This window comes from Manis pentadactyla, chromosome 7 (genome assembly GCF_030020395.1).
Source record: "Manis pentadactyla isolate mManPen7 chromosome 7, mManPen7.hap1, whole genome shotgun sequence".
NCBI classification, from domain to species: Eukaryota; Metazoa; Chordata; class Mammalia; order Pholidota; family Manidae; genus Manis; species Manis pentadactyla.
Genome location: NC_080025.1, coordinates 73820344 through 73964522, shown reverse-complemented (window position 1 = coordinate 73964522; position 144179 = coordinate 73820344). Strand labels below are relative to the sequence as shown.

General features: G+C 36.5%; 4 protein-coding genes and 1 non-coding gene across 10 annotated transcripts in view; 1 reads left to right on the top strand and 4 right to left on the bottom strand.

The window, feature by feature from the left end:
- The first annotated feature begins 12879 nt into the window (after nucleotides 1-12879).
- FAM237B (family with sequence similarity 237 member B) lies at nucleotides 12880-13299 on the top strand. Its single transcript, XM_036911858.1, has one exon. The coding sequence runs from the start codon at nucleotides 12880-12882 to the stop codon at nucleotides 13297-13299; it is 420 nt and encodes a 139-aa protein (XP_036767753.1).
- Nucleotides 13300-25567: 12268 nt separating this feature from the next.
- Nucleotides 25568-80832, bottom strand: CFAP69 (cilia and flagella associated protein 69). 3 transcript variants are annotated; one of them, XM_036911787.2, is made up of 23 exons: nucleotides 80476-80832; nucleotides 72966-73025; nucleotides 71404-71469; nucleotides 70289-70398; nucleotides 68819-68895; nucleotides 65884-65982; nucleotides 57771-57920; nucleotides 57499-57676; nucleotides 55739-55862; nucleotides 53056-53104; nucleotides 52838-52959; nucleotides 50400-50616; nucleotides 47867-48031; nucleotides 44886-45004; nucleotides 43864-43982; nucleotides 36545-36626; nucleotides 33741-33933; nucleotides 32521-32658; nucleotides 31889-31965; nucleotides 30551-30748; nucleotides 28755-28841; nucleotides 27396-27500; nucleotides 25568-26839 (listed from the first exon to the last, which is right to left on the bottom strand). In XM_036911787.2, exons 1-23 carry the CDS (start codon nucleotides 80593-80595, stop codon nucleotides 26669-26671), a joined length of 2826 nt encoding a protein of 941 aa, XP_036767682.2. In that variant the 5' UTR covers nucleotides 80596-80832; the 3' UTR covers nucleotides 25568-26668. The 3 variants fall into 3 exon arrangements, with proteins under 3 accessions (XP_036767682.2, XP_036767683.2, XP_057360472.1); XM_036911788.2 differs by lacking the exons at nucleotides 70289-70398; nucleotides 71404-71469; nucleotides 80476-80832 and having other exon boundaries at nucleotides 25569-26839; XM_057504489.1 differs by lacking the exons at nucleotides 70289-70398; nucleotides 71404-71469; nucleotides 72966-73025; nucleotides 80476-80832 and adding an exon at nucleotides 70813-71380 and having other exon boundaries at nucleotides 25569-26839.
- A 5857-nt stretch (nucleotides 80833-86689) lies between these two features.
- Nucleotides 86690-110856, bottom strand: STEAP2 (STEAP2 metalloreductase). 3 transcript variants are annotated; one of them, XM_057504488.1, is made up of 7 exons: nucleotides 110682-110856; nucleotides 103135-103176; nucleotides 99861-99988; nucleotides 99128-99659; nucleotides 96186-96713; nucleotides 93712-93876; nucleotides 86690-91718 (listed from the first exon to the last, which is right to left on the bottom strand). In XM_057504488.1, the coding sequence occupies exons 4-7, from the start codon at nucleotides 99617-99619 to the stop codon at nucleotides 91431-91433; spliced, it is 1473 nt and encodes a 490-aa protein (XP_057360471.1). In that variant the 5' UTR covers nucleotides 99620-99659; nucleotides 99861-99988; nucleotides 103135-103176; nucleotides 110682-110856; the 3' UTR covers nucleotides 86690-91430. The 3 variants fall into 3 exon arrangements, with proteins under 3 accessions (XP_057360471.1, XP_057360470.1, XP_036767685.1); XM_057504487.1 differs by lacking the exon at nucleotides 103135-103176; XM_036911790.2 differs by lacking the exon at nucleotides 110682-110856 and having other exon boundaries at nucleotides 99861-103162.
- A 19833-nt stretch (nucleotides 110857-130689) lies between these two features.
- On the bottom strand, nucleotides 130690-130795 carry LOC118925730 (U6 spliceosomal RNA). The gene has a single exon (XR_005030164.2). It is a non-coding gene; the product is annotated as a U6 spliceosomal RNA (small nuclear RNA).
- Nucleotides 130796-139943: 9148 nt separating this feature from the next.
- Nucleotides 139944-144179, bottom strand: part of STEAP1 (STEAP family member 1) — a 9887-nt gene continuing 5651 nt past the window's right edge. The window contains exons 2-4 of one of the 2 annotated variants that reach the window (XM_036911791.2): nucleotides 143218-143730; nucleotides 142455-142619; nucleotides 139944-140396 (exon numbers count right to left, since the gene is read on the bottom strand). In XM_036911791.2, coding sequence (XP_036767686.2) covers nucleotides 140142-140396; nucleotides 142455-142619; nucleotides 143218-143730 — 933 coding nt within the window. In that variant the 3' untranslated portion in view covers nucleotides 139944-140141. The remainder of the gene's footprint in view (nucleotides 140397-142454; nucleotides 142620-143217; nucleotides 143731-144179) is intronic. The other variant, XM_036911792.2, reaches the window with a different exon arrangement.

The following is a 144179-nucleotide window of genomic DNA, read 5'->3' as shown; positions in this document are numbered from 1 at the left end:
ACAAAGAAGGAGATGTGTGTTTAGCCTAGCAGGAGAGGCCATGAAAACTACAGGGGAATCTACACTGAGGAATACCAAAGGATCTTGAATGTAGCAAGGAAATTAAAAAGGAATCCAGAAGTCTTTTCAAGTCTACCCTGTATGTATTTATTTTCTCAATGAAGAAAAATTAAAAAGAGAGCTAACTCTCAGAATGTGTTCTTTTTTTATATGTATTTTTCATTTCTTTAATAACAATTTTCTCTACTTTCTTCTTTGCTTTCACATAATAATAAACACAAAAGAAAGGAAAAAGTAAAAGAAAAGCCGGAAGGCAAGATGTTAGGAAGTGCCTAACTGTACTTTCCAGAGTTAACTTCTCAAATTCTCTTAAGAATGTGATGAAACTTGTGAATGCTCTTCACCCAAAGTCAATGTGAATATACACACAAAATTTCCAACCCCAAAGGCACCCAAAGATCCTGCAAAGCTCATCCATGTAAGCAGAGGAAGCTTATGGACAGCCTTCCCACCACTTCTGTAACATCATCTCTCTCCATTCACCCTCACCTTAGTTATTAGCATAATCATTCATGTAATTAACTAATAAAGCCAAAACCTCTGAGTCAACCTTGATTCCACTCTTCCTGGCTTCTCCAGTCCCTTGGTGAATCCCACTGACCTAACCTCCTAAGTATTTCCCAGTTCCAACATCATCTCTCCACCTTCACTCTTGCGCTTATTTATTTTCTGCCTGGACTATAGTAAAAGCCTCCTACTTGATATCTCTGTTTCCAGCCTTGATGTCTTTGGTCCATGCTCCACAGAATAGTAGCTTATGGGATCCTATGAAAACACAAATCAGATCATTTTCTTTTCCAGCTTTAAATTCTTCAGTCTCTGCCTACTGCAATTAAAATAAAACCCAAAGAGTTAAGGTCCCACATGACTTGGCCCCTGACAATTTGTTTATGATGCTTTCTTGAGCACATTAAACATATATTCAAACTAAAGCCCTTTTGCTGGCTGTTCCCCCTGATTGGCACAGTTCTAACACAGCTAACTCTTCATGGCCAATTCTTTCTTATCATTTTAGTTCCAGTTGAAATGTCATCTCTTCAGTGATCTCTTGCAGAACCACCACATCTAAGATACCTGCACCTCCCAGTCATCTTTTATTAACTTTGTAACACTTGTCACTGTCTGCAACAATCCCTTCTTTTATTTGTTTACTTGTTTATTAATTGTCTCCCTCATCTAGGGCCTTGTCTTAATTATTTACCACTATAACTTCAAAACCTAGCTCAGCACCTGACAAGAAGTACTCATCAAATACCTGTTGAATGTGTGTGTGATGATTCTCCTTTACAAAAAAATTATGAAATTAGCTGAAGTTGCTGCAGTTATATTCCTAGTTTTTATTATATACTATATGCTTATAGAAACATTTATGATGGAGATTATATTGCCTGTCTGGATTATAATGTGAATCTGGCTTGCGTAGGATCACAGTGATTAGAAATAATAATAATCCATAATTCCCTTTTCCAACTGCTCTCTCAATGCCTGCTGTCCCAACGTACCTTTTTTTTTTTTTGTAACTGCCCCCTTCAGGGAGCTGGCCCATCATTATAGTAAACAGCTAAATCTCTGAACCGTGAAGCTTTCCTTTGGCTTCTCTACCCTTAAATTCACCATGGTGTTGCCTGACCCACATTAATCTCCAATTATTCATGCTTTATTTTTACTGGCTGTATTTCGGATGATGTCCAACCCACTTTGGGTCTCCTAAATGGTATAGATAACAACCCCTCCGCTCCCACAAGAAAAAATTGCTGTAGGGGGCCAAATGTGTATTTTACTTTGTGATTCTAGGTAAAAATAAGACACACGTTTACAAAGGTTGTATTCATCTTATGTTAGTCTTTTGACTTTGCAGATCAGTTTTTCTTTATGCTTGGAATATTTCTTTTTTGATGGACCTAGTTTTTCAGCATTTTGCATTTTTCCTCCTTCTTTCTGTGGATTCTGGTATAGGGCCCGCTCTTGCTCCTGCATCATGGACTTACATGAGGGGAGCCACATTCCTCAGAGTATAGAGGCTTCGCTTCCCAGAGTTCTGGTTGGTACATTCTATTTTCAACCCTTACAGTTCTAAGGAGATTTAGCAGCAAAGTGTGGCTCTAGAATATTATTTTATTCTTGTACAATATTTGTACTCTCTTAGACATTTCCTCAGTTAACTCCACTTACTTCTCATTAGTGCTCTTTTTAATGAACATAAAGTTTCAACTGTATTTCATAAATTAGTCTGCCCTGAACTGTATACTCTATTATGTTGGTAGATAATCCAGATCTCCAATTTTTCTTCAATAAAGTTATAAAGATTTATTTCTTTCATACTGAACCTTACATTGAGCTGAATTTTCCAACAGAAAGGAAATTTCATGACTGTGGAAAAGGTGGAGATGGAGCACCAAGCTATCCGTCGGGGAAGGACTTGTTGGCTCACCTGCTGACTGTGCTGTCAACAAACAGCCTTTAGCTGTAGGCCTCTTCAAGGATAGTGTCAACTGCAAGAAGCCATTTTGCCCAAGGTTGCCTCCATCCGGGGGTGGCCTTCCAATGACTAACAGAGGAGACAACATAAGGGCTGACCAATTTGACCCAATGTGGACAACTCTGATGGACCATTTCAGCTTCAGCATTCCCAGTGGTGTTCACTGAGGACCTCATAAGGAATGTATCACAGCTCATTGCCTCCCTTGGTGCAGTCCTGCTTCCTTCCCCTCCACTCTGCAGGTATCGATCCCAAAAGCACTCCCTAACAAACATCCTGCCCCCAAAGGGCTGTCATAGAACCTGCTTCTTGGGGAAGCCACCTGTCAAAATCATCCTTAAGTCATTGTTGGAAAGAAATATAAAGCCTAAATTTTTCTTCAAATTCTAGAAATTATTGTTATTTTGTACAAGTAAAACGTTAAAAGTTTAGCAATGTAGATCTTTGTTTTCAAAACATCAGCTTACTTTTATATTATTTTGAATATTTTTCTTATATATAACATTTTTCCTTTAAAAATTAAGCATTCCTCTTATTGTTTGAAGATCTTATGGTATAAGAACATAAATTTACCAAGACATTAATTGCAAATAGTTCAGATGTTTGCTTTTATCTTAATAGTATTTTCTTCAATAGAGCATTAATGCATAGTCTACGAGAAAATATGGAAAAAATTTTTAAATGTTTTAATATGAATTAAAGGTTTTGAGAATTTATTTTTAAATCACTTCTTTCTCAGTGCAAAGAAATACTGGCTCAAAATATTACAGGCAAAAGAAAAGAAAAATATCCTAAGTTCTTTCATCCAGAGAAGTAATTATTGTTTGTTTTGTGTATATTATGTTATCTTTTGAAATAAACATTTGTGTCAGAATACCTGTTTACATATGGTGTAAGTGCTACTTTCAAACACTTTTTAAATATTTAGTAAATCATGTCTTTTAGGAACCTCAATTTTTAGTACTTTGCTAGCAAAGTCCTTAAAAAGTAAAAACGAGTCATAACATTTAAAGAAATATTTTATAATACAGAATTTTTACAAACTCTGATTGGTTGTCACTCTGATGAATTAAAACTAGTGATATTTATTACATTTAAGGAAATTGCCTGATGACCTCTATTTTAGTACCACAACACAACTCTCATGGTAGCAAACTTCAATTCCAATAAATTCCTCATAAACAAGAAAACATCTCCTTAGGTCCCTGGATTTTTTAACTTACAAAATGAGGACCACAGAAGGGTTCTGACATGAGTTGCTCTTGTCAGACTGACCTTCCTCCATATAATGATAAACTCTGAGGGAAAGGTAATGAACAGAGACCTGAAGGCATTGGGGAAACACCAGAAGTAAGCATATTCTGGAAGGCAGTTGGAATTTGTAAGAAGGGAGGCTGACTCTTATTTTTACAGTTTCTAGCCTAAGGGCAGGCCTCAGTCTGCTCCCTGCAGGTTGACTAAAATTCTGATACAAAATGTGGTGTTGAAGAGTAAGAGAACAGAGTTTGGGATAAATACAGTTGCTGTAAAGTAGGGGGAAAAGCCAAGGAGGGACCCAGAGAATGAAATTCTCAAACTCTTTTTATAAATCTCTTGCTGACCCCTAAACAATGCCTGAAAAGGACAAACTTTAGGCAGCCAAGCCTAGTATTTGAGCTGCTGCATGAAAGACAGCCCAGTCAAGTCAACTGTATGCTAAACCAAACTGAACCATGCCAACAAACAAAAACCCTAATATTCTTTGGGAGAGTATTATAGACTCCAAGGTCTTTGGAAAATAGTCTTTTACACTATCAAGGATACAACCTAAAATTACTTAGTAAACCAAAAACATGAAAATGTGACTAATTTCTTACAGAAAAGACAATCAACAGAGATCAATCCAGAGATGCTGCAGATGTTACAATTAGCAGTCAAAGATTTAAGCAGTTACTATAAACATATTAAAGGACATAAAAGAAAATATGTACACCATTAATGAACTACAGGAAATCTAGCAGAGAAATAGGAACTATAAAAGAAAAAACAAATGGAAGTTCCAGGGCTAAAAAAATATCTAATAACTGAAATAAAAATTCACCAAATGGACCTAACAGCCGAATGCAGATGACAAAAGATAGAGTCAGCAAACTTGAAGATAAATCAATAGGAATTACCTAACCTGAGGAACACAGAAAAATAATATTTAAATAAAAATAACAAGCTTCAGGAACCATATCAATAAGTCTAAGACTGTAATTAGAATCCCAAAAAGAGATGAGACAGAGAAAAGTGGGCAGAAACAAAGTCTAAGGAAAACATGACTGAATATTTCCAGTATTTTGTGAAAGATATAAATATACACTTCAAGAAGCTCAACAAATTCCAAATGGTATAAATACAAGAAAGCCACACCATTGTGTAATAAAAAATTTGCTGGCCTTTTTCCTGGTTCCTGAGAGATAACTTTTAAATCATCAGAATTTCTTGGAGCAATAGGAATGTCTTTGTTATTCATGGTGGGCCTGTAGATGTCTCGGGATGGGGACTGGTACACCAGAAAGACCAACCATGTCACTAGAGGGTTGGAGCTTTGAGGTGGATGATATGAGGCTAACTTCTGGAGAGGGCAGGCTGGGCTGGAGATTGAGTTCAATCACATAGCCAATGATTCAGTCAGCCATGCCTACATAATGAAAACTCCAGTAAAAACTCTGGGCACTGAGGTGAACTTCATTTATTGGTAATTGTTTATCAGTGTACCTGGAAGGTGAGGTGTTTTGAGGACACAAAAACTTTGCATTTGGTACCCAGACCTCACTCTATGGAGCTCTTTACTTGGGTAATCCTGACTTATTGCCTTTATAATAAAGCTATAATTATAAATATAGTGCTCTTGAGTGCTGTAAGTCATTCTTGTGAATTGTAGAGCCTTAGGGGATAGTGGAAATGCCTGAATTTGTAACCATTTGATCAGAAGCATATGTGACTTGGGAACCCTGGACCTTGCACCTGTTTTCTGAAGTGAGAGCAGAAGTGTGTCCTTAACTTGTGAAATTTGAGTTAATTCTGAGTATTTTGTATCAGAGTTGCGTTGCACACACCTAGGCACATTGTCATCAAATTTCAGACAATTAAAAATATTTTGAAAACTCTCAAAGAGCAGTGACACATTGCATACAAGGGAAGAATGATTTGAAAGACTGAGTACTCATCAGAAAAATAATGGAGACCAGAAGACAGTGGAACAACATCTTTAAAGTGCTGGAGAAAAGGAGGGAACAAAACCATATCAACATGGAAATCTACATCCAGTGAAAGTGACATTCTAAGAAAAATGGTGAAATAAAATACATTTTCAGATAAAGAAAACTAAGAGTATGTTGACAGTGGGCATGCACTATTAGAAATACTAGGGAAGTTATTCATGTTAAAGAGAAATAAAAACATGGAAATTCATATCTGGAGGTGAATGAGCATTGGAAAATACAACATTGTATCATGGTTATTATAAGGTACGTAGTTATAATGCATTTGACAACTTTAGCAAAAAGGATACAAGGGTGAGTGAATGGACTCATATACCTTGCAAGATATCTACATTTTACATCAATTGATTCAATATTAACCCTAAGTAGTCTGTGAAAAGTTAAGGAGTATATTGTGATCCTTAAAGCAACGATTAAAAAATAATGCAGAGAGGTAAAATAAGGATCATGGAATATGTGATGTCTATACACTTTCTATGTTTCAGTTAAGCTAAAGACAAAGATAAACTAATCCAAAGGTAAGCTTTTATTTCTTATTCTTAAACAGTGACAGCAAAATATTTTCTACTAATGGTCCTTTTTTGGCAGGGTAAGGATTAATGTCTTGTTTCAATGTATCTTCTGAACATTTTCTTATTCTGCTGTCTAAGAGACAGTATTTTGTTTATCTTTGTCTCCTGTGTTCCTGAGGAAATAATGCCTTCTTTCCCTTCAATTAGTCAGCAGCCTATGAGGCCTTCTTTTCTCTACAGGGTACTTATTTGTTTCAACTTCATTTCCTGCCCTCTTTCTCCCTGTGGTCATTGAATCACACTTTGATAAATGCATTGTTATTAAGGTTTACTAGAGGCAGTTGAAATTGTAGATGTTTTAAATTAATGTCTTTCATTATAATGAGTCAGAAAGTCAATGAATTGAAAAATTATTTTTTGTAGGTATTTCTTATTAGTCAACATGTCCCTGCTGTGTGTAGTGCTCTTCTGAATTCTGTGGGGTATGATGATGGCAGTATTTCCTAGAGAAGTATGCTGTGTAAAGGAGAAACAGGACACACAAGAGTGACAGAGATGCAACTCAGTGATTGGAAGGTAGGAAGCATTGAGGGTGGTGGGGAATGAATGGGCTGTTGGCCTAACCAAACCAGAAAATCTTCACTGGCAACACTGGAGTTCTGAAAGATGTGCCTTGTGGGAAGTGGACAAAACTTCCTACATGGAGGGAATATTATGGATAATAAGTAGAAATCAGCTAAAAAGATTTATTTAGTACACATTGTATTACATGTCAGTCACTAGGAAAACATGGAATACAGAGGATATTGTTATAAACTACTAGAGATGATTACATGTTCTCTAGGAAAAAGGCAACATATATAGATGTCAAATACAAATATAAATAGATGCCAACTAATGTAGTGAAAATGAACTCCTAATTGCAGAAGTAAGGCTGGAAGTAGAAGGGACTTTGAAGTGGATCAGGACCAACATGACAGAGAGAAAGGGAGAGAAGATTTACAATATATAACTCTGCTGGGAACAGAATGATTATGATAGGGTGGTCATGAATATATTGCTGCTAGTGAAGATGATTTTAATAGAAGTAATGCATGGCTCAGAAAATATATTTGCTTACAGGGTTTGTTTGAGATATAATAATAAATTGGATAGATTAATTAACTTTATAAATACTATTAAATTTAAATTTATACATGAATTTATCATAGCTATTTTTAAATATATAGTGCTTTTGAGTCTTACCACTACACATTTTTGTGTGAAATGAAAAATCATAATTCAAGACCAATTCTCTTAGCCCTTTCTAAAGTATTTGACCTATATAGCATTCTTCTGTTTCTTAAATCCTCTGTCTTAGTCTGGTTGGGCTCTTATAACAAAATATCAGCTACTGTGCAGCTTATAAACAGCAGAAATTCCTCATAGTTCTGAAGGTTAGAAATCCAAGGTCAGGATGCCTGCATAGTTTGGTTTTAGTGAAGACCCTCTTCTGGTTGCACAAATGGTTTTATAAACTTTCATGAGGGTCCCACCCTCAAGAATTAAGCACCTCCTAAAGGCCCTACCTACTAATCACCTTTGGGGGTCAGGATTTTTGGTGGGGGACACAAACTTTCAAACCATAGCATCCTCCCATTGATTCTGCGACATTATACTACCCTGGAGCTTGTATAAACCGATTGTTCTTTCTCACCTTTTTTCATTGATTGCATTTGCAGTTCATGGACCCCTGAACTTGGGCATAGTCCACCATCTTCATCTCAACTGTCTTATCAATATATACTGTCAAAGCAGCAATTAATTTTCTATCAAAACAAAGACCTCTCAACTTAGTTATATATCTAGCTAAATCTTAGCTACTCTAGAAAATCTAGAATCAATTCTAATGTGACACATCCTGAATCAAATTTATCCTCCCCACTAATCAGTTTCCTTTCCATCTTTCATTTTTGTTAACGTCACCCCCATAAGGAGGCATGCTAAAAACATTAGTCCTTTGTCTTCTTTTTGCCACAGTATTTAGAGGTGTTAATTTCCTTCTGGGGATGATTTTAATGACCTCTCACAAGTTTCAATATGCAGTATTTTTATTATCATACATTTCTAAATATTTTTAGTTGCCATTATAATTTATTTTTAAATTTGTTTAATAAAGTTATTGCCTAATAACTTTATTGCATAAATAAATAGACTTATTGTCTAAATTTCCAAACTTAAGGACATTTTTGATGTTCTTGATTTTAAACTTTCTATATCATGATCATGCAACAAAATATGAATGATAACAACTTTTGAAATTTGTTGAGACTTGCTTTATGTCCATGATATTTGTTTTATTTTCTAATGAGAGGAATTTGTTCTCCATTTGTATGTTTGAAAGTTCCATATAAACCTAAATGTGTTGTCCAGATAATCTATACTTTCAGTAATTATTTGTTTTCTTGGCCTAAATGTTTGTTGAAATCTCCCTAATTTATGATAGTGAGTTTGTCCAATTTTCCCTCTACTTCTGTTAATTTTGCCTTATATATTTTCTGGCTGTGTTGTTAGCTGAATGTAAATTTAAAATATTTATATCTTCTTTCTGAATTGCATCTTTAGTCATTATTTAGTGTTCTGATTTCTCCTGTGTTTCTTTTATTTTGTATTAGTAAAGCTACGTCAGTTTCAAAAACAATTAACATTTTCATGGTATATCTGTTTCTGTTCAAGTCTCCCTGTCCTTATTTTTTTGTGTATCTTTTTTAAACAGCATATAACAGAATTAAAATCGAACCACATCTTTCCTTTTTTAGTTGACAAGTTCCGACCATTTATATTTATTGTAATTATTAACTTAATTCTTCCATCTTAAAAGTGCTTCCTACTTGTCATTTTTCTCTGTGCTTCTTTTTTTTCTGTTCTTGCTTTCTCAATTGAGTTCTTATTTGTCAAGCTGTTTTTCTTAATCAGTTTTTATTCTCTACCAGTTCAAAAGTTCTGTTCTCTATTTCTTTGTTTTTGGATTTTTTTGAAGTATAGGTGATATACAGTATTATATTGGTTTCAAGTGTACAACAGTGATTCGACAGTTATATGCATTATTAAATCCTCACTCCAAGTAGTGTAGTTACTGTCAACATAGAAGGATGTTACTGAACTATTGACCATATTCTCTATGCTGTATTTTCATCCCCATGACTAGTTTATATTATTATTGAGATTTTTATCCCCTTCACCTATTTTACCTGCCTACCCCAAACCCTCCCCAATGGTAACCACCAGTTACTATTTCTGTCGTTTAGAAATTACCCAATAAATTTTACATACATATTTAATAAGTTTACAAAGTATAGATTCAATATCTATATCTCACTTTTTACCACACATATTTAGCAATTAACCATCTAAACTTACTACCTATATTTCACTTTTTAATTTTCCTTCTGTTTTTTTCTCCTCTTTTTTCTTACTCTTTGATTCTTCTTATTTGTCCTCCATTCCTTTCTTGAGATTTCATTTTCTTGATTACCAAAGAATTTAAAAATCACATTTATCATCATTTACTCAGGTTCTATTTGTAATGAACCAATAGAACCTTGAAAGAAATCAGTCACATAGTGGATATTTTCTGTCACTGATTTGAGAGTAGACACCAAGAGTAGAATTTCTGGATCATTTTCAGAATAAAGAAATTATGACAGTTTTCTTCCATGGTGATTATACCACTCTTCTAAAAAAACATATGAAAGAGTTCATTTTCTTTAAAACTTGAGGACACTGTATACATTTCAATTTCGGTTAAGCTTTAATGAGACAAAACAGTGTATCATTTCCTTGAACCTGAGCATCTGTTCACATGTTGACTGAATATTAGGTATTACCCTTCCATGCATTGCTAGTTTATGTCCTTTGCTTATTGTATGAGAGTGGTACACCCAAGGCCAAGTTAAACTGGGCAACAGCTTTAGGAGGTGGGAAATTCCTTGGAAAGGTGGGGGTTCAAGCTTCAGATGGAATGTTGGATGTTGGAGTAGGTAATTTTTAATGTCGCTGCTAACTTGAAAAGAGTCCATGATCAATGGTAGACTGAAACAACAGGAACCCTAGAGCAGAAGAAAATCTGGTGTGAGATGGATTTGTGTGCATCTTACCTAATAAGAGTATATGAGTCTTCTCAGTTCTGTTTTGTACAACAGCTGGTCCTAAAGATGGAAGAGGCATGGAAAGGTTTTGGCATTCACCTCACTCCATGGCTGCATCATCCCAGCCCAAGCCCAAGAAGGAGAGAAGGGTGACCTGCCTAAGGATAGTGGAGTAAAGCAACTAGCTTTGATTTGTCATCCAGCCTCATCTGATGATTGTTATTGGGACTTGGGTATAGGAGAAAAGCTTAAACACAAAGATACTCCAAACTGTGTCAAGGCTGAGATTGATGGACAATATACAGATATTTAGGGACTTGCCTGGAGTCTTCATTCTACTAAAGGCTAAAGAAAACTCTTCCCAGAGTTAAACAGTGTGTATTTAGGTAGAAGATAACATTGTATGTATGTGTTAGTATTAATAATTCAAATGGTGCTTAGCTAGAGGTGAGAACTCATCAGAGAGATTCAGGATTTTAATAGGGTCCATAGCCTTATGAAAGTTTTTTTCCCTGAATAAAGGGAGTGGAGGCTGGGTAGGTGGAGGGAGGAGATAGTTTGGGTATGTAGACTACTCGGCGTGATGGATTTTCTAATGGAAAGACAGGAAGATGGAAGTAAGAAGGGAGAGAACTAGAAAGACCCTGAGCCTCTGACATGAAATTCGGAGGAGGGCAAAAGAGGGAGCAGCGGCCGAGGAAAGGGTGCAGGGCCCGGCGGGCCCGGTCGGTCTGCGGGCTGGGAAGGTGGGCGAGGTGAGGGCGGAGCCTTGGGAGCGCAGCCACCCACCCGCTTTGCCCCCTCACTCTGCCCCTAGAAAAGGAACACTTGGGGCCGCGGGGCTGACTCGGGAGCCCTCCGAGGCAGCAGCAGACCCCGCAGCGCCGCCCTCCGCGAGCCCGAGCCTCCCAGCCCGGAGCCCGGCACGGCCGAGAGAGTTCGCAGGGCGCGCTCGGGCGCCTGGTGAGCGCTCGCGGCGGGTTACCGCGCCCGGATCCCACCTGTCGTCTGCCTTCGGCGGCGGGTTCGGCTGGGCAGGGGGTGGGAGCCGGAGGCTCCGGGGTCGTCCCGAGCCCGTGCTGAGACCTTTTGTCCCCGTGCAGGAGCCCCCCGCGTACCCTGAGCGAGCGCAGGGCACCGAGGATACCGCGCCGGGACGCGCGCCTTGGCCGCGGCCGAGAGGTACTTCACTCCTGCTCGGGCTCCCTCTTCGGCGGCCGGGAGATCCGACCTGGGAGGAGGGCGCTGGTTCGGGAGCGTGACCTGAAATTCTTGGGGAAGATTTTCCCGACCTATCCTGTCCCTGCCTTTTAGAACTTGTACCGTAAATTAGCCACTGTCAGTTCAATTTAGGTAATCTACACAATTTTCGACGATGTGAAAGGACCCGAATAACCTAAGTTTAAATTTGTTTTGTTTTTCTCTTTATCCTAACTTTTTTTGGGGGAGGTGACAGACGCTGGTATATGGGAAAGGAGGTGGTGAGTCCTGTCTTTTGGATCTGCCCTTCTCACTCCACTTCTGGATGTCAACGTTGTGCTGGGGACATTGCCACTGCCAGCATGTTACAGCAATTCGTGGCAATTCAAAGGCACTTTCGTCCTTGACTTGCACCTTTATGCACTGGCAATTTACTCAGAGATAATTGGCAGGGAACCTTGTGCAAAAAACCATAAAAAAATAACATTTTGCTGAATGCCATTGGCCTTGCAGCATGTCATATTAGCTTGTAACACCATTTGTGTCTTCATGCTTTTTCACGTTAATTTTCTCCTACCAGCTCCTGAACAACCTGAGAGGAGTCAGGAATCCACCAGACATCAGTACCTAACAAATATTTTTCAATGAATAAAAATGGAAGCATTAGTAACTTTGAAACTTAGAACAGTGCTTGAGTGTCCAACACCATTTGGGTTAATAGATTGGTAACATTGTAATCAAAAAACAAAACCAACCTTTTTCTTCACAGTTACACATAGAATGGGCTGCATTTTGATCCACTTAGTTGCAATGTGTTGTGTTAGCAGTGTTGGGTAGGTAGGCCACAGAGACTGAGAACTTGCTGAGCCATATCACTGAGAATTTTTTTCTAATCTGTAAAGGGAAAAGGTTGGAGTACATCCTTTTAAAAGTTTCTTCCAGCTGTAAAGTCTGTGATGAAATGAATCTATCACATCTTCATAAACATGTGTTTATTGGATTTCTGTGGCTGGAAGAGTGTTTATCAGAATGCTGGTAAATAAGTAGTAATTGTAATATCCTTTCAAAGGAAAGTCTGAGAATAGGCAACAGATGCTTAATAGGCAAACCAACAAATGCATAATAGGCAAATTTGCCTTGATAAAAAAATGCATGTATGTTTAATTTTTTAGGTTAAACAGATCATTGAATAATTGGATAATTTTCTTTTGAAATTAAAAATATACCCCCCTCGTTTTTTTCCCACATAGAATATGGGTTTTGCCACAAGAAGATGGTTCTATCTACCATTGGGCTGCATGATGCTGATCAATCTGATTAATGCTGACTTTGAATTTCAAAAGGGGGTGCTTGCCAGTGTCAGCCCAGGGATCATGGAAGACGTTGATCTCCAGTGCTGGAACACTTGTTCTTTGACACTGATAGACCTCAAGGAGCTCAAGATAGAGCACAGTGTGGATGCTTTCTGGAATTTCATGTTGTTCTTACAAAAATCCCAGTGGCCTAGACATTATAATGTTTTCTTAAGCATAGCTCAGGATTTCTGGGACATGTATGTAGACTGCTTGCTTTCAAGATCCCATGGAATGGGCAGAAGACAGGTGATGCCTACCAAGTATAATTCTCCACAGAAGATAACAGGAGGTAATTTAAATGTGTACTTAAGAGAATAGTTTAATTTTGTTAAAAATTCAACGTTTAATCCTTCTGATTTTCCAAGTGTATTCAACAAGCTAGCAAATTTGCTATATGTTTTCCTAATATGATCAGCTTTGATTTTCATTTTTACTGATTTTATAGTATTTGACAACCATTGGAGCTTTGATATACAAACACTTGATTCTAAATGATCTTGGGATATAATACATTTTAGCAGATTGCTAAAATTGTCTTATTTTTTCCCCATGAATAGTTCATAAGAAAACCATTTTGCACTATAATTCAATAAATTTCTTTAAATTTTTTTTTAAGCATTGTACATGTATTTACGTTTTTGAAATTAAGTTTTTCAATAGGGCTGTTTAAAAGGAGGGAATCTTAATAGTCATTTAAGAACAAATATTAAATTTCTCTTGTCTAACCTTACAGGACTGGATTTTATAAAACGTGAGTTTTACATTTAAGAGAGAGACCATAGAAAATACTTCAAGCAAGATGACACCAACCTGAAAGTTTAACTCTGTCAATATTTATAAGGTCAAATATCCCCTGTAATATATATCAAAATTGTTATTTCTAAGTACTCAATATTGATGAAAGTTGTATTTTTGTTGATGTGTAATGGCATTATGGCTCCTGAAATACCATTTCCCTCATTTTAGGTAGTTTGTCAATAATTTTTTATTTAGAAGGCATCTGTGCAAATATCTTTATTTTAAGGAAAATGCCACTTAAAATGCAAATATTGACTTTAAAACTGTGCCAAAACTAATGCCAGTATTGTCCTAAAAAGTAGTACTTAATTTTGTTGTAGTATACTGTGTGGCTTCTGAAATGTGTATTTCATCATCAAGCTATCTTATGTATTAAAATGTTTTGTTTTTCTATGTTTTAAGTACTTCTTTTTATTAGGCTTCATTTTTAAAATGAAGCTTTTTATTGTCTTCATTTTTAAAAAGGAATAATGAACAGAAAGGCAGTAGGAAACTTAATTTTAGTTAAGTGCAGTTTGACAGAATTTTTGTCGGTCAGTATTAGCTCAGTTTTTTTATATTTCCATTTGTCTCACATGTTATTCCAAAAAGGATATGAAGCATTAAAGAAATATACCAAACAACAGGATCACATGAAGTAAATGAGGAAATTGGGATGCTGGGAAATGAAGAGAGGAAACTAATCATATGCAGTTATAGTTTAGAGTAATACTTTTAAATGCATGTCATAAAAGCCTATACATTTGATAAAGAGTAGCTGTAAATTTGGTCTGAGTTTCCTGTTTCTCAAGGTCAAGAGGGACTCATGAGCAGTTTCAAGATTCACAATGCTAATAAGGAAAACTGAACTTTTTTGGAGAAGCTCAGCCTTTCCTAGGACTAAAAACCAATAGAAATCTGTCCTATTGGTTTTCATAATTGCTTCCATGGTGTACAGCATTGAGTTTTCAAGTATTCCCAGATGACAGATTCCCTTCAAGGCAAGCAGATGCCAGCACCCCCAGACTCAGTTAAATATAAACAATTTTAAGAGCAGCAAAATAATACTAAACAAGTGTGTACTGTCTGATGGTTTGACTTGATCCATGAATAAACTTTAAACTGAAGGAGGGGCCTGACATACTTTGAGTTATAGATCACTTTGAGATTCTGATGAAGCTCTAGACCTTTTACTAGTGGTTTTATAAACACATTCATCACTTTATGTATAATTTCAGAAGGGTCCATGATGTCCAGGTTAAGAATCTCCAATACTAAAGAATGAATGGACTGCATAGCCTTCAGGTATTCTTTCATAAATATTATTTCACATAACCAAGTTTTATATAATAATCAGTTGCAGCTAATATGAGGTTACAAGTCCAATAAATCCCTAGATTGAAAATATTTCATCTTGCTGATTAAAGGTGGATCCCTAACCCTAGAAAATCAACTGGTTGGAGGGTAAAGCTTAAATTCTCCTATAAGTGATCAGATAACCAAACATATTTCTAATTTAGTTCCTGCAGGTAGAGGCATAGGGTCAATGTTTTCCTTAAAAAGCAGCTCTTTTTTATACAATGTGTGGGCAAGTGATTGAAGCTCAAAAGTTCAATAAAGCAAGACCATGTAATTTTATCCTAAAAACTTTTTCAACCAGTTGTCATTAAGCATAGTTGTCATAAAAATTTTATTGCAGCAATGATGAACTTATTAGGGCTAATCAATAAAATTGTTGACCTTCCAAAATAGGTTATTCACAAATGTTCTCCTAATTGGATTTACATGCTTGTTGAATTATTAAAAATATTAAAAATAAGGACATTTGCAGATGGGCATTCTGGTTTTTGAAAAATTCATCTTAAGCGTGTTTGATGGTACTTAGATGTCATGTTCTGTTAAAATACCCCCAGTTTTGGACATAAATCATGTCATTTGTATATTGAAAATTTTACCCTCTTTTTATCATTTACTCAATAAAAATTCATTGAGCTTGGAGGTACACTGCTGAACAATCCAGACATAGTCCTTCACTCCTACAGCTGTTATTTCAGTGGGACAAAGGTGTAGTAGGAAGATCTGTAACTAATTCAAAAGCAGTTTATGATATTAGCATACAAGTTAACAAAGAGAGAAATGGTGGCCAAAATTGGGTTGAATGGAGAACAATATGTATTTCTCTTTTGCCCTACTCAGAATCATTTGACTGACTCAAGAGATCATTATCTTTAATAAACTTTTAATTTTATAATAGTTTTAGGTTTGCAGAAAAGTTCAAGAATAGTGCAGAGCATTCTTGTATACACCTCACCAATTTATTCCTATTAACATCAGTAGAGAAAATGGAAGTTCTATGGCAATGATTCTCACCTGATCCTGGTCAGCTTGCTCACTGCACATGTGTGGGCAATACGATATTATTGACTCTCTCTCTATATATAAAGAGCTCCGCCCAGTGCTCTGGGTGGCAGGGATGCAGGGTTGTGCAGCTGCAGGAAAGAAGGGACTGGAGTGGTGGCAGTGCCAAGGACAGAGACTGAGACGGCTGTGGGGGCGGAGAGGCCCAGGGCAGAGACTGGCTTGCTGCATGCAGACTCACTCTGAGGAGGATGGGATTCTAGTGCTTGACCTGCCACCATGGGAATAAAGTTGGGTATAAACCCTTTCACCCCAAGAACGTTCCATTGTCATTTTTCTGTCTCACTGAATCAAGAGTGAATTTGTGGGGGCTAAAACCCATTGGCAAGACCTCTTACATGAATATGGCACATTTATTGTAACTAATGAGCCAATACTGATAACATTATTAACTGTATTTCATATTTTATTTGCAGGTATATGCAGTATGTCACCCAATTTGGGTTGGCTTGATGTTTTTCTCATAATTATACTGGGTTTATAGGACTTTTGGGTGAAGACCACAGAGGTAAAATACTGTTCTCAACACTTTATACCAAAGGTAGATGCTATTAACATGAGTGATCACTGATGATGTTTAACCTTGGCTAAGGTAGAGTTCACCAGGTTTCTCCACTGTAAAGTTATTTTCCCTAATCTTTCTGTACTGTATTCTTTGGAAGCAAGTCATAAGCATAACTGACACTTAAGAGAATGGGGAGTTATGTTCCACCTTGTTAAGGTGGGACTATCACATAAATTTTCTTGAATTCTTTGGGAGATCTGTCTCTTCTCTTCTAGCCCCTGTCCTTTCTTCTCCCTTCTTTCCTTTAGTTTCTTTCATCATTTATTTATATTCGTATGGACTTATGGACATTTATTTATATTTTTGTTTAAAATCCAATACTACATGGTTTTGTTGCATCCTTGGCCATGGGAGTTCTATAGGATGCTCATCTTGTATTTCTGCCCCATCCCGAGAACCAGCCATTTCTCCAGGGAGCCTCAGTTTCTTTCACTGGAGAATATTAGAAATCAAGATGTGTGCACTGGGTTTATCTACAGAATTTTGACCTGATAGTATAAAGCCAGTTCCTGGATATGAGGGGCAGGTTTTCTCTTTCTCAGAAAGCAACCATAACATTTTTCTTGACTGTAAACAAAATACAAGCAATTAAAAAACATGGTTGCTAATGAAACTAATTTAAGCTTTGGCTGTGTTGGCAGGAAGTATGTAAAAATGAAAGGGACTAGTGTTGTTATATGCCCTCCATGGGTCCAGCTATACCTGGATATCTATTCAGTTCAGCTGGTCACTGTATTGAGGAATATATTAAGAAATCATAGCACTTCAGAAGGGGCTGGCCAGATTCATAAAGTCTGGAGTGATTACATTAAGAATGATTAAAGAAACTGGATGTTTGACCTGAAAAGACTCAGGGTGAGCATCCTGGTTTTTTACTATGATATGAAATGTACCTGTGCTACAGAAGGCAGATTGAGGACTAATGAACAAAATTATTCACCGGTTTTCATCCTATATGAGCAGGCCCTAGCTAACAGTTGAACCATGGAAATGAGCTCCCTCATGTGGTAAAAATCTCACTGCTTAAGGGTATGAAGCTACTTTTACCTGTGCTCACTGAACTCCATCATTTTTATTCTTTTGACTTTATTTTTCATTTAGTCAACTAGCAAAAGTTTCAGTTTGAGAGGTTGAAATTTTGTTTCCATTGACTAACTGAAAGGAAATGTACTGTCCATCTTTCAGTCAGGCTGCATAGGGCCAGGCAGTACGTTCTCCCTCTCAGAAGTGGTGTTTGGAGCACTGAATGTGAGAGACAGTTATTAGGGATAGGGACATTGTTAGACAGCTACACTGATTTGTTCTCCTGGCTTGTTTTCCTGGTGGTAGGTCAAGCACTAGCATCTCTGCTCCCACCCAGAGCACTGTGCCAAGCTCTCTATATAGTGCAATAAGTTTATTGCCTAAAGGTGTGGAAGCAATAGCCCAGCAACAGGCCATTTACATCATCAGGTGGTTTAAGTTCAGTGAGGAGCCTGGCTATAGGAACCCCAACTTCCCCACACTCCATGCCTCCAGGATTCTCGCCTTATAATCTACATGTTTTCAATCTTCGGCAATGGTCCCTCTGCGAGAAAACTGGAGCACTGTAACCAGATTCCATGACAGCAACAGAGGATAACAACATAGAGATAATAAGAAAAATTAAGATACAACAAGATTTTGATACAGGTAACAAAAATTATAATAATCCTCAAGCCAGAGGAAGATCCCAATCCACAAAGACCTTAGGGGCGATGAGACACATGTTTTAATGACACCAACATAGGCAAATCTTGTCCCTCAGGTAGGATACATGCAAGAGTGGTCCTGTGATAGAACTGTAGCAGGAAGGGGGTCCCTTCCAGGTCTAATATACCATACTTTTACTCCTTTCCCCATGGGGGTTACTGAAGGGTCTATATAGTGCTACTGGAGGTGCATGCAATGGCCATAATGATAAAACAAAACTCCCCAGTAAGATGCTCCTACCATCTGGCCATTGAGGATATACTGCTGTGACTTTTGGGGGCCACTCTGCTGTTATTCCAGGAATACAGAGGAAGCTAGCTTCCAGGCCTTGTCCCCAAGGTGCCAGGAGAGCCAGCCATCATTGGTCCATGTGTTGAAAGGTCCAAGGCCATGTCCACTCGATGGAGTCTCTGGGGTTCAGGGCAGTTGGTGCTGGTAGCAAGATAGTAGTCTGGTGGCCAAACCTCAGCTTCAGTGATTCTTCCTTGGTTTTTACTTGGCATTTGTATAGGGGAGGCAGCCATATGTGTTAACATGTCTGCGGGGCTCAAGGTTCCCTTTCAGGGTCTCTCATTCAAACGTCGTAGCACAGTCCATAAGCAGACTGATCATCCCTGCAGACTATTGGTATCTGACTTTAGTCCCGATTTTCACAAGCCATTGTGCCTCTCTATCATGCCTGCTGCAGTAAGACTGTATGGCACATGAAATTTCCACTTGATTCCCAGCTGTCGCACCCATTCTTGCAGTGTATGTTCAGTAAAATGGGTGCCCTGATTACTCTCAATTACCTGTGGTTGGTTATAGGCTGCAAAGAGATGATTCAAGCCTCTTTTGTTCATCTGCTGGTCTGCACAATGGGTAGGAAAAGCAAACAGAAGTCTAACAGCTGTGTCCACACAAGTAATGGCATACTGATATCCTTCTGACATTGGGTAGAGGCCCAATATTGTCAATCTGCCACCTGAAGAGGGGTATAGGTCCCTTAGCTATTGTCCCATGTTGCTGTGGAACTCAGCATAAGTCCCTTTTGGAGCACACAACACTCTCCTGCCGGGCTCTACTAACTTCTTCGAAGTTCAAAGGCAAGCCCAACCGACGGGCTACAGCCCACATTGTCATTTGCCCCGCATGCAACAAATGCTGATGTAGCCATTGGGCTACATCAGAGGCAGGCTTTCCTTCTAGCCAATGTATCTGGGCCAATTTATCTGCCTCATCATTTCCTGGGGATGCCAGTGGCAAATGACCTGTCACATGGTATACTGTAGTTATTTTAGTCTGACCACAGGCCCATAAGTCTTGTCATAATTCTTGCCCCCAAAGGGGTCGGTGACCAACCATTCAGTTGGCATGGTACCGGGTTCATAGCCACAGGGTCAAGCCCTGATAGACAGCCCAGCTGTCAGTGCAGACAACTATAGGGGAGGGCTCCTGACTGATCACAAGCCACACAGCCCACAACTCTGCCCATTGGCTGCTCTTCCCCTCTCTGTCTTCCATCCATATTGTCTCAGTCTTTGGATGGAAAACTATGGCCCTCCATTTTGGGGGCTGCCCACAGTTGGAGCCATCTGTGTACCATGCATCTTCAGGTATAGGGGCTTTTCCCTCCCAAAAGGGACTCTCTGCTACTAATGGTTCAAAAGCAAGTTCTTCCTGCTTTTCACTAGTATATGTCACCAACCCCAACAAATATTGGAGTTCTTCACTCAAGGGGCTCCTAGAGAGGGCACTATGCTGCTGTGGGTAAGCACCCTACTTGGCCAGTGTGGGTGTTGGTGCCACAGCACTCCTTGGCTTTTGGGTCAGTCTCATACCCACCCCAAGATGGGATAGGTGGTTATTATCTTTATTGGGGCCATTCCAGTAATGGGTTCTGTAGCGAGCAGGGCGTGATACACAGCAGCCAGTTGTTTTTCTATCAAAGTGTATTGTACCTCTGCCCCTTTCCAGAGTTGTGACCAGAATCCAATACGTTGGTGAGTTAGTTCAAGCAGCTCCCAGAGACCCCAACCATATGTCTTCAGTCACATGAACGTCCAGCTCACAGGGCCTTGATGAGTCTATCACATTCAAGGCCTGCACACCCTTGACTGCCTGTTTTGCTGTAGTAAAGGCAGATGCACATGTCTCATCCCAGTCCCACCTGACACTCTTTCATATCAACTAGTATAAGGGCTTCAGAATTTGTGTCAAGTGCGGGATAAACACTCTCCAGTAGCCTAGAAGACCCAAAAACTCCTATAGCAATGCTACAGTTGTAGGGGTAAGAAAGGCCTGGACTTTATCTATAACTGCTTCTGGCATAACTTTGGTCTTACCAGACCAGACGACCCCCAAGAATTTGACAGACAAACCAGGTCCCTGAACCTTGGTACTGTTCACAGTCCATCCTTTCTCCTGTAAATGTTGCAACAGTCTAGGTGCTGCACCTTCTAGATCTGAAAGAGAATTGGATGTGAGCATGACATCATCAATATAATGGTACAGCTGCACCATTGGCAGTTTCTCCCATGTAGCCAAGTCCATGACAGATGGTGGGGCTGTGGAGGTATCCCTGTGGGAGGACAGTGAAAGTCCATTGCCGTCCTACCCACGTGTAGACAAACTGTTCCTGACTTTCCTGCTCAATGTCAATGGAAAAGAAGGCATTAGCAAGATCTACCACATAATGGTACGTTCCTAGTTCATGGCTGAGGGCCTAGTTCATCAGGCCTGCAATAGAGGGGACAGCAGCATGCATAGGGGGTATGACTTTATTCAGTTCTCTGTAATCCATAGTCATACGCCAAGAGGCATCTGGCATTTTTACTGGCCACACTGGGGAATTGAAAGTACTATGGTGGGCTTTATAATACCCACCTTTTCCAGCTCCTGGAGAGTTTCTCCAATCTCTTTATGCCCTCCAGGCAGTTTGTATTGTTTGGTGTTAGTCACCTACCGAGGCACAGGCAAAGTTATGGGCGGGTGCCTAGCATGCCCTCTCAGAACTGCCTTCACCACATGTACTCTCAGTCTGAACTCACCTGCAGTGGTCTGCAACCATAGACACTGCAGGATATCAATCCCCAAAATATACTCAGGAATAGGAGATATATACACAACATACTCTTTTGGGGGTAGATGCCCTATTCCCAAAGAGATTTGGTCTTGTTTCACTCTGATAGCCTTACCCCTGTTTCTATCTATATAGTGGGGGTCCCGGGAAACTGCCCAGGGTGACCATGAATCAGTGAACATTCAGCCCCTGTGTCCATTAAAGCCAGGACACATTATATGTTCACTGGGACAAACAGATAGCTATTTCAACATGTGGCCTCTGGTGTCCCCCTGGTCTCTCAGCAGATACCTTGACCTTTCCCCTCAGTCAAACTGTGTTTCCCAATCATTTTCCTATGTGGGCTCAAGTGAGGTTAGCTCACTCTCCAGCAGGAAGTCTTGAAAACACACAGGCTGGACTTGTGGCTCTGTCTCTGACTTCTGCCTCTTTGGTCTTAATAGCTGGAACTGCTGCTCTGGTTTCAGCTGTTGCCATAGCTCTAGTAAGATTCTATTTGACTTCCCATCTAATTTCCTTCCATCTTCTCTTGCCCGTATTAGATCAACCCACATCTGGGTCCTTGTAACCTTCACGGGGCCCTTTAAATTCTTCTAGTGAGTAGCAGACCTTATTTCTTTCCAGGTTCTCATTGCTTCAGCCTCTGCTAAGTAGGCTCCTGTACATGTCACCTCGTTTATGTGATGCCTAAATGAGGGGAAAGAATAGCCACTAGAGACCCAAAGAGGGATGTGGGAGCCATTTGAAGCACAATATTTCTCATCCCAGTGGTGAAAATCCCTTCATCTGGGCCATAATTCTCTGGACTATAGATGGCATTTCTTATGCCTAGCTCCCATAACACCTGTTGGGGCTCAGCATATGTCTGCCATCTAACGGGGGAGGATGGCAGATCACCTGGATTGGGCCACACAGCATGAAGTCCAGCCATAGCCAATTGAGGAGGGAGTGACTCCCTGGGGTCTGATGTGTATTTTGTAATCACTGCCTCAAGGCAGGCTGCACTGTCAGGGAAGCCAGCTCTCTCATCTCTGATCCCGACATAACAATTCCAACCACCCCTAAGTCCCACAGATGCAGCAGCCAAGCTGATATTAACTCTGAGGGCTTTTGCCTAAACTGGGAGCCCAAATCCACCAGCTCAGCCTGAGTATAGGGGTGGAGCATAGAGTGCTCCATGACCTGGGGAGGGGGCTGCTCCTCTCCTTTGGAAACTTTCAGCTGCTGGGTCTGTATTTTCTTTACAACCATTGGGCGTGCTTTCAGTACAGGAGGGGCCAGTGCCTCCGGCACCACCCCTTCTTTCTTCCCCAGCTCCTACCTTTCCAGGGCTGATGGCACCTTTCTCTCCCCTCCCCCAAGTGCCTCCTCTGCTACAATCTTTACCTTTTCTACCATGCCTCGCAGCAATGCTAGCTCAGTCTTCAGCAGCTCTCTTACCTTTTCACCTCAGTGCTCGCAACTGGCGTTCTCGTGCCACCTCTGCCTGTGTTTCCCTCAGGAGTTCATCTTTTTCCTTGATGGCCTCTTCCTCCTTCAGAACACCTGGCGGGGCTGCAGTCTCATTCTGTAAGGAATCTTTTACCTCTTCAACAGCACCTTGCTGCCAGCATTCTCGTGCTGCCTCCTCATGCATCAATGCCATTTCCTTCTTCAGGGAATCCACAGAAATTTGCAGCTCGCATTCTCATGCCGCCATTTCTTGGGTCTTTTTCAGGAGCATATCTTTCTCTTCTGTAGACTTTTTTAATACTGTGAGAAGCAGCCAACCCACAGGCCCCGCTGCCTCATGGGCACTCTGTCTCTCAAAAGACCTACTTACTGTACCAAGGACCACCCCTACTGCCTCAGGTATCACCTCCACTTGCCTCCAGTCCTGGGATAGGGCCCAGTCCTCTAGGAGGCAAGCCGCCTCAGACCACATACCCACTGGGGGACAATCCACTGTCTCCCCATTCACAGGGGCAGCCCACTGAAGCACCCCTCCCATCCCATAAGGGCAGCCTGTCTTTTCCTTGGTCAACAATGAACCCTGCCGACTTTTGCCAATTGTCTTGCCAATGGGTTTCATCCCCGGGCAAGTTCACTATGGATTCAGTGTGACCAAAGAAATTGACAGCAAAACGTTCTTTGGGGTGAAAGGATTTATTATCTGTCTTGTTTTCCTGGTGGTAGGTCCAGCACTAGCGTCTCTGCCTCTGCCCAGAGCATTGGGCTGAGCTCTCTATATATTGCAATAATAGCTTATTGCCTACAGGTGTGGAAGCAGTAGCCTAGCAACAGGCCAGTTACATCATCAGGTGGTTTAAGTTCAGTGAGGAGCCTGGCCATAGGAACCCCAACTTCCCCATACCTGCTGTGGGGCAGCTGGAATTGTAATATGCAAACTTGGGTGCAGTCTCTACTGAGTACAAGTTTCTGGATTAAGCAACATTACTACCCTCCCTTCACCTGCATTTCTGTGACTGTCAAATGGCTGTTGATAGTAATTGCCCTACTTTACCTTTCCTCTTCCTGAGGTAAGATCTGCATGGTAGGAAAAAGGTCCACTGACATCACAGATGTTTTTTATTGTAGTCAGTCCTAATCAATCTGGAGATACCAAGTTGTACTACATTCAAAAAATGATATTCAACCAAGCAGAATTAGTTCTTTTTCTACAGAGTGGCTATATTAATGTAATAGTATTTATGCCTCATCATTTTAGAGAAGGTCTATCACTGTTATGAAGTCAGTACATTTGACCCATTTAACAAGTCCATGTTTAGCATTTACCTGTATAGCATTTTGTTGACTGGATCTTCCTTTTGAGCTCGGGACTTTGCTACATTTGCAGAGCTCAAGGGAAAGGCTACCAGTAGCTAAGGCTTCTACACACTTATTCAATAATTTATTTACTGATGTGTTGACTGCAATAATGAGTGAAATATGGTTTCTACCTTGTTGTTATGTAGCTTAGAGTCTGAGGAAGAACCTCATAGTCTGAAAAATGGGGCAAAGATTAATTTTTCTTAGTCATGGACACTTCATCTTGATTCTGCATGTATTTGAGATGTACCTGAGGTGTACCTGGAGCTTTTTGTATGGATATTTCAGCATAGCATGTTCCTACCCACATCTGTTCCTGTGCCTCAGTAACTCTTACATGGAAGGTTTGTGCTTAGGCTGCCTGTGAAGAAGAAAAACAAATTATGCCTTCTAATATCTTGTTAGTGATGATATTACAGAAAAGGGTTCAGGAGAGGACAAAGCTCTCTGATAAGTTGTAGTGCATATTATCTATTCCTGTGGGCCACAAGAATGGGCAGCTGGGCCAGGTGAGAGACTGTTGGCTACAGGGGGACTGGCAATTCATTCTAATTAGAACACTAATAGCAGCTGCAAGTTCTCCCCTCATTGCAGACCCTGCTGTCCTTACAGATGGAGATAATGGACAATTCCTGGAGCAATGTGTCTTGGGGGAGGAAGAGGAGGAGGAGGTTGAGGAGTGAGGAAGAAGTAGGAGAATGGTGGGCCCAGTGAGGTGATGGAGCCCTCTTTTACCTGATGATGAAAGTGGATTCTATGCATGTCATCCCAACTCTGCATTCAGTAGCATCAGGCTAATAGCTTGAAATTGAAATTGGTCCCAATGGGAGTATTTACATCATGCAAATTGGCAAACCCTACAAATGAGGGCTTTTCCTCTTGAAGAACCTGGTGGTTATACATTTACCATTACACTGCTGAGTGTGCCCTATTGACCTAGAATCTAGACTCACAATCCAGGTTCTTGTCTCTTCTAACTCTGGACATGAACGCACTTTTGAAGCTTCCTGGATGGTCGAGGGGGTTGATGGAGATGGTGATGGCTATAGAAACCTCTTAATGTTATATAGGACACAGACAGTTTGCTCTACATCCAGCATTGAGGCATCTACCACCTAACCTTTTTATTTAACCAGGAGAAAAAAACCCCAAAGTTTAGTTACATACATAAGGGGAATCCATAGACATAAGGTTCCCAACAATCAGGGAAAATGAGGTATATGTCATCCTGAATAAGGAGAAGGGGGTAGGGATTTGAGAGTTCAAAGGAAAAGGGAAGCAATTCACAAGAATATGAAAGTAAATGTTTGGTAAACAAATGTTTGCTGGGCCACAGAAATAATGGGACACAGAGAGGAATTTTAACAGTCTTAGCCACAGCCCTCCCTGTCTTTGGCAAAGGAAAGGAAACAGTTCCCCCACTCCCTTCCCCTTCCCCATTAAAAAAAGTTAGCAGCTTTAGAGCTTGCATTGCATATTTACATATTAGAGTAAAACCAGTTGTATTTGTATTTTTTATTTTTATTGTTCCGTTCATGACTAACATTTGCTTTTTACAATAGAGAGAACTTTACTTTGACTAACATATTTGTTGCAAATAGTTTTGCTGCCCAGTATTTCTATATGCTTATGATAGCTATATTCTGGTTCCCCTCTCCATTCATGTGCTTTGGATGGCAGCCTACTTCTGACTCTGGGAGTAGGCAGTGCTCAGATTTGGCCAAAGTCAAGGTGAATGGCTCAGGAGTGGGCATATGGCCAACCAGGGGCTCCAAGATGCCAAGGCATTTGCAGGGACTGTTGAGAGATAGGTGTGCATTCTCTTCTACTGGATATCAGCCTAGGAGAATCCCTGTTGATTAGCACCCTGGTAAATGTATATATCTAATATATATATATATCTGATCCAGGAGCTGCTATGGAAGGAGAAGATCCTACTCTCAGAGTTTCAGTCCCTAGATACAATAATGCCTGTACTCTTTTAATCATTCCTAGATTGGATAGCTACAGAGTCTGCAAAAAGTTTTTTGTTTCATGCAGCTTCTTTTGGTTTAACCCAGTTGGAGTAGTTCACATGCAACCAAGAGTCTTAACTGATACAATATATCTTATCATTTCAGTTAAGAGAATAATGTTTGCCAAGAAACTGATGACAACTAATCTGATGTTATATGTTGATATTTTGAATAAAAATAAATTACATGTGCTGACTTTTATTTTTTATAGTATTCTACTAAAATATTCTAAAATATTTGCTTTACATTTGTATATAAATATATATTTAACTAAAAAATTATAAGCAGGGTTTATTTTTAAAAGTCTCTATTTTATGTAGGAACACTCTTCTTTGGTTCTTCCACAGTTTTTACTGCTTTCACCCTTTGTAAGGCTCCTCCTCGAATAGGCAGTTTTTTAAGAGCAATATCTGTATCAGCCAGAGGTCCTCCCAGCAATCGGACAGGAGTGCTTTCCACTGTTATTACCCGGCCAGAAGGCACCTGAGAAAGCAGAAGGGATTTATGTAAACAAGAGTCCATTTACAAAATTTTTCAGTAACAAAAACCCACTCATCCTTCAGCTTAATTTGGAAAAGATACAAAATGTACATATAAGTAAGTAGGAGGCATCATGGCATAATTGAAAGATAAGGGCTCTGGAGCCAGGAAAATTGGGTTTGAATTCTACTTCTGCTGCTTATCACCTTTGCAATTAGCAACAAATTATGTCCAGAAGGGGACACCAGGAAGATTGGGTATGACATGGATCTATTTGCTAGGCAAAGGAGGCACTGTGAATTTGCTGCTGCAGAGATGTAGAGAGAGATTCGGACTAGTGTTTGTAGTAGTTCCTCGGGAATCCTGGAGGGGTGGGCCTAGTCTAAACCAGTACTGTGTGAGGGTGAAGGTAAATATGCCTTAACTAAATGGGCCTTCACTATGTGAAATTTAAACAGTGAAAAGAAAAAAAATATGAGACAAAACACCACGGAAATAACATTCTTTGGGGATTGAATTCAATACCTACTAAGAAAGGTTATGAAGCAGAAAACCTTACCGTTGTGTTAAGACCTTTAATATCTGTCTGGTGAAGTATTGCATTTGGTGGTCGCTCACGGAATCTGGAGGATTCTATAGCTTTTTCCTGAAGTCGTTTTGCTTTCTGAAGATTTTTAAATTAGAAAGAAATTAATATTAATTGCTATTAAAGCATTAACTGTGGTACTTACAATGAAGTATACAAAGCACATTTGATTGTTGTGTCTGGCTTATACTTGGACTGTTTATTAGGTAGCACTGCAATTTGCATTTAGTTATTTAGGCTAGGAAGATATTTATTAGCAAGTTATATCTTTCATACATTGCAGAAGACACCAGTCACCTGAAAACTTTTCTGCGAGCTCCAGACGTACTGGTTATATATGACCAAGAATAAAGCAGGTACTAAGGAAATCAGATTCAATTTTAGCTACTAAATTTACATCAGGTGATGTATGTTTTCAAACTGTTTTACATAAATTAAATACTCATTCAGTACACTTACATTTTTGAAACAGAATATAAATTATATAATTACTTGTAGTTATATTCAAACTCAGTATTTGAGGCTCTAGAACACATGGAATTCAAGATAAATCATCTTTGTGGAAGGGGCTGATTCCTTAAATGTACAGGAAATTTTAAGGATATTTTTAAAATAAAGTTGGGAAGAACTTTTAGTGAGATGGGAGAGACACAGTACATTGAGTGAGCTTTTGTTTTTAACTTGGTTTCACTGTCTGAATATAGTTCCACTATTTTCATGGACTAACTTAACATTTAACAATTTCATATCTAGAAGAATTATAACATTACATACAAGTGTACCCAAATACTAATGGAAAGAGTGGAAAAAAGTAATTAGGTTTTGGAAATACATGGCACTTCTTACATATTTCAAATGAACAATGAACATTTAAACTTTAGTTTCTAGCTTATTCCAGAAGCAATTTATTGTATTTTCCAAAGGGACGTTTATCCCCAATTCCCATTTAAGCTTTAATACAATGTTTCTTTTGGTGGCTGTGGAAGGGTACCCTTGGGGGAGAGGGTAATCATTCCTTTACTCTGTTTCTTACAGAAAAGATCAATGAATAAAAAGGCTTAGAATGGAAAGTAGGTGCGTACTTCTCCAGCTCATTCCTGGCTAACAATCGTCTTAATACAAGCCAGGTTACCACCCTCTCATCCCACTGCTAAACCAAATAAAACTCAGGGTGGCATCTTCTGTAACTGTGAAACTGCATATGAGGATCTAAAATGTTGTTATCCTATAGAAAGGTCAACAGAAAAAAGTGAATGAAGATTTAGTCTAAAAAAGTCTGTCTGTCTGCTAGAGTTGGTTATTGTAGATATCATAATATTCTAAAAATCCTACCTTTAAAGTTTTAGCATTTGATGTTCTGGCCAGAAAATTTTCCCATGATTTATTAGCCAATTCTCTTTGCTTGTGTGTGGCTTGTATCTGAAATAAAAAAAGATAGCTAAGCATTCCAGTTGCTATGGAAGTATACCAAAGAGCTTAAAGCTCTTATCTTGAGGGAAGTCCTAGGTTTTGCCAATGTAAATTTTAAGGCTGACTAGCAAAAGTATTAGAAGTATTCAGAATTCAGTGACAAAACACAAAAGTTTTATAATGGAAAAAAATCCTTCCCTCACGTAGTTAAGGTATGAACGGCTTTTCATGAAATGCATTGCAAAATTGTTATAAAAATATAAAATATAAAAATAACAATAATCATTCTTAGCAATACTGATTGTTTCACATGATTATCACTTGCTAAATCAGGTTCTAATCCAGAACAAGCTATGTAAATGACCCAACAGCAAAATCACAGGAGAAAATAAGGAGATTCCTGCTGCCAATGATAAATAGTTTAGGCAAGATTATATTGGTAAAACTACTTCTAGTTTATGACTGCAGCAAGAAAAGCAATTTTGTGAGTGCTGACTTTGTTGCGGTGATGCAGTCTAGGGAGGTAACTACTAACAAAATGCAAGGACTAGTTCTTAACAGGTTATCCACTGAATATATAACCAGAGGATACATGCCCTTTGTTGGTATATAACAATATACTATTAAGTTTATGAATTATGAACCTAAGAATATTTAAACAACTGCTAAAAAATAAGTGTGGTCAGAGTCATGATGAGAAATCAACAATTACCAACAAATCAACAACAGCTAGTCCACAAACCAAACATTCTGCTATTCAGCAGAACTAATGAGACAGCAGAACGTCTTGTTAAGAGAGGTATCCCACTTAAGAGTGAATATATGTGTTAAATGGCAGTATTCATTCAATAAAAATGCTTAAGAAACAAAACTTCCCAAGCAGGTGTCTAAGTTGGTGCAAAATTCATAAGTGGATGCAGAGTTCTTACGAGGCTGTAAACAGAAACATTGAATAGACTATGTGGAAAGATTGGGCAATAGAAAACACATTGGAAATCATCTTAAAGAGTTTTAAACATTAAACTGTAGCCATTAGGATCAACAAGCAGAAGTGGGGAATCTACATCTTTGTATTTGTGGACAAGTTAATTAAATAGTCACTTACCCTATTGTTCAAAAAGCTTCTGATGTGTTCAGTTTGCCACCTACGTAAAGCTTTAGGAAAATGGCTTGCTTTTTCCTGACAGGCCTTTTCTGGCTAGAGACTAGGCTATCTCTGGATTTATAGAACATTCACTGTGCTTTGGCACTGAGGTGAAGAGGAAGCTTATCAACACGTCTATGGTTGGCATACCAGTAGGGACCTATTACAAAGTGAGGGATGAGAGCCAACTTTCCCAGTGAGGTTATACATATAGTCACACAGATAATTCTGGTTGTCTGATAGAATTTGCTAAATACAATGCATTTAAATAGACCACAATTTTTGGCACTCTGATATTTTTAAAAGTGGCTTCAGGTGTCTACCTACCTTCAAAATGTAAGCCTATAGAAAACAAATTATGATGTCATAAAACAGCACTGAATGTAGTGATTGAATCTTAAGTTCTGAACTGTACAGTTCTTTAAAAAATGCACAAAGACACTGAAAATAGCTATAAGTAAAAATACAAAAGAAGTGCTGAAGTAGTCATAAGCAAGACAAATTATCCTATAGATAACTTTAGCTAGTTTATACATTGAAATTATCTTGTGCCTCAATGGTGTATGTATCTTACTTTTGCATATGCTTTTTGCTCATTTTGCACATCTTGGCGTGCTTGGCTTTCAATCATCTCACTTTGAAGAGAAGCAACCATCTTCCCAATATTTTCTGATGCTGTTGCAATAGCTTCCAAATTTTTTTTATCTGTAGTGACTGGTCTTAACTTTTCTAATTTTATTTCTTCATATATTTCATTCCATATTTCTCCAATCTGTTATAACAAAGTTTAAGTTTAAAAAGCTAAATTAACCAAAAATGAATGATAGGATTTTAGGTAGTTCTTTACTTGGGTAGCCATTCCAAAGGTAACAATTACTGAACCAGGTTTTCTTAACTTCTTGGGAAAAAGTTAAGTGCATTCCATTAAGTGAATGGGGCACCGGTTACATTTGAGTATTTGGAAGTAATTTTTATCAAATATTTTACAATGACAGGTCTGGAAGAGGTCCCACTAGCTCATCTAGTTCATTGTCATCATCCTTCTGGTTTTTGGTCACCTTGTTTTCACAGCTGCAGAAACTGCTGCTTTAGTTTCATCTTCCAGAACCACGATGCTTTCCTCCCTGAGGTCCTGTATTAAAGGCCAGGCCAAGCTGAACATGTAGGACACAGAGATTCCTTGGTCCCTCTAGCCCCAGGCCCCTGCCTCTCACCTTCTAGCTAAGGCAATAATGTAATCTCAAGCTCTTACTTCATGGCTTCACCATGCTGATAGCTCCATGTTATATTCTGGGTTGTCTGGAAGTTAATGTACTTGGGTATACTTAAACTTAGAGAAAAATTCATATATCCATAGGGATAAAATTCAGCTTTGTTTTCTTTGAAAATATAGATTTATTCATTTACAATTTTTACATACATAGTAGTAAGATTAGTAGAAGAGAATGTTTTCTTAAGAAGATTTTCCTGAAACTTCAAAAGCATTTACTTGCTAACAAAAATATAACCAGCGAGGTAAACAACCTAATATCCTTTAATTGATATTTGTTTATCACATAAAGTAATAATACTTTAGTAAGTATTAAAATTCATTTTAATACACAATAATTCATTTAATTCTAGCTTCTAATACTCTCTAGAGAGAAGAAATTATATTTTAAAATTCTGTTAAACTTCTGAGTAGTTCTATGCTGTTAACATCCATCTTCTTTTATAAACTAGTAGTTGGATAAGATCTTATTCCATGGAAAATACCCAATCAATTAACTGTACAGTCTCAAATGCCAAATGGAGAATAAAAACTACCCAGTATGTGGATGATTGCTTATAACTACTAATAGATCTTTTATTTCCCAATTGATTTTTTGCCATCCTAGAGTTTTAATAACAAGGTTATTAAGAAGGTACTCACTTTAAAATCAAGGTATCTATGTATGATACAGAGGGTAACAAAATCTTCAGCAGATAGGCCAGGTAAATTTTCAAAATCTAAACAGAGTTTATAAAGCAAAAATTATTTTAACAAAACAAGTGATTTCTGAAGGCATATATCTATCATAAAACAGATGCAAACAGTTATTTTTGATTTTGTCTTGATTTACAGGAAAGTTACTTCTGTGAGCTTCTGACTTCCTCCTATAACAAACCCCTGCCAGGTTGTCCTTATCTTAATATAAGAGGAATATTTTTTGTGCTGTGTTCAGACAATGATGTACTTTCAGAAGCTAAAGAATATTTAAAGACATTTTCCTTAATAGGAAGCTTAACTGAGGTATAACAGAATTCTAGTGTTAAAGCCTAATCATCTAAACTAATGAAACTGGAATTGCTTGGGAAGCTTTAAAACATACTGTTGCCTGGGCCACACACCCACAGATTATGATTTTAATTGATCATGGGTATAACCTGGGCATTGGAGTAGCAGTGGAACATGCATTAACTGTATAAAGAGAATTTTGCCCAGCATGTTTGGAAAATGTATGTGAAAGCAAAATCAACTCATACACTTTGGCATTCTTTTGAATTTGACAGGTAGTTTCTTACCTAGTTTGCCCAAGACAGCATAAATTTTTGCTCTGATATTCTCAGCAACATCCATAACTGCAATAGTTGGGCAGTTAGCAGGCAGTGGTGTGATTTTTTGCTCTTCCTGAAAACTTGTAAATAGAGGTTTCTTTGTGTCTAATTATTGGATATCATGAAAACATATAAAGGATAGATTAAACCACAGTAAATTAATACTCAATTTTAAGATTTTATTCTACCCATAAAATATACAAAAATATTATAACAGTAAAATAATGCCTTGTACATGGTTATTCCTTTGATAACATAAGTAATCATTAATCTCTTCCCCATTCTGTAGCAAAACTTAACATTTTCATTTTTATTATTTATATAAAATATGAAAATTTCACAAAATTTATTTTCATTTAAAAATAAACAACAGTTTAGATGAAAACCATAATAAGAATCTTAAGAGGGTTAGAATATGTCATGTAGCATTATATAATTAAAATTTATGAATATTTAATTTATTTTTATTTAGAAAAGTTTCTCTCATATAAAAAGCAAATTGTATGAATATGAATTAACAGAAATGTACAAAATACTATAAAATTGTTTTCAAACACTCTATTTACATCACAAAGTTTATTGGCAAGTAAAATACTATTGAATATATTTGCAAAAGCAGGGAACCTAAAGGAACTTCTTAAGGATGTATTGTTAGTTTTTTGGGCCAAAGAATATCATCAAATACCATTTCCTAAAAATATTCTTTAAAAATGTGAGCCTCTTACTAATTTACTTAGTTTTCTTCCAATCATTCAGAATTTATGATAGCAAGTTCTGCAAACCCTTGTGAAAGGAACTTTAAACAAAGGGATGAAAGTCTTCATACTTTCCTAATGTCTTTTAAAGATCTTTAAAAAATATGGGTGAAGGTGGTCAAAAGGTGCAAACTTCTAGTCATAAGATGAATACATTCTGGGGGTGTAATATGCACTATGGTGACTAGTTAATAAAACTTTACTGTTTACCTGAAAGTTGCTAAGAAAGTAGATCTTAAAAGTTCTTATCACAAGAAAAAAAATGTAATTGTGTAGTGATGGGTTAACATAAACTTATTGTGGTAATCATTTCATAATACATACATCAAATTATTATGTTGTACACCTAAAACTAATGCAATGTTGTATGTCAATTATATCTCGATTAAAAGTGTGCATCTAATTGCTTCTAGCAATTATGAATACACTTACCAATGATCATCCCATGTTTATCACGTTTTACTCCTAGTTCTTTTTCTTCCTTTCTCCATAATTTAATTAAAAGACTAGCAGCTGTTTGATCTTTCTTCCCTCGCCAAGCATTGACATGAGCTGCAGTTTTGGGATTATCACAAAATTCAACCATTATTCCAAGTATTAGATTACAGAACTTTTTTTGGCTCAACTGTTGCAAGGAAACAGAAAAGGAAAGAGTTGCAATAAATATAAACAATTACTACATTCAAGAGAAAAAATAACAATAATATTAACCAGTATGTTTCTTCCAAATGATTGCCTTATAAAATTCAGACTCCATTTAAGTATGATTTGGGACAACTATTAAAATAGATACCTACTACAGTGAATAGATTTTCAAACATTAAGAATGAAAAAGGATAAAAAGAATATAATTCTAATGTGATCATATGTCATGACCAAATATGTAATTGATTTGGTTGAGTTAGAAAAAAGGAGATTGTTAAAGTAAGTGAATATGTTCAAGTGGAGCAAGATCAATAGTTCTATACATAGTTCACTGTAGTTATAGGTGCTTTATTAATTTTCAAAATTTGCATGCTTTATTAAGTTTCATAAAGACAGTAGCTATAGCCTCATTGTTATTAAGAGAGTAACTAATGCTGTGACATATGAAAATCAAAATGAGACATAATTTTGTATTTTGAAAATCAGCATCTATAAAAGAGTAAACATTTAAGAAAAATTATCAAGCATATTTCATTTGTTTTGCTACTAGTTTTCAGGAAACCAAAATTTAAGTGTAGAAAAGCCCATCCAGAATTGGCCTCCACACTGTAAAATGTCTTCAATATTTTTTTGTTGATTAATTCACTCATAGTATATCGATAATAGAATGTAGCAAGGGAAACATGTAACCTGTTGTTTGAATTGCAAACATTATCAGTTTCAACCTTTTTTTATAAAATGAAAGATAACAATATTACCTGCTTTAGAGAGTTATTTTGATGAATTATAATAGACTGCCTGGCACACAGAAAGCTCTCAGTAATATTTTAACATTATTAGCAATTATCATTAATACTAAATATTTTAGCAAATTGTATTAAACAGAACCCTCAGTCAAGTGAGTTTTTATTCCTATAATTCACTTTTAGGAGAAAGAAGCAAATGTCAAGGGTTGAGGCTGATATAAAAACTTCATTAAAGAATATTTGTAATTTTAACTAACTTAATTGGTTCAGCCTACATTAATCACAATCTAATAATTATATTCAATAAAATTGAAAACACATGGAAAAAATATATGTATGTCAGGAACTATTCTAACTAATGTACATAAGTGTGTATATATATGTATGTGCACATGTGTGCATACACATACATAATCTCTCACATCTCCCAATATGTGCATGAGGTGGACACTGTTACCTCTGTTTTACAGATGAAGAAATCAGTAACTGAGATGTTAAATAACTTGTCCAAGTTATACAGCTAACAAGTTTTGGAGGCCTCAGTCAGACTGACTCCAGCCTATGCTCATAGCCACTGTGTTACTGTGTTATATGACTTCTACCAGTCTTCATGCTTTTCTAAGAAACCCAAATTGTGAAGGGAAGTTAGCCCAAGTGAGAAATGTCTTTGAAATCTTTTATATAATTTAAATATAATATAAAATTTATTATTTAATATCTACATGTTTTATATAATCCCTCACTTCCAAATATTTTAAGTAAAAGCAAGATTCCAGGAAGATGTGCCCAATTAATTTTGTGACTTTGAGAATCCCCCAACATATCACCATGTGCCTCTGGGAATCCTTGTACTCTGTCAGAGAAACAGGGTGAGCTCTGCATCACTTCAGACTGTGTTAGTAGAGCTGCACATACATCCTTCTGTATTTTGTTCAATTTTTGAAATTTCCCAAGGGTATTTGGTTATGACCCATTTCTGTTTATCAAGGTGAGTTATTATTTTTATTTACTTACCTTTTTGTTTGTTGTATTTTATATCTAATGAGTCTGCCTTATCTCTAATGTCAACATATTTTCAGAGAGATGAGAGGATACAAATAACTAGTACTTTTGTTAAATCAAAGTAGGTTTGTTATTCTATTAATAAAATCAAGAATGGTGGAAATCACACGCAGTGACATAGCTAGATCTCTGCATGAGAATATCTCCCAAAGTTTTAATGAAACAAAATTATACATTTTCTCCCATATCATCTTGACAATGGACCCATTTAGAATTGAAGCCAGCAGGAGATTACTTTGAGGAGAAATGAGTCTTTGCCATTCTTCACAGCTGCTAGATGCCAACTGCCTTTCCTGGAAGTCTTAGGATGCTTGCTCTTGCTCATTCTGCATAATGGTCTGTGACACACTAGATTCTTCACATTGCCTACAAACTTTGCATAGTTCTTAAAAAATGCTGATCTTTACTCCTATGTCTAATGTGGACCTTTTAATACTAAGAGAAGAAGTTATTTAATAAATAACTATGGGTTTTGATATAGTCTAGCACTTCAACAACTCCTTAAAGGTGGGTGGGAAAAAACCTATTAAACAAATTGTCTATCATGTACTTGGGAACACTGGGACCTAAGTAATCTAGTTTCTTCACTGGAGGGATTTTCAGAACTCTTACTATGCCAGTGCATATTGTGACTCTCCAGGAGTAATTTTATTTTAAAATACATGTTTGAACATGATTTGGGGGCACATTTAATCACAGAAAGTGTTCTGTGGTACTCGGTTTGGAAAGGGTTAATAAAGACAGTCTTATTTTTTGTTTTACAGTTGTTATAATCATACTTACTGCCAATAAGTCCAAAAGGAGAAAAATACCTTCCTTTTCAAGGAAGTAATCCTCTGAGGGATAACATCCCAAAATGCAGCACCTTAAATAAAAGGGAAGTTATTCATTTAAGAGAGATTTGCTGTTAAACTCAATTTGTGAATTTATTTCTATCAAAATGTTCCTTGAATTTTCCTTCACTCCTTTAAATCAAGTAACTGTTTAATTAAAAAATTAAACTTTGAAGAGACTTTACCAGTGTAAACTATGTTAAAACCAATGTGAATTGATTCTTTTTCATAACTTCCTATTTCTTTTCTGTAGATGCAATGTTCCCCTTTGCTTTCATGATATTAGCTATTCTTAAAGTCTCCCCTGAGTGCTCTAGTAATGGTTTCTTCAAGATTTATCCCCTTTCTGTCTGCCTTTCAGAGTGTTGGCCTGCCCAAATATTTAATGATTTTTAATTACATCTTATCTTTGCACTTGAGATTATTGGCTCAAGTGCCTGTTGCTTTGGCCTGTGCTGCTCCCATGGAGCTGCCAGGGCGGCTCACTGGTTCCTGGGAGTGGCGTGGATGTTGGCCTCACAAGCTGTTGCCCCTGCTGGTAAACAGGAACAGAGGCTAATCTCTATTCCTCCTGCACACTGCAAGCCTGTTGGGTCAACTTCCTACAGCCCTTTCCTATTTAACATGGATATTATTTAATTATTTAAGGTTTAATAATAATATGGTAATTATTTAACATGGCTCCCTCTTGAAAAAAAAAAAAGAGACCCTTGTTTCTGCTGCCTGTTTTGTGTGATGGTGGGACATGGGGTTGGTGCATAAAGGCCATTAGTTTGGCCCTTTCCACTCAGGTGGTTCCAGGGTTTACCACCTCTGGCTCTGAATTACACTTATTTTGTTCTCACTTTTAAGGAGTACTCTCTGGTGCCTATCATGGGCTGCCTTTAACCTCTTTAATTCATAACAATCATAATAATAGAAAAAACAGAACATCCTTATTTGTTCAGAAATTAAACAATATACTTCAATGTTGCCCAAGTCAAAAAAGAAAACCACAATGAGAATTAGAAAGCAATTTGAACTTAAGGATAATAAAAATATAATCTATTGAAACTGATGGGCTGGAGCTAAAACCATTATTAGAGGAGAATTTACAGCCTTAGATGGACGTATTAGATCATATGAGAGGTTGAAAATCTATGATTCTGGAATCTATCTCAAGGCATAGGAAAGGTGAAATTGAGAAAGGAGAAAAGACGTGAATCAACAAAGCACACAAGACTAATATTGATCAATTCCTGGTGAAATTCATCAAGGTAAATAAAAAAGAGAAGGCAGAAATGACAAATACCAGGAAAGAAAAAGAAGGCATCACTTTTTATTTCACAGACATTAAAGATATTAAGAGGATATGATAAATAACCACATTATAGTAAATTTGAAAATTTAGACAAAATAGTGAATTCTTGGAAAAACATATCAGAACCTACACAAGAAATAGAAAGTCCTAATAGGCATATATGTATTAAAGAAATGAAATCTATTTCAGAAACTTTCTACAAAGTAAACTCCAGGCATAGATGACTTAGTTGGTAAGTTATACTAATTATTTAAGAAGGAAAACAATGATTTACACAAACTCTTTATAAAGAATATAAAAAGAAGAAATACTTTCTAACTTGTTTTATGACATCAACATAAACTAGATACCAAAATCATTCGAGACATTACTAAAAAGGAAAATTCAAGTCACATGAACATAGTGTAAAAAATCTAAAATTATTAACCAGTTGAACCCAGCAACAGAAAAATAAATAATACACCATAATCAGGTCATATATGACTGGAATATAATGTGATTCCTTACGTTAACAGAATAAGGAGAAAAATTATATGATCATCTCAGTGGATGACAAAGTGATTAAATTTTAAATTCTTTCATGATGCAAATGATGAGTAGAAGAAAACTTCCCTCAATTTAAGTTCCTGAGAAAAGGAAAAAGAACAGATGCCTGGTATTGCCCGTTAATACTGTACTTATTTATTACTTACTACTTCTACATTATCTCTTATCTGAAGGGATTTGAAGTTGTATTATAGAAGACAGGCAAATAAAACCATCAATCTGTTAATTTTAGTATATTTGTAATGTATTAAGTTTTAGTATATTTGGGATATATTAAATAAAGAAGGGATAAAATATCAAGATATTTTCTGTAATAACCAGTGAATCCCAATATAGTAAGGGTAGTACTAACAGATCTTTATCTCTGATTTTTTTTACTATGCTTAATACAGTGCTTCGGCCAATAAAAATTTGCTTTTGAAACTTAAGATCAGGTTATCATGTTATCACTATATCCCTCCCTTCTCTACAGTAAAAAATAAATACTAGATAGCTGATTAACCCCATTGCTTATGTGTATCTGGATGACAGCTTAGTCATCCAACTCTTTATATAAACAGAATTTGCAGTGGGTAAGTCTAGTTATTTGATATTATGGAAAGTAATGTTATCAGAGTTCTTCTCCCCACCCAACTTTAATCGAGGCATAATTGGAATACAAAAATCTGCACATCATTATGCAGTGTGGTGAGTCAGGGCATATGTATACACTAGTGTTTCTATCATACAAACCAGGTAATAAAAATATCTATCATCATCAAAAGTTTCCTTGTGTCCCTTATTGTTAACTATAGGCACTATGTTGTACAATAGATCTATATTTCCATAGTGGCTGTACCACTTCATATTCCCACTAACAGTATAAAAGATTCTTATTTCTCTACATCCTCACCAACACTCATCTTTTTTATTTACTTTTGATGACTATCCCTACAGATTTGAGGTGATATCTCATGGTGGTTTTGATTTATGTTTCTTTTATGATTAGTGGTTCCATATTACTTTTAGGATTGTGTTTTCTACTTCTGTAAAAAATATCTTTGGGATTTTGATAGGGATTGCATTGACACTGTAGATCACTTTGTGTGGTATGGACATTTAATCAATAAGAATTCTTCTAAAAATGAACACAGGAACTCTTTCTATTTGTTTGTGTCTGCTTTAATTTCTTTCATCAGTATTTTACAGTTTTCAGTATGTAAGTCTTTTACCTCCTTGGATATGTTTATTCCTTATTATTTTATTGTTTTTGGCGCTACTGCAGATGTGATTGTTTTCATTTTCTTTTAGATAGTTCATTATTGATGTACAGAAGTGCAACTGATTTTTCTAATTTGATTTTGTATCCTGCAACTTCACTGAATTCATTTATTATTCTAACATTTTTTTGTGGTATCTTTAAGATTGTCTTTTTTTATTGAAATGCAGTTGGTAAATAACATCATATTGGTTTCAGGTATCCATCACAGTGATTAGACAATTAAATACAGTTCTAAATGCTCACCACGTTAAGTGTAGTTACCATCTGTCAACAAAGATATTACAATATTATTGACTATATTCCCTATGCTGTAATATTCATCCCCTTAGTTTTATAATTGGAAGTTTGTACCTCTTTATCCCATTCACCTATTTTGTCCATCCCCCTACTTCTCTCTCCTATGGCAACCACCAGGTTGTTCTCTGTGTTTGGGTCTATTTCTGCTTAGTTTGTTCATTTGTCTTTAGATCCCACATTTAAGTAAAATTATATGGTATTTGCCTTCCCTGACTTATTTCACTTAGCATAATACCATCTGGGTCCATCCATGTTATTGCAAATTGCAAGATTTCATTCTATTTTATGGCTGAATAATATTCTATTGCACATATATACACATCTTCTTTATCCATTCATCTGACAATGGACATTTAGGTTGCTTCCATGTCTTGGCTGTTGTAAATAATGCTGCAGTAAACATAGGAGTGCATATATCTTTTCAAATTAATGCTTTTGTTTTCTTTGGGTAAATTCCTGGAAGTGGAATTACTCGGTTGTATGGTATTTCTACTTTTATTTTTTTGAGAAACTTCTATAATGCTTCCCATAGTGGCTGCCAACCTACATTCCCAAACCAACAGTATAGGAGGGTTCCCTTTTCTCCACATCCTCTCCAATACTTCGTATTTTTTGTTTTTTTGATACTAGCCATTCTGACTGGTATGAAGTGATATATGACTGTGGTTTTGATTTGCATTCCCTGATGATTAGTGACGTGGAGCATCTTTTCATGTGTCTGTTGGCCATCTGTATGTCTTCTTTGGAAAAATGCCTATTCTGGACCTCTGCCCATTTCTTAATAATATTATTTGTTTTTTGGTGTTGTTATATGAGTTCTTTATATCTGTTGGATATTAGCCAAGTCTTCAGGGTTTTCTACGTATAAGATCATGTCATCTGCAAACAGATAATTTTACTTCTTCCTTTCTGATTTGGATGCCTTTTATTTCTTTTTCTTGCCTAATTGCTCTGGCTAGAACTTATAGTACTGTGTTGAGTAGAAGTTTTGAGAGAGGCACCTTTCCCTTGTTTCAGATCTTAGAGGGAAAGCTTTCAGCTTTTCACCACTGATTAGCTGTGGGCTAATATGGCCTTTATTGTGTTAAGGTAAAATGCCTTGTCTACCTAACTTGCTAAGATTTTGTTTTTATTGCAAAAGGGTGTTGAATTTTGCCAAATGCTTTTTTTTTTGCATCTAGTGAGATGATTATGTGTTTTTTTGCCCTTCATTACACTAATATTTATATCATTTTGATTGATTTGTATATATTAAACAGTTCTTGCATCCCAGGAATAAATCTCAGTTAGTCATGGTATATGAACCTTTTCATGTGCTGTTGAATTCAGTTCACTAATATTTTTCTAGAGGATTTTTACTTCCATGCTCATCAGGGATATTGGTCTGTAATTTTATTTTCTTATGGTGTCTTTGTCTGCCTGTGGTATCATGTTGATGCCAGGCTTATAAAATGAATTTGGAAGTGTCCTCTTTCTATTTTTTGGAAAAGTTTAAGAAGGATTTGTATTAGTTCTTCTTTAAATGTCTGGTGAAATTCACTTGTGAAGCTATCTGGTCCTGGCATTTTTCTCTTTGGGAGGTTTTTGATTACTGATGTAAACTCTTTATCATTATTGGCCTGTTGATGCTTTCTATTTCTTCTAGATGCGGTCTTGGTAGGTTGTATGTTTCTAGGAACTTATCCATTTCTTTTATGTAGTCCAATTGGTTGGCATATATTTGTTCATACTAGTCCCTTTTTTTATTTTTTGTGGCTTCTATTGTGATGTGTTCTCTTTCATTTACGATTTTGGGTCTTCTCTCTCTTTTTCTTAGTCTTGTTAAAGATTTGTCTCTTTTTCTATGTTATCTTTTTAAAAAAAGCCAACTCTTAGTTTGGTTGATTTTTTTTCTGTTTTGTATTTCATTTATTTTTGCTCTAATCTTTGTTATTTCCTTTGTTCTTCTAACTTTGGACTTAGTTTGTTCTCCATTTTCCAGTTCCTTGAGGTATAAAGTTAGGTTGTTTATTTGAGACTTCCTTTTTAATGTAGGCATTTATTCCTATAAACTTGCCTCTTAGTACTACTTTTTCTATATCACATAAGTTTTGGTTGTGTTTTCATTTTAGTTTGTCTTGAGAAATCTGATTTCCATTTTGTTTTTGTCTTTACCCAATGGTAGTTCAAAAGTGTGTTGTTTGATTTCCATGCTTCCATTTGTGAGTTTTCCTTATTTCCTTTTGTTATTGATTTCTAGGTTTATTCCATTGTGCTCAGAAAGGATATTTAGAATGATTTAAGTCTTTTTAAATTTGTTAAGACTTGTTTTGTGACTTTGCATATGATATGTCCTAGAGAATGTTCCATGTGCCCTTGTAAGAAAAACTGTGTCTTCTCTCAACATTCTACTCTGAGTACTTTATTTCTGACCACCAGATGTGTTGGTTTTTCCTACACCAACCAAGTCTCCAATCCTCTGTAGACACTAACTGGTATCCTACAATTCATTTCACTTCTGACACTATCTTCCTAGAATTAGCATCAGGTCTTACAGGTTAAGAACTTAGTCCCTCTACCTTAGATTTCACCTGTGCTTCTGACCAACCAGCTACAGAATAGCTTACAGAATTTAGGAAAACAGTTTCCTTACTTGATTGCCAGTTTATTAAAATGACATAATTTGGGTTCAGCCAGAAGGAAGAAATGCATAGAGCAAGGTGTGGAGGAAGGGGCATAGAGCTTCCACACTCTCTCTCTCAGAACTTCCATCTGTTCACCAACCTGGAAGCTTCCTCAGTCTTAAATTCAGATTTTTTGGAGGCTTCATTATGTAACCATGATTGATTAAATCATTGGCATTGGTGATTAAATGCAATCTCCAGCCTCTTTCCCCACCTAGATGTGGAGGGTTGGGGCTCTAAGTTCCAACTCTCTTATCAATCATATAGTTGATTCCCCTGGCAACCAGCACCCCCATCCTGTGGTTATCTAGGGGCTTTCCAGAAATTATTTCATTAACATAAACTCATATATGGTTTACAGGATTTATTAAGAATAACAAAAGACACTATTTCCATCTTTATTACTCTAGAGATATTATTGGAACTAGAACTTGTTACAAATGTTGTAACAAGTAATGTAATGTTCCATTGTTCTTACTGATTAGGAAGTTACAGGAGGTTTAGGAGTTCTATACTAGAAATAGACCATACATACTTTTCTTCTTATAAATCACAGTGTCACAACATTTGAAAAGAATGTGTAGTCTGCTACCACTGGGTGGAATGTTCCATATATATCTTGTTTGGTCCATTGATATATAGTCATCAGTTTGTTTTTCCCCAAAGTGTTGCAGTATGGCTCTCATGAATTTCCACCCAAATGGGACAAAAGAAGTGTTTTAAGTGTTAACGATATATGAAACTCAAGTAATTTTCTCGAAGACAAAATTTTCTAAATTAATGTTAAGAAAACAGTATTTTTTTTGCCCTTAGCTATGCTATAATATGCTAATCAATTGGTTTTTAATTCCTTGAAGAGAAGATAAATGAAGAATTCAAAAGTCTTTAAGTATAAGAAGGATATTGTATGACTAATAGTAGATGCTTGTGTTTTTCCAGAAGAGAACAAAAGGGAATGTATTCAAATCACAAAAAAGAAGGATTTAGGTTCAGATACAAGAATGATTTTATATTTGAATGATGGACAAGATTGCTTCCCAAAGGCCATTGGTAAGTGCCATTTCTGGACTATTGAAAAGAAAAGGGCATTGAAAGAGTTATCTTTCTGGTGTGGTTTTGAGGGAAGAGAACTGGCACACATAGCTATACAAGCAATTTCCTTGTACTGTGATTCTATTTAACTTGGGGACAGTAATACTCACCAAATGCTGTCCAATGTACTAAAAAGAAGTACACTGTAGCCTAGTCCACTCTGTAACTTCTTGGGATCTGTTTTCATTACATGAAGAATTATATCCACTCCTTCAGTTCCAAAAGTTTCCTAAGAGATATATTTAAAATTACTTCTTGAAATAAATTAATAAATAATCCCTTCCTTTCCCATTTCAGCCTGTCCCCTAAACCTTTTCTACCAAAAACTACAGAATTATTAGGGAAACAATACTTTTAATATAAAAGATTTTTTTTGAATTTGTACTCACTCATTCTCAGGAATTTAAAACAAATTATTGTAAAACCAATCATTTTAAGAGAGGGCATCCATCAATATGCCAGCTTAATTGTCCTTTATATTTTTTGTTGTTTTGTTTTCTCTTAAAAAAAAAACCATAGGCTTGTCCCATGATTATCTTTCATGTTATAATCAATGTGCCCTAACATCATGTCAGATGGATACCAGATAGCAAAAACTAATTTAAGAGGCTAAAATTAAATCATGGAAGATTTTCTAATGCTCCTGAGAGAGTAATAAAAACATAAAAAGTTGTTAAAACCATTAATAATTTATACAAAGTTATTACCAGTTAATGTTTGTCCACTACTAATTATGTTTTTCATTGCCTTGCTCAATTCTGTTCCCAGTAAGCAGACTATGAGTATTCTTTCAGAAGAGCACAGGCACAGGGTGGTTAGAATATGAGGAGAAACTGCATCAAACAAAGTTCCATACTTGGATCTAAGCACAAACTTCCAGTTCCTGTTGTCTCTCTAAAATCCTTCTATTGAAAACTTCATAATTTTTTATTTTAATTTTTCCAATTCTGTCTTTATATACTTAAGATTTATACACTTTATTACATATACCTATACTCTAATTATAAAACAAATATTAAATCATCACAAGATTAAAAAACACTAACATTTATGGACACTTATAAGGAAAAGTTCATAGCGTTAGGTGTGATTAGGGGATCTGAACAAAACTTTGATTCACAGGCATACATACCTTCCTAGGAATATGATGTTCACAAAGACCAGATAAGATAAGTAATATATCAGACTGAATTTCCAAAATAATGGCCTCTTCCTTGTCACTAGACTTGCTTATTGTATTTTTAAAGATTCCTGGTATGAAAAAATTGAATGTCAAGTTATTGAACACTATATTTTTCTTTTGATCAATTACTCTTTTGAAATCCCTTTTTATAAAATTTCAGCTAGAAGAACTATTTTAAAAGAGGCTATTTTTATTGAATAGCTACCTAGAAGCTATAGATGGAAGCTAATAAATGGATTCTTTGAGGTCTCAATACAACCAGTAGCTCCATGTATATAGAATTTCTAGTGCAGAATTAATGGAGTGTCGTTAAGATGCCCTAACAACCTGATACTTCACTCAACCAATGAAACTGTTTAGAAATATGCAGCTTCATGAGGCAGAGATGAGTGCCTTTGCAAATACATGGCCCAAATGCCTGATCATAGCTTGCCTCATTGCTTCTTCTCCTCAGGGTTAACAGGGTCAGCTTTAAGCAAAGGTGGAAGATACCTCTAAGTATTTTTTCTATTCCTGTTACTTCTTGTCTGCATCCCCTCCTTATCTCTACCTGAAAGCATCTTCAACAACTTTAGATAGCAGCATTCCCACATTCTTTAAAATACCTCCTTCACTTCTAATCAAAATTTTAAAAGACCTGAAAATGACTAATAACACTAATGGCATCATATTCACAATAAAATTTTGCTCAAAAAAGGAATTTTCCTTAAACATTTAAATGAGGAACAAAAACAACATTTTCTCCATTAAAGGGTCACTGTTACTAGCAGGAAGGTGTGGAGTTATGCTCCAAAGTAAGAAGGCCATGGAAATCACAGCCTATGTCCATAGCTGGCCCTGAAAGGATGATTATTGGCCCTGTTAGGATGAATGACAGATGGGGAGTCAGACCCTATGGAGGTTAGCTGAGGATGCTAGAGGCTGACTGCAGGGGCCTGCCATGGACAAAGGGCCTGTGCTCCTTTATCAGGAGCCTCATCTAGGAATCCAGCCTGACTGGCCAAGGATCTGCTTCTCCTTTCTAGATTATCTCATTCTCCTTCCTACCTGGGTGCGGGCATATCACTTTCTCTGCTGCCTCTACCACATGTCATGTTAACACTGAATTATTTACTTCATATTTCAATATCCTTTAAATCTCTGACTTTACCTTCTCTTTTTTCTGTTCTAAATTATCTGATACATTTCTTCCAGATTCCTCTTCCTAAAATAGCATTATACATATAGTGTTCCTGATAAAAACCACTAATGGTTCCCCATGCCTAAAGAGGACGAAGTTCAAACTCTTTTCTGCTATTCAAAACTCTAGCTGGTCCTTGACCAGACAATTAACCTTATCACATACTATTTGTCTTCATAACACTTTGAGTCCACTTAAGCTAGTTCTGAACACATTAGCATCCATATTTTAGCACCATATCTCTGCTCATGCTATCCCCTTGCTTGAAAGACTCTCTTTCTCTCTTTTTCCTTTTGACACTAGCTGCACTTCACATCCCAACTCAATGAATGTTTCTGTTGAGATTGCCTGGCCTTGAAAACTACCCAAACCTCCTAATTTCTGTGGAAATACAAAATTTACACTTTGTATTACTCTGGGTGCCTTACTTATGGTGCAGGATAACATATGCTATCTTGCTATAATATACATCTTTTCTTTTATTCTCATTAAGAGCAGGGTCCCCAGTGTCATATTCTTTACATGTTTGTGACCCCAGTGCCCACACAAAAGATGTATAAATATTTACAATGCAATTACTCTTCAGTGAGCATGTTACTACTACAGAGCCCTTTGTTAAATTCAGTTAAGAGAAGAGGCCCCTACCTCTAGGAACTCACTTGATAAATATCAGCTTCTTTCAAGATAAAGGGAAGATGTCATAAGAAGAAAAGAACTTTGCTATTTGTTTTCCTTTTTCCCTCTCCCTTCCCACCAAGTTAATATTAAGACTTCTTTCTGGACATATGTATTTCCTGGACTCCACCCAGTTAGGCTGGGGCCTTAAGACTGAGTTCTATATAATATGATGTATACAGAAGTGATAAAATCTACTTTCAGGTCTGGTCATTTTAAGTAAACTCATCAAGAAAATGCATGTGTTTGCTTAGCCCCCTTTGCAATATCCTTCTTTTGCATACTAGAATTATTAGAGGGCATGACTCCAATCCACTAATGATGGAAGAGTAGGCACTTTTTAACTTAACAGGTAGAAGAGTTTTTGTGCAGGCATTTGTAATAAATTGGCATCCAGCAAATTATATCACTTACTCATGAGCCAGTCACTAAATATGAATATGACTGAAATAGATTTTACTTTTCAAAAGTCAGGACAGGTTAGGGCCAGAGTACTGTTTAATTTTTAATTAACAAAAGGTAAAAAGTTTTTGTTCAGGGGTTCTGAATTTTACACTGAGTTTACATGTGTGTAATTTAGAGATAAGGTGACTTAGCATAGTCAATTATTAGTTGAAAATCAAGGATATCCTGACATTTTATATCAAAAAAGAATCTCCCGTGTACATTTGTGTATATACCAGCACACCAGTGTTCTGCTATGTCAGATGCACTGGCAAATGTAATGTTATTCTCTTTTACAATGATTCAAAAAGGCCTGACCAAAAAGCAGTGATCTTATTACTGTAAGAATAAAATATAACAATAGCCCATTTAAAAGAAAAGATAAAGATAATCCAAATGATAATCCTAAATAACCTTATCTGAATTGAGTAAACAAATGTTTAAAGGATGTGATCATGATGTTTCAGAAAAGACAAACTGATTTATAGCAACAGTGTGAAACAAAACTCAAGAACATATTCAAGAGTTTCTCATCTATAAAGACAAAATAAATTTGTAAAATTAATTTCAAACAAACCTCTAATTTATAAATATTCTACATTCATCAGTGCACAGGCATGTTATGTTTTACCTATCAGTTGCTGAATTGTTCTCTTTTCAAAAAGTTCCTTGTTTACAGTCTCATCATCAAGGTAGACCATGGCTCTCAAGAGTCTTAAACTGTAACGCATCTGAGCAAACTTATTGCCACGTCCACCTGTACCATGAAAACTGTTACCATGGCTAAAGAAGGAATCTGTGGAGAAATATTAATAACTTGCATCAAGAAGTTTAAACTTAAACCATTTCAAATAAACCAGAATATACCAGATATAAGTTTAAGCAGATGTTAAAATTTTGTCATACTTACTTTAGATTTTTTAGAGAAATAGATTACACGCTTCCCCTTCTATTCCCAGAACAGAAGTATGTTTTAAAATTTTACTGGTGTACTATATTGTATGTATCTTTTGTAATTTGCTACTGTTACTCAACTTTATGTTTTAAAAGTTATTCACACTATCACAAGTAGATCTACATAATTCCTTTTAATTGCTTTCAAGCATTCATTTTATAAATTACAATTTATTCATTCATTAGACCAAAATGCTACAATGAACATTCTTGTTCATATCCACTTATTTCAACTGAGAAGAATTTCACCATGTGATACCAGAATCATATAAAGTATGCCCACACTGAATTTTACTACAGTTGATAAATTGTTTCCCAAAGTGGCTATATGGATAATATGTATAATACCAACAGGTTTTCCACAACCTGTTACATTTGAAATGGTAGTTCATTGCTATCTTAATCTTAATTTGCATTTCTCTGGTTACCAGTGGGGTTGAGCATCTTTTCATGTTTTTAGAAAATTTGAGAATTTCTCTGTGACTTGGTAATCTCTATTTTTTGTCTACTTCTCTACTGAATTAATTTTCTTTTTGATACGTAGGAGTTCTTTATGGACCTGGGTTCTAATCCTTTATCAGTCACAGGGTGAGTAAACATCTTCTCTTAGTTTGTAGATAATTTATTCATATTTTGTTATACAGATATTTCTAAGTTTTACAGTAATGCATTTACTAAATGCATTAATCATCTCCTCTATAGTTTAAGCTCTTCTGGTTATTAAAAATCTTTTTCTATCCTGTTACCACAGAGATATTGTCCCATGTTTTCTTCTAAGATTTTTATAGTTTAACTTTTCATATTTAGGACTTTAATTCATTTTGCAATTGATTTCTGAAACAAGGTGAAAGGATCTAAATTTAATTTTTTCACATGACGTCCCAGCATCTCTTTCCCTCATTCATTGGCAAAATCATCTCTTGATAATGCCAGCCTCTCAAGTATTCCATTCTGTTGGTCTATTCCTGGTCTAGCACCATACACTTTTAATTATTATAGCTTTATGGTAGGTCTTAATAATTACAAGTCCTCTATTTTTCTTTACAATATGCCTTCTGTAAAAGGTTCTTTTAGAAGTGGTTTTTGTTTAAAGCTAAAAAAATATGTTCAAAATACTTTTCTGAGTATTGTGTATAGGTAAAAAAAGTTTCTGGAGCAAGGCTGCCTGCATTAAATCCTGGCTTTGCCACTTGCTGTGTGGCCAGGAATACATTATTTAACTTCTCTGAGTTCTATCCATCTGACCAATAGGGATAATAATGTACCTATAACTCCTGTATTTGTTGCGAAGAAAATGAGTTAATACTTGTTGCATGTTTAAGGCCTACCACATAGCAGGTACTTAATAGCCAACCAGTAGCTATCAGTCTTCCTTTTGTTAGGCAGCATTTCCTCTTTAGCCCTATAGTCTTCTGTAACATAAATGATATAAAAGACAGACAGAATAACTGCTTTATTAAATACATAGTAATAAGACTAAATTTAGTAACTCAGCCTATTAGAAACTAGAGATTAAAAAAATAAGCTATATTTTTTCCTCCCTCATAGATGAGTGATATTCTGATCTAATGAAAATGCACCATGCAAAATTATTTCCAGAGCAAAATTACTACCAGAAAAGAATGCAGCATCCTTTTTATAAAATTCCTTAAAATAAAGAATATATTTCTTATTTCCTTTCTAAGAATTATGAAAATTGAAATAAAGTATTTGTATATTGGGGCTCTGCTAATTTGGTAGACTGCAGGTGGAGTCTTTACTTCTGGCTAAAGATCTAGATTTTAAGCTTCATAAATATAGGAAGTTTGTTTATTTTGAATGTAAATGTACCTTTAGCAGCTAAAACAATACCTGGTACCTCATAGACATTCAGTAAGTATTTGCTAAATGAATAATCAAAATACTTCCAGGACTTAGTATAGTTATTGGACAGGCCACATAATATAAAAATTTTAATCAGGCTATATGAACGATTTCTTTTACTGAGAGGTATGCATCAATGATAGTTAAGACATTTAGTAATGTTTGACTTAAAGTGAAATATCAGGGTTTTTTTTCCCCTAAAACAACATGTAAATCACAGGAAGCCAGATCTATATTTTTATATCTCTGCTTTAATTAATTTTATTTCTTTTTTCTATTCATATATTGAGAGCTCTGTTCAAATATGTGGATTAAAGTTTTGACAGGAATCTTGAAGGGCCACTTACCCTCACTCTCGCACCATTCTAGAAATGCAAGGACTAGAGAGTTTCCCTGGCATGACATATACTCTTCTATTAGTAAAGGAGCCACTGATGACAAAGTGGCAATTGCATGCAGCTGTAGTTCTTCATACTGGGCTGCAGACCATTCAATTATTTTGTGTTTCTCTGGCTTTTTAACATAAGTAAACAAAGCCAAAACAACTTTGCCATCAATTAATAGCTATGAGAAAGGGCAAAAAGAACTTTGTTAGAAACATCATTGAAACAATTTTATTTAAGAAAATTGAGTAGAAGAAACCCAGTTTGATGCTTTATTGATGATCATTCAAATATTTGCTTCCTAAAGAACTCATCCTATATTAAGTATAAAAAAATAAAATAAAATAAAAAGAAACTCAATAACAGCAGTTGGCTATGATCCCCTTTTTTGGATATGCACTCTCTAGCTGACAATAATATAGGTATTACTTTTTTTTTTGTCTGTGGTGCTTTTATATGTAATTTAGCTCCTTCTTATGATAAAATCACTGGAGAAACTTTGGGGCAAATAAACTGCTGGCATTTCTCTCTTTCCTCCCCTTTTTTTAAAGGAAACATTTCACACATTCAACTGTATAAAAAAAAATTTTTGCCTATAGTAATGACTATGGCTAATTTTTAAGCACCTGCAAGAGAACTTATACAAATATTCTATCTAGCAAATGTCAGTTGGGTCACAAGCCATATTTAATGGCATGCCTAGAATTTTAAAATGGTACTGAATTCATGATTTCAATAAAATTAAAACAAAAATGCATAGCTATCATAATATGACAATTGAGTTAATATTATAGCTGATTTTGATTGATGCATATTTATGGTTTGCAAGATAGTAACACACCATGTGCTAAAAGACTTTTTCATAATAATATCTATGACTTTTTCTAAAATTTCTCCTAGTCCACATGGAAAGAAGACAAGATTTAGAATTGAGACAACAGGAATAAGAATAACAACTAGTCCTAGCATCACTGTACCAAGTGGATAATGTTTTTGAAATACTCTGAAAGTGCAAATAATAGTACACATATTCCTTATCATTACTATTACCAGACCACAAATATATGACATAAAAAATTTCATTTCACTGCTCACATTGTGCTTTAAGAAACTCAAATAGTGGTTGTGACATTTGACTCTGTTGTCAACTAAACTTGGTTTCTAAACTGTAGTGTAAATCTTATCCTTGTATCTATTGTTTTAATAGTTTTATAATACTCTACTGTAATAATAAACCATATCTTATTGAATGACTTTCTGTTTGGCATTTCAGAAAATATATTAGGCTCTAAAGAGTATATATTTCTGAAATAAAGTTATAACTGTAAGGACAACTTTTCTTTTTCTGAGCAAATTTAAGTATTTATATATTCCTCAAAGTAGCATCACTAAGAAAGTTCTGAGCTCTTCTGGTCCTCACAGTAATTATGTGAGCTAGGGGTTATCTCCATTTTGCAGTTAGGATACTTGAGATTTAGAGAAACTAAGCAACCTATTCAAGATCACACTGCTAGTAAGTGATAGCACTAGATTCCAACTGACAAAAGCCTTAACTGTTACATTCTACCACCTTTCTATTATCATTAATGATATTGATAGAAGGAACACCCACTTCTTTTTCATGATAACTCCTTGTTACTTGAAAGAGTTTTAGGACTAAAATGAAATTTCACATAATACAGCAAATAACTAAACTAATGAAATTGTTAGTAGTACATTTTTTCTATCACTCCATAGTTTACAAAGCCTTCATCTCAGTCTCACGGCAGCCATGTGAGGAGGGCAGAATTATAACCTTCCTTTTACAGACAGAGGAAACAAGCCCCAGGAAGTTTAGGTTATTTTGCCAAGGCTGCATAGCTATTAGGTGATAAGACAAGTGAAATTCAGTTTCAGTGTTCAAATTACATTAAGCTTTTATGTAGGATATAAAGTACTAAGAAAAATTCATGGTTGATAAGAAAGAATGTTAAGACATTAAGCTTGTGTGGAGAAAAAGCAAGTTCATAATCGTTTGAGATTGGTGGCACAGAGATTAGCAACTTCTTCCAGCATTAAATAATCTCTTGTTACAACAGAGTTAAACTATTAGGCTCGATGGGCCTATATGGATCTTCTTTCATTTTATGTTCTCTTATTCAGGAGATATAAATATATAATACCTCTAAGTATATAAAATCTCTAAGGTTTTCCCACTTTTGTTTATGTGCTTTAAATTTAGGCAAGTTCACTGTTTATTAACAGATAAGAAAGGTCTTTTTGAAAAGGTGAAATTCCAGCCAATAAGAATTTGCTGCTTCCTATGGTAAACATATGGGTCGATGAGAGATTTGCAGTGATGACTTTTTCAAAAAGTTATACTGCAAAGTGAGATAATTTTGTTTTGTTTTGATTACTTTTACCTGAATAGTAGGTATATCTTTACATAAGATCACAATTATATTGAAGAGCAATTTCTTCAACTCAAAATCTTCATAGGAATTAGAAAGCTTAAGACCTTTAACCAAAGGATCTTGACTTTTTACTGTGAGGGGGGAAAAAAAGAAAAGTAAAATTGAAGCTAAAGTGATGTATAAGACTCATAAAGATAATTATTGGTTGAAAGTTTTATGGTTGTTACCTTCATTAAAGGTTGCAAATAGTATCAAATCCCTGGTAAAGCCACATTCCTAATATAAATACACAAAACAAACAAAAGGATGAATTAACTAGATGGAATTTAAGTTACAGATGCCTATACTTAATGTTTAAGTATCTTGATCAGATTTCCCTTATCATTCATTTGAATTCATAAAGCACTTATAATAGGAAGGGATGAAAGGTAGAAAATAAAAGCATATAGCCAGATAAACTTATAACTTATTTAATATTAAACTTAATTCTCTAGGTTCTAAAAATATTTTACATTACTCTGAGAATATTTTACAAGATACTGTTGAAAATTTGGTGAGAACAAAAAGTGTATTAAGACTACAACTTACTTATGTAATTCATTATCTATAACTTCAAGAGACAAAATAAGGGAGGAAAACACAGTTATTTTCAACAACTTTTTTTTCTTAAATACCCTGATCCACACCCCTTCCCCAACTTTTCTCAGTATGTCAAAGGTTTGGTAGAAAGTAACAAAACAGTTCCTACTTAACATGAAAAGCTCTGAATAATGACCAGAACTGCAAACATTTTAACATAAGGGAACTCATTACTAACAGAGATATCCTAGTTGGACTTCATACACTAGGGCGAGTTCAGAGTGACAAATCCTGGCTTTTGAGCTTACAGCTTTATGTGCCTACAACTTTAGGATCCATATGGTTTCTTTAACATATGAAGATATTATTTGACTCACATTCATGGAATTCACCTGAGTATTTGCAAGGATGTTAATGAGAACTTATTAATTGACCAGGGGTTTCCAGAGACATGTATAGGTCTACCCTATACACTGCAGCCTCGACTAGCAGGCGAGGTAGGACTGTTTCCCCTTTTGCACAGTAAGAATTCCATGACTGTTCTCTTATGTTGGGATCACTTGATGTTCGTTGATATGGAGTTGAGGCCTTTGTTGCCAAATTTCCTGTAAGTACGTCTTAGTAAGTACAGAGCTGATATGTGAATACTGTGGCCAAAGATCTCTACTCTAGGATGTGAATCATTCAGTGATTTTTATATTATAAATTAAGGGAAGACTCGGCTTCTGGTATGGCTGAGTATATCCTATAAGAAACTCTCCTGCAGGTAACAATTATAAACTCTGAATAAAACATAAAAACAACTGTCTTGTGTCCAAAACCAAGCAGATACTGAAGGGGAAAGAGAACTTTGAAGAAGTAAATGGCACTACATGAGTTTCCCTTTTTTTCAGTGGCTTTTGGAGTGAGGTTAGGCCTGAGCCTGCATCTTGTAGGGCTGTGAAATCCCAAGGTAAAGATGTAATCAAAATGGTTTGAAGAACCAGAGGACAGAGGCAACTATGCAGTTACCACTGATACTGGAAAGTGAAGAGAGAAATCCCAGAAAGGAGAAAGCCAGAGAAAGGGAACCCCAAATTCTGTGTAGAAGCTTTACAAATCTCTGGCTGACACCTGAACTGCACAAAGGCAGGGAATACTCAAGCATCCCAGGTAAGGCTAAAAGAAGTGAACTGGGATTTGAACTACAATCCACTCTAGGGATAAGTCTAGCCAAACCAAATGCCATTTGGTACAAAAAAATATACTTTTTGGAGGAGTTCACTGGAATCCACAGTAAAGATATTCATAACAAATGGAAAGACCAGAGCTCTCAGCAGAGAAATTGAATCTCAAAAAGGAATCAGAAAGAAATTTTGCAACTGAAAAATATAGCATCTGAAGTAAAAGTGTCCGGATGGAACTTATAGCAGAATGAGATGACAGGAAAAAAAAAGTCAGTGAATTTAAATATATAACCCAATACAAAGTATCCAATCTAAAGAGTAGAAAGAAAAATGGTTGAAAAAAGTGAACAGAGCCTCACAAACCTGTAGGAGAACACCAAAAAATCACACATACATGTAGTCAGATTTCCAGGAGAAAATGGGGCTGAAAAAATACTTGATAAGTAATGCCCCCAAATTCTCAAAATTTAGTGACAGACTTAAATTTACATATTTAGGAAGCTCTGTGAACCTCAGGCAGGATAAATATAAAGAAAATAACATCTTGGCAAATTGTAGTAAAACTGCTGAAAACCAAAGATTGAGTGACTATCTTGACAAACAGCCAGAAAACAAAATATACATTGTTTTTAGAGGAACAACAATTTGAAATTTTGAATACTTCTTATCAGAAACAGTGGAGGCCAAAAGACAATGGAACAATACATTTTAAAAAGTGTTTAAAGGGGAACATTTTCTACCTAGAATTCTAAATTCTGTGAACACAAACTTCAAGAATTAGGGCAAATTAAAGATATTTCCAGATAAAAGAAAGTATAAGAATTTTTTTGCCAGCAGCCAACAGATCTGCCTCACAAGAAGTGGAAAAGGAAGTTCTTCAGGTAAAAGAGAAATGATACCAGGTAGAAATGTTTATCATCAGGAAGAAAGGATACACATCATAAATGGTAAGTATGTGGGTAAATTACAAAACATGAGGAGGATCTCAGGTTTCTAAAGTTGCAAAGAAGAATTGGGAGAGAACAATTATACTTGTGATCATCATGACATTACACTGTAACTTGGCATTACAAAAAAGTGCATAAATATTACAACATAGTTTAGAACTCCCTCACCCAACACCACCTTCCACAATTAAAATGAATGCAATTTGTTTCATACTTACAATCATTGGTGCTCCAGGATTTTGAGCTATAATTGTAGTGATCACTAATATATCGTTTCTAAGCTGACGATCATAATGACTAAAACCTCTCATAAACAGATTTTTATATACTTCCTTCAAAGCCCTAGAAAGTAAAATCATATCTTTAAAACCATATTTCTATGGAAATACTACTTGAGTCTCTATCAACAAAATCTCCGTTTGAGTTTTCTTCTTCATTTTTGTTTTATACTATTCATTTCAAAGTATTTCTTATCTTCTACACTTCAAAATCTGCCACCAATTCACTGTGTACCAGATAAGAATCCATCAACCCAATCTATACCTGGTGATGAAAGTAACTGTTCTAAAACAGTGACTGTTTAGTAACATCATTTTCTTTCTTAAAATTACTTAAAGGCTTTTTCCTCATCCTTAGGATAAAGTCCGACCTCCTTACCAACAGTTATTAGGCCTTTCACATTATGGACCCTGCTAACATTGCTAGTTTCATCTTTCACTAATTCACCCTGTACTTTTTGTTCTCACCATACTGAATTTCTTTCAAGTTTTTGGTTTTGCTAATTCCTCATTCATATCTGAATGTAGAACTCTTATGTGTTGCCAATTCCTATTTATCATTCAGATGCCAAATAACGTTCATTAGGAAGCAAGTATTAACTCTAAGTCTGGGTCAGGTTCCCTGCACAATGGGCATTTGCTGCTTTGCCTTCTAGGACTCACTTGCCCTTCTAACAGTAGCCATAGTTTTATGTAGGCATTCACTCTTTCCCCACTTTTGGTCTTGTGAAGCTGCCTTCAGCTTCCTTTTATCCAGTCAGAACTTCCTTCTCTCTGTCATTAGTAATCTACTCTGGTATGGCAAACATCAGACCACTGAGGGCCAACAGGGACTCAATTCAAAGAGTTTTCTTTGAGCTTTCAAAATAGCAAGTCTTCTTTGCTTGATTTGGGGTTGTGATGATGTGAACCTGGACTTCTTAGGTCTCATCCTGTGGAGCTTGAGAATAAAGACAACACAGTGGAAGATAGTACAGAGATATGAATTCAGAGGGCTCACGTTCTGTTATTTGCTGACCCCTGAATACAGCTGCAGATAAACCAGTATTATCCTTGACTTTGTAGTTACATGAGCCCGTATATTATTTATATAGTTTAAATCAGTTGGGTTGAGTATGCTGATTCACCCTCTTCTGGAGAATATGTAGCACCTTGTGACATCCTCTTGCATAACATTTAGCATGCATTTTTTTAGTTGTCTATTTACTTGTCCATCTCTCCTAATGATAATGCAAATTCCATGAAAGCAGAAACCATGTCTGTATTGTTTTCAATTGTATTTCTATGGCCTAGTACTGAACTTGACACAGAGCAGACAATAATTATTTGATGAATAAATGAATATGTAGCTTAAAGTTTCACTCTTATTTTATAGCTAATGCTTATTGCAGTGTCTAGAGGAGAGTAAATACTCAAAAATAAGCTTATTGAATGGACAAAAGAAATACTTCTTTGAAATTTCTAATTTTACATATTCAAAGACATAGATTGGTTAATAAGCAACTTTAAAAACCTTCTACACAGAAGAAAAATGGGTTCTTATTGCCCAGGTAGATTTACACAGTGGCACAAGAAAGATGCCCTAAAGTATAGTCATTCCATGAATCAGAAGCCTAACTGAACACAAATTCAAAGATGTTATGTCACTAGCTATCATTTTAAGGATGAAAAAACATTCCTATCTAACCACATAGACTTACAGCAAACAGTTCAAGTTACTAAGCTGTTGTATGATTTCTTCTTTTGAAGATTTTTCCAATAAGTTCCAAAGTATTTCTGATGAACGAAATAGTAGCTGTCCAGAGGGATCTGGGTCATTGAGGTGAGCACAGATTTCACTGGCTGCTTGTACTTTCATCATTAAAGTACAATTAACTTCTGAAAATAAATTTAAAAATTATGTTGTACAGTCTTGATGATGTTAGAAACAAAGAGTTGAGAATGCAGTGTTCAAATTTAATTATATACAAACCAGAAGTTGAGAGATGTTGCAGAGCTTTAAGTACCCAAAGTTTCTCAACAAGTTGATTTTCAAGCAAGGCCAGTGACTGGACCATTGTTTTTGCCAATCCTCCAACTTCAGCCATTTGAATCTTGTATGATGAACTAGCTTGCTGGTAACCTAACAACAATTAGTTAATAAATATGTACATTTATTTCACACAGTAATCATCTACGTTAAGAAAACACAAATTAATAGTTTATCATTAAATAGCAACAACAAAAAAATCTTTAAAAAAGGGTATGTCATTTTAAATGGTATAGCACAGAGATAGGCAAACTTCAATAAAAGGCCAGGCAGTAATTATTTAGGCTTTGCAGGTAATAAGGTTTCTGTGTCAGACTCAACTCTGCTACCATAGCATGAAAGCAGAAATAAACAACACAAAAGTAAATGGGCATGGCTGTGTTCCCATACAACTTTATTTACATTGAGCCAATTTGGGCCTGGGGTTCATAGTTTGCTGATCCCTGGTATTTGAAAGAGGACTACAAATGTGGAAGACGTATCTTAAATTCTAAAAAATTCTACTTATTTGTCAGTAGATATCCCTTTCCTTAAAGGAAAATGACATGATTAAAAATACTGAGTGTTTTTGATATTCAGGTCAATGTATTACTTCAGTGCTTTCAAGGGACAACAGTTATGTGACTTGGCAATGAAATACGAGGTGAAAATAGGATGCTATTCTCATAAATGCTAGTGAATATGATGGTATTTTAGGGAAATTTGTTTCTTGGTGACATGTCATATAAGAATGTCCTTCTGCCTTCACTCCTCTGTGAAACACTACCTCTCTTTTGCACATGTGCCTGCCCAGCTGCATTCAAGGAGAGAGATTAAGTACACATCAGGGGATACTTGCTCACCTGCATGCAGGCATTTTCTTAGTGATATCACTTATCTAAGTCCCTGACTTCTTAACTTTTGGGACCAACTAGATTCTTTAACTTTTCCATAGTTCTGAGATGTCTGTCAATTTTTCTTAATCTTTCTGAATTTGATCTCTGCCTCTGGACAAGGCTGCATTCATCCCTGTGATGGGTACTTCACGGTATTGCCTAGCTTCTCACTTTAGGCCTTTAAACAGTACAAAGAGGGAAAACAAAAACAGAAACACTACCCAGAGATAACACCATTAACATTTTTGGTATGTTTCTCGTTGATATTTTAATATATGCATATAATTTTAACAGTATACTGTAAACAGAATTTTATGTTCTATGGTGGCACTAAATATTTTATTGTAAGCTTTTTCCCCATTCTGTAAAATATTTTCCAAAATCATGATTTTTATGTGCATAATAGTCTATCCTATGGGGGGACCAAAATGTACTTGTACTTTCTATAACCTTTTCTATTGAGTTTACAATTTTATAGAAGAATATAGTAATATCAAAGCTCATAGATTTGATTCCTGTTTCCAGAGCTATGTCTTTTACAGTTGCCTTGAAGACTTTTAAGCTGTGTGTTCCCAGATGTCTAGCCTTGTACATCACTTGAAAGCAATTGTGTGACAGTGAGAACACTGCCTTAGGCTCCTAATTTTCAGTGTCTGATCAAATTAAGGTCAACCCTATTTCTCTGCACCTTAACTCCTCTCTCTTATCTCATACATCATTTGTCTACTTTTCTGTCTTAAAGAAGGGTGACTGTATCGTGCCAAGGTTAACTCAAAGCTTGTGTTCTTAATTCCACCCTCTCATGCTTTCTATGGGATGTTCACCCTCCAATTTTCCACTTTGTTCCTTTGTCTACAAACTTCATTTTCCCCTATTCTAAAAACAACATAAATACAGAGAACAAACTGGTGGTTGCCATAAGGGAGAGGGTTGAGATGGGCAAAATAGGTGAAGGCAAAATAAAGAGGTACAAATCTCCAATTATAAAATAAATAACAGGGATGAAAAGTATAGTATAGGGAATATAGTTAATAATATTATAATGACTTTGTGTGGTGACAGATGGTAACTACATTTATCTTGGTGAACATTATATACTGTATATAATTGCACACCTGAAACTAATATAATATTGTATGTCAACTATACTTCAATAAAAAATTTTTTAGACCACAAAAACCTAAATATCTTCCTTTGATCTTGCTAACAGTTGAGCTGTTCTCCATCTTCCTTCTTTTTCTTCATGATCTGATCTTAAGATATGTCTGTACTTACTGCCTCTAGTCCCTCATTCCCATTCCCTCTATTCTCCCAATCTTTTTATTCTTTAGTCCTGTATGTACTCTGATCAATTTATGCAACAGATCTGCTAAAGATTAACTACAGCTTTTAGATACCACCTTAATTTGGCCATTTCATTCCTCAATTACAGAAGCCTCCACGGTATTTGACACTGAGACCACTTTTTCCTTCATCAAACAGTTCATTCATTAGCACACAGGACACGGCAGTCTTTAGGTTTTCTCTTCTCTTTGACCTTCTAGTCACTGCTAATTTCTTTGGATCATTTCTACCCCAAATCTTAATATGGGCATTATATGTGTTGCCATTCTCTGTCCGTTGCTGTTTATATGCTTTATCTCCTGGCCAACTCAACTAGTCTAGTGGCTTTAATTTTCATCTCTGTTTGAATGAATTTGAAACCTGTACTTCTGGACTGTGCTTTTAATATCCAATGTATACTGTCTACCAAACACTTCCACTTGTTTTTGTCAGCAGTATTTCAAATTTGACATTTAATAATCTCCTTTCTCTACTTAAGTTGTCGTCCCATTTTTCTCTAGTCGTAACTAATCTTTCTTTTCTACCACAGAATCTTATTTCCACTATCTTAAGGAACATATAATTTAAAAAATATTATTTATATCTTTTTTCCCTTCCTAGATTGATTACATATTACAGAAACTATGAAGAAGTATGTCCTAAATAACACTATATGCTCTATAGAGCAAATGCCATCTGTCTTGACAATACCTATTTCAGTGTGACTTATTTTATCATTATATATTAAGATCCCTTAGCTGTAACATGCAGAACTGTTTTTCCAAACATGATAAAAAATGTTATTAGCATTAGGAATGTAACATCTAATTGGGTGGCACCGATATTATTAATAATTAAAAAGTGTTAGAGAGATAAATAAAATTATCAGAAGTATTAAATAACATTTTCTAATAGTAATAATTATAATTAAACTAATTTGGGTATGACTTTAAAAACTGTGTTATAAATATTTAGCATCAGACTAAAAGTATCATGTAAATCTAAAGTTGAAAATATATAAACTTTTTTTTGTTTAAAGTGACTTAAGGTAATAGATTCAGTAAAGTTGCAGGATGCAAAATAAATACACAGAAATCTGTTATAATTCTATATACTAATAACAAACTAGCAGAAAGAAAAATTAAGAAAACAATTCCATTTATGATTGCATCAAAAAGAATAAAATACCCTGAAATAAACTTAAGCAAGGACCTGAAAGATCTGTACTCTGAAAACTGTAAGACACTGATGAAAGAAATTAAAGAAGACACAAATAAGTGGAAATCTCTTCCATGCTCATGGATAGGAAGAATTAATATTGTGAAAATGGCCATCCTGCTGAAAGCAATATACAGATTCAGTGCAATGCCTATCAAAATGCCAACAGCATTCTTCAATGAATGAAAGCAAATCATTCTAAAATTCATATGGAACCACAAAAGACCCCAAATAGCCAAAGCAATCCTGAGAAGGAAGAATAAAGCAGGGGGGATCTCACTTCCCAACTTCAAGCTTTACTACAAAGCCACAGTAATAAAGACAATTTGGTACTGGCCCAGGAACAGACCCATAGACCAGTGGAACAGAATAGAGAGTCCAGATATTAACCCAAACATATGTGGTCAATTAATATATGATAAAGGACCATGGACATACAATGAGGAAATGACAGCCTCTTCAACAGCTGGTGTTGGCAAAACTGGACAGCTACATGCAAGAGAATGAAACTGGATTATTGTTTAACCCCATACACAAAAGTAAACATGAAATGTATCAAAGACCTGAATGTAAGTCATGAAACCATAAAAGTCTTAGAAGACAACATAGGCAAACATCTCCTGAATATCAGCATGAGCAACTTCTTCCTGAATGCATCTCCTCGAGCAAGGGAAACAAAAGCAAAAATGAACACATGGGACTACATCATATTAAAAAGCTTCTGTATGGCAAAGGACACAATCAACAGAACAAAAAGGCATTCTACAGTATGGCAGAATATATTTGTAAATGACATATCTGACAAGGGGTTAACATCCAAAATATATAAAGAAGTCACACACCTCAACACCCAAAAAGCAAATAACCCTGTTAAAAAATGGGCAGAGGGAGAGAACCAAGATAGCGGCATGAGTAGAGCAGCGGAAATCTCCTCCCAAAACCATATATATTTTTGAAAATACAACAAATACAACTAATCCTAAAAGAGAGACCAGAAGACACAGGACAACAGCCAGACTACATCCACACCTGAGAGAACCCAGCACCTGGCGAAGGGGGTAAGATACAAGCCATGGCCCAGTGGGACCCGAGCGTCCCTCACCCCAGCTCCCAGTGGGAGGAGAGGAGTCAGAGCGGGGACAGAGAGGGAGCCCAGGACTGCTAAATAGCCAGCCCTAGACATCTGCACCGGAGCGCAGACACACAGTGCATGAGTGGGGTGCTGGAAACTAGGGAAACAGGACAGTAAGACCTGTGAGTGGGTCCCTGCAGCTGGCGCCCCTGGGACAAAGAAAAGCGAGTGCTTTTTGAAAGTCTTAAAGGGACAGGGACCCCACAGCTGGACGGAAACACCCTGGGACACTTAGCCTAGCAGCAGGGAATCCTGGGGAACTCTGGGTGCCTGAACCCCCGCAGCGCAGCTCGGAGGCCCCTCACCAAGATAAACAGCCTGTTCCCCCTTCGATGCAGCTACACCATATTGGAGAAGCAGCCTGAGGCAGTCTGTGCTCACAGCAACTGCAGAGCTAAATAAACTCCATAGCAGCCGGGCAAGATCAGAAGCCTCGTCTGCACGCAGCTGCCCAGCACAAGCCACTAGAGACCACTGTTCTCCCAGGAAAGGAAGGCCACAAGCTGGCAAGAAGGGACTTTCTCTTACCCAACACATGCGCCAGCTCCCCACAAATATATCTATCACCTTGAAAAGGCAGAAGAAATTGATACAGATCAAGATCACAGAGACAAACCCTGAGAAGGAGATAGACCTAACCAGTCTTCCTGAAAAAGAATTAAAAATAAAGCTCATAACCATGCTGATGGAGCTGCAGAGAAATATGCAAGAGCTAAGGGATGATGTCCGGAAGGACATTACAGAAATGAAACAATATCTGGAAGGATTTATAAACAGAATGCATAAGATGCAAGAGGCCATTGATGGAATAGAAAGCAGAGAACAGGAATGCATAGAAGCTGACACAGAGAGAGATAAAAGGATCTCCAGGAATGAAACAATATTAAGAGAACTGTGTGACCAATCCAAAAGGAACAATATCCACATTATAGGGGTACCAGAAGAAGAAGAAGAGAGAGAAAAAGGAATAGAAAGTGTATTTGAAGAAATAATTGCTGAAAACTTCCCCAAACTGGGGGAGGAAATAATCGATCAGACCATGGAAGTGTACAGAACTCCCAACAGAAAGGACCCAAGGAGGACAACACCAAGACACATAATAATTAAAATGGCAAAGATCAAGGACAAGGACAGAGTTTTAAAGGCAGCTAGAGAGAGGAAAAAGGTCACCTACAAAGGAAAACCCATCAGGCTATCATCAGACTTCTCAACAGAAACCTTACAGGCCAGAAGAGAATGGCATGACATATTTAATGCAATGAAAGAGAAGGGCCTTGAGCCAAAAATACTATATCCAGCACGACTATCATTTAAATATGAAGGAGGGAATAAACGATTCCCAGACAAGCAAAAGTTGAGGGAATTTGCCTCCCAAAAACCACCTCTACAGGGTATTTTAGAGGGACTGTTCTAGACGGGAGCACTCCTAAGACTAAATAGATGTCACCAGAGAAAATAAAATCACAGCAAAGAAAGCAGACCAACCAAATTCTAACTAAAGGCAAAAAATAAAATCAACTACCCACAAAAGCAGTTAAAGGAAGCACAAAAGAGCACAGAATAAAACAACCAACATATAAAGAATGGAGGAGGAGGAATAAGAAGGGAGAAAAATAAAGAATGACCAGACAGTGTTTAAAATAGCTCAATAAGTGAGTTAAGTTAGACAGTAAGATACTAAAGAAGCTAACCTTGAACCTTTGGCAACCACGAATCTAAAGCCTGCAATGGCAATAAGTACATATCTTTCAATAATCACCCTAAATGTAAATGGACTGAATGCACCAATCAAAAGACACAGAATAATAGAATGGATAAAAAAGCAAGACCCATTTCTATGCTGCTTATAAGAGACTCACCTCAAACCCAAAGACTGTAGGAACAAAGAAAGACTGAAGGAACAAAACAGCAGCAGAATCATAGAACCTAAGAATGGACTAACAGTTACCAAAGGGAAAGGGACTGGGGAGAAAGGGAGGGAAGGGAGGGATAAGGGTGGGGAAAAAGAAAGGGGGCATTACGATTAGCATGTACAATGTTGGGGGGGCATGGGGAGGGCTGTGCAACACAGAGAAAACAAGTAGTGATTCTACAGCATCTTACTATGCTGATGGACAGTACTTTAATGGGGTTTGTGGGGGGGATTTGGTGAATGGGGGACCCTAGTAAACATAATATTCTTCATGTAATTGTAGATTAATGACAACAAAATAAATAAATTTAAAAAAAATGGGCAGAGGATATGAACAGACAGTTCTCCAAAGAAGAAATTCAGATGGCCAACAGGGACATGAAAAGATGCTCCATATCACTAATTATCAGGGAAATGCAAATTAAAACCACAGTGAGATCACCTCACACCAGTTAGGATGGCCAACATAGAAAAGAATAGGAACAACAAATGCTGGCGAGGATGTGGAGAAAGGGAAACCCTCTTATGCTGCTGGTGGGAATGTAAACTAGTTCAACCATTGTGGAAAGCAGTATGGGAGTTCCTCAAAAAACTTAAAATATAAATACCATTTGACCCAGGAATTCCACTCCTAGGAATTTACCCTAAGAATGCAGCAGCCCAGTTTCAAAAAGACATATGCACCCCTATGTTTATTGCAGTAGTATTTACAATAGCCAAGAAATGGAAGCAACCTAAGTGTCCATCAGTAGATGAATGGATAAAGAAGATGTGGTAACATACACAATGGAATATTATTCAGCCAGAAGAAGAAAACAAATCCTACCATTTGCAACAATATGGATGGAGCTAAAGGGTAATATGCTCAGTGAAATAAGCCAGGTGGGGAAAGACAAGTACCAAATGATTTCACTCATCTGTGGAGTATAAGAACAAAGCCAAAACTGAAGGAATCAAATAGCAGCTGACTCACAGAACCCAAAAATGGACTAACAGTGGCCAAAGGGAAAGGGACTGGGGGTGTTGGGTGAAGGGAAGCAGAAGGAGAATAAGGGGCATTACGATTAGCACACATAATGTAGGGGGGTGCACGGGGAAGGTAGTATAGCACAGAAAAGATAAGTAGTGACTCTATGGCATCTTACTATGCTGATGGACAGTGACTGTAATGGGGTATGTGGTAGGGACTTGATAATGGGGGAATCTAGTAACCACAATGTTGCTCATGTAGTTGTGTATTAATGATACCAAAAGAAAAAGTACAGCATAGGGAATCAATAATACGGTAATATTTTTCTCTGTTGAAGGATAGTAACTAGTAACTATATTAGTTGGGGTGAGTATTTAATAAAATAGGTAATTGTTTAATAACTATGTTATGTACTTGGAAGCAATATGATATGGTATATCAACTATACTTCAATAAAAACATTAAAAAATTAAATGATTAAAGAGCTCAAGACTACAAAAAAAGTTTTGTTTTGATGCATTGCTTTTATGATATACCCCTGTATCTTTCCACGTTTAAAGATAAATGAGACAATATTCTTTTTCATAAAGATTTATGTTATTACTGAAAGGCCACAGAGACTTCACCTGGAATATGCTTCTTTGGTGGTTCTGCATGATAAAAGTCAACAATACACTTACAAATTTGTATTCTTAATTCAGAACTTGGTATTTTCATTAAGTCACCTGCAAAAAAGATAATTGAATGCTATTTAATAATTCTGTCGTAAGTTTACTTGCAAATTTAAGCATTAGTAATATAGATTATTAAAATTGCCTCATCAGAGATTCATATTTGTTCATGTAACTTAATACACAAATACATGCATGAAATATGCTGGGTCTATCCTCCTAACCTTTGGCCCCTTGATCAACTCGGCCTCCCTTTCCTAAGAAGAAAAGAATGGTGATTAACAGCATAAATTCTGGAATTATACTATCTAAGATTAAACCCTCACTCTGCCTCTTACTATCTGTGTAAATTTGTGTCTTAGTTTTCTCATCTAGAAAATGGGTAAAACAACTGTTACTACCTTGATGATTGTTGTGAGGATTAAATGAGTTAATATGAGAAAAGGGCTAAGAACAGTGCCTGGAATGTATTAAGGTACTGTTATTATTTTGTCAGTGTATGGGTTAGCATTTTCCTCTTTAACTAGAGAGTGTGATTTTGTTGTCTCTAATAATGTGTCCTTTGCTTAGAGAAGATCCAAGTCTATACTCTTCAATTTGCTGGCAGACTGGAAGACAGTGAGGTTCTAGGCTATCTTTGCCATACAGGTAATAGTTTTAAGTTCAAGTTATTTTGGTGGACATGGAGGATAGGGCTGGTTTGTTTTCAGTCATACCTAAACTATTTCTGAACTGGCTTCAGTCTATACTTGAAGTTGGATTCACTTGCTCTAGTTACGTCCTACAAGTATGATCCATAAGAGAATCTGAAAATTATCTGTGGGATTCTAGAATGAGCCATGTCCTATAGGTGCCTGAGAACAGCTAGAGTTAGGAGTTAATCAGCTCAGGGCTGAACGAGATCTGTCTGGTTGGATTCTCTGAGGGAAGGAGATAATTAGATGTTCCTTGAAGACTTGGGTTTTGCATTAGGCCTTCCATAATGCTCATCTCTGGGCGTGGTCAGTGAGTGGGGATGCAAGTACACAGAAGAGGGGAACACATAGGGAAGCCTCATCCTTGCTTTAGGAAAATCCATTTGCAAAAGACACCACTTAAAAAATAAAAAAAGACAGTTTCAAGGTTTTTATATTAATTTTTTTGGACCCTTCCTTTATGGTTGAAAAATCACGACGTTTTGAAAAAAGGTAGTCAACAGGAACAACTACGATTTTCCAACAAAACTAACTGAATGTTCAAGTTGAAATTCTAAGGTTTCTCATCATCTTCTCTACCCTTTTAGTTCCTGTATGTTTAGGTCATTTCTCAGTTTCCTGTTTTATAATGTCAGGAAAAAGTACCAAATTTACCACGTTTCCAGAATCCTGCCCTTGAGTCAGAAATATCTATCATTTAAGAAAAATATAATTCACTAGTAAATAGTAGAAACTGGAAGTTATTAGTAAAAATTAATAGCCTTTGTTCAACACTTTATACCAGATAAAATTATTTTAGTTTAAACTCATGTTTCTACCAATTAAAATAAGGAACAATAGTACTTGGAGTTTGTTAGTAATCAGTGAAGAGAGCTCATGTTAAACTAAGAATTCAAACTTCCCTCAAGTTGAGACAGTAACATGATCAATAGGCAGGCAGTCCATTCAGCAAAGAACAGATTGACCCAGTAAGAAATGAGGCATGTATTTATCATACAAATGTCTGCCAGCATTCTTGGAGGCAACATTTAAAAACAATAAGGGAAACAGAGGCATTTTAAAAATGTTATTAAACAAACCTACACTTTTTATCTGTTAATACTATTATGTCTTCTTTTGAGTTGGCTTCCCATTGTGAGTTTCCACTGATGACAGAGATTCACAGAATTAAAGTTTCCCATTAGTTTCCAGACTGCCTCCTCCTTAAAGTCATCTTATCTAACTCCCCGTATTTATTCTAATTTCCTTGACACCTTCACTCACTCTAGGCCATAATAATTTCTCCCAAAGTATCTATTGTTGAAGACTATTGAAACTTACTTAGATATGAGAATGAGTGTCTATGTTAAAATGTAAAAATGGTTTTTACTTATTTTGGCTGAGTCTCTAACATCTTTCAGTATGGAGTATAATGCTGGGAACATAACTCTTCAGCAAATATGTATTTTTTATTTGTTGGGCCCATTGTATCTCTTTTATTTATTCTGTACAAAGACCTAAATTAATAAGCAGAAATTTAATGTAGGTTTTGTTTTGGGAACATGCTGTCATAGCTGGAGGGCTGATTCAAGGAATTAGTGTCTGATTCATTTCTAGGAAATTATTATTTTCTTTCTCTAGGAAATCAAGCAATAACCCAAATGCAAACAGCTGCTATTTTATATTTTTTCATTATTTCTATATACAAAGCACAGGTACCTATTTATTTATATATATTAAATTAAAGTTCTTAATGTCCCACCATTTTATGATTTTATTTAAAATTTAGATTATTTAATGAACAACTTATCTCTCAATAATTCTAGCAATTAATTAGATTCTAGTAATTTTAAAGTTCAAAGTTGAAATTATTTGTGTGGTTACTGACAGAGAGGGACACATACTTCTGATTTACAAAAAAAGTTAACATACATTTCATCAAACTAAATAACATCAAGACAAATAAGCACAAAAGTATTCGCCAGTCCTTATACTCAAGGCACACAGATCTTGTTGGCATTGTGAAACGCCTCTGTGGCAAATAATACAAAATTACCACCAAGCACACTATGATTAATTTCCAACCAGAAAACAAGTAAAGAGGCTAGGTTGGAGAAGGAGTATTCTTAGTGAAACTTAGTGAAAGAACGTTTCTTTCTTGTCAGTAGGGTCTTTCAAATGTTACACCTCTCTATTTTAAGGAAATCTTAACTTACCCAGAAGTGCAGTTGAATTAGCAGTATCCTCAGCATATGTTATTTCATCTGATGCTTTCTTTTTCAAAAATGGCAAGCTTCAGTAAGAATGAAGAAAGTATGAGTTATGTTTAATGAAGTCCTTAACTGAAGCATCATTTGCAAAGTAAGGGAAAAATTCCTTTCTAAAGAATAAAGTGAGGATAATATCCTATTCTTTAGCCCTGGAGAATTAACTGTCAAAAAAATCTGTCATTCTAAATAATTGACCAAAACGAAAATAAAATATGTTCATAAAGGTGAAGAGAGATGGACATAAAAGGCAAAGGTTAAGAAAGCCATCTTTGTCATATTATACAATGAAACATTCAGTTACAGCTTTCACAGAGAACTAATTTTTGGGGGAGCTCTGTGGAAGCACTGATGTTGAAAGTAATTCTTATGAATATTGTGTTCTAGAACTTGCACAGTCTCAAACTTTGACATAATAGATAGTCATATAATGCACATCAACACAATAATAATTTCCAATTAGTATGTTAAAATTCCTTGAAAGCACCACAGCAATAATTTATTTATTTATTGTGGTCTCCGTTACAAAGTAAGGCATGGGAATGGTATTCAATAAACTGTTTTTGGCTCTTTTGTTCAGATATCAAAAAAATTAAATGTAAGTACTTACAAAATTTTTTAATATTGTTGCTAAATCTAAAAGTGAATGGTAAAACCTACCATGGATACAAAGTCCTACTAATATTATTATTTGTGTATTAAAAGAAACACAATTTAAGAAATTACATTGGTAGAAAGGAGATTAAATTGCCAGCCTTCTCTAAGAAATTTCCTCTACTGTATTATATTGAAACCTAAATATGGGTGTTTTAATATGTATATCTTGATGAACTACTATGAGGTATCAACAAAGCAGAAGGTATTCCTAGTTCCTCCAAATGGTTGGAGAAACAGTAGTATGAAGGATGGGACACATTTTATAATTCTGACCTCTAATTTACATTAAAAAAAATAAATACCAGAAATAATTGGTGATATTTGATTCCTCATTCAAATCTGGAAAATCAAATAAAACATAACACAGAACTTAATATATCTTTGAGAGTCAAATTTTCTAAAGAGAGAATAAAACTCAACTTAAACTATCAAGTACTACTCATAAATTTTCTCAAGGATTCTCCAGAAGTATCATATTTCTTGGTTTCATCTTACATTTATCATTCACTTTGAGAGCACCTTATTAGGAGAAAACATTTTACTATACTTAACAGTTTAATCTCTTGTGTCTACTAATCTTAGACTATAATAAAATTGACTACCTTTGAAATACCAACTGCTGGAATCAAGTGATCAAGTGAAGTTTTCTGAGTTCTGTATCACTTTGCTATACCATAATTCCTAATATCTTTGTAATACAAAGTAAAACATAACAAAATACCACATGCTAATGTAAAATTAAGTTAAAGAAAAACAACTTACCCACATAATTTTAGGATATTATATGCAGATTCTATAAATTGGGGCTGGTTTTCAATTTTTCCTGCACACAGATTTAGAATTTTAAATATCTGTGCTAAATCCCTTAGGGGCTTTAATATTTTTAGTTAAGAAATAAAACTAAGATTGGTATTTTTATTAACATATTCCTTATAGCACTTCAGTCAGAAAGTCTATAGAATTCCATGTCTTTCATTAAATATGGCTGACACTGTTTTAATTATACTAACTTTGAAAAAAAGAAAAGTTAGAGCTCTATATTTTTAAGGAATATTATTTAATTTTTGTCTCAGTAACCTCTTATTCAAAAATCTGTTACTTCTCTCACCACACCTTTAGACTTTGATTACCAACTGCTACACCACAGATTCAGTTGACCAGTAACTTACTACAGCAATAAGTAATAACACATTGAAAAAAGTTTACTTAATGGTTCACTTATCCCTCATTTCTACCCACCCACACATAAAACATACACAGCTGTACAATAAGTAACTCAAACCTACCTTAGTTTTCTGCATTATTTTATTAACATTGCTCAGATATTTTTTTGTTTTTGAGGTTTGAATTGGTTGAGATCTTACTTCATTTAAAACTAGTATGGAAGCAAAATGTGAACATGTTACCTCCCATGGCGAACGGATTTTTCAGATGTGATTAAGTTAAAATTCTTGAAATAGGAAAGTTATGTTATTCTACATTATTCAAGTAGGCCTGTAATCACAGGATCCTTATAAGGAAAAGAGAGAGGCAGGAGGAGATCAGAGAAGGAGATGTGACAACAGAAACAGAGGTGAGAGTGATGCTGCTTTGAGGAATGCAGACAACCTCTGGGTGCTGGGAGAGGCAAGGGAAAGGGTTCTCCCTGGGAGCTTCCAGAAGGAAAAGCCCTGCCAACACCTCGATTTTAGTCTGATGAGACTGATTTTGGACATCAGACCTCCAGAACTGTAAGACAAAATACTTAAGTTGTTTTAAGGCACTGACTTTGTGGTAATTTCTTACAGCAGCAATAGGAAACGAAAAAACATTTTCTAATAAAATTTCTCCCATTTCAGGATAAATGAAACAATTATACATATATATGTAAAGGATACAAGTCCATTCTGATAATACTGCACCAGTTTCTTGACAGATTTAAGTTGTTTTTCTTCTAAATCATCCTACAACAAATTATCTATTTTAGTTCTTTTTGTGCTATCAAATATGCTGAGATTTAAAAACTTTTCTATAATATAAAAAGAAAGTAGATAAAAATTATCAAGTAATTCTAATATAAAATGAATTATAAAATGTTTTCTGAAACAGTGTAAGGTAAAAATAAATTACCTTTTAAATTTGATTAGGAAATTCAAATGAAAACTAGTTAATATAAAAGTAGTAATTGTTTCCAGAAATAATATTAGCAGTACCTGAAGTATGTTGAGCATTTTTCCATGCCACATACCATTTAGGCTCTATCTATATCATTTCACTAATTTTCAAAACAACTCTATTAGGAAGGTATTATTAGAAACTCAAGCTGAAACACTAAGTAATCTGTCCAAAATCACACAGCTAAATGATGATGTTAGGAGTCAAATTTGGCAGTCTGACTGCAGAAATTGCATTTTTAACATCCAAAATATTCCCAGTGTACTGAAGGAAATCAAACATCCTCAGCCATTTGTAACAAAACAAAACAAAACAAAACTCTATACAGTGATGTGTTTTCATGACTGAATCATTTCTGCCCTTTTAATCTTCTTGAATTATTCATGAGAAGCTGTGGAATTACCTATCCTTTTTTTTTTTGCTTGTCCTTTAACAGCTAGTAGGAGCTCCAGGTACTTGTGTTTTCTTTTTAAAAAAATGAAGATATACTCACAATTAAAAATAGCTTTCACAAAAAGCATAGCCAGGAGAAGATAAATTTATTTTTTATAGGGTCATTTCTATTGTGCTTTTTCTTCTTTCTAAGTAAAAATGTAGAGACTAAAAAATGTTAAAGCAATGACTAAATTTTTGTGCCTACTCGTCACAGGACATTATTTTATTTTGATTGGCTCTACCACAGTCAACCCATTTTCTACTCATGAAAAGTATGCAAACTTCATCACGTAGTAATTTATACTGTGTGCTGGCTTTTAGGCATTCAGTAAATCCTCGGGTAATGGGATAGTGTGGTGTGTGAGCATGTATGCCTATGCATTTATTATCCTTTCTCCCAATATATAAGTTCTCCATTCTTAGTCATGTATCTGAAATAATTTTATTTCTATTACATTCTATATGTGATATCTCTTAAAATAGATTACTTATGCATATATATCCTGATTTTATATGAGAACATTTTTAGTACATCACAATATATTTTTTCTAGCTTTGGTCACCACATCCAACTTGGTAACAAGCCGCTAACAGAGGCTAGATGAGTCTTTCTCTATTTTTATGGTTCTTTCTGTTTATATCCTTCTGTTTTTCCATACCACAAAACCAAATCTATTCTTCTCCAGACCTCCCTGCTAAGTTAAGTAAATTCATACTAAATTTGCATAGTCCTTGAATATATGACATATACTATTTGAAATGTTTCTAGCAAAAGGAGAGACTTTTATTTGGGGGAATACGTGTTACCTTTCAGGAAATACCTGCAGAGAAATTTTCTTTCAAAGCTTACTTTATCAGTCTCTTCAAGGAGTTTGATGACACGATTTAGGTCCATAAGCTTGAAACCACCCTAAAAACATACAACTCTTAGTATTCTGTGTCATAAGAATCAAGAATCACATCAAATATACCCTTTTTATATGATATTATCTCTTAGCAACTTAAAAATATGACAAAAAGATAGTGAGGGGAGAATGAAAAGCAGATGAGACCTTATAGGAGTAAGTAAATTTTGGAATTAAAAAAAAATCTTCCTGAATTCCTGTATTATTTTATAATCTTAGTGTCTTTAAGTTTCACTAATTCCAAAAGGCCCAAGACAGTGTCTAGAATGATAGCACTTCCATGCTTCAGCAAATAAAATTATCTGGTACATACATATTACACATCTCATGCATTTATCTCCTACATTATACTGAGTTTGCTGATGCAAATATTTATATGATTAGCTTCTAAAGTACACATAGGAAACTGCCTTCCTGAATTAGGTATACCCTCTCTCAGTTGGTACCAGCATCTTACAGGCATTCATATTAGAAAACAGAACTACCAAGTTCTACAGATTTTACATTTTAAATATTTCTTGAGCCCCTTCCATCTCACTGATTTATTATTCACTTCTCATCTCTCACTCAGTTGTGAAGGTTGCTTGCTGTTCCCCGTCTCGACTCTTGCACCCTCAACGTCCTTCTCTACCTATGGTCAGAATAATAAAGCTCAAATCTGAACATAACCAGTCTCAATAATTCAATGACTTTCCATTAATGCCCTTCACCCACCTCCTCTGTTTTCGCTTCTATTGTTATAATCCTATTCCCCTCCTTGGTTAACCCACAGGTCCTTCAAGACATCGTTCAAGTGTACCTCCCCAGGGGATGAAAAAGGATAGAACAAATGTCCCTCCTTTGAGCTCGCATAGCACTTTAAGTATGTATCCATTGCAGTTCCCATCATGCTGTTCTAAAATGTTTTACATGCTCATCCCCTACACTGGGCTGCAGAGTTGTTTTCTGGCATCCTCAGCACCAAATAATAGGACCCGGTATAAAGTTATTTGTAGGTAAGTGGAGAAGGAAGCAGGAGGTGCTATCATCCTGAGTTTAAGTGCTTATGATGATACAGAAATTTCTAAATTCTAAATGCAGTTTTGGCTATATTTATCTTGAGAATTGACGCTTTGTTGCATGACATTTTTCTTTTTTTTAATTCAAACGGTATGTATCAGTATAACTTACTTCTATTATAGAATTAAGCTATCCCATTGTACTTTTTCTTCTTCCCATATGACCTTTCACTCTTACTTCTACTTTAAAATAAATATTTGAAAAGATGATGTAATTGTGATATAAAAAATATTTAAGGAAAAAAATCCTATTTATTCCAATCATCTAAATATATCTACTTTTACACATTATTTTATTTTTGTTTATGTGAATAAATATTTTACATAATTTCACTTAGTGTTAACACCATTGTATTTTCTGGCTTTAATACATATATTTCCATATTTCTGCATAGTTATTATTCCATTGCCTTTTATGTCTAGGATTTCCTTTCCTTTCATAATAACAAACTCATATGTTGTGATCTCAAGAAATGTCTTTCAGAAACAATTTTCAGTTAAACATTTTTAAGTGCAGAATAAGTACCTAATAAGCTTAATTACTCAAAATGATGAAAAAGGATAGAACAAATGTTTTACTTTAAACATGAACAATCAAAAATAATTTTTAAATATTATATACTGGTATTATGGTAATCATTGAAAATTGTTATATTTTACTATTAAATTGTTTAAATTACTAAATTTACTGTTGCCAAAAAATTCTGACAAATAGAATTTTGCCTTTAAAGATTTTAAGATTTGGAAATTTAACAGTGCCATCTGCCACTACCTCAGTTGTCTTTTCTTGTTTCCTTCTGTGTGTCAAAGAAATATATATAGTAAGTTTTTATTTTCTGCTTTTTTGTAATATTGGCTTTGAGGGTTGGAAAGAATACTGAAATGAAAAGTCAATGTAGAATTTTCTTTTTAATACCTGTATGTATCATCAGAATCCCCCCCACACACACCTTTTATAAGAAACAGAGGGTAGTGAAGATTAAAGCATAGATTCCTTGTAGCTTTATCTTGAATTATCACTTCATGTTACTCTGTGTTTTACTTGCTTGGCATATATTGTATTTTTAAGATTTCTCCTTCCCTTTCTCCCTTAGCCATTTCCTCCTTCCACAAATATTTATAGCTTTTATGTTCCAGACACTGTGCTAGATGTGGGGAACACGTAGTCCTGACCTCAAGTAGCTATTAGTCTGGCTTAGGATGTAGGTAATATAGATAATGCTTCAAAATGCTCCACCAGTGCTGAAAGGTGTGCTCTGGAAGCACATAGGAGAAGCGCAGCGTGGCATGGGACAGTTCTGGAGGAAGTAATCTGCAGGCAACCATGAGATTGGGTGGAATTTGTGAGATGAATCAAAGAGAAAGAGAGAGAGAGGCAAAGGAGTCACATGTGTGAAGGTCTGGAGGCAAAGGGAAACATGACCTTTAGAGGATTGGTGAGTCATTCAGTAGGGGAATGGTGTAGAGGACAGTGCTGGGTATAGTGGTGACATGATGTTAATGAAGTAAGCAGAGGTCAGATCATGAATGATAATCATGACAATGTCAATAACAATCATGGGGATAGTTAAAACTTATTAGACAATGTCTATTTCCAGGTAAGTTGTAAGCACTTTATGTGTATTAACTAATTGAATTCTATAAGGTAGGAATTATTATTAACTCCATTTTACAGAAGGCATTGTATGCTATGCTAAGGATCTTCAGAAGCTATTGAATGGTTTGAGAGATGGGGTATATAAACAGACAATGGCCAGACTCTCTACAGAAATAGAACTCTGGCCAACTTCTGCAGCAACCAAGTTGGAGAATCAAACTTCTCTAGCACTTGGCTCAGAAAAGTCAGGATTTGGTCAACGACTGTCAGATCCCTATTTTTTTTATCCCCATATGCCACTCAGGATCAACCAGAAAAAGTCAAATATGCTTCCCAAATCAATCAAATAGGATGCCCTGCTTCTAGCTAACCCACCTCCAGCTTCCGCATGGCAACAGTCTCCAACCAGAGCATACGGAAGCTTTCCTTTTTTCACTAGAAAGTTTCCCTGCCTGCCTTGGAGTCTGCAAATTCAATTAATGCTGACTCTTTCTATAGCAAGCTCTGGGTAAATAGCCTGTTTGTTCTCATTAGGGTGGTCTTTATTGATTTCTATAGGTTTTAACAATAAAAATGTAATGTTTGCTGAGTAGAGACTGAACTGGGAAGATCTAGACCGGAGGTAGGAGACCAGTCTTTGGTTGGTCAGGCCTTGACTAAGGTACTGGCAACTGTGATGACAATAGCAAATGGAATTCTGGAGGAAGAGGGTCGTGTTGAGGCTGGGGAGGAGTTAAATTGGGGAAAAGAGATTTCTAAATCATAGGCTTAAAGCGATAATTGGAAGAGTTTGTGTAAACAAGATCACACAGAGTGCAGAAACAAAAGAACATAAAAATCTCAAAATAATTGCTATTATTAACATAAATTATAAAAACATTTAACAAGTCTTTTAAGATCAAAAGTTTAATAAATTCTTTGAAGAAAATTAGACCTCCACTTACTTCAAGTTATGGGATGAATTAATTTTCCCACTTTACCATGAGATATGTCAAAGGGGAGAAATCCTGCTCATTTGATACTTAGTTACAGGGAAAGGAATTTATTGTGGTCCTTTTATATATCTGGCAATTCATATCTTAACTAATCCTCAAATCTATCATATAAAGGTAGCATTATTATCCCTGTTGATGAAACTGGGGCCCTGAGATCTAACTTGTTAAGGTCATATAGCTAGTAAATGGGCCAGCAGGTCTGTCTGATGCAGCAACACTGGTTCTTCTCACCTTAGTTCTCTGCCTGATTCCTCAACTGACCACAGAGCTTATTTCTATCAATTACTCCAAGACAGGGTAGGCAATTGTAAGGACACAGTCCATGGAAGTATTATAAACAGTAGCAGGATATGATACCAATTAGCAGATTGAAGAGGTTCTTTGAGGCTTTCAGAAGGAGAGCAAATTTGGGAAAGGTCATGATACCTATGCAAGTCAACTAATCACAATTATGTACTTATTGAATGCTTACACTGTGTCAGATCTTGTTATAGGTGCTAAAGGTATAGTACTGAATAAAACACAAAATTTCCTACTTTCATAAAGAATTGATATGCTTTGGGGGAGACAAAAGAAGTTATATAGTATACTGCAAGGTGATAATGCTCTGGAGAAAAGGGAGCAGGGAATGCTAGGATGACCCAGCGGTGGTCAGCAAAAGACTCACAGAGAGGGTAACATTTCAGCAAAGTCATGAAGGAAGAAAAGTAATAAGCCATGAATATCAAGGGGAAAACTTCCAGACAATGAGCACAGCAAGTGCAAAGGCCCTTAAGCAGCAGTCTACCTGGCATGGTTGAGGAGAAGCCAGGCCAATGTGAATGGAACACAGAAGGCTTTGTAAGCTACTTTTAAGAGATTACATTTCTACTCTGAGCTTGGAGTTGAGGGGGAGAAGACACATAAATATTAAAATATATTTCCTACACTTAAGGAACCTATATTCTAGGGGGAGAGACAAAACTTAGACAAGTGAAAACAGTGACCAACATAAAACAGTCATAATTAGGTGAGAAATTGTGTGACTCAAACCTAGAATTATACCCATTTATGAGAAGAAGATTTGTGAGTGTGAAAATAAATGGGAAGTGCTCTCTAATGGGGGAGTACTTTATGTTGGAGAGGTAGGATGTGAAGGTAGGGTAAGATTTAAATTAAGAAAAGAGGGAGGGCATTCATTCAATAAATATTAATATTACTTCTTGTATACCAAGTATGGTGCTGGGTACTTCTGGGGGAAATTGGGGACACTATTAAAAAACACACACAAGGTTTCTGCCCTCATGGAGGTAACACTAAGCAGAGCATACAGTACATACAGTACAGATAAAATGCAGATTATGCATTGGAAAACCTTGAAAACAGGATAGAGAAGTGGAGCTGAGGCCCTTTAGGGATGTCAGAGACCTCGGATATCATCTAGTTCAGTGGTTCTGGGCCTAAAAATTTTGGAATTTTGTTTTAGTATTGTTATTATTTATGTTTTATAATCTGACTCCATATGAAACTATTTCCTACAGCTTTCCAGGAGTTAGTTGTTGTGAAACTCTGTAGCACTATTCATACCATATTGCAGCTATACTGCACTAAGCATTGCCACTTAGGATGGGAAATAGGGTCTCCAACCAGCAGCAAGGGTATTTACCTGGAAACCTGTTAAAAAAGCAGAATCCGGGGCTCCACCCCGGACCTACAGAACCAGAGTCTGCATTTTACTAAGCTCCCCAGGTGCTCCAAATGCAATTAAAGTTTGAGAAGCGCTGCTCTAAAGGCCTTTCAATTCTTTCAAGTGAGAGGGACCACATTAAACAGGAAATAGATAAAGGGTAAACAGGTTGTGATTTCAAGCATATGATGGAGCTGGCTTAGGATATCGAGACACTGAGGTAGACTCTTAGCTACTAGGATATATTGTCTTTCAAGAGTAGGCAGAGGAGGAGTTTGCAGGTGTGGAATGGTTTGAAAGCATTAGAAAGGTTTAGAGTTCCAAGAGTCTTCCATCTACTAGCCTGAGGCAGAGGTAGAAAACGTTATGATTTTAATGATGTGGGAGAGCACTAGACCCCACTCTTGAGTAAAGAAACAAGGAACTGTCAGTTAACTTCTCATGGCTTTAGGGCTCTTGTTTGTTAAAGCAACCACAAACAAAAACAACAAAACTGAGTGATGTTTCTCTCAGTTCTAAAAAGCTTTTATTGTTTCATTTCTTTTGGTAGAAGCTGCCTTTTTCTTCAGCACTTTCAGAATGTTAATACTCCTTGAAATAGTTATTAACAACTAGGAACTTGAATTAATACAAATTGATTTCTTCCTGGAAGAGAATCCTAGGCCTTGGAAGGATAGGTAGTAATGAAGAAAAAGGAAGGAAGAACACACACACACACACACACACACACACACACACACACACACACACGCACACACAAAGGTGTACTGGTTTTGCTTTACTAGACATGTGAACTCTTTAGGCAATAGCCTGTTAGAAATATTTCTCCTTTTTCTTTTTCTTTTTAACCCATGCTTGCTTGCTTGCCTCATATAATCTTGTCCCCCCACTCCGCCCTTTTTTACACCATATAAAGGAAAAATGAAAGCCATCAGATACCAAATTCACCTACTTCTCAGTTTTACCTGGTGCCTGGGAGAATAGGGTAGTGTTGAGGCCCCTTAAAGCCTTGGGAGCGGAGAGTTGCTGTCCTCCCCGCCCGGACTGAAATACTTCCACAAAACTGATGAGTAAATTCCCCTAATACCCGCTCCTCCTCACGCAAAAGTGTTGGTGCTCCTCAGATTGCAGATTTCCGTGTAAATGTCTGACCATCCTCAGAGAGCTCACCTATTCCCACAGAAGAGGTCCCCAGTCAACAGGCCACTCCCAAGGAATTCTCCCAGGCTCCAGGATGTGGGCGCAGGAGACAGGTTTCCTGACGCAGCCTGAGACTTGTGAAGCCTCCACAGGAATTCCCAGAGTGGCCCACGCTATTAGTGTGAGGAGGCAAGGTAGGATTCCACTATAGAATTCACACTTGAGGCTTTGATTGTGGCTCTTTGGGGAGAAGCAATGGAACCCTGGTAGGAAACAGACGGCTTGGGGTTTCTAAGCACCCCCTGCACCGGCCACGAATGGAGAGCCAAGCACGGGTCCGGTTAAGTAAGATTTCGCAACAGACCAACTTGGAAATTAATTTTGTATTCACAACAAAGGTAAACTCAAGCCCAAGCACAAACACGCAAAAAACCAATTCTATTCTCTCAGTTCTCTCTGACTCACCCCATAACCAGCCAGCAATTTCATAAAAAACGATGCTGAATTTCTAACTTTAACAGCGGTTTCCTTCCCTCCTGGTGCAGCAATCTAACTTTAACAGCAGCAATCTTAAACATGGGAGAATTTATAGGTATATCAAGAAAATCACTTGACAACAGGGATCTACACTGAATGTCCAGTGCAAAGTCGTCATCAAATCCATGTTTTCACTAAAATGTTTCCTTCCTTCCCAGGCTTTTCATGGTCACATATTTCGAGGTAGAACAGCAAAGCCTCGGCCACTCAGTTTAGTGGGACGCTCTGGGAGGACTTCGCAGCGCGAGTCCCCAGACAGGCTGGCTGACGACAGCCAACCTCCCTCGCAGGGGCAGCAGTTCTCGGAGGGATCAGCTTTGCGCGTGGAACCTCCGTCCCGTGGGCTCCCCTTGTTTTCACCCGCACCCCCGTTTCCGCGCGTGCTGCCCCCAGGCTTCTTCCCCGCCCGCGATCTCAGCCTCTCCCCTCCATACCGCACAAAGTGCAGACACCAGTCCTCACCTGCGTTTCCTCATCCTCCGGCACCACCCCGACAACAGGGACTTGGCGAGGGCTGCATGCCTTGATCCTGCTGCCTGGGTCCTGGACCTCGTCGGTAGCCGGGGCCTCCGCTGTGGACATGGCTGCGGCTGCAGTGTGAGAGATTGGGGTCCTCCTGTCCTACACTATCCCTGCAGCCGCAGGACCCACGGAAGCCCCGCTATCAAGAAGGGAAGGCTGCTAAGAGCGGCTAGAATCGCGAAAGGCCTGGGGGATGCCGCCGGGGTCTCTGCCACCGTGAGGCCACCCACATCGCGCCCCAGCAGCCCACCGCAGGACCCGGCGCCCAGCGGCCGGCCGGTTGTTTAGAAGCGAGAGTGTTGCTAGGGGCGGGGCCAGAGAACAAAAAAATAAATAAAAATAAGCCGGTGCTACGGAAGCCGGGGAGTCCAAACTACTCTCTACCCTGAGCCTCCAGGCTCCGAGTGTGCTTGAGCTCCACAGGGAGGCGGGGGAGGAGGACCTCGGTAGGTAGCCGTGGAGTGTTATTTTGGCGCCCTGTGTCTCACAGTCTTCGTACTTTGCGCTGGGCCTTTTATTTTTTACAATTGAAATATAGTTGATATACAATATCATATTGGTTTCAGCTGTACAATATTGTGATTTGACAATTATATACATTACTAGATTATTACCATATTAAGTGTAGTTACCATTTGTCAGTATACAAAGATATTGCAGTACTATAGGCTATATTTCCCATGCTGTCCTTTCACACACATGACTTATTTAATATATAACTGGAGGTGTGTTTTTTATCCCCTTCACTTATTTGACAACCTAATACCTTGACTATTGTAAATAATGCAGTGATAATCATAGGAGTGCATTTTATCTTTTTGAATTAGTGATTTTTTCTTTGGGTAAATGCCCAGAAGTGGAATTGCTGGGTCATATGGTATTTATATTTTTAGTTTTTTGAGAAACCTTCATACTGTTTCCCATAGTGGTTGTACCAGTTTTTATTGCCACCAACAGTGTGTAAGGGTTCCCTTTTCTCCACATCCCCATCAACACTTATTTCTTTTTTTTTTTTTTTATACTAGACATTCTGACTGGTGTCAGCTGGGCCTTCTTAAAACAGGCATAATTGGATGGAGGGATGAGGGGTGGATGTGAGATGCATGAGTAATTTGTGATGGACGGACAGTGGCAGAGCACAGCAGTTTATCTCACCCCAGAGATGTAACCTGTGTCACCTATATTACCTAGCTTTTTACTTCTTCTGTACTTTAGTGGCCCTACCAGATAGTTAAATAAACAAACAAGGCAATGTACACAATGTTAGAAGGCTTTTGTGTCAAACCATTGAATCAAGAGTAAGTTAACCCTGGAAGCCCCACTTTTCTCATATTTTCTTATCATTTTTTCACTTTTCTCATCAATAGTATTGCTGTGAGCAGATTGGATGATACGATAGTTCTGTGAAGTGATGCATGGCATATAATAAGCACCCAGTAAGCAGACAAAATTATTATTATTTTTACTATTACTATGTTACCTATTTATTGTCAAGACTTTAATGGAAATCTGCTTATGATAATCATCAGTATTACTTTATAACCCCAAATACCATGGCTGTGAAAACTTACCTAAAAATCCTTTAAACCTTTTAATCTTTTTTTTTAACCTCCAGAAATCCTTCAAGATTTAAATGTGAATTTTTGTATCTTCTATAAAATATATGGACTTAAAAATAAACTCCATGAAAATAAATATCACTTCATGTCTCAGGGTGTCTCCCCTCATCTGTAGAATGAGCAGTTTGATGCGTGATTTCTAAGATTCCTTAACCAGTTCAAACACTGAATGACCTTTCTGGCCCTACAAATAAAAAGGAATGAAAAAACAAGATTGGGGTTGGTGGCACTTGCTGTAAATCATAGCTGAAGAAACCAACCTTCTTTGAAAGGGAACTGAGCACTTCTGGTCTCTATTTCCTCACTTCTATTCATTCTTCCACTTTCCTCATCCCTGGTCCTCTGAAACTACTCTACCTGAGGTCACCAGCACTTGAGGTCAGCGTGTGGCCACATTCTGTCAACTTGCGTGCAGTATTTTACACTGTTGACCTCTCTCCCCTTCTTGCAGCTCCTTTTCCCAGGACTTCAGCATTTTTTGTCTTTCTTTTAGCTCTACAGCTACTCATTGGTATTTTTAGAGCTTCTCTGAGGCCTTACACCAAGAGGTGGGCTCCATAGGTCTAAGGTTGCTGTTGCCTGGGAGAGCACAAAGGGTGTGTCAAGTGTATTATTAACATGACCTTAATTGCTGTGGCACATTCTGAGTATATACCACATAAAAAGGGACTGAAACCACTGGTAAATACAGTGGAATCCGGTGAGAATGACATCCAAAACCAGGATGGTGGTGGAGAGCTGACAGTCGGCTGATTTATTTATCATTTGTGTGCTCATTCTGGCTTCTCAAGATGAGGAGAGACAAGAGGAGGAATTGCAAAGGAAAACTTTCCACTTAAAGCAGAGCCTTGCCTAGGAGATATCAACTAATGTGTTTCAACACAATAGCCAGGCTGATAAGGGTCCATAAATCTCGGTGATCCTGCAAAGTTAGACTCTCCTCTCTGGATTTAATTGAAGACATTTTCTTGACAAACGAACAATGGTATTTTTATTTTATTTTAACCGTTCACAGAACTAAAGGATTCATTCTGTTCTGAATCCAGAGTACCACTTTCTAACGCTTAGTTAGCATAACTCCCATGAACTCCCCCTTTTCTTGTACTTAAAGCCCTTGATTCCCATCCCTCACCCCTGCCCCTCCTTTCAGTGAAATCAGTGAAATTCTTCATAGGAGGGGTTCCCTTACCTGGGAAGTAAGTAATAGATCCATATCCAACCTTGCAATTTTTTTTTTTTTAGCTCTAATGGTATGTTTTATTTTTGAGAGGTGAGAAACAACCAGGATGGAAGCCCTCAAATACTCCACACTCAAGCCACTTCCTAAGTTACCTAAAGCAAGGTAAACACTAAGTCCTTGCTACTCAAAATGGGGTCCTTGAATGACTGACCTAGGCATTACCTGGGAGCTTGTAAGGAATGCAGAAGTTCTGGCCCCTTGATGGACCTGCTGAATCAGAACCCCCATTTAACAAGGTTTCTAGGTGATTAGTGCATACATTAAAATTTGAGAGGCTCTGATTTAGTGTGTGTATTTTCATTGGTATTGTTTTGGAGTAGTTTTAACAATCTACATAAAACTGATTTCCTGACATATTCCATTTGTAAATTTTCCATGTCCTTTGTTTTCTTACTGATGATAATATTGGATATATTTATTTGTTTTTCTTCTTGTTAAGTGTACCAAGCCTATTCTTTTTAAAATCTTTAATTGTTTAAATTAGGTAGTGGGTTAAAGTTTATATGAATTATACATGAAGAATAGAAATGCTTCAATCTGATGACAGTTCTTCAGAATTTAACATCTCTGCTAATTACAGATTGCAATTTCTTAAAAGCAATTTCTTAAAGATTAACTAGATGTTTTAATAATATGTTGACCTACACATAGTTTTTAATTTTAAGGGTGACAAAGAACGTGAAATACACTTTTAGCATAAATAAATGTAATATTAAGCAGTGCTATTGTTCTGATTTTTTTCTGATACTTGTTTGCACACTGCCTAATTAGCAATGTTGAGTAAAATTAGAATTATTCATATAATGAATTAAGAATGTTTCTACTAAGTATTTTAGATTACATACAAATTTGGTAGGCTCTAAATTAATGCCAGATGTTGTAAATGTTCAAGCAAATGTTACTCTTTTTGAGTCGGAGTAATTTATTTTAAAGAGAATTTTTATAGCACTTATGAAATGCAGCATTGTCATAGTAGGTTAGCTTTAGGGGAATTATGTAACAGAAAAGATACATATAAAGCTGGAAATTAATCTACTTTAGTGTTTTAAAAAATCTTTCTGGTTGATTCTTACAGAAACAAAGTCTAAAAAAGAAACAAAAGTAATAACCTTTTCCCAACAGAATAATTAATACAAATTTGGGAGTAATAACTACATGGAAAAGAAAAGAAAAAGATTAGCCACCCTTGCAATCAACCATTCTGATAAAAGTGTACTAGTAATACAAGTTGCAAGTGATTTTAAAATAGGAAGCTAGAAGATCTATTCATGTTTAGTGGAGAAACTAAATAAATGGTATTAAATGAAAATAATTTGTAGAGTGACTTTTACCTGATCAAAGCTTCGGTTCCATGACATAGGAATATTTCCATGAAATGAAAATGTTCTTAAGCTTTTAGAACTAAAAACTATTTATTGTGTTTACATGGGGTGGAGGTTATAGTGAAGTACCCCCAGGATGGAACTGTCTTTATTATGGAACAGACAAGTTTATTCCAATGACATTAGTTATTCAAGTTCTATAATAACTTGACTTATTCTGATGCCATGGACCCTGCATTAGTTTGATAGAGCTTCCAGAACAAATACCACAGACTAGGTGGCTTATGTAATAGAAATTTTATTTCCTCATGGTCGGAGGCTAAAAGTCCAAGATCTAGGTGTCCAAGATTGGTTTCAGTCTGGAGCTTCTCTCCTTGGCTTGTAAATGGCCATTTTCTCTCTTGTCATCACAATGGCCTTCCCTCTATGTTTTAATCTCCTCTTCTTATAAGGATACCAGTCATACTGGATTGGGGTACACGCTTATGACCTCATTTTACCTTAATTACTCCAAATACTTCTGAGGCACTGAGTGTTAGGACTTCAACATATGAATTTTAGAGGGATACAGTTTCGCCCATAACGCATTCCTACATCCTTTGGGTTGCTATTTGAATCCCAATAAAGAGCAGATTCAAGAATATAATATACTCGGAGCAATACTGGTATTCTTGCCTATAGAACATTGATATTTCTTATGGTAGTAATAAATTACTATTCGGATTTAGCAATCCATCACTGTACATTTGATCAACATGAAATCTGTCCCCGGACGATGTATCCAGGGCTCTCAGTGAATCTGGATTTTGAGCCTATAGGGCTCTGTGCCTGACTTTGTAAAATATCAGCATTTATTTCATATTTCATTTTCCATTTGAAGAATCCACTACCAAAACTACTCAGCTCACCCAGGTTCCCTAGAGCCTGTCATAAATGAACAACACTCGCTCACCTGCTGCAGTGTATTGGGGGGCACTGTCTCTGGGAAACGGAAGTGAGGGAACGATGGAAGCGAGGCAGGCAGTGGAGAAGGAAGCATACGTGTGGGTGGTACTGAGATGGCCATAGCTTTGGGACAAGTAGAGTTAACTTCTGGGTCTTTCAGGATATTTTCGTGGAGTCCATATTGAATTGCACTTCCTAATAGTCCATCTGGGGAAAGGAAGGGAGAAGAACTTACCTACCAGCGCCCTCTTGTGCTGCGTCTCTTTAGTCAAAGCTCATCCCTCAAGTAGGCGTGTCAGATTCAGGGGCAAAAATGTCCCACATGGTATTTGTAACAGCATTACACTAAAAAGTTATTCGTTGTTTGTCTACAATTCAAATGTATTTTACCTGGCAACTCTACTCTCAGGACATTAACACCCATGCATTTTTCAGGGGGCTGTTGGGAGAAGCCAGTCTCCACAGAGCCTGTGGATGGGCACCGGGGTCTGTTTCTCCTCCCCGGTACGGCAGTGTGGCGGTGGCAGCTGTAGCAGCGACATGGCACCTGCAGGCTACTGGCAAGGAGGCAAGGTGAGAGGCAGAGGCAGCGAAGCGGAGGGGTGGGGGCAGGAGGATGCAGGCTTAGCTGCATGGATGTGGGGTGATACCTTCATTACGCTATCTCGTTAGTATCTATAGGACCGTACTGCACTAGACACTGGGAGTATACTCGTGAGTAAGACACCTGGAGTTTACAGAATATAACTTGAATATTATGTTGACTTCTGATTTAAATATACCTAATGAATGATAGTGAAATGACTTTAAGACTACCACTTCATGAGAAGGATGTTTTTCTCAACGATGACTTTGGCAAAAACAAACAACGCCCCTCCCAACCCAGCCCCCAAACTATTACATGTATTGCTTTTTGGGTGCTTCTAAAAAGAAATAGAAAAGTATTAGATGGCCTCCATCAATATCGGAACAAGTATTAAGTAAGAAAGAAAAATCCATATGTATACATTTCAGAAAAGAAGTTAAGACCCATTAAATAGTACTTTTTATTTAGATGTTTATAAGGCAGATTTATGAGAATGATATAAAAACATGGCATATAATCAGAGAGCAATATTTTTGAGATAACAAAGTTTTAGCAAACATCTATTACACAGTTATAAGGAAGACTGTTTTCCAAGCAGATACAAAATACCTAATGAAAGAGCAAGGCAAGAAAATGAGTACAATTAATTAACAACAGAAAATCAATTCTAATGTGAATTGCACATTATCCTTTAAAAACTTCTAAAGGTATACTTATTGCAATCTAGTTTATTCAAACAGTGTTAAACGGTATCATGACAAAGAACTGATGGCCAGAGTGGATTAGTCTTGACTTCATATAAAGAAACCCACGTTTACAAGGCTTAACTACAGGAAAAGGCAGTCCAAATAGTGAAGTAATCAAGATCTTTTTGGTCTCTAACATGCCTTCCTTAGGTTATGGACTTTGTCCTCCTGTTATAGCCACAACTGCATCAACAAGGTAGAGAAATAAGATCAAGAACATATGCTGCTTTCCTTCGAAGAGACTTCCAGGGAATCACTCACATGTGCCTCTACCTCTTGCTGGCTAACACTCATGGAAACAGCTAATGTCAGGGCAGTGGAGGAATGTGATAGGCAGCAGCTTTTAAAGAAGTACGGTAACTAGTGATTGGGAGACAACTTCCAGTCCCTGTTCAGGCTGGATATCTGCAAAGCTATGAAAGACCTTTGACCTCAAGATAATTCTTCCTTGAAGTTGGCAATTTGGAAATCATACAAAAGCACCTGCTTTGGTGATTTAATTTACCCACTAGTCACGGGGAAAATCCATACAGTCTGCCCCAATTTTGAATGGTGCACAAAGGAAAGCCAATAATTTGGAAAGTTAAAGAAATCTCAGTATGTAAGTATTTTAGGCTGAACTAAACATTTTTTGATATATGGGCAGAATCTCTGAATATTAGCATTTTATTATTCTCTCACATTAAAAAAAATTAAAGAACCTATTCATTCCCATAAAATTCAGTGTTCAAAGATAAGAACAGATTGTTTCCACTAAAATTATTAGTTTCATTTAGAGCAATTACATATACTGAATATACACCAGAATTTGTTTTACTGACTTATGAACAATTGAGGGTAAAGCATCTTATTTTCATGAAAACATATCACAAACACAGATCTTAACACTGGACTGAGGTGTGTTATACTTTGTGTAACACTGATGTAACTCATGGATTTGAAAAATAATTTCACCATGACATTTTAGGCTGTTTAAATACCTATTTCAAGACAGATTTTATAGAGTGACACAGGTTCAGTGTTTATAGTATTCTTAAAGACTTATCAATTACATTTATGGTACTTTATTTAAAATATCACATAAGAAACCTTAAATTTCACAAACAAACCTCTTTTTGGTGGAGAAACTCTCTATACAGAATTTATTATGAAATAGTTTAGTGGCAAAAGGCGATTAAAAAGAATTAAGGTTTTATCATATTTCATGAGATAATATGAAAATTGGATATGATGTATTCTTGAAGCCCTTTTATACAAATAATTTTCATAAGTTGTAAGTATGAATATACTTTAAGTTACTATTATCAAATTAATTTTGAAAGTAAAATTCCTTAATCAAGTCAATATTATGCTAATTTATTAGAAATTAATTGGGTGACCTAACATTAGAGCTCTTTATCCAATTCCACATGTAACACAAAATAATTATCTCTGATAAATATCTATAAATATAATTTATTCATACTTCAAAATACTCTAACATTTAAATAAAAATCTCAACAGGTGGATAATTGGGACTAAATTTCCATACATGCTTGAAAAATATATGTTAGCATGAATATATTCTTATTTAAACATGACTTTAAAAATTCCTAATAGAGGAGATGTATGAAATTTGCACACCAAGCTAAGTAGCAAGATTCAGTCCTTGATTATTTTCCTCTTAGGAAAAAAACTACTCGATTTTTTTCCATAGGATTAAGACTAGGTATATTTTCTACATTCTTATAATTTTCTCAACGGCACTTCTCAAAATACAGATTAAGAAACAAATCCCTGCTACTTTAAGTTCCCATACTTTCTCACATTGAGCAAGAACAGAATTCAGCCCTACTTCTGAGGCCAGAATACTGATTTTTTAAAAATGATTATGAGAAGTAAGAATTAAGAAAAATAACCAGGTTGTAAATCATAAAATAAAGCAATTAAAAGTCAATTAAATAAAGCAATTAAAAGTTAATTGATATTTTTGCATTTTAGGTATTTAGAATTATAATGAATATTTTATATTTATTTTGAAACTCCAAAATTTCTTCGTCTTTGTAGGACTTAAAAGGAGTAGTACTGAAAACATTACTATTTGAAATTTACATCTTATATATATTTTCATAAATTTTGTTTTTTCATATTTTCAAAGGTCCTATTTATCTGTGTAGTGATAATTTTATTTATATTACTAGCTACTTAATCTATACATGCAATGATGTACTTCAACAGTCATCTAGCTTTTAAAAATATTTCCTTGTATTTCACATTAAATGGTGAAAGCATGGTCTTAAGAGAGTGAAACCTTAAGGAACAAGAAAGTATTGAAAAATATGCTGTTAATTTCACTTGTCCACTACAATAGTCTATAGGTGTTACCTTTAAAAGTTATCACCCAACTGAATTCCTACTAAGAATAACAAGCAACTGACTATCAAGAGGGGAAGCATATAATTAAAGAAAATGGAGAGTTCAGTTAAAAAGTACAAGATAATTAAGATTCACCAAAAAGAGAACATCCAAGAATCATGAGTGATTTACCAAACACATGGTGCAATAGCAGAGAAGCAGCCATTGTCAGAAAGGTAGCTTCCACTAAGTAATTCAGTGGTACCTCAGTGGGTAAGCTGAGAAATGTTATAATTTCAGGATATCTAATTATATAATGCATATAATTTACCTTGTCTATAACTTTCTATTTTAATAAGGAAAGAGCATATGGGAAAAAAATGTAGGGCATTCTAACCAAAGTTTGAACAAAATGCAACTTTAATGGGGAATGTCAGCACTGAAAAATTTTATGAATAATTTGTATGATTATATGTCTCTAGAGTAGATTTGTAGTTAATCACTTATCCTAATATCCTTTATGCTTGCAAAATGCTCCCTAATGAATGGCTGAGTGGGCAGAAGTTCTCAGGAAGAGATAAAGAGATGACCAACTTTACAGAGACTTTTTAAGATTCTGTAAGACCTCAGCCAGTCATTAAAACTGCCATGGTCCTATCTCTGCTGGAGTCCTGGACAGGGAGGCATATGGACCACCATGAGTCTCTGGGGTGATGGCCCAGGCAAGATCCTTCCCCTGGGTAAGTAACTGTGGATTATCCCACCAGCAATAATAAATGTATGATTGTAACATTTTCATATATCTTTTGATACCCACAACAAACTGTAAAGAATGTCAGTGCCTTTATACAAAAGAAGCATCTAGATTGGCATTATAAATGTAATGCATAGGGATGGAGCAGGGATCATACAGCCTAGTGGCTAAAACCATAGCCTCTGAAATATGAGTGCCTGGACTTGAAGGCCGGCTCTGCCACTTACTAACTTCATGACCTTGGCAAATAACTTAACTTTTCTGTTCTTCAGTTTTCTCATATGTGAAATGAGGATATAACTATATCTGTTATGAGGTTGTTTTAAGTATTAAATGGGGTAATACAAGTAAAGTGCTTAGAACAGTGCCTGGCATGTCAATAATCCCTCAGTAAAAGTCAGCAAAAGTCTATACGATACAGCATGGTGACTGGCTAAGGTGCAACAACATAGATCAGCTGACAAACAACTATTTGTGTGTAAATTTAACACTTTCCTTCTACCTAGAAACAATTATAAGATTTCCAGGATTGGTTCTACATTAGAAAAATCAGTTTTGGAGGCCAAATATTACTGTCTTCTTTCTGATCAACATATTAATAAGCAAATGAAATTGTAACAAGATAAAGAATAAAATCTTTCATGAGGTATATATGTATTTCAGTGTCAGTACGCATTTCAGTATATATTTCATGTCTCCAATGCATTTTAAATACAATTTCAGGTTCCATTTGTCTTTCTAATTTGTGTTTGCTCACAAATCACACTGGTTCATATCATTAATTACATTCTTCAAACCCTATCTCATGAGAAAAATATAGGAATGTTACCATGCACCCATACCTAGATGCCAATGTAATGTGTCCTTTCTTAAAAATAATATGTGATTACGCATTTCTATTTCTTAAGCTGGATAATAATTAAACTCTCATTTAAGCCTCTGGAAAAAACATATATCCATTGAATTATATGAAAACTTAAAATTCTGCTGGTTTACAAAGTTTTTTAACATTATATTATATATATATGTAATAATATTAACTATAAATATTTTTACCTGATAATGGAATATAGTTTGTTAAAATAACAACAGTGATATGATTGTGCAAAACAAGACAAAACACAGCTAACTTTCAACAATAAGTTGACTATGAAAATTTATATTGGCAAAATACTACATTTGTGAAAATTAATTTGAAGAAAATTCTACCATTAATTCACTTGAGATCTCATTGAACAGGTTTCAGCCCAAAGTAAATTGACAATGCACTTGCAAATGAACATAAAGGCAGTCATAAAAATAATGGCATGAGTCGAACTTTATATGCCATTGGCAAGCACCATTTATCATCACATTACTGTAACCCTCTCTGGTGAGAGATGAGGAACTGCTCCTCCAACACCTTCTTCTAGAAATTGGCTCTTTTCCCAGCCTTTTTTAATTCTCTTTAGCTTTTGGCTTATACATGGAAGGAGTAAAATGATCTTACCCAGAATTACAACTGAGGGCAAAACAAGAGCAAGAACAAAGTTTGGTGGTGTATAAAACCTGTAGTATTCTTCCTCAAAAGCTCGTTTCCATCCATAAATTAAAACATGGAAAGTACTTATGAGCAGAGCGACATATCCAAGTGTAGACTTAGGGTAGGTGGGAGAGAAAAAGCAACAAACTATTTATTCAAATTCATAAGTTAACCCATCCAGCTATACCATATTTATATCTTGATAAAATTATCTTAAATTACTGAGGTATTCTTTGTTCTTTTCTAAATTAAATAACTTTAAATAATATTTCAATATATTTCATAAATATTTATATATTTATATGCATGTGTTGTTTATGCAAATAAGGCCATATTGTATATAGTTGCTTATAGTTTAGTATTCTGGTTATTTTATTTATTATATCAAGAACCTGTCCTCATGTCATTAAATATGAAAACATGACTTTACTGCTGGATAATATTCTATTGAATGGATGTGCTGTTATTTACTTAATCATTCCTTTTTGTTAATCATTTACTATTTCCAACTTCCCTCAATTTTAAATAATGTCACTTTAAGCCCTGTTCTATATTATGGCTTATTTCCTTAGAACTGTTTTCTAATAGTGGGAATACCAGTCAAATCAGCTGGGTTTTCCTTAAGGGTATTGATAAAAACTGTAAAACTTCTTTATAAAGGTTATCCACTTCCCACCAGTTGTGCATATTTAAAAAAAAAAGTGAATGTGTACATATGTATGCACATGCATATATATAAATATACATATATAATTAAATGCTGAAGAGCATTCCCATGGGTATATGCCCATACCCACTCCAACATATATACTAGTTGATGATAAATAAGAAAATCTTACAGTATTAATATGTAATATAAATAGCATTTCAAACGTGGCTTTATTGGCCATATTAAATGAACTATTTAAAGTACTTCAGTTAAGCAGGTTAAAGGTTAAACTCTAGGAGATCAGCACTCCCATTCCCTAAATTATTATGTTCTATTGCTTACTTTGAGAAATGGTCTATGTTACATAAAATATAATATTACATCAGTATAATGATGTAATGTCTAATCTCACTGGGAAAGAATCAACTCTCTAGGAGAAAATTGTTCTGTTTGCAGTTACTCATCTAAATTTATAATGTAATTTGCACCGGTCTAGCACCTTCTACCAGAGGGCCTTCTATTTCTTTTCAGGTGTTATTAAACTAGCAGTTGGGAAAGTATTCACATTTTGTTTCCTTCAAAAAGGAAAAATGAATTTAGACAAGCAATATGCCCTTAATTTGAATGAGATTTTTAGATGACTTAAAATAGAAAAAAGCTCAAACATATAGACAACAAAACCCCAGAAAATTTAGGGTACCCCCAAACAATACTCATCTGCGTCTTATGCTGTAAAGCATTTGGATACAACCAATACTGACTTTATGATAATACAGGTAGAGTCTGAGTCTGAGTTATATATTTTCAAAATATGCAAATTTATTAAATAGCTATTACTGGAGAAGGTAAAGTTTAACTTGTTAAAGATCACAATGCTGTGTGAAACCCCTTTATAGATACTCATATACATATTATACAGGTGATCTCTTAAATACACAAACTAATAATGTCCATAAGGCTGATTGCTTATCATAATCCATTATCCCAGCTACCCAGTTTGCCATTGCTGTGCATGTGTGTGTAAACACATACATTTCTTTTAAAATATTCAGACTGAACTCTTTCTACTTGAATTCAAATTAATGAGATTTTTCTGGACAGATCTAGATGATTCAAAATATAATTCTTCATTACTTGTGCTAATTATAAATTGACTTTTGGTATTAAACTTGATCTAAGCTCACTCATCCACCACTTCCATTTTTTTTTTTTCTTTTTGAAATAATCTTTACTGGTAAATAGTAGGTAGTGCTATCCAAGCCTCCCCATACAATCCTATACTGGTTTTTCACTTACTAAACCAGAATTGTCCTAAACTGGCCTCCAGCAATATGTGCTCCCCAAGCTAGATGCAAAAATGCAGTCCCAAAGGCATATGAGGGATATATTTAAAATTCAACTACATGAAACACATTAAATCTATGCTGCCCAATCCCTCACCAAACAAAACCCTACATACCTGAATAAAACTGAATTCCCTCCAGTTTAAAGCATTGCTCACTGAGGGGATAGAGGTGACTGCCAGGAGGGACAGCAAGCCAAGACTCATTATGCCAAAGGAGATATACATTTCAATTCTCCAAACTTCTTCCTCGTTCCAAGAGTTTTCAATATTTGCGTGAACCTAACAGGAGAACAAACATGAATTTCCTTTATTTGGTAGAACATTAACTGATTCAGTAGAGTCCACACTTGGCATAAGAATACGTCATACATGGATATATTTAAGTTGTATTATTTTAACTTAGCAAACTGTTACGGAGAACCTATTACTGGATGATATTGTTCCAGGTATGGGGGAAGAGACTGGACAGTTAAACAAAAATAACAGAACTAAGATTCTCTCCTTTCCTGCATACACGTGAGAAGACTGGGTAAACCTGTCATCACATTTGTAATACACCAAAGTTACAGGGACTCTGGAGTCCTCACACCATGAAAGCCCAAGTGTTTGGTTTCAGGGTGGCACAGAATAAGTATTGGCAGTTAGACTTCATTTTGAGGTACTTTCACAAGTTGTTTAAACTTGGTTGATATTTTGGGTACATTCCAGCTTTAGTTCAACTTAGAATCCAGGAAGGAAATTTCTAAATTATGTCTGTATCTTCCTCTCTCACATGAAGAATACTTATATGTTGATTTATGCCTTTCCTCTTACTTTATTTTCCCCAGGAAGCTGAAATTTCCCTAAGTATAAAGACCTACCGAATGCAAATATTTGTGCACTTGAATTGCCTCATTAATATACTGTTCCAACTGTCCAGTTGCCTCATTTCTACATAGTACATTCCCATATGTCTTTCGCTTACACCGATAATGCATATACAAACAAATCAGGATTGGTTAACTCTAGATGTGTGGTGTTCTGCATAGGGACTACTTTTAGAATTTCCTATTTACATGCAAACAATATAATTACAGTAATAAATCAAAGGTTGTATTCCTTGGGCTACAGCTTTGATTAAAGGAAATATCTGTTCTTGGAAAACAGATTCTAACTTAATACCAGCTTAACTTTGTCCAGTTCCAAACATAACTTGAAATTAAAATAAAAAAGAAAAGCTAGTGCTTAGCCATTAGGTCCCTTGAGAAATCATACCCTGTCCTGAAAAAAGCCAAAAAGTTCCTTTGTGGAAAAGGCTCTTATTACCTTATTATGTTTGTACAACAATACAGAATATCTCTATTTATCTAGAGATTACTACCTGGATCTACCTGCCCTCCCAGTTCACTCATTCACCCCACAAATATACTTCTCGAGTGTCCTTTATGTGCGAGGCACAGGTCTGGGCATTAGGCAGATATTAATGAACAAAATGGACAAAGATCCTTCCTCTTGTGAACTTACATTCTGATGAGAAAAGGCGGACGAGTAAATATAATAAACAAAAAAACCCATGAAGTGTGTTAGAAGGTGGTAAATGCTGTTGCAGAAAGAGAGAGGAGAGAAGGTAAGTGGGCCTGGGAGGACTGGAGGTGAGTCGGAAGCAGGTAGCAGAGTTTAAAGTGGTGTCCCCGCAGGCCTCACTGAGCAGGTTGTGAGCAAACAACTTGAACGACCAAGGAGGGAGCTGGGCAAGCATTCAGTTAAGAGAAATGGTATTTTTAGAGAAACGATGGCTTAAATCACATTAATGTATTAATTTTTTTCCAATTATTTTAGGTTGAAATTGTTGAAACAGACGTAAGTATTAGATGCTGCCTGCTTGGATCATGAGTCTTTGACTCCTTACGAGATGCAAAAGCTTTCCCTCATTTGTTTGGGCGCAGTGTCTTCGGTATCCACGGAGGCATGCTACATCAAATGACTTCAGCGAAGCCCTTTATATTACATCCACTGAGCGGGAACTATTGGGGAAAATCAGTCTACTCCATCACCAAGTGCCTTCAATGAATCCTGAGGTTTTCTGAAAGAGCTAAGTGCTAGAAAAGCTTCTACAGAGGAACTAGTATGTTTCCTGCTTTTTTGATAACAAAAACCGTGCAAGTGTGTATCTCTTGATTTTGACTTCTTATTCTATTTTATATTTTCACTGGTTCTAATTTATTGTATATGTGTAGTGAGAGTGGCTTTATCATTTGTGGAGCATGGCCAATTATAAAACATTAAAAATTTAACTATCAATGCTGAAAGCAATCATTGCAATTAGAATATTACAAATGAAAACAAAAACCCAACCCTTCACCCCTCCGCTTTTATTCTACAAAGAAAGGGATGATAGCAGCTTTTCCCCCCAAAAGATTTTGGATTAGCCAAATAATTCTTAGGCAGAAGCATCATTTAAACTTTTTAAATATTTTAAACAATATTCTAAATATACTAAAATTTTGATTACATACTAAATTTTTACACTATTTTAAGTCCTATGTTTTACAAATTATACTAATAAAGTATTTTCCTAGCATCAGATAGATAACAAGCATTTTCCATACCTGCTGATAAGCCATGTTGAGAAACAAGTATCTCTCTGACCTTCTCATTGGTAAGCAGAGGCTGTAGGCAACATGGACCGAAGCGAAGAAAAAACTTAGTAATCCAAGCTGTTTTCTACACTGTAACCATGTCTCCAACCAAGGTGGAAATCTCCTATACTTGGTGCCATAATAAAGCTGATAAGCAGCTGCCAAGAGACCTGCTAGGTATACCAGGGACAGCAAAGTAATGGCAACTATGGGCAAGGTTTTATTCACAATCTCAATAGGAATCTTATAAAAGTCACTCTGCTGATTTCTCGCATATGGATGTATAACATCTCTGACAAAGGAATAAAGAAAGAAAAATGTGGCCAGGCTTATGGCTACCACCACTGGCCCTCTCCAGAGAGTAAAGAGCCGCAGGGGTAAATTTTCAATCTCCCTGGCTGATGATAATGATCCCAGGTCAACAGGGATGAAATTCAACTGACGGGCAAGTTCAATAACCTGTTGTCGAGCTTGAACATTGTTGCTGCATATATAAACCTGTGGCAAAAACAAAAGACTTATCATTACTACTGTTGTTTATAAAAATGGTAACAATCACACCCTCCACTTAATCTATGGAGCATCACTTGTGGTAACCGTGAGTGGTGCAAAAAGTTACGGAGATAAAAGCACTTAATAGGTTAACATAGCGTCACAAAAACAGCAAAGTTCTTGCTATTGCGATGGAGGAAGAAAAGTTTCTAGAACTCATGGTTCATTAATAGTGGTGAGGCATGGTCTCCCCTCCAACAGTCTAGGTGGAGTTTGAGCTGCTGGCCAGGCTCTGCCCGCCTCACTCTGCTGGGAACATGGTGGGGCTGGCTCTCCAGGTTTTGTGGCCAATATTTAGTTCTAGAACCCCAGTGATTGTGTCCAGTAGAGTGATTACAAGCATTGCCCTTTACAGATATTCAGCAAGAGGGAAGGTGGCCATGGACTCTGGAGAGTGAAATTTGCGATTAAAATCTCTAAGTCATATCATGATGCTGGACTATTTATAAAATTCATCTTTTGGCTTAGTAGCCAATTTGTCAAATACCTCTGAAAAATCATCAATATCTCAAGTATATTGTATTATCGATCAGATACGAAATTCTTTGATCTTCACATGATAATATAGTTGGTGGGGAGAAAAGTGGTATTATAAAGCTTAGTTAATTTAAATAATGAAGCCGTTTTCTAAGGCTGAGGTGGTACTTCTATAGCAACTCTAAAGATTTGATGGGAGAAGTGAGAGTGGGCTTTCAAACTATCAAAATATCTTAAATATAGTACTGCAGTTGAGAATTCAAAAAATATTTGTTGAGCAAGAAATTTATTGCTGGGGTGAGTCACTATTACTTACGGGTAGGTCATGTTATTTAGGGCTAGAAAAATATTGCTATAAAAGTCTCTGAGTAATGTTTGGGGAAAACAAATTCCTAAATATACCCCTGAAGATGTTATATAAGGCCCTGGACCAGACCCGTCTGAAATATTTGCATGCTAAACCAATTTACTTATGATAACAATATAGAGCTTCTTTGACTATTAATTTTGCCTAACATTAGCCAGATGAATGACAAAGTCTCTACTAGTAGACAAATGTTCATGAACTTCTAAAATGGAGTGGGGAAGAATACCTACATACCAGATAAATAAGGAAAAGCATTTTAAATTAATTTACTATGGTGCTGACAATGGTGAAGTAAACTTTTTAAATTAATTGGGAAAGAAACCTATAAATTATAAAATATAATAATAAAACTAAAGGTATAAACTATTCATAATAAGGGAACAGGGCTGTGAAATACAAATGAAACTACTTCTGTAGCTCACTTCAAATTTAATCATTGTTCCTCAATTTTTTCTTTTTTTTGGTTAAAGAAATAATTATTACAAATATGGGCAAAGGATTAAATTAAGGCTTATCCCTAATTTAGTCTGTATACATTGTTAAACTCTGGTGGATATGCAAACATAAAAAAAAGAAAGAAAAGGATTCAGAAATAGCCTCTGGAGAAGTCGGAAAGTATCTGTTCTTTAATAGTCTTTCAAATTAAGGACTTGGAAGTGAATGGTTATCATGACTCTAATATGCAGCCTACAGTGATGTCATAGTTAACTTTATTTCCTAAGACATCTAATCAACTGTCTTTATGGACAAAAATAATAAAACTATTTTATTATCATTCTTGATTATAATGTGTAACCACACTTTAAAAGATTAAGGTATACTATTTTACATTTTTACTTATACAGGCTCTCTTTCCACAAAGGCACCGGTGGAGCTCCCCATCTGCTTTGTTCTCAGATGGAGCACAACAGAACCACCCATAGAGTAAAGAGAACATAAGCAATCCCATCTGCTCCTACCTCCCTGCCACAGATTAAAATCTGCACTTAAAAATAAACTGTGCTATTTTAAATTCCATGAGTAATCTCCATAAAATAAAAAGGTGCTTCAAAGAGTTCTTCTGAAGTGCACACCAGTGATATTGCATACAGAGATGGAATACTGTATTACCAAGTAGCTGCAAGGAATGAAGAGGGAGGAGGAGGAGGGGAGGGAGGAAGGAAGGAAGGCTGGGGGTGAAAGAGGGAAGAATCACATGCTTGTTATTGCTGCTATTTTGAGAAAGCAAGGAGAGACCCAACGCAATGTGTCCCACTCTTCATCAGCCAACCTTGCCTTTTCTTGAATTACCTGGTTATGACAGAAAAGTCCTAATAATTATCTCAGCTTTCCACATTATTTTGGGAATAGAAATGTGCCTTTACAAGTCAGGGCATGAATTTTCAGATGCTCATACATAGTCTTCTGTGATAATCACCAGAAAGTGTCCAAATTTGGTTTTTAAATGTCTGATATTTGCTTAACTACTTAAACACAAAATGCCAGATAAATAAGAATGAAAGTTAAAAATACATACCTGCCGGCTGGCATCCTTTGGTCCTAACTGAAGTGTCCAAGCTGAGACAACATTAAATCCTTTGACAATCAGGGAATCTGGGAATAATGAAGCCAAATATTCAGCATTGGATTCTGGGTATTGGTTTATCCTCGTGTTATTGCTCACATCAATCAGGATTTTACCCACAAGCAGATGTCTCAGGTCCCACAGGGAGGTGTAATGTTCTCTATGTATAGCAACAAATATTATATTTGTTTTTGTCAGAGCATCTTCGTGATGAGTGACATCTACCACATGTGGAAAAAATTCAGAAGCAAACTTAGGATTTCTGCTTCCTATGACCACATGATAGCCACATCTAATCAGTCGGATGGTCAGGGATTTGGCAAAATCCCCACTTCCAATTACACCTACAGTGACTTTCCTTGCATCTTTGATACCATTTATGCCATTAGGCAAAAAAGTTTCACTAAGGTTCTTAGGGCTTCCCATCATAGAGATCGATGCCATGATACGGAATACAGACTCTTTCAAGATCACCAAGGATGTCCTAGGGAGAGAAAATAAAATGTTCACCAATAATCTATTGCCAAACATTAATACACTTCTAGATATTATAATAATGTCCTTCTAATGTCCTTCAAATATCTTGGCAAGCTATGTAACATAGAACACAGCCAAGACACAGTTTATAAGGTAAGAAAATGAACTCATCACAAAGTTGATATGCTGAAATGTGCACATGACTCACCTGAGAATCTTGTTAGAACACAGATTCTGATTCAGTAGGTCTGGACTGAGGCCCAAGATCCTGCATTTCTAATAGGGTAATGCTGATGCTGCTGGTCTGCGGATCCCACTTGGAGCAGCAGCAAGGCCCTAGAGCACAAAAGGAAAGAGATGGAAGTTTTCACGTATAACTTTTTAAAAACACAGTTCTAACGAGTCTGATTACCCAGTTTCTCATCAGATCAGAGGCAGCAAATCAGCAATGCCTCTTAAGAGGACTATGATAGGACGTGATGGCACACAAGACAACACAAGACAGAAAAACCATAAAAAACAAAGAACTATTTAAGCCCAAACTGTCTAGAATCATTTGGGGTGGAGTCTATAAATTATCCTGTACACCTCAGTATTTAATGAGTGACTTCATTATTAAATGAGAGTAAGATAAACCAGTTAATAAAAAATGAACACCAGCACTTAAATTGTATTTTAAGGAAAGTAGGCATCAAAACACAACAAAGGATTAATTAAATACTATTGACTTTTATCATTCATCCTATATCCTATAATTTATCACTGAGAAAGTAGCTTTCCCATGAAAAGGTGTTAGTAATGTGGTTATGATCTTAAATTACACAATACTTATCTTCTTCCCCTTTCATTTGTTGTCTTCATAGACCATAATGCAGTTATTGTCCCCAGTAAAATTTGTCAAATTTTTAAAATTTAAGTGACTAACATCTGAAATGTTCCTATTTGTAATAACTTGCTCAAGAATCCACATCAGAATGCCATGAATCACTGTCACTTTGGGTCTGAATGAAAACATTCTCATTATTCCATCCCCATTGCACAATTTCTTTTATGCTAATAGCAGATGTGTATCATTTCAGTGGATTTAATGGTTTTTACAGGAACAGGTAGAAGGTTTCAAAAAACATGTTTTGGGGGTTATTACCAAATGCATTTTTTATTAAATGACTGAACCAAATGAATTCAATTTCAAATGAAATTTGATATTACTGAAGCCGGGAAAACTCAACTTTTTACTCTAGAAATGGATCACATTCAATGACTCCAAAAAATCAGTGAATTAATCTTTAAGAAGACAATAGTAATATTATCTAATACTCATATAATACCTCTGTGCCAGCCTGTTTGTGCTTTTTTATGTTAGCTGAATGAATCCACACAGCAACCCTATGAGATAGATGCTAATCCTGTCACAGACCATTTTGAGGACTGAGAGATACAGAAGACAATTAGCTTGTCCAAGGTCATAGGAGAGAAAGTGGGAGAGCCAGGATTAGGACCCAGGCAATCCAGCTAAGGTGTGTGTCATTTGGGTGCATTTGAGGAATTTAAGGAAGGGCTTTTTCTTTGGGTACTGGGGCCAAGTGGAACAGTTATGATTGTGCTCATATTAATATATTTCTCCTCCTCTGGCCATGTCAATTGCTCCTGACAATTACCTAGTGATGTTAATGTCTAACTCAGATCCTGGGAAAGGAGAATGCTCTTTTTAAATCTCTTACACACATTTCATTTCACACTTTTCAAGACAGAAAGGGTGGTAATTATCCACTTTGCCTTGGAGTGATCCCATGCATGCAGAAGGCCAGGTGGGGATCAGAGGCTCCAGGAAGAATGAAACCGTCAACACCCTCTGAGATGTTGTGGGCTATCTTGGGAGTCAGGGGCAGTTAAAGAAACCGAAATAATTAAATCAATGCTTTCATTCAGCAATTCAAGGTGAACTGACCAACTTACTTACCCTAGTCATAAATGTTATCTAAGGGTAAAAAGGATGTTAGACACAAACACAGGAATACAAGATTTCTATATCCCAATCCCACTTTCTGAGTAGAGAGTGTAGCATCTCCCAAAATACAAAAATGCAAAATTTTTAAGAATCATGATGATCAAGGCCTTTTCAAACTAAAACCAAAACGAAAGCAAAACCATATCTGCTTATTTTACAAAGTAAGTTCAAACCTCATCTGCAAATAAAAAGGTGAACAGGTAAATATGTTAGGACCTAATAATGTCACCTGTGGGCCTTTCCTTACACCATATGTTTTTAACTTGTAACTCCACTCAAACATGTTTGGACCTTATTCACATTATAATTCTAATGGCAAGTTTTAACTAAACCCTTTAATGGTGTGACAGGGGCTACAAATAGAAGTTGGCCTATAAATGAGACTATTTTCATTACAGTTTTAAGGAATGTAAAAGCATCCATGAGAGAGAGAAAAAAACCTTTAAAGTACTTGAGAGGTGGATTTTTTGCATATTGTTAAAAGCATATAACAATACATATGCTTGTGTGCTATTTCATAGTTCACAAAGTTTTCATATGTCATGCTATTATTGTTCTCAAATGGCTGCAGAGTAGATATTACACTTAGCTTAAAGATAAGGAAACAGACTCAAAGAACTTGAGCAATTTGCTTAAGACAGTACAGTCTGTAGTGACAAAACCAGAATTCCAATGTGAACAATTCAATCTCTGCTCATTCTAAAACTGCAATGCAAACATTATATGGGGAATCTTAAAATTATCTCCAAATGTTGTCCATAACTATATTTTCTAGAAGCAAAGCTGACTTTAAATAGTTACAGTATGAATCTCAGCTTAGGATAGTTTTAGGTAAATCCAAAGCTATTAAGCTTAAGAATTCTAGGTATAAAACAGAAAAAAATATTGAAATAATTAGAATGTTTGGATCAAAACCAACTAAAGACCTAAATGTATTAATCCTACAGAACAAAACATGAATGGTTGCTGTGTAACTCCTAGAGAACCCCAGATAGGAGCAACCCATTTGTCTTCTGGGAAGTCTGCAGACAGGTATGTACTGGAGTGTAGGGAGGAAGGGCCAGGAATAGTGTCCATATCCTGTGGAATTCACCCATAAACAGACTAAGAGCGACTCATCTCCACAAACTTTGGGTGACTATCTGGTGCTGACACAATGGGGCAAAATCTCATCAATCAATTTATAATTTGCTAAACTACCATTTTGGATCACTTGGTTAACAGTTGAGCTAGAGTTAACACTTGTGATATATTTTTAAAAATGGAATTATAAAAATTGAATAGTGTCAATATCTGAAGGTTTGCCTGTTTACAAAAAAGAATAAACATCTTCCACTGTACATTTCCACTGACAAGGAATGATTCAACTCTCATCTAAGGCAGACCTACCCTGCTATGACCCAGCATGAATTTATCCAGGCCATAGTGTGCTTTGCACAGAAGAGATAAAGGACAAGAGAAGCATGGTACTTACACTCAAGGAATTCACACTCCAGTTGGGAAGAGACAGGATGTACTTAGAATAAAAAGCAGAAAAACACTCACATCAGTTTATTATTAAGGACTAGATTGCATGAGCAGAGCACAGTTACTCTAGAAAGCCAGGAAGAAGAAATATCACATGGTGTTCCCTTACCTCAAGTCACTCGTACATATATATATATATATATATATATATGTATGTATGTATGTATGTAAATTGTATTTAAAAAATAAACTCTAGAATACACAGATCTTCTTCAAGCCAGGTTGGTGCCAGTGCACTACAAGTTCATTCTAGCTTAGAATTATAAGGATCAAAAGTGACATTTGGCTTTCTGTAACCTTAGCTTAAAGGTATGAGGTCACTGGTTCCCAAATGTTAAGTTATCACTGGTATACAGAAATTACAAAGTTTATGGATACAGTAGGGAGTTTTTCATAAAACTATTCAATTCAAGAATTACCCTTTGAGAACACATCTTTCGTACTTTTGGGATCAAAATGTCATTTTCTTCATAAAAGGATAGTGATAGTACCAGTTGTTTGAGATGGCAGTCCTATATAGACCCCTTCCCTCCTTTTTTATTTTACTGGTCTGTAAAATCTGCAGGTCTGAGGACCACAGATTAGCAGATGCAAGGAAGATCTCTACATGAAAGTGCTGCTTAAGCCGGTTGGAGAGAAAACCTTTCGGAGAGGAGAGGAAAGCTCCTTACAGCAGGAGATGTCTTCTTAATACTCATTCTGGAGATGAAATATCAAATATCCCAAGCCAATTTTCTTTAACTAAATGGCGATTTTTACTATCATGGATGGGTTGCACAAAGGTAACTCCTAAATTCTTTCAAATTTAAATAAACAAATAAAACCCAACTGTTTATTTGTATCAAGACAATAAAGAATTTCTTTGAGGGTAGAGACTCTTTTTGAGTTTTTAGCTTTCAGAAGTTCTTAAGACCTTTAGAAAACCACAGATACAAAGCTGCAGTTCTGCTAGAATGTGATTTCCTAACACGGTGGTGGTCCAAGTGCAGTCTCTGTACCAGTGGCACCGGCATTTCCTGGAAATTTGTTAGAAATGTAAATTCCCAGGCCCTGCCCCAGACCTTCTAGACCAGAAATCCTGGGGGTGGCACCCAGCAATCTGTTTCAAGAAACCCTCAGGTAATTCTGACGCATGTTAAAATTTGAGAATAATGACTCTAATGTAATACAGTCCAACCACTATTTGCTGCTTATTTGAAATCCAGATTATTAAATTCTTTTCTTCAGCTGAAACTCTTGGGTAATTTGTATGCATCCTTATTTGAAAATCATTTTCCAAAAATTATGAAATAGTAACTTTATTAAAATTAAAAACTATGAAGATTTATGAAAACTGTATAGATTTTGTTCTTTGTAATTCTGTGTATAAATTATCACAATTGCAAATGATTTACTGAAATTTCATACTTGACCTGAGTGTTTGTGTTCATGTTTCATAGAACCAACCAAAGAGTTTGGTGAAAAGAAATATAATAACCTTAGAGCTAAAGTCAACTAACTCCAAGCCTTCCAGACTCTTCAAATAACCAGAAGTTCAAAATAACTAGTAATTTCCTAGGCTTGGTATGTATTCAATATATACTTTGACGTGAGTATGATTTCATGACATTTCTAGATCCTAAATCACCAAAACAAAACCTCATGTTTATTACATTGCAATTAACTATGGCAGGAAGGCAGTCTAATTCATGTCAGGAATTGAAATTCCTTCATGTAAGGAAGGCTTGCAATAAAAATCCCTTGCTGGTTAAATTTAGGTTAGTCTAGAAGTTCAGTTAAAAATGAATTTCCCAAGGATTTTAGTTAATACTATTTTAGGGTCCTCTTCAATAAATCAAAAGCAACAACTCCCCACCCCATACTTCCCTTCCCGTTTTTCCTCTATGTATAGGACAGTGGAGAATGGTATACACATCCCTCCATCCACTTCACAAGTGTAGCCCACCATGTCGAGCAGGGCCACGTGCCCTGTGCATACCTGGGTTTTCATAACACTGCAAGTTAACAACCAAGGGTTATGTCTAAAATGAGGTGGCAGTAATGGGTCATAACATGGCTGAAATATTTTCCCCATCTGATAACCTTGTTGCATATGGTACTTTGAGATAAAGATACCTATGTTTATTGGCTAGCAGATACTGGTTTTTCTATGTTGCAGTAACTCCCTTGTAAATAAATAAATAAATGAAAGGCTTGGCACTCTAGCAACACCACCAATCATAATGATATTCATCCATCCATCCACCCAGCCATCCCTGACATTCACCCACCCACCCTCTTACTGAATCCTGTTCAACAGGCACTCAGCTAGGTGCTGATGCTCCAGTGTCACAATTATCTATTCAGTATGATGAAATTATGATTGTTGAAGCAACCTAGAAAGTAAGCCTTCCTTAAAGTATAATTTACATACCATAAATGTGCCCATTTTAAGTGTATGCATTAAAGATTTTCAGTAAATTTACAGTTAGGTAACCATCACCACAAAGCAATTTTAGAACATTTCCATCAGCAGTAACTGTTAGTAGTCAAATTTTAACAAAACTGGCCAAGGGTAAATGCCTCTTTTAAAAAAATCCTATCTCCCTCAATATTCCGAAAGCTCTGTGGACTTTCACACACATCAGAGTGTAACTGGAGTTTTGCTGACTGCTCTGTACTGTGGAGCAATGAGGGGTCCTACTGCTTGGGCAAGTGGGGAGAGAGAATTGCCATCTCATAGCTCCCTCTTCCCATGGTGGGGACGACCTAGTCAAGCAGTGGTTCTCAACTCTGGCTGCAACCAGAATGACCCGAGGAGCTTTCAATCAGTGACACCTCGTCAGCACCACCCTTCCACCAGATTTTTATTTAATGGATCAGGGGTTCAACCTGGGCATCAGGATTTTTGTAGAGATCCTCCGATGTTTGTGCAGCCAAGATTGAAGGCAAGTACTGAACGATTCAGGATTCCACCAAATACTTATTTTAGTATTGGAGATAATAGCTGTGGCTTTTTGATCATCAATTTTGCTTTTTTACACTACGGTTTGTAATAACGAAAGAATAACACTTGCGAGAGAATCACAGTTGCTCTGGAATGCAGGAAGCTGAAAAATATGCATGTGGTCTCTTCCCCTCTCCTAGGCAGGCAGGAGCAGCCTCAGAAGATCCACTTGTTACTTTACAATCTCCTCTTTTCACTTTCTGGAAAGGGTAGTATCATTCCTTGCAACATGTCATCCCATCATACAGCACACTTTGTTCCCATTGTTTCATAACATTCAAAATTTAGAATGTTCCAGTGATGTTATCTCTCCTTTCTGTCTGACAAGGGGTTCCCCTCAGTTCTCCAGGCATCATAGGTTCTGCTGACCTGAGCAGACAAAAGAGTTTCCAAGTGGACTGACTCCCCCTGGAAAAGCACCAATCAAACTTAAATTTGAATATGATCACCTGGGGCTCTTGTTAAAATTCCTGTTGGTTCTCTGGCTCTGAGTGAGGCTTGAGATTCTGCATGTCTCCCGGGCTCCCAGGTGGTGCCCAGGGTCCTGGCTCATGGGCCACACTTTGACTAGCAAGGTCCCACAGTGTCTCTACCTTTCAATTTTATGTTATTCACAGGTAATACAGACTAAATAATTGAGAAGGCTATGATATTTATAAAAAGTTTGGTTTATGTGGTACTGAACTTTCTGAAATCACCTTGTTTTCTGCATTTCAGTTCCCTCTGTTAAATGGAAAACAAAGAAACTGTACTTGACTCCTGCAACACTAAAATTCTTTCATTCCCAAGTTTCAAAGCAATATAATAATCAATGGTAAGATCACTACCTTATATTTAACATGTGACACTTGAACTTTATGAACTGGATCTAAAAGTGTGATTTAAGTAGCACATGGGCTTCTTGAAATTTCAAGGTCATAGTTTTCTTGAATGGACATTCAACTTGCTGTATTCATTTAATTCTTGAAGTATATTCTCAATTTTAGAGCACTTGATTACCCTCAGTACATGGCCTTCTAAAATTTTTAGCTCAGAAGGGCCTCCTTGACATTCTTGTAGCTGAATGGCAGCTATTATGCTATATTAATTCTGAAAAATAGAACCTAATTTGTTTCAAGTATAAACATCTAGGGCATTAATTATTAGGTGATGGTCACTCTGAAAGGGCTGTCCTCAGAGATCTTGGTGACATTCTCAACCTGGTGATGTGGATATGTTGTACAAAATATAATCCTCTGGGGCCATGAGAGACAGTAGGTGTATTTTTGACTTTGCAAAGCCACATCTGAATCTTCTCCTTCTCCCCTGCAAACATTCAGCTCCTTCAGGTTCATGACACTTTGTAACACCCTCTCCCTAAACTCACTGCTGTCATCTACTGACTTTTAGCTTAATTTTTACCACTTGCAACTTTGTCCCTCAATATACACAGAACCTTCCTTTCTTCCCCACTAGTTGTCTTCCTTTTCCAGTATGTCATCATTGAAGTGCATGAAACATTCAGCCTCATGGCCTCTTGTTTCCTTCACTTATTCATCAAAGGCAGTGAATCTTTGCCTCCACTCCACCTTAGTCATGCACTTTCTGATCTCTCTAGACACTATCTCCTAGCCTTCCAATAATCTTAGTCAAATATTCACAATGATAATTCTAGATAGCAGAAGAAATCTGGTCCACTGACCCACTGTTCTCTCCATTGAGCTTCTCCTGGTTTCTCTTTACCCATCCTAGATTCCATAGTATATATTTATTGTCATTTGCTTAAAAAGATGGACTCTTATTATGGACTAAATGTTTGTGTCCCCTTTCCTGCTCCAATTCATATGCCGAAATCCTAACTCCCAATGGGAGGGTATTAAGAGGTGTGGCCTTTGGGAGGTGATCTGTACTCTTGACAAACAGACATCAGAGTTCTCTCTCCTCTTCCACTATGTGAGGACAAATTGAGAGGACGGTTGTCTGTGAACCAGGATGTGGGCCCCACCAGACACTGAGTCTGCCAGTGCCTTGATTTTAGACTTCTCAGCCTCCAAAACTGGGAGTAATAAACGTTTGATATGGTATTCTGCTACAGAAGCCTGATTGGATAAGGACAGTTCTCTTGCTCGCCATTGCATCCACTTGGTATAACTCTAGTCCTAGAAGAACCTGGCTATCCATGTTCACTGTAACTGTAGCCAAGTTGGTGAAGGTTGCTGAAGAAAAATCGGACAACTGAGCTCATTAAATTCACTGTAACAGACTTCACCTATCAAAGGAATAGTCTGTCTATTTCTGTCCTGAGACCAACCTCTTCTTCTCCCAAGGAGTTGTGGTTATGATCTCCTCAGAGATAGTTCAAACAGGAACTCTTTTGCCACCCAGACCTGTTCCCATTCGTCCCAATTTCCTCATCTCAGTAAATGATACCATTACATACCAGTTGCTCATATCAAAAAACTGGGAGTCATTCTCGAGTCTTTGCTTTCCCTCATCCTTGACATAAAATCCCAAACCAACTCTTGTCCAAAAAACTTCTTAAATCCCTCTCCACTGCCACCAGCTTAATCCAAGTCTCTACCATCTCTCACCTGAACTCTGCAGACATTTTCTGACATGTCTCTCTACTTTCTCCTTGTTTCTCCACATACCAGCCAAGATTATCTTAAAATGTAAAATCAGATGATGTCTTTTCCCTTCCTAAAAATCAATGGCTTTCTAGTGCACTTAGAACTATAGCCACCTTTTGACCATGACCTAGCAGGCCCTGAATGAGCTAGCCAGCCCCTGCACACCTCTCCAGTCTCATCCTTTATTAACAGTTACTTCTATGGCCCAGCTATGACATCCTTTTCTAGAAGTAGAAAAGACCAACGACTTTCCCATCTTAGGTACTTGACATTATGTCTCTTCAGTAGAATGATTCATTCCAGTTTTTTTCTGTTTTCTTTTCAGCCCTGTCATCTTTGTAATTCTATGCAACTGTTTCTTTACCCATTACCATTTCTCCCATAAGATGAAAAGCTTGTTGAAGACAGAACCATGTTTGACCTGTTCATTTACTGCCTCCACGATGCCTGGCACACAGTAAATAAGAAGGCAATAAATATCCTGGCATGGAATGCATCAAAAAATGTTAGGACCAAAAGAGATGTAATAGCTTTCTAGGTAAGATCCCTCTTTTTGATGATAAAGACATGTGGGCCCAAAGTAGGTAAGTCAATGTTATGGTTATGTCAATGTCATGATTACCTGCTGAGTATAGAATAAATGCATCCCCTGATTGTATCCTTTATTGAAACTTTAGCCCTCTTCTTTCAAACTTTTGGTGTACCTGCTTTCTTACCTTTCTAATTTATAATCCTTTCTTTAAAAGTGTGTTTGCCTTTATCTGTGCTACTTTTTCAGTATTAAAATATAATTATGCTCACTCAGTACAAGTAAATTTTCCATGTCACCAGTACAATAAAGAGTGACTTGGATATAGGTTTTCATTTCCTTTTTGCATAATTAGCTTTCACCAAAATGACTGACTAGCTAAGAGAAACTTTCTAACTACTCTGCAAAAATATCTAGGATTGCTTTTAAGCTTTGAAACAACAGAGGGAGAGATGCAGAGTATAAACAATGTAGCTTTAGAGAAAGCAAAAGATGAGATCAGCACAAAGGTAGACCACAACTGAAATCTCTCTGGGAAGTGCTTTGACAAATGTTCGCAGTCCTGGGACGGTTAACAGGACTAGAATCTAATCAAAGCCATGAGAGTGGGGGCAGGGACAGGAGTCCGAATTCCATGTCTCCCAATTTCACCCGCAGTGATGAGTGATAATTAACCATGGTCTGGAATAAGTTTTTCCATCTAAAAAACGAACTGCCTGAGGAGTAAAAACTGACACTAGTCCTTCTCCAAAGCGGGTGTAAATATCTCTCGAAAAAAATTCTCCTTTATCTCTCTGCTCTATTTTAAGAGCAAGATTTTTAGGGCATAATTTTCAACAAGTTTTGGCTGAGGCTGAACACGGACTCAAAAGATAATTTAGGACACCCAAGGAAGAAGCCAATTACTTCCTAACATACAATGACCTAAACACACGATGGTCACATAATTGGGTAATAAACAAAATGACTACTAGAAACTCTGTTCTCAAAGCAGCGCTGCATGAATCTGCAGTGGTAGGCAGACTATCAGGGAAGCTAAGGTAATCTGTGCTTCCTTTCCCTTTGCGGTACATCCCACCTGGAACGTCTCTGCTGCCCTCCTTTCTCCTGGGCCCAACCTAAGGACTTTCTGGCAGCTCGTGGAAGACCGAGAGGAGTAAGGGGCGAAATCGATAGGACGGACAACCTTCCCCCCACTTCCCACGCCCCACCTTAGAGTGCCAGGGCATCAGGAAGGCGCGAGCTCAGGGCGGACGCCCGCAGGGGGCGCGTAGCCCAGGAGGACCGATGCAGCGCGTGGTGCCGACTGCATCTGGACCCTCGACTCAGTCGCCGTCCCCTCGTTTCGCGCCCTGCCCGGACCCGCTCACCTCCGCGCCCTCCGCGCCGGGCAGGGGCGAGCCTAGCAGTTCTCCGTGAGAGGAGCCGACTGCCCCGGGGCCCGCGCGGGCTCCAGGGCCTAGGGGCCGCGCCTCCGAGCGGCGGCTGCAAGGCTGCTGCGGCGGCGGTCGCGCTCCGGCTGCCTCTCCGCCTCCCCCAAGCTGGTTCGCGTAGGGCCGGAGACGCGGGAGCGGGAGGAGGCGCGCGGAGGCCGGCCTCGCAGTGACGCGCCGCCAGGGGCTGCTCGCGGGGAGGGCGTCTGGCGCGGGCGGGGAGGGCCCGGGGCGCGGACCCGAGGGCCGGCCGGGCGAGAGCGGAGAGCCGGGCAGCGCAGGGAGGTGCCGGAGAGTCCGGAGGAGCCGCGGGTGGCCGTGCTGGGGAGCTGGGAGCACGAAGAGCGCCGAGGGGCAAGCCGCGGAACGAGCCCTACGCGCCTCGCCTGTGCCCCCCCTGCCAGGCTCCCCAGTGATTCCTTTAGAAGCAACTCGAGAAAAATCAAGCCCACTGTCCTTCTGCACTGCTTTTGTGCCTTGTGGTCGGTTTTCAACTCCAGACTTAGTTTGTTTTTTTTAACTACCCCTTCTCCCTTTCCCACTCCCCACCCGGTTACTGAGACGTCTCCAAGAAAAACTGCGCTTTCTCCTGTATGTGTTCTTTCCTCACCTCTGCCCACCCAGATCCTCATTTGGCTGGAGTGCGTCCTTGTAATAAAATGTTCAGAAAGGCCCTTTTATGAACACCTTTAAAAACTCTGGTATGTTAGGACCCTCACAGCCGGCGGATTGCAGATTAGTTGGCTTGGATCGTCACGCCAGCTGGAGAAGCACCCGAGTTTTGGTGTTGTGGGTAAGGGGCTTAGGCCGCGCATCAGAACGGTGCTGCGGGGAGAGCCGCTTAGCTCCTTGGGCGCGATGGCCTTGAGTGTTAGGGGATCCCTGAGTTGTAAGGGTGCCTTTGGCTTTGGGATTCTGTAAATCTTCTTCCTGCTGATTACCAACTCTTCAGATATCCTTTACCTGTTGTGTAGAAGCTGTCGGTAGAAGATACCTTTATTTTGAGATATAAAATGGAATTAAAACTCTCACATTTGGGGAAATTAAAAAAAATACCTTAGTAAATCCCCATTTCAGCAAATTAAGTTTAAAAATTATCTCTCCTGGTGGTTTATTAACCAGGAAAAATAAACTGAGAAAGGGGGTCTTGATCACTGGACACTGCACTTTCCCCTCTGCAGTCCATACACAGATTAACCTTTGCAAATGCTGCTTTGGAAATACATTCTTTGTTTGACGTGACACGTGCCCCCTCCCCCACTGACAAATATTAAGGCTTGAAGTTTAGGCATAAGCTAAGCTATTAGTGATGTATCTTAGTTGACAGCTGGTAAACTTTTTTCCATTTTGGTAACTGGAAAAAAATTAAATTTTATATCAATTTTTATTATTTTGCTTCAACACTGCTTTCACATAATGACGGTTGCCTTTTTTTTTTGCACTTCTGGAAGACAAGTGGAGGAAATTCATGACTCTTAGTAGTTAATGAAAGGTACGCAGATTTCACTTTTTTTTTAAACAATAGCACTATATAATTTTTACAAAGGATTATTAAAAAATATAGCATTTTCTAACTATCCTGAAGTTATAAATTGTCAAACCATGTAGGCAAACCACATATTTTGAAGCATTTTTAAAAGATGTTCTGACATATCCAAAACAAAAAAATTGTTGTATGTGAAATCACTTACCCTAAAAAAAAATAAATGAGTCAATAGATTGCAATTTCCAGGAGGAATATTGGCTTTTCATACTTAAACTATTAAAATTGGCAAATATCCTTGATGGAAAATCTGGTTACCAAATATGTTTCAAAAAATTGTTGCTGCCAAGCATGATTCCTTTCAGCTTATTCCATGGTATCTGTAATTTTTACTACTGGGTTTCAGTTTTTAGTTTCAGAGTATAAAAATGATTTTGCAAGATTTTTCCAGGTCACAACATGCTCTCTGAGAAATCTCTTCAGTTCCCTGAAGTAGTAGTTGATTCCACTGAAGCAGAGCCATAATTTATTAAATGGATCTCTAGTAGCCTGGGGCTGTTAATACAATTTTTACTTTGAAGTTATTATAGAATTGAATAACTTTAGAGTGGTATTTTCCAAAGTGTGTAACTTCAAGACCTAGTCCCTCAAGATGCTCCTCCAGTAATTCATTCACTACAAAATTACTTATTGAGCTCCTGCTGTATGCCCTGACTGCAGCTCTAGGAACAATGGTGGAGAACATAGATATAGTTACCTGTCCTGTTAGAATTTATAGTTTGGTGGGGAATATAAATTTGTGAACAAGTGCAAATAAGATTTACACAAATTTGTTTACACAAGTGAAATAAGTGTAAATCATGATGAAAAAATAGACTTTGAGATAATAATATGAAGAACCTCTTCATTTTAGAGATTCACAATGCATATTAATGGATTAAAGGCTCAGAATTTCTACTGCAAAGACATTTGCTTAGTCTATTTCAACAGTTACCCAAATTTGATTTTAGCACTGAAATTTGTAAGCAATGCTTAGTACTAAAATAGAACCATTTTTGTGAAACATTGCTTTATTTGAAACCAAAAAACTGAGTAAACATAAAATTCTGTTAACAACGTTCTTACATTTCTTTGTCAGTGCACATTTATGTATTTTAATGGTTTTATAGACATACATATAATGTGTTTGAATAGCCTCTGAAGACAAAATAATATAGTAATATAAGTACATTCATATATAAGAATAAATATATTTTTATATATTTTTGTCTGAAGACAAAATGACATAGAAACATTTAAAAATCTATAAAAGTGTATGAATGTACATCTGCATAAAACAGATACTTTGTGGTTAACATTGTTTCATGAACATATTCTGTATATCAACGTGTCCAGATGCTTACAATTCTTTTTTTTAGGACGTTTGATCAAAATGTAGTTGATATACAATATACTGTTTTCAGGTGTACAAATACTGATTTCACAATTACATACATTACTAAATATCACAATAAGTGTAGTTATCTGTCAACACATAAATATATTACAGTATTATTGACTATATTCCCCATGCTGTACTTTTCATTCCCATGACTAATTTATTCTATAATTGGAGGTTTATACCTCAATCGCCTTCACCTATTTGGCTCATCCTCTCACCTCCTCCCTTACAGCAACCTCCAGTCTGTTCTCTGCTTTAGTCTATTTCTGTTTTGTTTGTTTGTTCTTTTGTTTTTTAAATTTCACATGTAAGTGAAATCATATGGTATTTGTTCTCTGTCTTATGTATTTCATAGATGCTTACAATTCTTAATCACTATATGGTCTGCAATATTGGTGTAGAATCATTTTCTCAACTTTAAGCTTTAGGAAAATCCGTTTTCTGATTCTTTTACTAGTATAATGAGCACTGCTTTAACCTCTTTGAACAGTTTACTTTTGGAGGCAGTAAGTGGAGGGAATATTTTGATATCAGTTCTTTATTAACCACTTAAAAATGATAATCTTAAAAATATTAGTATGCTTAAAAAATCATAAAAACATAATTTCATAGTTTCATGTCATTTCATCATCTTTTTGATGCTTAGTTTAAGATATAGTTTCCAGGATTTAATTGAGTTATCTCCAACATTACAAATCCTGCCGCTAATACCCAATGAAAGAAAACAGCTTATAGAAACAAAATCCAACTGCTATTTCTAAAAATATAAATGTTTGACCTTTATGACTGTAAAATGATCATAGAAAATTAGGAATGGGAGAGATATTAACAAGTATATTTTAGTGTTTTATTATTTTTGAAATTATAGTTAGCCTAATTTATTTTAAAACACATTTTAGTAAAGTTGAAATGTCATTTAAAATGTGGAATTTTATGACTCTAAATGCAGCTAACTCTAAAAAAGAGATTGCTATTTATTTTTATACAAATATGGTAAGAACTGATCACAGTATTTATAAATAACAAAATGTCTTATAATACTTAATTTGACACAATACCCCAATATAAATTCGGTTTAGGTCAAAGTGTTAACATTTAAAAGTTACATTATAAAGTTAGAAAATGCAGAAATGAATATTAGTCATATTTCTATTGGGGAAAGGACTGTTTAAGTTTGGATAGGACCAACGTTCCCAAACAAAGATCCCTTTATCTCAAAGGATTATAATTTCAACTAAATAAAATTTAAAGTTATATGTTTTTTAAGAAAACATAAATTGAGAGGAAATCTTTGCTATAAATTAAACAAAAGATTAATGCCAAATATTTAAAATAGCTCACACAAATTCAGAAAAGAAGCAAAAGCTTGGGGCTCTAATAAATGGGCAGAATAATTGAATGAACATTTTACTAAGGAAGAAATAAAATTGTTTAATAAACAGAGACACTGGGAAAGATACCGTCTACAGGCTTTCTGTAATCTCTTTTTCTTTTCCTGTTTATTAATTTTGAGCAATCAAGTAGTTACCTTTCTAAGCAAATCATTTAAAGGGCCTTTGTAAAATTTGCGGTGCATCTTTTTTAAGGCAAAAGTAATAGGCAGGCCATTGGCTTAAAAAAGCCAAGCATTATTTCTTTTTTATTTTTATTATGCAATTATGTAACAAAGGAATTCCTAGACTTTTCAGTACTGAGTGTATATGCTGGACCTTATTATCTTTATTCCCAGGTTATTTTATTGAGGTAAATTTTCATTATTTTGTGAGCACCATTAATGTTTTGAGGTCTTATTTTCCAGGATTATGTTTAGTTAAGAGAGTCCATGTTTTATTTTTAAAACAATAACTAATAACTAGTATTTTTTGTGTCTTTTCAAACTATTTATTTATTCTACAAGTATTTATTGAGAGTTCTTTGTGTGCCACTCTATAAGGGGCTAGGGACACAACAACAAACAAACAGATGCCTGCCTTTATGAGGCATGTGTTCTACTTGAGACTGTCAACTGTGCATATGTGAGGGTGTGCATGTGTGTGTGTGTGTGTGTGTGTGTGAGAGAGAGAGAGAGAGAGAGAGAGACAATGTACTGCCCAAAGACAACTGACTGAGGAGTTGGTCAGGGAGGGGACTCTCAGGTGGGAGAGTGAGTAAAATTCATTCTACACTCTTTTCCCAACCCCATGCCTTTTTCTTTTGAGAAAGGTAGATTCTTCATATATTCTTAAGACAGAGCCAACAGGATTTGATGGTGATTGGATGTGGGGGTCTGAAAAAAAAAGTGGTGCAGGATTAGGCCTGACTGATGGGTGCAGTGGAGGTACTATCCAGTGAGAAGAGGGGATTGTGTCTAGATCAGATCAGAGAGGAGAAAAGATCAGGAGTTCAGTTTGGGGAATGTTATATTACTAAAGCAAATGTATGAGTCTGGGGTTCAGGTGAAAGGTCTGGCCTAGAAACATTAGTCTGATAGTTATTGGCATATAAAATATGTAAACCATGCAAACATCAATCATATAAGAGTAGTTAGAAAAGAAAAGAATTCCAAGGATTGGGCTTTAGAAGATTCCAGTGTTTGGTGGTAAGAGAGATAAGGAGTAAAGGGCAAAGGAAATTAAGATGCCACTAATGAGGTAAGAGAAAAAGTGGGACAGTTGAGTGTCTTGGAAGACAAGTAAAAAAAATATTTTAAGGCAAGGGGAATAATCAGCTGTGTCAAATGCTTTTGTGTGATAAGTAAGATGAAAAATGAGAACAAGATGTAAAATGTGAAGGTTATTGGTGACTTATTTCATGGAGTGGTTCAGAGAATGGGAGAACAAGTACAAATGCCTCTTCTTAAGAGTTTTGCTGTAAAATCAATAAAAGAGACATGGAGTGGTAGCTAGAAGAGGAATTAGAGTCCAGAGACAGGAATATTTTATGATGGAAAAAAGAATAGTACACATTTGCTTATGGGAAAGATCCCATACAGAGCAAAAAGTTTTTGATACAGAATAGAAAAGGGAGAATTGTCCAAACAAGGTCATTGAGGAGGCAAGAGCGGATGGGATTTAGCACGTAAATGGTGGGGCTGGTCTTTGCTAGGACAGCGAACACTTTGTCCTCAATGGACGAAAAGGTACTGCAGGTGGGCCCAGATGCAGCAGAGGGCCTAGCTGTTTTGGGTGAGCTTGTGGATATTCTCTCTAACTGCTGCTTTTTTCCTCATTAAAATAGGAAGCAATATACTCTGCTGAGAGTGAGGGTGAGGGAGAAGGGAAATTTGGGAAAAGAGAAAAAGGCATAAAAATGGGACAAATAGTACATAAAAAGGAGGTGGAAATAAATTGAAAGGTACTGTAATACAGCATGGAGAATATAGTCAATGATTCTGTAACTTCTTTCTATGTTGATAGATAGCTGCCTCACTAGAGGGGGTGAGGGTTTAATAATATGGGTAGCTGTTGTACTACTGTGTTTATATTTGAAACCAATATAAGATTATGAAAAAGTATAAATGATACTTTAGTTAAAAAATGTAAGTGTACTGTAATCACCAAAACTACGAGTGGAACACACTTTCCAATCAAAGGCAAGTTTTTCAGACTGGATCGAAACAAATGTTTGCGCAATTTGTAAGGGTCAGATGTAAAATATGTGGACACGGGAAAAACTAAAAACCAAGGCCTCCAAAGGGGTACCAGGCAAATATCAGGTAACAGAAACAGGATCTAAGTATTTTACTACCAGACAAAATGACTTTAAAAAAGGTTGTAACATAATCACAAAGTATTCAGTTCATCAAAAAGATAAAATAATTCTTAATTTGTATGCCTGTAAAGACATTGCTTTGAAGCATAATATGATAGAAAGATTTTTAATAAACTACCACCACAGTAAGAGATTTTAACACATTTTTTGAGAAATTAAATCCTTAATTAAAATCTTTCCATAAAGTAAAAACATAAGCAACAAACAATTTCAGGCCCAGGAGGTTTTCTTGATGAGGATCCAAATATTCAAAGCATGAACCAATCCAATATAACACAAGCTCTTCCAGAACCCAGCATAAAAAAGAATGTTTCCCAATTCATTCTATGAGATTAACATAACCTTGAAATCAAAATTAAACAAAAATAGTAGAACTTTGTTTTTGAATGTAAGTTCAAAAAATTAAAAAAATTAAACAATATAAAATTTAAAAACAGCAAGTACATTATGGTTAAGCTTATTACAAGATTGTTAGGTGAGTTAACATTAGAAAATATATTAATATGATTCATTACAGTAACAGTTCAAAGGAGAAAAATCATATGATCATCTCAATAAATCCAGAAAAGCATTCTGCTTATCTTTATTCATGAGAAAAAACTCATAGTAAACAGAATAAAAAGGGGCTTTCTTAACCTGCTATTGAACCTGCACAAAAACTCTAGAGAACTTCCCAATGTAATGTTGAAAGCATGTCCTTAAAAAGTGCTGGGAGAAAGATGTCCTCTATCATCATCCCTGTTCCACATCATACCTGTAGTCCTAGCTTGTGTAGTAAGGAAAGAAGAAGAAACGAAAGGTGTAATGATTAAAAAGGAGGAAACAAAATTGTCATTATTCATAGATGAAATGACTTTACATAGAAAACCAAGGAATCTGCAGATAATGTATGAGTTTTAAGAAGAGAGTTTAGTACGACTGCCAGCTAAAAACATCAACATATAAAAGTCAATTGTATATCTGTACAGCCCCAATGAGCACTTTAATAATGCAATGAGGAAAGATACCATTTATCAGAGTGACCCAGAGCACCAAAGACCTGCTAGCAGATCTAACAAAGTATATGCAAGCCCTCTATGGAGAAGAGTATAAAGCGTATTGAAAAAGATATTGAAGAATATCCAAATGAACATAAAGATCTTCCATATCTTGGGTAGGAAGACTCATCATTGTGGAAATGCAATTCTCCCCAAATATATCTGTAAAGTCAGTGTGATTCCAATGGGTGTCCCACAGAATTTTTCATGGGACTAGACACATTAATTCGAAAACTGACATGGAAGAGCAAGAGGTCAAAAAAAGTCATGAAATTCCCAGTGAAGATGAACAACATAAGATGATTTGCCCTTCCAGATATAAAAACTAATATAAAGCTGTGAAAATTATGTGAAACTGGGTTAGATGAACAAACCAATGGAATAGAATAGAGAGCCTCAAAGCCGATGCAGGCAGAGAGGAAAATCTTGTGACAGAGCAGGCCTTGTTTGTCGGTGGTAAGTAAAGGTTATTGTTCGTATTAATTTGTGAAAACTCATTTTATGAAAAAAATGTACTTTATCCCACAAAAATCAATTCTAGGAAAATGAAAGACTTATTATGTATGAAAGGAAAATTCGAACACCTAGGAAAATATCTTTAAGGAAGAAAACATAGGAAAAATTTGTGACCTTTGAGTAAGGATCTTTTTAAAAGCACACATACAGAATGTGAACCAGAAGAGGAAAAGATTCATCCATTTGTTGCTAAAATTAACACTCCTCATAATTAAAAGAAACCAGAGAGGGACTGAAAAATACTAGTCACATTGTGAAAAGACATTTGCTAGGTGTTTAAACAGGTGATTAGTATGGAAAACTAAAAACTGTAGAAAATTAACAAGAGCAAAGCAATCCAACAGAAAAATGGTCAAAAGTAAATGCATATTATTCAGCTTATCAGTACCATTTCTGTTACATGCCTCAAATACTTTTGTCTCAAAACCTATTTACACTATTAAAACTTAGTAAAGAACCCCAAAATGCTTTTGTTTCTTTAGGTTATATCTATCAATATTAACCATCTTAGAAATCAAGACTGATATATTTAAAATACTTAATTCAAAATAGCAATAATAATCAACTAAAATTAGCATAAATAAAATTTTAATGAAAATAACTTTTTAAAACAAAAATGAGAAAAGTGACATTGTTTTACATTGTTTGAAAAATTCTTTAATGCCAGCTTAATATACAGTGAGATTTCCTTACCCGTTTCTGCATTTAATCTGTTGCAGTATCCTAGAGCATGTAGCCTCTGTAAAACTCCACTGTTCACTTATAAGAGAATGAAAGAGAAAAAAGTCAAATAATAACTTACTACTACTTTGAAAACAGTTTTGTATAGGGATACATATACTGGAGCTAAAATAATTAAAACACTAATATTTTATTTCTTAAACTGGGTATCTGCTACATGAGTGTTCATTTCATTTCTATTATTTTAACTGTGCACACATACATATTTTACACATTATGTAGAAATATGATATAATTTAAAACATTTTCATAATGTAACAAAAGTCCATTCAAAATAACTAAAGAAATAAAAAGATACATTGGTTTTCATAATTGAAAGATCCAGTAGGAGAGAGCTTCAGGTGTGATTTGATCCAGAATCCAACCCTATAGTTGAGGAAGAGATTGTCTTCCTTCAGAGTACATAGACTACATTGGGAAAAGTTGAATACCAGAATGAAAATTCACTAAAAAAGGAAGAGTCTAAGCAGGAAAGGTTAGTAAATGTCCAGAGCCACAGAACATATAGAAGTACTATAAATATTTCAGTTAGCATTTTTCATCTGACACCCAATTTATAAAATCCTTGTTTTCCTGTTTGACTTTTGTTAACCTTGATTTCTAGCTATAATGAAACTTAAGAAGCATCATGATTTTATTAGATCCCTCAATTACTTTGTACCCACAACATTTTGACTTAAATCCTTTAACTTTTTGCTAGAAAGATAATTTGATTCAATAATAAGTACACCTTTTAAGTGTGGTGGTATTCTGACTGAGAAACAGTGCTAAAAACTTGTTAAGATAGTGACTGCTATGGCTATGTCCTTGTATTCTAGATGCTTCTACAGGTCAAAATGAGGACACACTGACTTCTAATATAGTTGCAACTTTTACTATTTTATGTTACCTTATTATTTAGCTTAAATTTTATATTTTTCCAGTTTAAAAAATGTCATTATAATATACCACTTTCCCAAGCTAATTATTCTTATCACAGTTTGTCATTTCTTTCAGATAGTAATGGAATTACTTGAATAATTGAACATTTCCTTTAAGTCCAAAGTTTAAAAAAAATTATTCCTGATAGGAATCTCTCAAGGTCTTCTTAAACAGAGTAAAAGATGTAATTTCATGTTTTCTTACTTCCCTAATGATGCAGGGTCATTAGGGATGTAAATTACTTTGTTATAATAACAGTAATTTAAGATACAAGTAGCTGTTTGCTTCTGTACTCAAAGGGACAAATTTAAGCTAGTGAGTATAAATTTTCCATGTTTGGTCTCTACTCTCAACATGAATTTAAACTTTCTGATGCTATTAATATGCCAGTACTTTGGCAGCAAAACTCTTCTAAACTGTTGCATCTGATGTGCTTTACACTGATGAACTAGATAAAAATTGGATATTTTTATCTAGTACCCAAAAATAGTTTGAGTGGATTTCTCACTGAAAATAAAGTATTTAAATTTTAGGGCAAATATATTTTTATTTTATTTTATTTATTTATTTTGATATCATTAATGTATAATTACTTGAACAACATTATGGTTACTAGACTCCCTCTATTATCAAGTCCCCCCACATACCCCATTATAGTCACTGTCCATCAGCGTAGCAAGATGCTATAGAGTCACTACTTGTCTTCTCTGTATATACTACCTTTCCTGTGTCCCCCCCACATTATGTGAGCTAATCGTAATGCCCCTTTGTCCCCCCTTATCCCTCCCTTCCCACCCATCCTCCCCAGTCCGTTTCCCTTTGGTAACTGTTAGTCCATTCTTGGGTTCTGTTAGTCTGCTGCTGTTTTGTTCCTTCAGGTATTTTTTTGTTCTTATATTCCACAGATGAGTGAAATCATTGGATACTTGTCTTTCTCTGCTTGGTTTATTTTACTGAGCATATACCCTCTAGCTCCATCCATGTTGTTGCAAATGGTAGGATTTATTTTCTTCTTACGGCTGAATAGTATTCCACTGTGTGTATGTACCACATCTTCTTTATTCATTCATCTACTGATGGACACTTAGCTTGCTTCCATTTCTTGGCTATTGTAAACAGTGCTGTGATAAACATAGGGGAGCATATGTCTTTTTGATATACAACACAGTGGCCCAACAGTTATCCATGTTATTAAATCTCATCATAATAACATTATTACTTTTTATGGTCTAACACTATAAAGTTTGTGTTCCATGCTTCCTACTCATAATGTTGACTTGGAGCTTTATTAATTCCTTTCTAAGCTATCTATGATTTTTATTTTTAAAGATTATATTTTTAATTGTCTCCTTCAAAAATTATTTTTGTGATTTAATTATTTCTTATTTTGATATAAAATCATTATTTTGCAGCTGCTCTAAACTTTTAAAAATTCCCACTGTCTATAGGATAAAATACAGACTATCAAAACTCTTCACTGTATTTTCAAATTACCTAGCTTCTTCTACTCACCATGGTCCTGTGTAAGCACTCTTTTTATATCCTATTGGTCTAGAATATGTCATTTCCAATCCTGTTCCCCTGGTGGGACTCTACCATTTGACCTGCCTCTACTAAATGATCCACTTTTAGACCCTTTTCTTTATGAAACCTTTCTTGAATTCTCCCAGCCTACATAAAACTCTTCTCTAATTATGTATGGCACTTATTATCCTAGTGATGTAGAACATGCATACTATTTTGTATTGTCACTCTTTCTAGAATAACCTTGGGATGATTTTGTATGTCTGCAACACTTAGCACAGTGTTTATCCAAATACTTAGAGCAGTATTTTAGTAGAGTCTTGGTGAGATTGTAGTGATGGGTGGGTTCATTTCATTTAGAGTACACACCAATAGTCGACCCGTCCTTTCATGATGACGTAATGTGGGTTTCCTTCTGCTAAGGCATCCTTGCAGGCAGGATACTATGAGTACACATATCTACCAGGAATGCAAAAGAGATACTGCAAGCCAACACTTAAGTAATTCTGGCCAAATATGTAAACAGCCAAATTCTTTCAGGAATGGTTTCCTAGAAGCAATTTGTGTAGACTGTGCTTTGGTCCAAAGAGGCTCCTTTAAAAGTTATAGAGCAGTATGTGGCAAATCTAATCATTGTAGTTTGCCAGCTGGGAGTATTTAGTATTGGCTAAAATCATCTATATTATTGCTTCAGCACTTCAGTTCCTTTTGGAAAGTCACAACTCATTTTCTGTAGACATATAGTAGAAAGGACACATTTTTTAGAACTGGAATAACTTTCTAATTACTGAACAGCTCTTCCTTTGGTGAGGACTTTGGTTGAAACTAGGATGTTGAAGGGATTAATATACATAAAATAAAAAAATATATTTATGTAAATATAAATAAATATATATTTATATATACAATAAATTTATGTATATATAAATATATATAATATTTATGTGTGTGTATATATATATATATATACACATATATATGAGTGTCATTGTATAATGACTAACAAGTCAGTGGAAACTTGTCATTGTCCCTTAAAGTGCATATTAGTCAGAAAGTTGAATTCCTAAATTGGGTTAAAGATATTCAAATCTGTAGATATACAGAGTATACAATCAAAATCAAATAAACATGTTTATTAATTTCAGGTAAAGCCTTACATGGTATGAAAAGAATATAAACCATAATTCTTGCCTTTAAGAAGTTTGCAATCTAGATAGGTAGATATAGGTAGATAATATGTGTTATTTATTGAACTATGAATTCATGATAGAATACAACAGTACATCATTTTGTCCAAGAATGATACAACAAAAACACTATCGTGAGAGAGAAGGAGAGAGGAGTTCCTTCAGGCTGGATGATTATAGAAAGCTATTTGGAAGTCAGCTCTGAGTTGTATTTGAAGAATGGGTGGGTTTTGAGTAAGGAAGAAGAGAGAAAAAAGCATTCTTGGAGAATAAAGAATGTGAATAGTGTGAACAAGGCCATGAAGTCAAAGCTATTTTGGGAAGAGAGTAAGTAAACTCTTTTTTCAGAGAGCTGAAAAGTTGTAGATTAGACTAGAAAAGGAGTTTGGGGTCAGATTATGGAAGAGTGGGAATGCCAGATTAAGGACTAAGGATTTATCTTGTAAGCAGTGAGGAGCTATTTGGAGAAGGTTTAGATAAGAGAAAAAGCTTGATCCAAGTTGATTTTTAGAAAGATTAATTTGTCAGCCACATGGCACTTGAAGAGAAAGGACAAGAGACTGGGTGGTATGAGGATGTATAGGAGACTACTAAGGCAGTTGAAGTGTGCGGTAGGAGAGAGGGCATATAATACTGTTTTGTTCAGCATTCCTCCTTTCTGATTCCACTGAAAGGCATGGAGAAGGAGATGACAGATGGAGCTGGATTCAGGTGGAGATGATACCATTCTTCCTCAAGAGCCACAGGTAGGCATGTGACCCTGAACTGCTTAATTAAGGGAGTCCATTCTTCTGGTTGTAATTATTGACTCACAGATGGGCACATGATATACACAGGGCCAGTTAATGTTGTCTCTAAAACTTTTTCTGCTAGACCTACCAGGAAAGGTAAGGAAGATCTCCTTCAGAGATCCTAACATTGTCAGTGGTCACCTTTTCTGCCACTGCAATGCAGCTAGCCTCCAAGATGGTCCCCAGTGTTCTGTCCTGATATTCATTGCCCTGGTAGAGTCATCTTCCATATTGTATTAGGACTGGCCTGTATAATGAGTGGGTATACAACAGAAATGATGGTTTACTTAGGTAAAACTGGGTGAGGATAGAGGGTACAGATTCCAAAATGGAATCAATAAGACTTGATAATTGATTGTACTTTTAGATATCCAATCTAAAAAAAATTGGATTTTTAGCTATCCAAGGGAATGCAAAGTTTTGGAGTTTGACAGAACACTTATATCATTAACAAATTTAACAGTGTCTGGAAGGGTGGGGTTGTTCCAGGAGATGAATAGGGGAAGATAAGGAATATTTTTAGGTAGGACTGGGTAGCAATATTAGGAACGATGGCTGGTATTTACACAAATGAAGTAGACTGTCTCATAAAACAGTGAGTTCTCTGGCACCGTATGATTCCTTATTTAGGATGTTGGAGACTGGACTTATTATAATAATGCAGCATCTAAAATTGCTTCCAAGTAAGTGATTTTATTCTTGCTAGTTATTACACATGTTCTCACATGCACACACACTCACACATATGATCACATAATGAAGAAGAGACACTAAAAGTGAATGGAAGCACTAGCTGTCATCTGTCCTTCTATAGAGCTCATAACAGTGTTCTCCTTGCATCTCACTTGTATCCTCAGGTGACTTAAGATCTCTGTTGAGCACACCTAGTTAGTAGACGGTCTGGAACCAGGATCAGGAGACTTGTGCTCACACCCCTCTCTCAACTTGCAAATTACTTCAGCTCCATTCTTACTTGAATTTATGCTGTATAAAACTGGCCATCTCACAAAATACTCAGAAAAACAGAGAAAAGCAAAAGGCATCCTAGCAAACTGGCAAACCCATAGGTCTTCTTTCCATTAGAAATGACTTTATGCCCTGGAAATACCTTTTCTATAGTGCTCAGTACACTTAAATTCCTTTTTCCCTTACTTCTCCTTTTTAAAAAAGTTATCATCTATTCCTTGTCTCTGAAAACATGTCTCATTTTCTTTAAATAATCCCAAAGCAAACAAAAATAACATTGCTTGGAGAAAATAAAACACAAATGTAGAATGAGAAAGTTAGACTTAACAGTTGCTAAGATTCCTTTTAGTTCATTAAACTTCACCAGCAAATCCTAAGTATTTTATATTCAGCATCAGAGAACTCCTTTAGCATTAGTTAAAAATATTTTTAATGATACAATCATACAAGATAGTTTTTTGTAATGCTTTTTCATCAAATTATAAAATTCTGTGAACATTTAAAGGTGTTTATGAGCGTGAAAAGGCTAGCAGGCTTCTCTGTTAAGGATCTTATAAATGGGAAGCCAAATCTTGATATTCAATAGGGTTTATGCAACACAGAAAACAAGGAAGGGGGACAATGCAAAAAAAACAGGTCCATCAGATTTGTGCCTTATTTCCTATCTGCCTCCACCCCATACCCTTGGATTTACTAAGTACTTTTTTCTTTCAAGTCTGGGAAAAATCTCTTCTGCTTGGTTGATTTGGTAGATGCCTGCCCCTAGAGATATACTATTTATTTTTATTGCATCCAGGTAAATATTTTAATGAAAAGAAAATAGACTTCTCGAAAGTATTTGTTTTGGCAAGTGTAAAAGGACTAGCAAAAGAATTGGTAATTTTAATGATTATCTAAAACCCAGCAGTTTTTCACCATTGGAAATAAACTTAGCATTTCAAAGTTTTCTTATGCCATCTAGGGACGTCAAAAAGATAAGCTGATGCAATACTCACTCATGGATTGTTTGATGAAAGCTGGGGGAATTCCCAGTCAACCATTTCTAACTGCACTGCACCTGGCTAACAAGGCAATTTGGCTTTTCAATTCTGTTTGCGTAAAGAAACGCAAACCAAAAGAGTATTGTGCATCAGTTGGCTTCATAACTTTCTTTCTTTTCCTCTGTCCTTCATTCTGGCCTCTCTCCTCTTACTGACAGTTCATTTTACCATAAGCTATTATAATACAGATGATATTATCTTTCAGGATGAAGGTAGAATGCCAAAGTGGGAGGCAGAACTTTGGCAGTATTCTGGACCTTCTTAAAGACAATGTACATTCTTTTTCCTTTATCCCCTAAGAAGTGAGAAATAAATCTCACCAGCTTTTATGGAACAGATTTAGCTCAGCCCTCAGAGGACAAAATGTTCTCTTTTTTGTAGTCAACTCAGAAGATTCCTGAGCATTCATTGTACAAGATTGTTTTAAAAATATTTTGCTCTTTCTTTTGGTATGATTTGTGCAGTATACTAGTGTAATTTAATAATAGAGTTCCAGTTTTCATGTTGCAAATCTGGTTGCCCTAGTTTAAAATCATATGTTGAATTATGAAAATCAAGCATGTGGTTGCCAAGGAGAAAAGAGAATTCTTTCTTGGAATTGTTTAACTATACAGGCTTGGTGTATTTCTTACTCCTATTTTCTTTCCAGAAAGTTGTCTGGAAAGCCATTTCTCCTCTACTAGTGACATTGCACAAATGTAATGAAGACCTGAAATAATTTTGGTTTCACTGACCTCTTCTTATGAATTAGTCACAGTTTCTGTCTTCTTCTCAGAACAAAACAATAGATTTTTTTCAAAGGACTGTTATGAGGAAAGAAATGCGGCTAAGGATTGACTAATAGAGACATAAAAAGAGGGCAAATATTGGCCTGTATTAAAAGAGTTGGCCTTAAAGAATGTTTGGAAAGACCAGATTGCCTAAAAGACAATATTTTATTCTATAGCCTATGTAATAGAGATTTAGGAAACTCCACTCGTTAATGAAAACTTTGGCATTAATAAGCTATTTTGTATTTTTATTTCAAGTTTTAAAAACTTCAATAAATTTCACATTAGATTTGCTTTTGGATAGATGAAAAAACAATTTTAAAAAAATGAAGAATGGTGCCTTTTAATTTGAAAGCATATCTCACTGCCTGACTAGTCCAGGGGATTTTCATGATCCTTCTAGGGCTGCTTTTGAGGAGACACTACTGCTAGAGTTATTGCTTAAATTTTATCCACAAGGCCCAGGGATCTGTAATCCAAGATAGGTCAGGAAATCATGTGGTGACTAATGGGGGTGTCAGACTGTTCCTGGCCTTTGGTAGGAAGAATTTTGCCACGAGTATTTATTAATACTCATTGAACAATGCCTGGACATGGTTTTCAAGAGGCTCTTTTCCCAGCACTATTATGTACCTCACCATCTGGTAACCTGAAGCAACCTCAGATTTACTGCCTCTGACTGGTGAGCTTTACCAAGGATTTCTGCAAAAGATGGGGAGATTTGCTCTGTTTTGAGACTCTGGACTCTTCTCTCCACCCTTGCAATGGTACAAACGCACAACTTTCAACACAAAGGAGAGCAAACACAGGCATGTAGCAGGATCAGTGCTAAGCTCTAAGGATCACCACATGACCTGGTGGCTGCAAAGGCAGGGGCCCCCCGGGTCTCAGGCCTTGTTCTGCCACTACAAGTGTGCGACTCTGGAATCTCCTCTCTCTCTCCTTAGTGTTGTCTGTAAAATGGGACTTCCCAAGGGATTTATAATATGAAATGTTACCAGAATTTACAGAAATAATTTTGATTATGGATGGTAGACAGTAGAAAGTCATCTTATAAACTCTGCTTCTTGAGAGAGATGGATGTTAGACTAATTTTACATGAAAATTAGGGGGTGGCGCATTGACATTTTGAGACAAGTTCATTTATAGTGGGGCCCAGAATGACAATTCCTTTGTACATGTCAGAACAGGATGCTCTATGAGGAAAGTGATAATTTCAGTATCCTTAGGTCATTATTAATGACATCCTTTGCAGCAATACCATCTACTGCCCAGCTTTTTTCTAGAGGCACATTTTAAAAGGTGCGTAACCACCCACTCCTTTCCCAGTTATTTAGAATCTAGATACTTTTTTCCTAAAGTAAGTAGCTTGTTTTTTATCTATGGAAGTTTTTTGGGTTTTTATCTTTACCTTGGTAGCCTGGAATTTCACCAGGATGCTATGGGGCAGGGAATTCCTGCACTCCCCCTCCCCTAATTCATGTTAGGGAGCCTTTTGATCTGAAGTCCAAAGGACAGAGAGAGGAGATTCCAGAGTCGCACACTTGTAGTGGCAGAACAAGGCCTGAGACCCAGAGGCCCCTGTCTTTGTCTTTCTGTAGCTCTCAGAACTTTCTTTTATTACTTATGTTCTCATTTTATTGCTTCTATTCCATCCTTCTGAAACTTACATGAGAGACATTTGCCATGTCCCTTAAGTTTTCTTTAGCATTTTCTGTTTCACGACTTTTTCCTTTTATACTGCATTCTGAAAGAACTCATCAGTTTAGTTTTTTTCTGTAAGTTAATATTCAGCTATATATATTCTGGAATTCAGTTCCTCCATTAGTATTTAAGGTATTTTTGAATACTGAGTACAAAGAGCTGACTTAATTATATCACCTTACTTCATAGCACACTGTTACCACTTGTTCGTGTAGGAGTCTTTCTTACTCATTTTAAAAACCTTCATCCCTGATTTTCATTCCTGTTCTTCCTACCACTGTTTCTGTTTAAGGTGCTTGATATGTATTCTTTAATATGCATGTGTTTTTGCATGCAAAATATTTTTATTGTCTTCTGTGTATGCTTTTCCCCTAACCTAATACATATACTGTATTGTGCTGTGCAGCATAGTTTAAAAAAATTTTTGACAATAGTTTTAATTCCCAAGAGCTCCAATTCAGTTTGATAGCAGTCATGTTTTTGCTAATGAATGTAATATTGTACCAGTTATCTCCAAACATATTAGTTATGCTTATTTTAAACTCTTATTCTGTTCCTCCATTAATTTTCTATAGGTTTTAGTTCTGCTATTTTAATCAGATGATCCTTTCTAATGGTGTTAAGTTACCTTGAATATTTGGTGATATTGTGTGTTCTTATTGGTGATGAAGGTTTATTCCCTTGGCCAAATGAGAATCCCTGTTTACTTGTCTTTAATGCAGTTTCTACTTTGGGGGACAAATGATGAGTGGAATGTGGGGACTAGTGTATTAGTTTCCTAGGACTACCCTAATAAAGTACCCCAAATTGGGTGGCTTTAATCAATAGAAATTTATTCTCTCACAGTTCTGGAGACTAAATGTCAAAAATCAAGGTGCTAGCAAAGGCATGCAATCTCCAAGGCTCCTGGGGGAGAATCCTTCACACCTTCTGGCTTCTGGCAGTCCCAGACTTTCTCTGGCTTGTAGCAGCAAAACTCCAGCCTCTGCCCCTGTTCGCACATGGTGGCCTTCCCTCAGTGCCTGGGCTCTGTCTTCACACAACCTTCTCCTCTTTGTGTGTCTCTCTTTTTCTTTTAAGGACACCTATCATATTGGATTAAGGTCCCACCATACTCTGTTAGAACCTTGTCTTAGCTAATTATATCTGCGATGACCCATTTCGAAATAAGATCACATTCTGAGGTCCTAGGGGTTAGGACTTCAACATATCTTTTTGGGAAATACAACTGAACCTATAATAGTGGGTAAGTAGATTGTCCACTGAGTAAAAGTAGCTTCCCCATCCTTACCTTGCACATTGTCCTGCTTCTTCAGTCCCGGAAGCTACTCTGGGAGTCTCCAACTCCCACTTCAGAGACCTATACATGACAAATTATCTTAGTGGGAAATATTGGGGTCAGGATATCTTTTTCTTTCCATCCTTTGCTGTCACTATGGAAGTCTTACTGGGCTCTGCCTCTCAGGCCCCAGCACGGAAGCTAGAATCCCTTTTCAAAGCATTTTGGCTTTGTTTATAAATGAGATCTGCAGCCAAGCTGTTTAGATCTTTGGGTGAAAAGGTCACTGGCCAGATCTTCTGACTGGTGCTGTCATGACTCATCCAATGATTTCTCCAAGACTGCTTTGGTTTGCTTAACTTGGAGCATAAAAGCCACCCAAGGTTTTCTTAGGAACTTTTGTTTCTTTGGGCAGGAGCTTCTATTTGGATCCTATGTTGCAGTTTCTCTACTTGTTTATCTGTTAATCTGATCTCATCTGTTTCCCCCCACCCAAAACGCTTTTTTATACTGGAAATTCCTCAAATTTTCTCATTCACTGATGTCACATTTTCCTGTTTGTCAGTCTGTTATGGATCCTTCTCTAACTATAGCTTTTCTTTAATTTCAGGACATTTTGGTGTGAATGAGATAGATGTATGTGTTTACTCTGCCGTAGTTACACAGAATAATGTATTGTTCTTAACTAGAGGTCATCAAACTTTTTCTGCAAAGGGACATTAGTAAATATTATAGCCTTTTTGGGCTATAAGGTCTCTGTTACACCTATTTAACACTGCCAATTTATTTTTTGTTTTTAATACACAACCCTTCATGTATTTGCATGTCATCCTTATGTAGGGGGCATGTTATCTTCTCTGTATCGTTCCAATCTTAGTATATGTATTGCCAGAGTGCACACAACACTGCCATTTTAGTGCAAAGGCAGACTAGGCAATAGTTAAATGAAGGGAAGTGGTTGTATTTCAATAAATTTTACTTATAGAAACAGGAAGTGGGCCAGGTTTGGCCTATCCCTGAAACCAGTAGTTCTCAAATCATGTATCAGAGTTTCTCCCTGAAACAAGTTGTTCTCCAATTACACATCAGAGTTTCTGGAAGGGCTCACAAAACACAAATTTCCCTCCTCACTTCTAGTTTCTGACTCAATAGATCTGGGGTTGAGGGGTCCCAGAATTTGCATTTTTAACAAACTCTCAGGTGATTTTGATACTACTGGTCTGTGGACTTGTGGGTAAAATTGTAATATTTCCAGACTACCTCTCCAGGCTTTAGTGTATCATCAGGGGTGGAGAGAAGTATGGCTTTAATGCATCTGTATATCAATAGGCATTCCTCAGAGGTGGATAGAGTTCATCTCCATATCAGTGGGCAATAACCTGGGCAACCAAGGGCTTATCTGAACCTGAGAGGTTAAGGGGAGGGCTGGTTGCCTTATGCTAGAGCAGGAGAGAGAAACGGCCTGCAGTTTTTAAGCAATAAATGTGTTTTAAACTTTATTTCTCCCTTTGACTGATTTTAGTTTTAGAGGTATTTTTGCCCTGGGATTTCCTCTCCCTGGACTTACAGGACTATACTTTGAGACCCACTCATCAAAATAATTTTTTGTTTCCTAAACAGCACTGTCTCAATTGTTAATTGATAATACAATTGTGTTCCCTATTCATTTGTTCATTCATTCAATAAGTAATTATTGAGCTTCTACTATGTGCCAGGCTCTGTTCTAGGTCATGAGAATATTGTCATAAATAACAGAATCTTTGTTCTCATGAGTGGGAGAACCAGAGAACCAAACACAAGTATACCTATAAAAGATATAATATCAGACAGTAATAAGATAGTAATAAGAACTACATCAAAGAAACAAGGAGAGAGTGGTACAGAAAGAGAACTATTTTAGACAGGATAGAGAAAACCACTCTGAAGAGATGACATCTCTTCATAGATGTAATGACAGAAAAGTGCTAATTGTAGGAAAGGCAGAGCATTCCAGGCAGAGGAAATAACATGTTTGAAGGCCCTAAGTTAGGGATAAGCTTGTGTTTGAGGAAAGCAGAGACCAGTGTAAAAGGAGTGGTTTGAACGAGTTAAAGAGCAGTAAGCATTGAGTTCAGAAAAGTGGGAAGGGTGCAGATGTTTAAGGGATTTGTAGCCCATAATTGAGAGTTTACATTTTATTTAAGTTTTATGGGAAAACCTTGGAGGTTTTGTGCAGAGCAGTAACATGATAGTAATACATTTTTGAAGCATCATATTGGTTGCTGGGTGGAAAATACTTTGTGGGACTGTTGGTGGTGGGATGAGGAGAGAGTGGGAGCAGAGAGACCAGTTTTCAAGAATTTCAGTAGGACTATAGTGGCTTGGCTTAAGATGATTTTAGTGGTGAAATACAGTTGCATACAGACTATATTCTATTGGTGAAGTCAGTATAATTTGCTGGTAAATTAGATATGCAGTGTGAGGTAAAGAATAGTATCAGAGATAACTCCTGAGTGCCTGTCTTGAGCAATTGAACAATAGGAAGGAAATTAAAAATTTACCTTTAGAATTTTATGTTTGAGATGCTTTTAAGACATTCAAATCAAGTGTCAAGAAGGCCATTAGGTGTAATAAGCTGAAAAGCAGGTGAAACACTAGAGATAAAATATAAATATGGGACTCATCAATATAATTTGATGTTTTATATTTAAGGCCATAAGTCTGAAGGAGATCACCTGCATTGTGGGTATATATAGGGAAGGTAAGGGGGCTGAGGAGTTAATCTTGTAACACTGAAATGATGGGAAAAAGGAAGAGCCAGCAAAAGAAGCTGAGAAAGCATGAAGGTTTCCCAGAATCCAAATAAACAAACTATATCAAGAAAGAGAGTCATCAAACTCTCAAATGTTACTGGGTAAGCAAGTGACATGAGCAATGACACTTGATCATTTGGTGATCTTGACAAGAGAGGATGCAGTGGAACAGCAAAGAATCAAGTTGTTCAGAATTGAAGACAGAAAATAGGAGAAGACAGCATAGAGACAGTGAACATGGCCAAATCTCTCTAGGGATTTCTGCTTCTGGTAATGCTAAGTTATATGTACCAATACTGAGAACAACTAGAAAAACAAGACTAATTATAAAACTTCTTTGCCTAAGAGATTAGGTAATTAACAAAATGGTGAAGAATAATAAGTTTTGAAAGAAGAAAGAAACCCAGAGAGATAAACCCAGCACTGAGGTTTACTTTTCCAGTAGGAGAGGAGGTATCTGAGAGGTTGAGAAACTGAACAGTATTTTTAACAGCCTCAAGAGACTAATAGTACAAAATATGTAAATCCAAGTATGCCAAGGGGGAGAGGTGAGTAGTCACTCTCCACCAATCTTTAAGTCGGAAACTTAAAGAACTAACTCAGGAATAAGTGTGAACCAGAAGTAGCTCAAGTCTGGTAGAGATTGAAGCCTATCTTAAAAAAAACTCAATCATTAAGATTGAATTAAGGAAATATCACATTGCTGGTGATTCCAAACCACCTGCCAGAGGAAAACACAAATTCTTTCTGGAGCAAGATGACATCATTTAAGGCCTCAAATTATTTTTATAGTGTTTTAACATACAGTGTCCAGCACCCAAATAAAATGTCTCATATTAGGCTATAAAATGGTATGAATAAAAACCAAGGGGAATAAAACCCCCTAACAACAGACTCACAGGAGCATCAGGGAATGGACTCATCTTTAAGATTCTTACTCTACTCAGAGGTAAGCATAGATTAGGACATTTGATGGAAAATTGGGAGCTATGAAAACAAACCAAATTGAAATTCTAAAACTGCCTTTACCTGATAACTGAAATTAAAAACTCATGGATGTATTTAATAACTGATTAGACACAGTTGAAGAAAAAATTTAGTGAACTAGGAGATAGGTAAAAGTGACTATCAGAATGAACCAGAGAGAAAAAAAGGAGTGGAAAATATAAAGATAGGGTTATAAAGTACAAAATATAGTAAGAACAGTTAGCATGATTAATTGGAGCCCTGCAAGCAGAGAAGAAAGAAAATGAGACTTAAGTATATTTGAAAGTACAATGGCTGAGAATTTTCCAGATCTGTTGTTGAATTTCAAATTGCAGATTCAAGAGGTACTGCAAACTTCATCTAAGATAGATAAAAGGAAAATGAAAATTAGCACAATTATAGCAAAAGAACTGAAAACTAAGACAAAAAGAAAAAAATCCTAAAGTAGCCATGAGATGCTCATGAAGCAACAGTTGAAGAAAAGATGAAATAAAGACATTTCAGACCAAAAACTTGTGAAGAAAATTTTTTGTTTCCTAACAGGCATGCATTATGCAATGCAAGGACACTAAAGTTTTATTTTCTTTTCAGCTAGTGAGAAAAAAACCAGATGGAAGTTAGGGAATGCAGGAGGGAATAAGAGGCAATCAAAAGGGCAAGTGTATATAAGTCTAAATGACTGTATAATACAATAGTTATAATTCCTGTTGAGTCTCTCTATATGTAGAATTAAAATACACAACAATGTCAAGAAAGGGTTAAATATAGTTAACAGAGTCTAAATTCCTTACAATGTACAAAAAGGTAAAAGTGCCAGTTAATGTTACACTTTGCTAAGTCAATTATGATATACTTTCTACAGCAACTTATGAAAATAGTAAAAAAAATGCTTAACTCAAAGGAGAAAACTGGAATAATGAGTAATCTCAACCTGAAAGAGGCAATTAAAAAAAAATTAAGAACATAGAGCTGGTGAGGAAATAGGAAGCAAACAGTAAGATGGCTGAATGAAGTCCAGATATGTTAATAATTACTACACACACACACACACACACACACACACACAGCCTAGATGCCATCCTTAAAAGCAAAGATTACCAGACTGAATTAAAAAACACCACCTCTGAGTTGCATTCAAAAGAGCACTAAAAATATGGAAAACAGAAAGGTTGTAAGTAATAGGAAGGGAAAATAGATGCTGTGCAAATATGAATCAAAAGAAAGCTGAATAAGATAAATTAATATCAAAGCAGGCAAATCTTTTGAGGAACTTTGTTTTAAAGGTTTGCAGAGAAATGGGTCAAGGTCTAGATGGGGGCCTTGGCTCAAAGCGTTTTGTTTATTTTTTAATACTTGTGTACTAATGGAAATAACAGCAGAGACAGCTAAATGGATGACATGGCAAAGAGGTGTATAAACTGAGTAGAAAAGGGAATGAGATTCAGTGCTAAAACAGGAGAGGTGGCCTTAGGGACAGGGACGATATACTAAGCAGAGGATAAGGGTACTGGAACCATGCACATTGAGGAACAGATTTGTTGGTGAGAAAAATGAGACACTTCTCTTCTGATTACAACTATTTCTTAAGGAAAATTTACCAGTTGAGTGTAGGAGGAGAGGTTATTGGTTTGAGCACAGGGAAGATGTGATATGGTGATTTTAAGAAAAGGGAAAACAAACCCATTTACTATGGAAATATATAAAGATTAGGCATATTGAGAGTTTGCATAACATTTGTGATCATAAATTTAAAGTGAGGCTGTCAGTGTGGTAGTTGTATGTTTCCCCCCCTCCCCCCCCAGCCAAGTGCATCTTCCTAGTGTGGCTGTGGAGTAGGTGAAGAGTGTAATTGGTGCGCAGGTGAAGTGAGGTTAGGCGTGGGCATCGCTTCTCTGTAGAAGTGCCACACTGTCCGGACCAAAGGAGACCTTTGCTCTTCCCTCTGTCCTCCTTCATATAATTGGTGGTGAGCTGGTGAGTGGCTGTACTGCTGGTTCTGCTGAAAAGCCCCTCTCAGCAAACCCTCTCTTCCCCCACAGCTGCTTATTCTCTGAAAGGAGAATGAGTGTCAACTTTTGCTTCTCAGCTGGGGGCTTAGTTGCCAAATTTGAGAAAATAGGAAAGACCCCATTTTGAACTTCACAGCCTCCTTACATCTATCTGCAGAGACCGAACAAGGAGGTGCCCTTAGATTCTGTTTTATGGGATCCCTGCTCTAGGGCCTGGCAAGATGAGTCATTCACTTTACCTGTGAGTTATATCTGAGTCCCCTTTATGTTATCAGCGTCTCCTCCTTTGCTTGAGCGATTTTGAGCCCGTTTCTGTGCCTTGCAAATAAGCAGTCCCTGAGAAACGAACAGTTTCCTCATCTGTATGAATGAGTAGTTTTCAAATGGTACCCCATGGAGCCCATGGTGTCACAGGGGTTTGTGAGCAGGACAGAAGAATGACAAAAAGGCATGCCTCCTGGTCCCACTAGCCCATTGCAACTCTGATCCCTATTATGTGATGGGCTTTTGTTAGGGATTTCACTTAAAAAAATTTCTGTTTAAGAAAGTGAAAATAAAACCTACTCTTCCAGCTCTTGCAGTATATAATCCCACTGTGCAAATCCATTAATAATTGATCTTTTATGATTGTACAGATTCAAATTACAAGACGAAGCTAGGTCCAAAATCATTTCCTAGGTCATGTGCCAAGGCACATGTCTATCATTCCCGCATGGTCGTCAGGACCTATGGAGACTAGATCTTGTCCAGTTAGTCCCTTGCTGATCCAGCCGAGGTGCAGAACGGGTATTGGTTCTAGGAGGATTAGCTGTGGGTTATATATGTCATGTCCTTCCATGACAACTTTGGTACCTGTGTTTCTTTCTCTCCTTTTCTTTCTTCAATACTGTCCAGCAATCCAAACACGCTGCGGAGGGAGCCTCATTTCCGAGGGGGCTGGCCTCCCCGCGTGGGATTAGCACGCCCAAGTGACCTGATCAGTCTCTTCAAGTTCAATAATTTTACAGCTGCATGAACTAGCAGCTCGTTCTTGGCACAGACAAATGGGCATCCATTAATGATTCTTGGGAAGTCCCATACTCACTAGCAATAAATGTGAGGCTCCCCTGACCAGCTGAAGAAGCAGAATCAGCTGAGAAGAAAAAGGTACTGGTCTTTACTCTCAGGTCATGTGTAATGGTCACAAGTCAGTGATTTATTAATTTATTCAGGCATAGGGTTATATTCAACAAATAGATCAAATAATTTATTACCTCTCCAAAGGGTCTCTTGAGAACACTTAGAAAAACTGACACAAAGAAAGAGGATTTCTAATTAACTGAGTAAAACTAAACATTAAATCGAAACTGGAAAGTTTCTAATATTTTTACTTTGAAGATTGGATTTAGAAAAAGGAGATATGACATCATGTTCATGTTCTTGGAAGAAAATTCTCGAGTTAATGTTACCAATGAAAATTAGATATTTTTGTTATTTTATGTTGAATTTTACAGATCCCATGATTAAGAAGCCATCATTTCTTACAGGCTTCCTCAAACATACGGTCTGTGGACTGAAAATCAGATCAGAATCATAAATTCTTCGTTGCCTTAGAACATTAAATGAACTCATTCTTAAAATAATAAAAAGATAACATTTTAACAGTTTTTAAAAACCAGATTATAAGATTCTTATAGAACAAATTATTGAAGAAAACAACCCCCAGGCAAACTACATCTTGAGCAGTAAAGGAAGCTCTGTCTGGGGAAGGCAGGCATCAGACTCCTGGCCAGCAGCTTCTCTGGGTGCTGGCTGTCTTTTGTGCTCTGGGGGGACCCTGTGTAACTGACCTCCAGGACTACTTCATTGTATCAGAAATTTTATTTTAAAAAATCACTGTATCAAAGGAACGAGGAAATATCTTATTTTCTCTTCCTATTGCCCCAAATGGTATGCCTTTCAGTTACATTTGGGTATGCTGAAACTAAAAATTCACACTGGCCTTAGCAACTGAGGTTATTGTAAACAGCAGACAATGTACAGAACACACAGTTTTTGTTTTGGTTAAAAAAATCTGCCTCTCTTGTAGAACTCCCCATCCTAGATAATGGCATTTTCCTTTACATCATCCATGCTAACAGAATTCTAGATGACCCATCCTAAATGATTTCCTCTCCCTCACTCTTTATATTCTATTGTTCATGAATTCTGGGAAATTCTGTCTTCCTCCCATATTTCATTAGTCCTCTGTTAGCCATCCCCTCTGTAACAACCTTTATTTAGGAACTCACTGTCTCTGTCCTGGGATACTGCACTTGTTTCCTTAGATGTTCTTCCAGCCTTCCAAATTGCCTCCACCCTTTGTCCCCTACCATCAAAGCCACCTCCTGGAGAGCGACAGGTAGGTGTTTCTGAAGTGCAAATCTGATCATGTTAAGCTCCTGTGTATTGTTTTTCGGTGGCCTCCCCACTCCTTGAAGGACAGAGTCTCAACTTTGTTTCATGTCCTGTAATGACCTTGTTGACCTATCTGTTCTATGTCCTTACCAATCTGGTATTTCCTTCACATACTTTATTCCAGGACTTTAATCCTTCCAACACATCGTATACCATCATTTTACACCTCCATGCTGCTTACTATGCTACCTATCTCCCTATTCTATCTGAGGGACTCCAACTTATACTATAATACTCAATGTAGATAGTTCTTTTGGGATCAACCTTATACCTTTCTGACTCTGTCCTTTTAAATAGAACTGGTCACCTCCTCCTTAGGGACACCAGTGTATCTAGAATCCATTGCTCTAACATTTGTCTTGCCTATGAGACTGTGAGTAGGGACTAGATCATTTCTATCTTGATATATTCTCTGTTTAGTCCTGAGCCCGATATAGGGGAGACATTCTGTAAATACTGTTCATTGAGTGAGAAAAGGAAATACAATATAATATTTGTTATATTGGAAATACCAGAATATAATATTTGTTCTTCTTAAGACCTTTATTTTCTTCTTCTAAAAAATTCAGAAAAGATATAAGAGTGAATGGTCTGCTTTGCACAGACTATGAGTATAAATTCAGTCTAGATGCATTTGTGCTTTACTTCCAAGGCCTTTTTTTCCTATCACTGGGAATTCCACCAAAAGCATATTCTGTGTTAATTCTATTGTTTATGACCACGGCTAATAGAGAGAGGCCTCCAATAACCAAGCCCGAACTCAGCTATTATCCCTGACAGCTTCACTGAAGTGCCACTTCAAGCTGGAACCCTGTTCCCAAGTGAGAGCCTCGGTGATGGCTCGGTGTCAGGGAGGTCGGAACTCACGTTCTCACTGTTGTGGGACATGCTGACACTGCCTTCATGTAATGTGGTTAAGCACAAAAGTACACAAGTGCTGACTTCACAGTGTGACATGCCCCATGCTTAGGGAAGTGGTCCCATAGTTATGTCCCTTGCTGAATCTGGTTTGCAGTTCTAGAGCCCCAGCTTCTTTTCTTATGGTGAATCATTTCTCAAGGGCACAGTTGCCTGCTGTGTTTCCAGTTGTGCTACTCTCAACTTCTTTCTGCTATCTGCAGATATATTTTTGTATGTCTGAATGCCAATAGTGCAGAGAATTTAAATTTACTCCAGAAAGCTCTTTAGTCCCTATGTAATAATGAATAATCATCCTTTGTAATAAAAACAAAACATAACATAACTGAACTCCACTCAATGAATGTACTAATTGTTTTATTAACATTAGCTGTATTGTCTTTGATCATAATAAATGGCTTACCTGCATAAAAGATATGGCTTGCAGTTAGTTTTGCTAGTTATGAAAAACCTGTGAAACATAGTCAGGTTAGTGAGTCCTGATAGCAGATGTATAGTTTGCTCTTTGAGGAACTGGTTCAAAATTTGCTTTTGCCAATGTATCAACTTACATTGTTGTTAACTTGTTACAAGTTGTACATAACTTACATGGACATAGTTGAATTTACTTTTTCTCCTGGATGGTCTGAGCTTTTTTTTGCCTGATGTGTATCTGATATTATTCTGCTGTTTCACTTGTATAGATACAAGTAAATGCAATGTGTGTGTTTTTTGAGATAGGTGTTCCTTGAATAACATCCAGTTACAGGAAAATGAATTTTCTTTAACAACAAACGTAAATACTTGCTATACTGTATGGTAGATTTAGATAATATATTTTTTCATGGCTTGTGGTACCCTTTAATGAATAGCAGGAACTGGTACTTCAAGGCCTTTTATTATTTATAATGCCACACAGACTGACAAATCAGATGTGATTTTTTATTATACTAAAGATTATTTCTTGCTTTGAATCAATTCTGCAAGAAACTACACATATTTCAAGCCCATCACTCACAAAGATACATTAAGATGCCCAAATGGTCATTTATTAAACAAATACAAATGTGAAATATTTATGGTAAAATACATTAATATTGAACAATAATGTATGTGAACAGTAATTCTACAATTGGAAAGACAGCTCAGTTTTAATTTTGGTGACATCCTCCCAACCGTGTCTAATTTTCAGTATCTTTTTCCGCAAGCATGGCAGAAACAGTACAGTCTTACATATCAGGACAATAATTGGAAGGAAAACAGCTATCATAAATGTTGGAGGTGTATACCATATAAATTGTTTTATATCTACCCATTTATTCCAGGCAAAAATCAATGCGTGTATTGTGCCCAGTAGAAGAGAAACAATTCCTAGATTGCTCTGCAAAAGAAAAAAAAAATTATCTTGGTGAGATTCATTCAATAAGAGCTTATTTCATTTTACCTCATCTGAATGTGTTCTATTGTTAGGGAATTCTTTCATTTATATGTGATCACTTTCCTATTACATTTCTCAACAATGTTTACTCATACCTGTCCATTCGTTTTACATGTCCGCTTACTTTTGGGTAATGTCTGTCTCCCAGCTATCTATGTTGAGAAAATTCACTATCATTCTCCTCTGTTTCAGCTAATCAAAAACACTGTCTTCCCTTCATCCACATCTTTCTGTTCATCTCTCTTATGAAATTTATTTTATAGTGTTTTGTCTCTTGTGCCTTAATTTGCTTTAATTCTCCCGCTCAAGAGACATCTAAAATCAGACACTGTGTCTTACTCATCACAGGATCCCTGCAGAATTGACACAGTGATTTCTGCATTTTAGGTGCAAATATTGGTGGGTTGACTGAAGATTTGTGCAAAAATCAATTTGACATCTGTTATCTTTATCAATTATGAACGCAACTGAAGTGATTGACTCTGGAGTGAGCATGGCCTATGCTAAAAAAAATTTAAACATCCTGATAAAATGGAAAAATACCGACAACTATTTCAATTTTTGAATAAAGCAAAGGGTTATAGAGATGTGAAGAAAAACTTCAGCTTGCACTGGGACACTTGGCACCATCTTGATAAAGTTGCTTAAGAATAGTAGTTCACCTATGTAATTTATGGCATTCTGACAATAACTGGTCTGGAGAACTTTTGACTTCTATTCACTTTATTGGAAATGGTCATTATCCTGCCAGAATGAATCTAACTCATCACTATTGAGCAGTAAGTACTCTTAAGCCCCAGCAAATACAATCAAATAGCTAAGTTTGTATTTCAGATATAAATCTCCAAAGCAATAGTTCTTGGAATGTAAATGAAAAGTTTCTGGGATATTAATTGAAAAATACATGTGATTGGTGGAACATTAATTTTACCAAATATGTATTTTATACATTGAGCCAGATGTTGTGCACATAGTGGAATGGCTGGGTGGTCAAGATGCAGTGCTTGAATTTCTAATTCAATTTGAAAAGTGGTGCTCAGTGGTGTGTGACAGACATATCACTATAAGAAGAAAGCTATTGAATGAGGAACAGAGAACTCCAGCGGCTATGAAGCTGAACTTACAAAATAAGCAAATACTACGCTTGGAAAATGTGGCCACATTTCTCAGCTGCACTGGAATAATTCAGATGGAGAGACAGTTCCCAGCCTAATCAGAGGTCTTGCTAGAGTGTCTGTTAGATTATACGTATAGACATGTAGCAGGGATAGTGGGGAATGTTTGACTTTGTGGGAGTTTCCAAAGATATCCACCCAGTTTTTAAAGCTATATAATTTAAAAAATCTTGGCTGTGCTTCTAACTGAATTAAATTTAGTCCTTGTATCTTGTCAGACCTGGATCCTCTTGTGAATTTTGGCACATTTATTTTTATTGGGTGTAATCTACCATTAAGAGATTAGCCTCAGTAAATCTGAGATGTTTTTGAATTCCAAGAATATTGAGAAACTTCAAGTGAGTAAGCTACATAAAATGTAACTTGGAAAAAGAAGCCTTTAAAATTAGATTCTAGAATACCTTTGGTAGAACAAATTCCCTATTTCAAGGAGGGATGCTTTTTATGGGTAGTACTAAGTGTAACTTAAAAGGATGAATAAAATGAGGTCACATAATATTTTTACTTTTGAGGAACTAATAAGCCATGGATATTGAATATTTCTAAGATATCACATTTGTAATTATTAGGTGGACAGAAAATTGTCTAACAAGTTTCACAACAGAAGTAATGTTTTCTTTGATTAATGCCTTTTATTTGTGTCTTTCTTCTACTTGGAGATCGGGGAAAAATGATAGGAGAGCACACTGAAACACGTGTAGGCTCTTTGCTATTGGAGAAACATTTATCATTTTTTATGGGGTAAAGTCAACATGCTTGATGATGTTAAATCCACAAAAAGAAGATCTGTCTCTTGAGGGACTAGAGGTTCTTTTTTTAAATTTACCTGAATATAGCGAAATTCTCTCCAGGTCAAAGAGTCGCTCACAGAAGGAATAGATGTCACGGCTAACAGAGCCAGTATTCCAAGTGCCACAATTCCCAGAGACACATAAATTTCCATTCTCCAAACATCATGCTCAATCCAGGCATCTGCTTTATTTTGTTGGACCTACCAGAGGGTGAAAAGAGGAAAGAAGGAATGCAAACACATGTTTCTGGCATACGGACCTCTTTCTACACTCCCTGTCCGCTATGAGGGCCTGCTAACTAGGGAACTCCACAGATTTGTGTCTTCGTTTTTGCATTCCTCTAGGAGAAATAACATAGGAGCAATTCATCTCTTTGCCTGAATGCAACATTTATATGATCTGTTTTATAATTCTATGTAATATTTATTTGATGGCTAAAATTGCAATGTGCTTGCATTTGTGGTAAAAATGCAGGAAATAAGAACAATTAGCATTAAAAAATAATCTTGTGAGGGTGGTAGAGATTGAAATGCAGTCCTGTCCATGTGTAAAATATTTATTTATGCTGTTAAAGCTGCAGTTTGCTATTTTCAGCTAAAAAAAAAAATCCCTCCCTGTGAAGTTATGCAACCAAGCCCTGATGCAGAGTTATAATAGAAAATTAAAAAATGCAGATTACTTTCTCAACATAGGGTTTCAACAGAAGGGTAGGGTATTGATATTAAAATAAGAAAGAGTTAATTTTTCAGGGGACTTAAACTTTTTAGCTTACTGATATTGTCAATATCATCATCCTACCTGTTGATATGCCCAGTTTAGCAACTTGTATCTGTAGGATCGCCTCATTGGGTAGGATAAGCTATAAATTGCATGTAGTACAGCAAAGAAGAAACTAAGAAGCCCAAATTGTTTTCTTGTTAACATCCACCTATGCAACCAATGTGGAAATTTCTTGTACTTGGTTCCATTATGAAGCTGTACAAACGCTGCTATCACACCTGGCAAATAAGCCAGGGCCAAGAGGGTGATGGAAACCACTGGCAAGACTTTGTTGATGACCAGGATTGGAATTTTATAAAAATACTGTTGATGGGAAGTTACAAAAGGGTGAATTATGTCCCTCAGAAGAGTGTAAAGAAAAGTCAGAGATGATATGATAGCAGTGATTTTAATGGGCAAGTGCCACTTTGGAAAGAGTTCCTGTTTGTGTTGAAGCTCTGGGGGGCAATCAAATTCATCAAAATGGGTTGTTTGATGCAAGTGCAAAGGCATAGGTCTTTTCAGTACGCCGGTCTCTCCTGAGTCATTATTCTACAAAGAAAGAAAATAAACATCTTAAATTAAACAAAATGTGGGAATTTTCCTAAACCAGTTACTTATTGCTTATAGTGAAAAGGACATTCAGAACCTTGCTTTTGGATTCTGGTTAGCTGTTGATGGCATAGTCTATGTAGCACTAATCAAAGGCATACTTAGCTATGCTGGGATTCTCCATTAATTTGTTATTCACTATTCTTCCAGACAAAAGAAATACATGCTTCAGATATCTCCACTGAGGCTCAGACGATTGTGTTTCTATCTTGAAGACATGAAAATGTGGAGTAATGGAACTGGGAGGCTGAAATTGAAATACTTAGGAAAAAAATCCAGGAACCTTTAGTAAAAATAACACATAAATTGTTAGCAGGTGTGCTTGTTTTATAATATTTTTATTGGTTACTGGACAACTCTCTGCAGAGAACTGAAGGGTGAATTCTTCA

Coding starts and splice junctions, on each gene's coding strand:
- FAM237B (XM_036911858.1), top strand. CDS start 12,880: ATGGGTTTTGCCACAAGAAGATGGTTCTATCTACCATTGGGCTGCATG.
- CFAP69 (XM_036911787.2), bottom strand. CDS start 80,595: ATGTCCACAGCGGAGGCCCCGGCTACCGACGAGGTCCAGGACCCAGGC. Junction 33,934..36,544: donor TCCTTTTGGACTTATTGGCA/GTAAGTATGATT, acceptor TCCTTGCAACAG/TTGAGCCAAAAAAAGTTCTG. Junction 28,842..30,550: donor AGCAAAAAGCATATGCAAAA/GTAAGATACATA, acceptor TTTTTATTTCAG/ATACAAGCCACACACAAGCA.
- STEAP2 (XM_057504488.1), bottom strand. CDS start 99,619: ATGGCATCGATCTCTATGATGGGAAGCCCTAAGAACCTTAGTGAAACT. Junction 96,714..99,127: donor CAAAGGATGCCAGCCGGCAG/GTATGTATTTTT, acceptor TTTTTGCCACAG/GTTTATATATGCAGCAACAA. Junction 93,877..96,185: donor TCAACATGGCTTATCAGCAG/GTATGGAAAATG, acceptor TTCTCCTGTTAG/GTTCACGCAAATATTGAAAA.